The 144,179-nt window shown below is 39.4% G+C and overlaps 2 protein-coding genes and 1 long non-coding RNA gene across 12 annotated transcripts; all 3 read right to left on the minus strand.

Annotated features, from left to right (window-relative positions):
• Positions 1–40,065: 40,065 nt before the first annotated feature.
• On the minus strand, positions 40,066–43,664 carry LOC127933925 (extracellular calcium-sensing receptor-like). Its single transcript, XM_052531061.1, has 6 exons — positions 43,462–43,664; positions 43,017–43,305; positions 41,894–42,700; positions 41,495–41,722; positions 41,196–41,319; positions 40,066–40,967 (listed from the first exon to the last, which is right to left on the minus strand). The coding sequence occupies exons 1-6, from the start codon at positions 43,662–43,664 to the stop codon at positions 40,066–40,068; spliced, it is 2,553 nt and encodes an 850-aa protein (XP_052387021.1).
• A 25,558-nt stretch (positions 43,665–69,222) lies between these two features.
• Positions 69,223–77,546, minus strand: LOC127933952 (uncharacterized). Of its 10 annotated transcripts, none has more exons than XR_008147615.1 (5): positions 77,196–77,546; positions 76,864–77,029; positions 69,596–69,647; positions 69,430–69,533; positions 69,235–69,367 (listed from the first exon to the last, which is right to left on the minus strand). It is a non-coding gene; the product is annotated as an uncharacterized LOC127933952 (long non-coding RNA). The 10 variants fall into 10 exon arrangements; XR_008147618.1 differs by lacking the exon at positions 69,596–69,647 and adding an exon at positions 69,928–69,979; XR_008147609.1 differs by having other exon boundaries at positions 69,223–69,367; positions 69,482–69,647.
• A 24,202-nt stretch (positions 77,547–101,748) lies between these two features.
• On the minus strand, positions 101,749–105,098 carry LOC127933921 (extracellular calcium-sensing receptor-like). Its single transcript, XM_052531058.1, has 6 exons — positions 104,878–105,098; positions 104,470–104,761; positions 103,368–104,156; positions 103,048–103,275; positions 102,752–102,875; positions 101,749–102,662 (listed from the first exon to the last, which is right to left on the minus strand). The coding sequence occupies exons 1-6, from the start codon at positions 105,096–105,098 to the stop codon at positions 101,749–101,751; spliced, it is 2,568 nt and encodes an 855-aa protein (XP_052387018.1).
• Between the last annotated feature and the right edge of the window lie 39,081 nt (positions 105,099–144,179).

The following is a 144,179-nucleotide window of genomic DNA, read 5'->3' on the forward strand; positions in this document are numbered from 1 at the left end:
AAAAGGGGGGGGGGGGGGGGTGAAATGCTCGTTTTCACTCAATATCCTGTTAATCTTGAGTACCTATAGAGTAGTACTGCATCCTTTATACTCCAAAAAGTTTTTAGTTTTATTATATTCATAAGAGAAAGTTAGTCTGTACCGATTTTTCCCGGAAAAACACGAGCGTCTGTAGGCGTGACGTGTGGGCGGAGCTAAAGAATCACGAGAGCCAGTAGGCTTTTGCTTTGATAGCGTTTGGAAGCTGTGACATTACGTGAGGACAAAACCAACCAAAACAAACCATTACTAACAGTCAGATTCAGCGTATATTTATGATCCAGAATCAGATCCAGAGGCTGAAATTTAACAAGAGCAGCAGCAACAACAGCGTCTCTATGTGGTATGTACTGAAACTGTATATATTTGCTTAGCAGTTTTGGAAAATGACTAAGTTCCACTTTGTCGTCTTTTTTTTTTTTTTTTTTTTTTTTTTTAAGCTGTACATGTGGAAAGTGCAGTTTGATGACAACATCGCATGTTGTTTACTTGATGTGCTTACGCGCCGATAGCTAAGTTAACAACACAGAGATATTTGAAGCAGTTTTACTCGTGCAGTTTGATGACAACATCACATGTTGTTTACTTGATGTGCTTACACGCCGACAGCTAAGTTAACAACACAGAGATATTTGAAGCCGTTTTACTCACCGCCTGCGGTTCCAACACACGATCCAACACGGTCTGTTGTGCTCTGAGTGCTCTGCTATACGGGAGCGCGCGCTCTTCCGGGAGAAGTGCCCTCAGGACCCATATAAGGAAATTTCGCTCCATCTAACGTCACACAGAGCCATACTCGAAAAAAACTTTCCGAAACTTGTGACAAACCGGAAGGAGTATTTTTGGAACAGAAATACTCCTTCAAACGTACAACTTAATTTTTGAAACTTTGTCCATGTTTAGCATGGGAATCCAACTCTTTAACAGTGTAAAAAACTCAGTATGCATGAAAAAGCATTTCAACCCCCCCCCCCCCCCCCCCCCCTTTAAGAACATTATTATTCGGCCACAAGAGAAATATTAAAGAAATAAATTAAAACAGTTATATATACACAACATATTAGGAGATTCGTCTCTTGTTGTCTCTGAGAGTATACGTGCTGTTAATGTGTGCGTCAGATGCCGAAAGCGCTGTCAGTTTTTACGTTCACTATCATTGTGAAAGACGTTCACCGGCATAAGTTTGACTTTTAACAAAGTTTGCACGTTACTTGTATGATATCCACTGGCTCGTCTTCACGTTTTAAAACAGAAGTAGCCTATTTCCAGTGTTGCAATGCCCCCACGCTACCACCCTGAATAGTCAGATGTGTCGTGGACATGCTCTGAACTTGCTGAAAAACAGCAAACAATCCAAAATAATTCATAACATTTTTATTTAATATTCTCTTTATAATATTATGTTTCTGACTTTCCCAATTATAGTTATTATAAGCTGCGTGTGCTGAAGCTGAAGAGCTGGATGAACACCGGTAAACTGAAGTGCTGCCAGCTTATTCAACACAGGGAAATGCATCATATATTCAGATATTTATACAACATAAATATAATATTACAACTTATATACGTACCAAATGCACACATGAACTCAAACTAAGTTACATGCTAATCAGAATGTTTAACTTCTGTTGTGGATGCGCTTGGCTCTTCCTGCAACAATGAGCTGAGCATAATAGTGTTCTCATTATAATGTTATATACTGTATGACAATCTCAGTCATAGTTATTAATGTTGTAAGCTGCTGTTTAAGCTGCGTGCGCTGAGCTAAAGATGATCACCAGTAAAATTAAGCGCTCTATTGGCTATAGCTTAAGCAAAAACATTCTATATCAGAAAGATCTGATTTATATGCATAAAATAAACACAATATTACAACATACAGCTGCACAAAAGACTTCAAATGCACACGCAAATTTAACTGTGCTAGTCGTGTGGAGCCATTGTGGATACGCTCTTCCCATGACAATGCGCTAAAACATAGGCGAACAAAGATTCTGTTACATCATTTTACAGTAGCTAATAATCTCATTATAATATGACAAACTGCACATGTTGCATTTCACTGTATTTTCCTTTTCGAAGTGTTTCCACTTATATTACAAGCAATTAAAAACCATCATGGTGTCTCTGCAGGAAATTATGCATTATATATCAGCTCTAAGATATCGGCCAAATTCTCTTATCAGTTCGATAGTGATAACAGAAATATTTACATTCGATTTGGTGGCCGGTATATCATGCATCCCTAGTTTTGTCACATGTGGACTGAAAGATGGGACAGACATGAGTCAAGAGATAATCAGACAACCTAATGGAAAATGGTTCTATATCTTACCACATTCATCCGTCTATTTACAATATTTTATTGTTTGGATAAATTGTCTGTCAACTGCATTTGCAACAACCTTAAATGCAAAAGCAAAAAAAAGTTTGGTTCACTTCAAATGGGTCTGAGTTTGCTTGAGGAGTTCATATATGAGTCTTTGTTCTTAGTTCACTTTGAGGGCTGAAAGAGACCAAGTGTCCAATTCAAGGGCGCTACATGCAAAAACACCTTTGCACCCAACACATGGCTGCAGATATACACATTAAGTGCAAAGAATAGAAACAAATATACACATGGGGTGCAAAAAATGTCAACTTGGTTTTTGTTTCCTTATTTTTGGCCAGGATAGAAGGTGGTGCTTGTGTGGCTCCTGTACCTGTTCAATTCGGTTCAGTTCAAGTTTATTTGTATAGCGCTTTTTACAGTAAAAATCGTTACAAAGCAACTTTACAGAAAATTATGTTTCTACAATATTTAGTAGTAGCTTATAACAGGGGCGTAGCCACGGGTGTGCCAGGGTGTGCCGGTGCCACCCACAGTGGCAGCTGGCACACCTAAAAATAGATGCAGAATTATTTTTTATAGTCTCAATAAAAAAAATGTTTACTAAACTTGGGCTATTATAAATCAGTTTGTGCACGTATGACAGGATTTTTAGAAAAATTAATACAAGATGTAGTCAGCCAGACGATGAACATTTTTAATATTTTTAATAATTAATAATTATTATATGATGCTGTGGGATTACAAATTTAGAAAATGTTAAATCTAGGTTCCAATATAATAGTAGACTTTTTGGGGTAATAAAGTTGAGATCCAAGAAGCTCAAATCAGGAGAATCAAGTGTCTGAGACATTAACCTTTTGTCTTTGTGTTCTTCCTTGAAGCTCAAGGCACAGCTGTGCCTTTTGTCTCTATGATAATGTGAAGGTATCAGTGTACTGTCAGGCACCTCTGTATTTAAATAACACTGTTATGCTGATAAGATCAAGGCTGGGAAGATGCCAGTGTCTGGTATCTTCCTGATTGCATTTGCATGCTTTGTTAAAATGGTCTCCACCTCTACTGTATGGATCCCTCCCACTTGAATGTATATAATCTACAATGTCTTAAGGACAATTTAGACCTCTTGATGACTGCAGCGCCACGCAGAGCGTTCTCAATAAAGAATCCTGCTGAAGATTACCCAAGAGTCTCCTGGTCTTCGTTTCTGAGTTCCCAACAGTTTTTGGTGCCGTGACCCGGATAGAGCTTCTCACCTGAATCCAGATTGAAACTGCAACCTCAACAAAGATCAGACTTCATTCCAGACTGAATCTTTCTTTACAACCAATGGTTGGTGAGTGTACCTCTATCCAAAAGAACCTTTAAGACCAGAACAAATTTGTTAGCCTCTGCGCCGTCAGAGAAGAGTTAACAGACAGCTGTAGGGTTTGGTTAACTAAGTGACCCTCTAAAAAGGATACTTTAGAGATTAAAATAATCCTCTGTTTAGCCAGGGAAGATTAGCATCACATGCTAATATTTTGCTACCCTCTGTGTCTGGCAGGGAAGTTTAGCATAAAGTGCTAAAAGTTTGTGTTAAGTTACCCTATAAAAATTATATTTTATAGATGAAAATAATCCTCTGTTAGGCAGGGAAGTTTAGCATAAAGTGCTAAAAGTTTGTGTTAAATTACCCTATAAAAATTATATTTTATAGATGAAAATAATCCTCTGTTAGGCAGGGAAGATTAGCATCACATAAGTGCTAAAAGTTTGTTTTTATCCTCTGCTTGTCAGGGAAGTGTTAGAAGTGTCCTTTTGTGTCAGAAAGACATCACAAGATGTTTAGAAAGAATGCTCGATTGATCCCCACAACTGAAAAAGGTGGTCTCGCGACTCCTTTGTGGTCGGATAGCAAATTCAAATCACTGTTAGGTGTGCAAATGAACCTAATAGTCACTGAGAAAGTTAGACAAGAACTAACTCAGAAATATGATATCCATCCAGACAAAACTTGGTCTGTAGATGAGTGTAAAAAGGTACTAGGAGCATGTATTCGCAAGAACAATTTGAAAGGCATTATCTGCTGCCACAGAGAATTTGGTTTAGCGCTAGCTACGCAACAGTCTCAGCGTACCTCAGAACTAGAGGAACAGAACAAAGAGCTCAGAGCCAGAGTATCCTCTTTGACTAAGAAACTGAATCGCAACAAAGCTGCAGCAAAAACTGATGTGGAAGAAGTTAGTCAGACTGATAGCATTTATCCTGATTTACAAACTTTCTTTGAAACAGATGTAGCCATCCAGTCAGTAACTGATGTGCCTGTAGATTCTGTAAAGGTATGTGGTGCTAGGAGGAGATCTCAGGGAATTGAGGGAACTGAAAGTGTTACTCCGAACCCCTCTGTTGTCCAGGTACAAACTGTTACCAAAGTTCTAGGACCTAAAGATATAGAGAGACTCTCCCAGAGCTTACCCTCAGCACGCACAAATGTTTCTGAATTTAGAAGAGCATTAATCAGCAAAATGCGTCTCTACGACATGTCGTTAGCAGAAGTCACACAGCTGATGTCACAAATTCTAACTGAATCTGAATTCAACACTTTTGAGTCTGCTGTTACTTCTGAATTAAAACATGTCAGTAAAGGTGATTTGAGGGAAGGTGTTTTGAAAATTCTAAACAATATTATAGGACCCAAAATAGACTGGTCTAGAATCACTAACTGTGTGCAGAGGAAAGAAGAAACTGTGAGTGAATACACTGAAAGATTTTGTCAGTCAGCAGTAACTTACAGTGGAATTGCTGATGATCCTGAAAGTGTTCTAGATGACCATTAGTACGCATCTGGTCAGATGGCCTTGTAGTGGAGTACCGAAAAGCCTTGCCATTCCTAGATATCACTTGGTCTAACAAAACTCTCAGAAATAATCTAGACAGTTTAGCTACATGGGAAAGAGATGCGGATGTTAAGACAAAAGTGAGAGTAGCAGCAGCAGCTACATTTAGCACAAGGAAACATGACCATAGATGGCCCAAAAGAGAAGGCAAATGCAATTACTGTGAAAGATCAGGTCACTGGGAGAAAGAGTGTAGAAAGAAGTTGAAAGATAGTAGAAGAAATGTTATGCACAATTCTGCTCCTTCTCAGCCCGCCTACAATCCTGAAGTTAGTCCTACAATGACCACAGAAACTTTAGGACAGCTCGCTCAGGTTCTTCTAAAAGCACAAAAAGAACAGGAAAAAAAACTAATTGTTGGGGCTGTGAGTAGCTACCTTTACCCTGTAATCCATCACAATGACAAACAAATTTTTGTGAAAGGTAGCATACAAGAGAAAGAGATTGACTTTTTGCTTGATACAGGTGCAGAAATTACAGTAATTCCTATAAAATTGGCTGAAGGCTTAAACATCCCATACAAGAAAACTAAACTTTGTTTAACCGGTGTAATAGGTGAAGATTCTGTTTTGTATGAAACCCCGTCCATAGATGTACAATTAGGCCCAAAGACTCTGACTACAAAATTGCTATGTGCTCCATTAAATACAGGTGCAATTCTAGGCATGGATCTACTCAGACAAGTACACCTGACTTTAGACATGTCCTCAGAATCAGCTAGCATTAAAATTTCCTCAGCACAAGTTTCTACCAATAATGTAATAACTCCTGAGTACGCTTTCTTACAGAATCATCCAATTTGGGCTAAAGACAAAGATGATTGTGGGTTTTTGACAGGTGTAGAACCAGTCAAATTGACAGGAACTCCACCTCCTGTTACCAAACAATATCCTATCAGTAAGGAAGCTATACAGGGGATAAAACCTATTGTGGAAAAATTGCTGAAGCAAGGAGTGCTAGTTAAAACAAACAGTCCCTGTAACTCACCCATATGGCCCATCAAGAAATCTAATGGGACATGGAGACTCACCATAGACTACAGAGTAGCCAATAAACATATTGATAAAATCACCCCCCTAGTGGCAGATCCATCTACAATTTGTAATGGCTTACCATTAGATTGTAAGGTTTTTTCTGTAATTGATATGTCTAATGGATTCTTTTCTGTACCCTTGCACTCTGACAGCCAGACATGGTTAGCTTTTACAGTTGACTATGAACAATATCAGTGGACACGTTTGCTCCAGGGATTTCAGAATTCCCCAACTTTATACCATCAGGCTGTCAGACGTGATTTGTGTGACCCAGAATGTCCAGTAAAACAGTCCACTATGATTCAATATGTCGATGATATTTTGGTAGCCTCTACAGATCACGAGGTACATCAAACTGAATTGGCAGCATTGTTGGACTATTTGCAGAAAGGAGGACACAAATGCAGCTTTCACAAAGCTCAAATTGCTAAAAATCAAGTCACATTTCTGGGTCAAACAATTGGTGCAGGAAATAGATCTATTACACAGGATCGAGCCGCTTCAGTCAAAGCCATACCTCCACCTACAACCATTAAAACACTCAGATCATTTTTAGGAACAGCAGGTTACTGTAGACCTTGGATTGAAGAATATGCCTCAATTGCTCAGCCTCTCTATGACTTGTTGAAAGGCCAGGTTAAAGATTCTGATACTGTTTGTATGGAAGAAATTCACCTCAAAGCTTTCAATGATTTAAAGAAAGCACTATGTCAAGCACCAGCATTAGGAATTGCACAATCTAATAAACCCTTAGGCTTTATGACTGCATGTTTAATGCAAGATCATGGGGGCAGTTTACGCCCAATTCATTACTATTCATGTAAACTTGACATAGTTGCTCAAGGCATGGGCCCATGTCTTAGAGCAGTGCAGGCAGTTCATCTAGCTCTTCAGGCTTCAACAGGAATGGTGCTAGGACAGACTATAAATGTAAGATGTCCTCATGCAGTGTCCGCACTAATGAATCAAGCAAAAGTCACTTCTGTCACCTCCTCTCGTTGGGGAAATTGGTTAACGACCCTCACAGCCCCGAACATTGTTTTACAACGTGCACCAGTAACAAACCCATCCTCATGTATGATGTCTGCAATGACTGAAGTTTTGTTAGAGGATGAGGGTGAAATAACTCACGATTGTGTTACGCTTACATACGAAGCTATAAGTGACATAAAAGAAACTCCCATAGAGAATGCAGAATTGGAGTTGTTTGTTGATGGTTCAGCTCAAGTCATTGAGGGAAACAGACGAGCAGGTTATGCAGTAACTTCCACCACTGAAGTTGTAGCTTCAGGCCGTCTTCCAGATCATTTTTCAGCTCAAGCTGCAGAACTAGTAGCCTTAACTAGAGCATGCACGCTAGCTTCAGGATCGATTGCAAATATTTACACTGATTCCAGATATGCTTTTGGGGTGGTTCATGATTTTGGTGTCATTTGGCAAGCTAGACAGTTTCTAACTTCTGCTGGATCCCCCATTAAGCATGCTGGATTAGTAAAAGATTTATTGTTTTCCATGAAACTTCCAAAGAAATTAGCGGTGATCAAAGTGAAAGCACATCTCACAACTAACACTGCAGAAGCTAAAGGTAATGCTCTTGCTGATGTAGCTGCTAAACAGGCTTGTTCCTATGTAACTGTACAAGTGTGTTCAGATAGTATAGCACAGAAGACAATTCTGCCTCCTAAATCAATTATTGATCTGTACAAAGACGCTCCTCTATATGAAGCATGGACATGGTTAGACAAAGGGGCCACAGTAGATTCATCTGGATGCTGGACCAAAGAGGGGAAGTATGTTGCTCCTGAATCACTGCTGCCATATTTGGCTCAACAAATACACAATTTGGGTCACAGTGGTCCAGCAACAATGAATCACAGGTTCACAAATCAATGGTGGAATCCAAAATTCAGAAATGTAGCAACCGAAACAGTCAAGAGATGTGTTACATGTCAAAAAAAATAATGATGTGCCAGCAGCAGCTACAGCAGCAACACATACTCCAGCTCCACCAGGACCATTTTGTCACCTGCAAGTTGATTACATATCATTGCCTCCTTGTAAGGGAAAAACTGATGTTTTAGTAGTATTGGATAAGTTCTCTAGATGGCTAGAAGCTTATCCAACAGGGCGTGCTACAGCTGCACATACTGCTAAATGTCTAGTCACTGATTTCATTCCCAGATGGGGATTACCAGATTGCATTGACTCAGATCAAGGTACACACTTCACAGGACAGGTAGTCAAGGAAGTGTCTAAAATGTTGAAAATTAAGTGGAATCTTCACTGCCCCTATGGGCCACAAGCATCAGGACAAGTTGAACGAGCAAACAGAACTATAAAAACCAGGCTAAGCAAAATGCACCAGGAAGGAGTACCATGGGTCGAGGCACTGCCAGCGGTATTGTGTAGTATAAGAGCGTCACCTAACAGATCAGTAGGACTGAGCCCTCATGAGATTATTACAGGACGCCCAATGCAGATGCCAGGTGTGATTGATCTTAGAAATGCTGATGTACACATAGCCTCAGATGCCCTGATCACTTACTGTGAAAACCTCACAAAGGCAGTACAGAGTGCCAGAGAGAGAGTTGAGTTATGTTGGCAGACTCCACCAGAAGGGGGGCACACAATCATCCCAGGTCAGTGGGTCATGATAAAGTCATTCAGAAACAAGCCGTTAGAGCCTAAGTGGCACGGACCACATCAAGTGATGTTGATTACAGCAGCTGCAGTGTTTTGTCAGGGAAGGAAAACATGGACTCATGTTTCACACTGTAAAGTTGTTCCTCCACCTACAGGGATAGGATAGGACACATGGACCAGTGAGGAGCCCAGGAAAGAACCGAATGCAACAGGCTTCGGGGGCCAATCCTGCGGTGAAGATTCCCTTTTAGGCATTCCCCCACCTACTAGTCCATCCTTACCTCACTGTTCTTTAGGTGTCGCAGTAATAAAGATATAGGGAAAGAAAGGAACAACAATAACAGACTCAAATCGACCAGAGGATACAACCCTAGTGTTTACAGTTTTTTTTTTTCAACAAATGCTGCTCTGTCGTTGTTTGTTTTCTTTCTTACTCTGTGCAGATACCACTTGATGGCTGTCCCGAGGCCCATACACACCGACCTCCTCACCTGTGTATGACGACACCACTTTTAAAAGACAACCAGACCCACAACCGAGCCAACTGTCACGGAAGAAAAAAAAAAAAAAAAAAAAATATATATATATATATATATATATATATATAAATTAAATACACAACGCAGAGAATCATACAGGGGAACTTCAGTCATCCATCAACATGATCAAGATTGCCGTACTAGTAATCATCATGGACATCGCACAAAGTATAGACTCGAGAAACAACATATTCTTAGAGCTGATGAATATGTCAAGAAACTCCTTGTTTGCTGGAAAGAACGTTTGCATGCCACATCCACCTTCTGTAGGAGCAGGAATCCCATGGGTAGCACACCCCATTTCTGACTGTGATACCTGCACCCTATTTGGTGTTGTCACTAATGGAATTTTTAACCAAAGCACATGTCATAACGTGACTGTTCCTCAAGCCTCACCATGTTGCATTCCAGGTTTACGTTCCTGCAATTTGACCTCAACCACACCTGTTATGACAGACTTACTCTTACCAATGAAATTTAGTTGGTGTGTTGAACAGCTATCCTTAGACTCTAAAGATTTGGGAAAAATTCCCAGTGCTGCATGTGGTTTCATAATTAAAATGGGAATGTCACTGAAGACAGAAATTTCATCATCCACACGACAAAAGAATGAGGATGTGGAAGTATGTATTAGGCAAACTCGATCATTCCCTAAGCTATTTAATGTGAACCAATGGTGCAGGATTTCCCCCCCAACAGGCATGTTTTGGTTATGCGGAACCTCAATCTATAGTGTGCTACCAGTAAAGTTGAATGGAAGGTGCACCTTAGTCTATGCCCTACCTGCAGTCAGAGAAAATGTGAAATCCACTACAGTCCTAATAACAGGCAACACCACCTTACAAAATATTCCACGTTTAAGTGATTCAGCTCCTACCACGAACACAGAAGATCACTGCATTCCAGGACTCACTTGTGCACAAACATGGTGGTCCAGAACTCTGGGAACATTAATCCCATTTTATGGTGTCATGCAAGCCCTGGATCAAGTTAGAAGCTTATCGAATTCTGTACAGAAACTGGCCAATGATACAGCTTTGGCCTTGGGTAACATCACAAACACTCTCGCTTCACACAAGATAATGATCTTACAGAACAGAGTTGCCTTGGATTACATTCTTGCAATGCAAGGGGGAGCATGTACCATTATCGGACCTGAGTGCTGCACCGGTTTACTGGATCCAACAGAGAACTTGAACAAAATTCAACAAGACATTCTTGAACTTTCATCAAAATTACACCAGATGACTGAAGACAATTCATCATGGTTCGGAAACCTGTTAGGTAAACCCTGGCTGTGGATCAAGGAAATAGCAATTCTGCTGTTGTTCTTACTACTGGTGTACTATCTATGCACCCACAGTATCAAGTGTTTTATTCAACAACTTACTCATGCCCATCACGAGGAAATGACAATTCCGACCAGAAAAGATTATTACCCATAAGAACTAGACAGACCCTAGCTGCATGTTTGTTTCTGTGTCAACATGCCATTCGTCACTACAGACAATCAACACAGAGCAAGTGCTATGTGCCTGTAACGATCACAGGTTACAAGAATGAACTTTTAAATGTTAACATTTTTATTGTGAGAGTTATTAGAACTCTCAACGGGAGGACTGTGGGATTACAAATTTAGAAAATGTTAAATCTAGGTTCCAATATAATAGTAGACTTTTTGGGGTAATAAAGTTGAGATCCAAGAAGCTCAAATCAGGAGAATCAAGTGTCTGAGACATTAACCTTTTGTCTTTGTGTTCTTCCTTGAAGCTCAAGGCACAGCTGTGCCTTTTGTCTCTATGATAATGTGAAGGTATCAGTGTACTGTCAGGCACCTCTGTATTTAAATAACACTGTTATGCTGATAAGATCAAGGCTGGGAAGATGCCAGTGTCTGGTATCTTCCTGATTGCATTTGCATGCTTTGTTAAAATGGTCTCCACCTCTACTGTATGGATCCCTCCCACTTGAATGTATATAATCTACAATGTCTTAAGGACAATTTAGACCTCTTGATGACTGCAGCACCACGCAGAGCGTTCTCAATAAAGAATCCTGCTGAAGATTACCCAAGAGTCTCCTGGTCTTCGTTTCTGAGTTCCCAACAATGCAGTCACAGTTGTAGCAATATTTGTTAGTTATGTTTGTTTATTCAGGGCTATCATCATCTGAGGTCCTCTGAGGGTCAGCATCATCTCTTCATAGGTGTTCTGGATCCAGAATGGAGCTTGTGTAAATCCTAGTTACCCTGTGGCAAAACATAGAAACAAATAGAGAAATCATTAGCATAGCTGCTGATCCAACAAAGTAAAATGAATTAGTTTTACCCAAGCTAAAGAATAAGAATGCGCATTTGATCAGATGCAACTACACTCACAATTTAAGAGATACATTACATTAGATACATTATTCGAATGCTTGGCGAATGAGATGCGTTTTTAATCTAGATTTACACAGAGAGAGTGTGTCTGAACCCCGGACATTATCAGGAAGGCTATTCCAGAGTTTGGGAGCCAAATGTGTCAATGTCAATATCAATGTCACTTTTATTTACAGTCATGCCCACAAATTTTGGCACCCTTGGCAAATATGATCAAATAAGGCTGTGAAAATTAAGCTGCATTGTTAATCCTGTTGATGTTTTATTTGAAAAATTCACAAAAAGGTATCCTTTCATTGGATAATAAGAATTTAAAATGGGGGGAAATATCATTATGAAATAAATGTTTTTCTCTAATACACATTGGCCACAATTAATGGCACCCTTTTATTGAATTATTTTTTAAACCTCCATTTGCCAGTTTAACAGCTCAAAACTGTCTCCTATAATGCCTGATGAGGTTAGAGAACACCTGACAAGAGATCAGAGACCATTCCTTCATCCAGAATCACTCCAGACCCTTCAGATTCCCAGCTTCTCCTCTTCAGTTCACTCCTCTCATTTTCTGTAGGGTTCAGGTCAGAGGACTGGAATGGCTATAGCAGAAGCTTGGTTTTGAGCTCAGTGACCCATTTCGGTGTTGTTTTTGAGGTTTGTGTTTGGATTATTGTACGGTTGAATGATCATGGCCCATTATAAGATTTCTAACAGAGTCAGTCACTTTTAGATTTTTTATCTGTTGGTATTTAATAGAATCCATGATGCCATGTCTCCAAACAAGATATCCAGGACCTCCAGCAGAAATATAGGCTCACAACATCAAAAATACAGCTTTCATTGTACACATGTTTCTAGCATTTGTAAAACTGCATTTTTCCATCTCAAAAATATATCTAAATTACGGCCTATGCTCTCAATGTCAAATGCAGAAATGTTAATCCATACATTTATGACTTCAAGGTTAGACTATTGTAATGCTTTATTGGGTGGTTGTTCTGCACGCTTGGTAAACAAACTACAGCTAGTCCAAAATGCAGCAGCAAGAGTTCTTACTAGAACCAGGAAGTATGACCATATTAGCCCGGTCCTGTCCACACTGCACTGGCTCCCTATCAAACATCGTATAGATTTTAAAATATTGCTTATTACTTATAAAGCCCTGAATGGTTTAGCACCTCAGTATTTGAATGAGCTCCTTTTACATTATACTCCTCTACGTCCGCTACGTTCTCAAAACTCAGGCAATTTGATAATACCTAGAATATCAAAATCAACTGCGGGCGGCAGATCCTTTTCCTATTTGGCGCCTAAACTCTGGAATAACCTACCTAACATTGTTCGGGAGGCAGACACACTCTTGCAGTTTAAATCTAGATTAAAGACCCATCTCTTTAACCTGGCATACACATAACATACTAATATGCTTTTAATATCCAAATCTGTTAAAGGATTTTTAGGCTGCATTAATTAGGTGAACCGGAAACACTTCACATAACACCGTACTTTCTACATCATTAGAAGAATGGCATCTACGCTAATATTTGTCTGTTTCTCTCTTGTTCCGAGGTCACCGTGGCCACCAGATCCAGTCTGTATCCAGATCAGAGGGTCACTGCAGTCACCCGGATCCAGTACGTATCCAGACCAGATGGTGGATCAGCACCTAGAAAGGACCTCTACTGCCCTGAAAGACAGCAGAGACCAGGACAACTAGAGCCCCAGATACAGATCCCCTGTAAAGACCTTGTCTCAGAGGACCACCAGGACAAGACCACAGGAAACAGATGAATCTTCTGCACAATCTGACTTTGCTGCAGTCTGGAATTGAACTACTGGTTTTGTCTGGTCAGAGGAGAACTGGCCCCCCAACTGAGCCTGGTTTCTCCCGAGGTTTTTTTCTTCATTCTGTCACCGATGGAGTTTCGGTTCCTTGCCGCTGTCGCCTCTGGCTTGCTTAGTTGGGGTCACTTCATCTACAGCGATATCATTGACTTGATTGCAAATAAAAACAGACACTATTTCAACTGAACAGAGATGACATAACTGAATTCAATGATGAACTGCCTTTAACTATCATTTTGCATTATTGAGACACTGTTTTCCAAATGAATGTTGTTCAGTGCTTTGATGCAATGTATTTTGTTTAAAGCACTATATAAATCAAGGTGATTGATTGATTGACGTGGTACTTTTTATCCCTGTTTTCACCAAATCCATCTTGAGTGTTTACTGCTAAAAAGCTAATTTTTTTGTTTCATCTGATCATAGAAGCCAGTCCCATTTGAAGTTCCAGTCATGTCTGATAACTGAATATGCTTTAGTTTGTTTTTGGATGAGCTAGGAGAATTTTTCTTGAAACCCTCCCAAACAACATGTGTTGATGTAGGTTCTGTTTAACAATTTTTTAAAAGGTTTCCTGAACCAGAAACTCAACTAGTTTCTGCAATTCTCCAGCTGTGATCCTTGGAGAGTCTTTAGCCACTCAAACTGACCTCCTCACCATGCATGAGGACGATATAGACACACGACCTCTTCCAGGCAGTTTTCTAACATTTTCTGTTGATTGGAAATTCTTAATTATTGTCCTGATGGTGGAAATGGGAATTGTCACTGCTCTAGCTCTTTGCTTAAAGCCACTTCACCAATTTGTGAAGCTCAATCATCTTTTGCTGCACATCAGAAAAATATTCTTTGGTTTTTCTCTTTGTGATGGATGATTAAGGGCATTTGGGCTTTGTTTTCCCTCCACTTTATATTTATGTGAAACAGGAAGCAATGTCTGGATAATTTCATGTTTATAATCATGCTGGAGTGCTCAAAATTGTGAATATGAATGGGAATATACTTCAGAGATATTTTACTCATAAGAATTTCTAGGGGGGACAATAATTGTGTCCAACGAGTATTTGAGAAAAAACAATTTCATAATGATATTTCCCCTCTGTTTTAAATTCTTAATATCCAATGAAAGGATACATTCTTGTGAATTTTTTAAAATACAAAATCAAAAGGATTAACAATGCAGATGAATTTTCACAGCCTTTTTTGATCATATTTGCCAAGGGTGCCAATATTTGTGGGCATGACTGTATATAGCACCATTCAAACAACACATGTTGACCAATGTGCTTTACACCATCTCAATAAAACAATACAACAATATTAGGACAAACTTATTAAAATATATAAATAGTAATAATCATTATCATCAAATAGGCCATTTCAAACAAGTGTGTCTTAAGTTGTACTTTAAAAACATGTACAGAAGCAGCGTCCCTGTGGTGGTAAGTTTTGGAGCAACTACCCCAAAGGCACGATCCCCTTTCTGGCTTAGCTTGGTACTCTGAACTTTTAACAGGTTTTGAGTTGATGATCTCAAGTTTCTACCTGTCTTGTACCCTATTAACAAATCTCATAAATAAGAGATTTATACACTAATAAAAGGAGTTTAAAGTCAATTCTATATTGTACTGGGAGCCAATATAAATGGACCAAGGATGGAGTGAAGTGTTCATGTTTTTTATTGTTAGTTAATAATCTCGCTGCAGCATTTTGTACCTTTTGTAGCCGTTGAATAGATGCTTGACTAATACCCTTATATAAAGAATTGCAATAGTCAAGTCTTAAGGATATAAGAGCATGGATTGCAATTTCAAGGCTCTTATGTGTCAAAATTGATTTCATTTTAGCCAAATTTCTCAAGTGAAAAAAAAAACTTGACTTGACCACATGATTTACCTGTGCATTCAATTTCAGTGCGCTATCAATATAAATACCCAAGTTTTTAACACAGTCTTTCACATATAATGACAGTGATCCGAAATTGAACTCTGCTGCGCCTTTGGTTCCTCTAGGGCCAAACACTACAACCTCTGTCTTTTTTTCATTGAGGTATAAAAAATTTGAAAAAGCTCTACCTCCTTTAGTGGACTTAGCTATCCTAGGAATTTCCAAAAGTCCAGCATTTTGTGACCTTAGGGAGTGTGATGGATTGTAACGTGGTAGAAAGCTAGTTAGGTACGCAGGAGCTAAACCATTTAGGGCCTTATAGGTAAGTAATGATCATTTGTAACTGCTACGGAAGTGCAGTGCAGAGACTGTAAAATTGGGGTAATATGATCATATTTTCTTGACCTGGTAAGGACTCTAGCTGCTGCATTTTGGATTACCTGTAGCTTGTTTATTGAAGATGCTGGACAACCTCCTAGAAGTGCATTACAATAGTCCAGTCTAGAGGTCATGAATGCATGAACTAGCTTTTCAGCATCAGAAACAGATAACATGTTTCATAGTTTGGTAATGTTTCTAAAATGGAGGAATGCAGTTTTTGTAACATGGGAAATATGATATTCAAAAGACAAGTTGCTGTCTAATATAACACCCAGATTTTTGACTAGAGGAAGTAACAGTATATCTGTATAGTTGCAAATTGTAATATACAAGATTCTGTGTACTGTTTTTTGGTCCAATAATTAATATCTCTTTCTTATCCAAATTTAATTGGATAAAATTATTGGTCATACAAACTTTTACATTTTAACACATTCTGTTAGCTTAGATAATTTAAGAGTTGAATCTGGTCTCGTTGAGATAAATAGGTGATTATCATCAGCATAACAGCGGAAGTTACTTCCGTATTTTCTAATAATATTACCAAGGGGCAACATGTATATTGAAAGTAGAAGGAGACCTAGGACGGATCCTTATGGCACTCCATATATTACTGGTGATAAATGAGATGACTCCCCATTTAAATAAACAAAATGGAAGCGATCGGACAGGTAGGATCTAAACCATCTTAGAACTTGGCCTTGAATACCTGTATAATTTTGTAATCGATCTAAGAGTATGTCATGATCTGGTGTCGAAAGCAGCACTAAGATCAAGTAAAACTAGAAATGAGATGCAGCCTTGATCTGACGCAAGAATCATCAACAATCAATTCTTCATACAGACCATTTTTGTTCAGGAAGGTGCTCAAATGAGCAGACACAACTTTTTGACATGAATGAAAGATTTGAAATAGGCCTATAATTTGCCAGTTCACTTGGATCTAGTTTCGGTTTCTTAATAAGATGCTTAATAATCGCCAGCTTGAATGGTTTTGGAACGTGACCTAAAGTTAACAACGAGTTAATGATATTGTGAAGCGGTTCTTTGGCTACAAGTAACAACTCTTTCAGTAATTTAGTGGGTACAGGATCTAATAAACATGTTGTTGGTTTAGATACAGTGATAAGTTTATTTGGCTCTTCCTGTCCTGTATTTGTAAAGCACTGCAGTTTATCTTTGGGTGCGATGGATGAAACTGAAGTTTTAGATGCTGTAGAATCTACATTCGCTATTGTATTTGTAATGTTATCTATTTTATCAGTGAATAAATTCATAAAGTCATTACGATTAAACATTGGTGTAATATTTGAATCAGGTGGCGACTGGTAATTTGTTAATTTAGCCACTGTGCTTAATAAAAACTTTGAATTGGTTTGGTTATTTTCTATGAGTTTGTCCCTAAAACTGCCCTAGCAGTTTTTAATAATAATAATAATAATAATAATAATAATAATAATAAAGCATTTTATTTCATGGCGCCTTTCAGAACACCCAAGGTCACCTTACAAGCAATATACAGGTCACTGCCTAAGACAAAACAAACAACAAACAAACAGCATATACATATAAAGTGGATTTAAGTCTCAATAAAAAAAAATGTTATAAAAAAGCCTGTATAAAAAGATATGTCTTAAGATGATTTGTAAAAGTCAACAAGTAATCGCTATTGCTAACATCAAGGGGAAGAGAGTTCCATAGGCAGGGGACAACATAACTAAAATATCTGGCACCCATAGTAGTAAGTCGAATCCGAGGTACCGGAAGAGAAATTAAAGATGAAGATCTAAGTGCACGTGAAGGAGTATAAACCTGGAGAAGTTGAGTAAGGTATTGTGGTGCAAGATTATGAAGTGCCTTATAAGTGAGTAGCAATATTTTGAATTCAACTCTATGTTTTACTGGAAGCTAGTGCAATTGCTGGAGAACCGGAGAAATGTGATCAGTATAAGGTGTTCTAGAGAGAACATGAGCTGCAGAATTCTGAACCAATTGAAGCTATGCAGCAATTTGGAGGGAATACCTGTGAGAATAGCATTGCAGTAGTCGATCCGTGAGGTGACTAGTGCGTGAATGTGAACTGCAGTATTATTATTTGAAAGAAATGGACGTAGACAATTAATATTGCGCAAATGGAAGTATGCAATCCGTGTGATAATATTAATCTGAGCTTTAAAAGATAGTGTGCTATCCATGATGACACCCAAACTTTTAACCTGAGAGGAAGGACAGATTGCAGTATTATCAATGTGTAAAGAGAAACAATTAGATTTAGACACAACAGATAGTGCCAACAAGCAGAGCCTCAGTTTTATTGCCATTTCATTTCCAGAAGTTTGCTGAAAGCCAGTCTTTAATTTCAGCTAAACAGCTTGACAAAGATGGCGGAGGAAAAGAACCGGTAGGTTTGGCAGACATGTAAAGGTTGGTGTCATCCGCATAACAGTGAAAATTAATACCATATTTCCTTAAAATATCACCAAGAGGGAGTATATATATAATGAAGAGAAGCGGGCCCAAAACAGAACCTTGGGGGAACACCAGTGGTGACTGGAGATAGTTTTGAACTAAAACCTTTTAATTGAATACGCTGACTGCGTCCAGATAGATATGAACTAAACCAAGACAGAGCAGTGCCAGTAATACCAATGGAAACTAATCTGTCAAGAAGTATGTTATGTGAGACAGTATCAAAGGCAGCGCTCAAGTCAAGAAGGACAAGTATAGTTAAAAGCCCAGAGTCAGAGACAAAAACCAGATTGGAATTGTTCATACAAGTTATTATTGGACAGATGTTCATGAATTTGAATTGCAATACACTTTTCAACTACCTTAGAGATGAATGGTAAATTTGAAATTGGACGAAAATTTTCAAAATCAAGTGGATCACCCCCTGGTTTTTTAAGTATGGGTGTAATAATAGCAGATTTAAGAGATGGAGATACAAAACCAGAACCAAGTGAAGCATGAACAATTTTAGTAATAAACGGCAAAAGGGCTGGTAAACAAGCTTTTACTAAAGGAGTTGGTAGAGGGTCTAATTGACAAGTCGAAGATTTAGATTTAGAAGTCAAAAAGTGATCACGTAAGTCAGTGGAATACATATCAGATGGCAAAGAATCAGGTGGTTTCAGAATATTGTTTACCACCAAGAAAAGAGACCTAGAGTTCCCATTGCTAACTCCAATTACTTTGTAGTAGTAATCGGCTTTAGCTTTAGTCAGTGCATTTTTTTAATTTTGAATATGTTCAGCATACATGTCTGAAGTTGGCTGGACACAGAGGGTTGTCAGAATAGATGGAGCGACTAAGCCACCCTGGCACGGTGCCAGAGATAATACCGTGCCCGTGGACAACACAGGTTCATGTGCAATAAATTGGCAAAAGACTTGGGGAAAACAATTATGAAATCTTATTAAAAACTAAATTTAATGCAACAAATCAAATCACAAAAAAAGAAGAAAAGAATAAATAGCTCAATGAATGGGATATGGGTGGCCAATACCCTCAACAAAACTGTATGAAGGGGATGCAGGAGCCGAGACGTAACAGCTGGGAATAAGGTCACTAATAGGCCTCCACAGCACCGCACACTTTCGTTACACCTGTGTGGAAACACTCACAGACACACACACACACACACACACACACACACACACACACACACACACACAGACACACACACACACACACAGCACTCGTGAAGTAGCACCACCACCAAAATCCACCCCGCCTCCGGCACTCAGCTCCTGTAACAACAAGATGGTATGTTACACTTGAGGGTAGACAAATCACTGATATAATCGCAAATGATGCGTACAGCAAATAAATATTGGGGCACCTTTAGCTCTTAGCTATCACATAAAACATTAAAAGCAAAAAAAAAAAAAAAAAGTAAACACTCTTGTATACACAAAATAACTCGAAATACAATAAAGAGTGTTAAAGAAAATACCAAAACAATAAATCAAAAGATAACATTAAACTGAACAAAGAAAATAAACTACCATTTTACAAACATTACTCAAATAACAAAAGAACAAAACACAAGGGAACGCAACAATAATATTAAAGGACCGGCAAAGCAACAGCGCCCTCTGGACGATACTTCCCACGAAGCCCCCACAGTAAGAAGTTAAAATCGCCTGCCGACGCAACAAGTCTACCTGTAATTAAATTAAATTATAAACAAATCAAATAGCAAATGAATCAATGTATTATACGTAGCTTTAAAAACATACCGCCTGAGTCAAATGCCCAGAATGTAATACTTATTAAATGCACAGGCAAGCCGAAAGCTGTGAGCTCATTCTGTCGATCTGGATTAAATACGTGCACAAGGCACTGCCGATTCGTGATAATTATAATGCAATTAAAAATACAATATAACCTGCTCTTTGGAAAGAAAAACGAGATTAACACGTATCCATGTGATCTCTCAAAGCCCGACCGATCAGGTATGCAACATTCTGTGCACCCGTAGGCTCACTCGGTTGGCAATACAGCACACAATGGGGCAAAACTACTATATAGCATCAGGCAGAACGTCTGGGCTATTAAAGTCTCCCTCCCGCTTGCTTTAGACTACAACCAAATTGGATCATCACAAACTCAAGCTTGCACTAATGAAATTCATTCAGTAGTTCCACTTACCGGTTGCGAGAGACCACGTCAACCAAGCACCAGCCGCAAGGTTTATCCAAATCTATGCTTTAAACAAGAATACTAACATGAAACACATCACACTAGTAACACCCAACATCACTAAACATACCTGACCGGCAACTAGAAATGACGCAGCAAACAAGGGGCGTGTCTCATGATGTCATACCACCTCACCGCTAAATTTGTATGTGATCACTGCGCAGTGATAGGATAATCAATGCGTATAGCAACCAATCCAATCCAACAGTACGGGCTTCGCTAATCCTGTCACATTATGAACAGTAAGGCCAGACCTGACGTACAGCCGCTCTAACCTACGGCCTTTAGTTTTAAGTTCACGCAGTTCAGGTGTAAACCAAGGAGCTGAATGAATAAATGAAACCCTTCGAGTTTTCACGGGTGCAAATTCATCTAAAAGCATGTTCAGTCCATCATTGTAATATTTTACCAGTTCATCAACAGTAGTGAAATCAGATTTACTGGAAAAGATGGGAAGTTCTTCAGCAATAGTAGGCAAATCAATGTTCTTAATATTCCGAAATTTAATTGGGCAACACAGGTTTACCTTAAAAATGGCCAGTTTGGGACAAAATGAGACCAGAAAGTGATCTGATATGGATAGATCAGAAACAGTACAATTAAAATGTGTTATACAAAAGCAGCAAACAAGATCAAGAGTATGCCCCTTAGTGTGAGTGGGCAGTGTGTTAAATTGTTGAATACCAAAGCAATCCAAACATTCCAAAATTCGCTTGTAAATGCATTACTGACATTATCGGTATGAATGTTAAAATCACCCAGAAGGATAACATTTGAAGATATGGAACATAGATAAGTCAAGAGTTCAGATAATTCAGTTAAAAAGGCATTATTGCTCTTGGGAGGGCGGAAGATAGTTATGAGGATGCTTGGAAACGCACCATTGATTTTTATGGCAATTGACTCAGAAGAATATGTAGACAAAGTTAACTGAGATACTTTCCATTTCTTTTTATAAAGTATTGCTAGCCCCCCTCCCCTTCCCATATCACGAGATTTACAAACATTACTATATCCTGGGGGAACACACTCGCAGCAGCAGCTAACAGCGCCAGCGTTCACGTGGAAGTTTTAGAGCCTGTCTATAGCTGGACATACTGTTTTTCAATGCAATTCTAAAAACTTCCAAGTTAGTTTTTCTCCATTTGCATTCAAGACTACGAGTTAGAGCTGAAGATCTTTGCCCGAAACCGACAGGACCCGATGGGACCCGACGGGTTCGGTCAGTTTCGGGCTTAATCTATGTCATCTTACGGGTGCTCGGGCCGGGCTCGGGCTCGTGCTCCGGTTTGCGAGGTAACCCGAGTGGTCATGTGATGTGTTTCGATTAGCGCAAGAAAGATGCGAAAACGGATGCTGAGTAGGTGTAACGGCCTAGCCTAATCTCTGTGAGTAAAAGTTTTTCAAATGATAACTAAATATTCATTGAGTCTTAAATGCATAATGTGGACAGAGTATTTACGCTAATGTTGGCATTATTCTTTTATTAAATATCATCTGCTAGTGCGAAGCAAATCTGGCAGAGCCTTTATCTTAATTTCGTTATTGCCAAATACCCATCTTAGTTTAACATTTATCTTAATTTAATGTCAAAAATGACTCATTTTTATTGGTGCGCTGGTCTATTTATAGGTTAAATGAGCCTATGTCTAGAATGCTGAGACGTTACGATGTCACAGAGGACTTATTTTATTTCTTTATTACAACTTCCAAGTGGTCTAGTTCATGTTAGTTATGAATAAATTATGTTAAAACATGTATAAATAACTCATTATTGACAAAAGGCAAAAGAGTTGTATGAGTGTGCACATTTAAATAATTTCAGGCTGTAAATGGGTTCGGGCTTTTAAAAAGCTGTCAATCAAAATGTACTTGTCAGGCTCGGGTCCTGTCGGGCCTAACTTTTAAGGCCCGATTACAGCTCTATTACGAGTTAGTTTCTTGAGTGAGTGAGTATTACTGTTATACCATGGCACAGTAAGTTTTTCTCTAACCTTTTTCAATTTGATGGGGGCAACAGCTTCTAATGTATTAGAGAAAATAGTGCCCATGTTGTCAGTCATTTCGTCTAGTTCATGTGTATTTTTGGGTACAAATAGCAGTTGTGATAGATCAGGCAGGTTATTTGCAAATCTTTTCTTTGGTGGCTGGAACAATAGTTCTGCCCAGACGGTAACGATGAGACATATAGTTAATATCAGTGATATGCAGCATGCACGATATAAGGAAATGGTCTGTAACATCATCGCTTTGAGGTACAATATCTATATCAGTAAGATCTATTCCATGCGATACAATTAAATCTAGTGTATGATTAAAACAATGAGTGGGCCCGGTGACATTTTGCTTTACTCCAAAAGAGTTTATTAGGTCAGTAAACGCAAGTCCTAATGCATCATTAGTATTATCAACGTGAATATTAAAATCTCCCATGATTAGCGCCTTATCAACTGTGACCAGAAGGTCTGAGAGGAAATCTGCTAACTCTTTTAGGAATTCTGTATACGGCCTTGGTGGTCTATACACAGTAGCCAGAGCAAGAGATACATAAGATTAATTTTACATGTCTGACAGTGTAACATTAGGCAGAATTATTTCAAATGAGTTAAACCTGTATCCTGTTTTCTGGGTAACATTGAGAATATCACTATATATTGTTGCAACACCTCCGCCACGACCAGTCTGATGAGGCTTATGCTTACAACAGTAATTCGGTGGAGTAGACTCATTTAGAGCAAAGTAATCATTTGGTTTTAGCCAGGTTTCAGACAAGCAGAGTACATCAAAACTATTATCTGTGATCATTTCATTTACAATAACTGCTTTGGGTGTGAGTGATCTAATATTTATGAGCCCAAATAAAAAATGTTTTTGTTCATTTACTTTTCATGTTTCTGGTTTAATCACAATAAGATTTTTTTCTAGATCCTACATAAAATTAATATTTTAACCTCACTATTCGGGGAACATTCACAGTCTTAATAGATTGTACAGCGCAAGTAGTTTTATCATTTAAGCGTGTGGAACAAAAGTCATCATAATAGTTATTTGACAATTGTCTTACTAGTGACATGGAACGAAGTATCCTGGAGATTTTGTCAGAGAGCAGCTCCGCTCCGACTCTGCTGGGGTGCAGACTATCAGTGCGAAAATGCCTAGGATGCTCCCAGAAAAGATTTCAGTTATTAACAAATAAAACTTTGGCTAACGTAGCACGGACGTGTCGGATGATTGAGTATACGATGATCACAGCATCGTATTCCTGTCTCGCGGAGGGGAGCGAAGCGGTTCCGGGTGGAGATCTCGAAGATCGTAGGGGGAGAAGTTGTTACCCAGGGTCTGTCTCGCGTCCTCCGCTGTGGATGCACCCAGGGTCCGTGGTATCCCGGCTACGGAGTGAAGGACATCTGGGAAGATCGCGTCCTGGGTGCACCGGTCCTGTGCAGAGAAACACACGGGAGTAGACATGGTGCACAGCTCTCCACTCTCTCAGATGGGCCTGCCTCACTACCAGGTCGCAAATCTGCCTCTCCAAGGCCTCCAGTTTGAGCTGCACAGAATGCAGCACGAACGTGTCCTCACCTGCAATCAAAGGTAGACATTAATCCACCATTAAAGGGTTACTTCACCCAGATAGCAAAATTATGTAATTAATAACTTACCCTCATGTTGTTTCAAACCCGTAAGACCTCCGTTTATCTTTGGAACACAGTTTGGTATCCAAGAAATTGTTTTAAAAGAAAAATCTTAATAAAGTTAACATAGTGTCACAAGTGTCTTTATTTCTAGGTGTATTGTATCTACTGGCGATTTGTGGGTTGTTTTTAGGTGGAAATATTACGAATGTGGATCCACTTTGTAATTGAGTGCAAAGATACCAACGTGCTTAAATGGGCAGTCCATCAAATGCATTTAAAGTTCTACCTTGGCATCATAGTGTTTCTTTGAGTGCCCTCTAAGGTCTCAAGTGGTTTGAATTCTAAATCTGTTGCAACTTCTGGCATTTTTTTATGTTTTTAGGGGGAAATATTACATATGTGGATCTACTTTGTAACAGACAGTAAAGACACAAACTAGCAGTAGTTTTTATGGTCTGCGAAACAATAAAAAATAAGATTTTGAGAAGTTTTGGTCTCCAAGAAATTGTTTTAAAAGAAAAATCTTAATCAAGTTAACATAGTGTCACAAGTGTCTTTATTTCTAGGTGTATTGTATCTACTGGCGATTTGTGGGTTGTTTTTAGGCGGAAATATTACAGATGTGGATCCACTTTGTAATTGTGTATAAAGACACAAACATGCTTAAATAGACAAAGTCCATCAAAGGCATTTAAAATTCTACCTTGGCATCATAGTGTTTCTTTGAGTTCCCTCTAAGGTCTCAAGTGGTTTGAATTCTAAATCTGTTTTAGCTGCTGGCATTTTTAGTTTTTTAGGGGGAAATATTACAATGTAGATCCGGATCCACTTTGTAATTTAGATCAAAGACACTAACGTGCTTAAATGGACAGTCCATTAAAGGCATTTACAGTTCTACCTTGGCATCATAGTGTTTGTTTGAGTTCCCTTTAAGGTCTCAAGTGGTTTGAAATCTAAATCTATTGCAACTTCTGGCATTTTTTTACGTTTTTAGGGGGAAATATTATATACGTGGATCTACTTTGTAACAGACAGTAAAGACACAAACTAGCAGTAGTTTTTATGGTCTGCGAAACAATAAAAAATAGATTCTGAGTAATTTTGATCTCCAAGAAATTGTTTTAAAAGAAAAATCTTAATCAAATTAACATAGTGTCACAAGTGTCTTTATTTCTAGGTGTATTGTATCTACTGGCGATTTGTGGGTTGTTTTTAGGCGGAAATATTACAGATGTGGATCCACTTTGTAATTGTGTACGAAGACGCAAACGTGCTTAAATAGACAAAGTCCATCAAAGGCATTTTAAGTTCTACCTTGACATCATAGTGTTTCTTTGAGTGCCCTCTAGGGTCTCAATTGGCTTGAATTCTATACCTGTTTTAGGTACTGGCGTTTTTATTTTTTTAGCGGGAAATATTACGGATGTGGATCCACTTTGTAATTGAGTGCAAAGACGAAAACTTGTTAAATGGACAGGCCATCAAAGGCATTTAAAAGTCTACCTTGGCATCATAGTGTTTTTTTGAGTGCCCTCTAGGGTCTCAATTGTCTTGAATTTTAAATCTGTTTTAGCTGCTGGCATTTTTATTTTTTTAGGGGGATATATTACAGATGTAGATCCGGATCCACTTTGTAATTTAGATCAAAGACACTAACATGCTTAAATGGACAGTCGATCAAAGGCATTTACAGTTCTACCTTGGCATCATAGTGTTTCTTTGAGTTCCCTCTAAGGTCTCAAGTGGATTGAATTCTAAATCTATTGCAACTTCTGGCATTTTTTAAATGTTTTTAGGGGGAAATATTGCATATGTGGATCAGCTTTGTAACAGACAGTAAAGACACAAACTAGCAGTGTTTATTGTGATGGGTGAAGTGATATGAGTAAACATTTTGAGTAGATTTCCTCTCCAAGATATTGTATTAATATACAAATTTTGATCAAGTTAACATAGCTAGGGTCACAAGTGTTTTTATTTCTAGGTGTATTGTATCTACTGGCGATTTGTGGGTTGTTTTTAGGTGGATATATTACAGATGTGGATCCACTTTGTAATTGTGTATAAAGACGCAAACATGCCTAAATGGACAAAGTCCAACAAAGGCATTTAAAGTTCTACCTTGGCATCATAGTGTTTCTTTGAGTGCCCTCTAGGGTCTCAATTGGCTTGAATTCTACATATGTTTTAATTAGGTACTGGCGTTTTTATTTTTTTAGCAGGAAATATTACGGATGTGGATCCACTTTGTAATTGAGTGCAAATATGCAAACGTGCTTAAATGGACAGTCCATAAAAGGCATTTAATGTTTTACTTTGGCATCATAGTGTCTCTTTGAGTTCCCTCTAAGGTCTCAAGTGGTTTGAATTCTAAATCTATTGCAAATTCTGGCATTTTTTAAATGTTTTAGGGGGAATTATTACATATGTGGATCCACTTTGTAACAGACAGTAAAGACACAAACTAGCAGTAGTTTTTATGGTCTGCGAAACAATCAAAAATACGATTTTGAGTTATTTTCGTCTCCAAGAAATTGTTTTAAAAGAAAAATCTTAATCAAGTTAACATAGTGTGACAAGTGGCTTGATTTCTAGGTCTGTAGTATCTACTAGCTATTTGTGGGTTGTTTTTAGGCAGAAATATTAAAGATGTGGATCCACTTTGTAATTGTTTATGAAGACGCAAACATACTTAAATGGATAAAGTCCGTCAAAGGCATTTAAAGTTCTAATTTGGCATCATAGTGTTTGTTTGAGTGCCCTCTAGGGTCTCAAGTGGTTTGAATTGTAAATCTGTTGCAACTTCTGGCATTTTATGATGCTTTTAGGCTAAGTTATTATGGATGTGGATCCACTTTGGATACAGATCTACATTTGTTACCAAGAGCAAAAAAACAAAATTGAAGTGTTTATTCCGATGTGTGAAGTGATATGAGTCAAAATTTTGACTAGTTTTCCTCTCCAAGAAATTGTATTAATAGAAAAATCGAGATCAAGTTAACATAGAAGTGGCTTGATTTCTAGGTCTGTTGTATCTACTAGCGATTTGTGGGTTGTTTTTAGGCAAAATTGTTATGGATGTGGATCCACTTTGGATATGTATACACATTTGGAACCAAGAGCAAAGACCCAAACTTGCAGTAGTTTTTATGGTCTTGTGAAACAATAAAATGTAAGATTTTGAGTAATTTTGGTTTACAAGAAATCGTATTATAAAAGAAAAGCGGTTAATGTTTTCATGGAGGAAAAACTGAAAGGTGCTTAAATGGATTAATTCCATCAAAGGTATTTAAAGTCTACCTTGGCATCATAGTGTTTTTAAGAGCCCTCTAGGGTCTCAAGTGGCTTGAAATCTAAATCTGTTTTAGCTACTGGCGTTTTTTTAGGGGGAAATATAATGGATGTGGATCCACTTTGTTATTGAGTGCAAAGACTCAAACGTGCTTAAATGGACAAAGTTCATCAAAGCCATTTCAAGTATGTGTGAAGTGATATGAGTCAAAACTTCAAGTAGTTTTCCCCTCCAAGAAATTATATAAAAAGAAAAATCAATATCAAGTTAACATAGATAGTTACAGACAGACAGACAGATAGATAGACAGATAGACAGATAGATAGATAGATAGATAGATAGATAGATAGATAGATAGATAGATAGATAGAGTTATTTGAGGTTACACATGAATGGATAAAAGTTGTGAATCCTTTTTTACATATTACGGTTTGGATCCACGTTTATATATATTATGGAAAGCCTTTTCCGCGATATGAGAGAAAATTGTCAATAAAAAAATTGGTTATATTGCAGAAGGTGTGGCAAATCTTGTCCAAGTTATTTTTTATACATTTCACAATGAATTGCATTCTATCTTTATTTTATTAGAAGCTCATAACGCTTCAAATTATAGATTCACTCTGTTTCTCAGCCCTAACAATTAAGTTGGTTATGTAGCTTAGACCTTTTGGACATAAGGGGTACTGTCACAGACAGCTGTCTAAACGTCCCAGGGGCAACTCCCATGGAAATGGTAGAGTTGGTACTTAGTGCTCGCCATGATTCTGGTCTGTATTCCCCTCAGCATGGCGGCGTGGGTATACTGTTCCCCAAAGCGCCCCCTGGAGGACGCAGTTCGAAGTTCCCTCGAAAGGGAACTGTCTCAGGTTACATATGTAATTGTTCCCTGAGTAGGGAACGAGACACTGCGTCCTCTAGCTCCCTGCCATGCTTCAGACGAAGAAGATAATGACATGCTCTCCCGGTGCTTATTTATAGTCGCGCCGGTAGTGACGTCGGAGGCTGTCGCCGGCCAACAAGTTGGTGTTTTTTCAATGTATGCTTCAGACACGGGTCACGACGAGGTGTTCCCCATAGCACCCCCTAGAGGACGCAGTGTCTCGTTCCCTACTCAGCGATCTATGGTTACATATGTAACCTGAGACAGTTTTAAGTTATTTAAATATATTAATTCAGTTAAATCAAACATTAGTATGACTTAACAATGTATTGCTTGACAAAAGAAGTGACTTGACTTGATCCTCACAAAATAAATTAAAAAATAAAATAAAAATAAAATGACTTGAACATGCTTGATACTTGAAATTTAAGACTTGAGACTTACTTGTGACTTTCACATGTATGACTTACTCCCACCTCTGTTATATACTATAAAAGTAAAATACATTTATTTTAAATGTCTAGCACATTAACCCCTTACTAGTAACCCCCCTTTTTTGGCATGGAGACCGAAATTACATACCCAAAATAAAAAGGTTTCTGCTCATGATTCTTTCTCACTAGATACATAACCAACCTTTGTTCACAAAGCTGACACTTTAAAGTTTACTGTTCAGGAATCAGAATCACTCAGACTGTTATGATAATAGAGATATATAAGCTCAAACATAAAAACAAAAATAAAAATATTAAAAACATATGTTTTAAATGTATTTAAAAAAATGTTGATGTAGGAAATGAGTTTGAAAACACAGTGTAGCTAAGGCCACAAGTCTTCCAAGACTTCATAAAAAATTTCATAATCGAATCTGTAAAACTGTGAATTTTATGAAATATTTTCTAAGGCCATGTCATGTGTGTTTTTAGAGAAGGCTCATCAGATTGATTTATGGCCCTTGTCATCTCTGTAAGATCTCACATGTAAACACTGCTGTGCTCTTTGTGTATGTTTCACTGTTGAAAACTGCCCGAATCATGATTGTATTGTTCTCACCAAACGGTTCTTTCACACCTCCGCCAAGTATGACACATTATCCGCATTATTCTTTTATCATTATTCTTTTGTTTTTATTCCACCTTTATTAGCCTTGATTGTGGTTTTTCAGGCTTTACAAAGCAACAAAGCAGCGATCTCACTTCAGTCTCTCTTTGCATTTAGCCCTTATTTATCAAAAGTCTTACTATAAAAATACAACAAAACATTTTCTTACGACCTTACGTGAATTATTGAGACAAAAATGCATTATGAAGAAGAAAAGCACCTGCTATTAGAAGCATTGGTGCTAACGTTAGCATCAAGCTACATCTGACAATTTATGAAATTATTAATACACTTTTACTCAAAACTCACTTTAAACCCCGATCGAGTGTTTATAATAACTTCCTTTAGCGATCAGGGGTGGAATTTGGTCGTTTACTGTTGTAAAAATATGTTATTTGTAGCCTTTTTCATCGCTGCACAAGTTAGCATTTCCGATGTACATTTTCGATTTTTTTTATAAAAACGCCCCAGATCTCAAGAAATTCTCATACCAAGCTTTACTATCGTAATCGCGGGTTTATTATTCGGATATTTTGTGTGTACAGAGGTGTTTCAGTGTTGTTTTGGCCAGATAACTACCAGGAAGTGTGCAGGAAGCATGTGACACGATGGGGCGGTGTCCAGATATGAAACTCTAAGATTGACGTTTGAAAGACCCAATCAGAGTCTGAGTCACACACCGCACGAGCTGTGACTACTGCACGCACACAGAGATCGCTGGGAGAGGCTGTTTATCATCTGATCGCGTAAATCCGTGGAAAATGAATAGAAATGACGATTCTGTCTGAAGAAATATGAAGTAAACATCAGTAAATATATACATATATCTCCGCAGATATGCATCTTTGGTCTGTAAATCCTTATTGACGCTGTTCAGTGAGTCTATGTGAACACAAATAAACCGCTCTTGACGTGACTGAATATGAGTAAGATGTGAATTTCTATTCAAAATGTGGCATAATACGGATTTATTATTTTGCACTCCTGACATAAATCACTAAATATCTGTCACTGCAACAATGTTTTATCAAAATATTGGTCAAATATCGAAGCTTGAGTCTTTAAACTATCCATTGATGCACAGTTTGTCCAGATGAAGTAAGACAGTGATGTTTAATGTGCTGTGAAAGTGAAACAATAATAAACTGGGGCCGTCAGCGATGTTTGCACGCAAATTAACAAAGGCAGCAACACGTGATAGATGGGACAGAACAAGAAAGACTTAATAATCTTTCATTGTGCTAAAATATTATAACACGAAAGGGTAGAGCTCCTATACAGAGCGCAGCGCTTATGTGCAACCAATGGGCATAATGATGCGGTTGAAGCAACACAGAGTCACAGCATGCAGCATTACGGATAGAAATGTTCAAAACACCAAGGGAAAAAATATTAATGTTGTGTATTATATGTGTGCAATATTTTGAGCCTTTTAACAGTTTTAAATCTCAGTTATAGCACTCTTGAAGAGAGTTTGTTTTGACTGTAGTAACTAGTGGGACGATACGCTAATCTGCCAATTCAATACTATCCCCTTTCTTGTGTGCTGATTCAATACATATTGACATACACTCACCTAAAGGATTATTAGGAACACCTGTTCAATTTCTCATTAAAGCAATTATCTAATCAACCAATTACATGGCAGTTGCTTCAATGGGTGTGGTCCTGGTCAAGACAATCTTCTCAACTCCAAACTGAATGTCAGAATGGGAAATAAAGGATGATTTAAGCAACAACTTTGAATGAAATAACCACTCGTTACAACCGCAGTATGCAGCAAAGCATTTGTGAAGCCACAACATGCACAACCTTGAGGCAGATGGGCTACAACAGCAGAAGACCCCACCGGGTACCACTCATGTTGCCTGGTCTGATGAGTCTCGATTTCTGTTGAGACTTTCAGATGGTAGAGTCAGAATTTGCCGTAATCAGAATTAGAACGTGGAACCATCATGCCTTGTTACCACTGTGCAGGCTGGTGGTGGTGGTGTAATGGTGTGGGGATGTTTTCTTGGCACACTTTAGGCCCCTCACTGCCAACTGGGCATTGTTTAAATGCCACGGCCTACCTGAGCATTGTTTCTGACTATGTCCATCCCTTTATGACCACCATGGTCCCATCCTCTGATTCTACTTCCCGCAGGATAATGCACCATGTCACAAAGCTCAAATAATTTCAAATTGGTTTTTTGAACATGACAATGAGTTCACTGTACTAAAATGGTCCCCACAGTCACCAGATCTCAACCCAATAGAGCATCTTTGGGATGTCGTGGAACGGGAGCTTCGTGCCCTTGATGTGCATCCCACAAATGTCCATCAACTGCAAGATATCCTATCAGTATGGGCCAACATTTCTAAAGAATGCTTTCACTACCTTGTTGAATCATTGCCACGTAGAATTAGGGCAGTTCTGAAGGCGAAATGGGGTCAAACACAGTGTATTAGTATGGTGTTCCTAATAATCATTAAGGTGAGTGTAATTTAGTATTGTGGTTTATATAATTATTGCAGTTTGTTACTTATCCAAATTGTCTATAACATTATTTGTTTAATTATTTTTATTTGTTATGTTTATGTAGATTTAAGGGAAAGATGAAAATAAGGAAGTCTGGGAATGACTGAAGAAGACAGCAGTGAGGGAAGGAAGTAATCACCAGAATGTAAGTTCTTTGAGTATGTCTGCATTGTTTATTACAGGTGCTGGCCATATAATTAAAATATTTATGACCAGCTTTGACAACTTTTTTCTACAACATTTTTTCCTTCCCTTCACCCCTCTATTAATGTGCTTGGACACAGAGCTCTGTGAACAACCAGCTTCTTTTGCAATGACCTTTTGTGTCTTGTCCTCCTTGTGCAAGGTGTCAATGGTTGTCTTTTGGACAACTGTCAAGTCAGCAGTCTTCCCCATGATTGTGTAGCTTACAGAACTATACTGAGAGACCATTTAAAGGCTTTTGTAGGTGTTTTGAGTTAATCAGCTGATTAGAGTGTGGCACCAGGTGTCTTCAATATTGAACCTTTTCACAATACTGGTCTCACAGCTGTCTCCTTGCTGAACTCTGCCCTCTGAAACCCCCCCACGCCATACACACAGACTACTCAACACTCTTCATCACTACATCTGACTGATTTATTTATTTATTTACAACAAGCAAAACATAGTAAACTTGTTATTACTTGCACTACTGTCTCTTCATCCAGAAACACTGAATAATCCATTTGCAAAATTAAATATTTTCTATGCCCTTTACTGTCCATTGCAATAGTGTAAATTATGTTCATACTGTATGTTCATAGTTCTGCCTATAGTGTGCATACACTTTTACATAATCCATCTGTATAGTATGTTCAGAGTACACCTCTCTGTATATAATGCTGATAGTATTTAAAATCTGTAAATTATGTCCATAATACTTATCTGTATAGTTATTTTACATATTGTAGACCTTGTATATTCTGTACTTAATGCTTATTGCACTTCTGATGCTAACTGCATTTATTTGTCTTGTTCCTTCCATGTGCAGTGACAATAAAGTTGAATAATATAACAATAAGTTAAATAAATAAACATTTGAAATATGTGGTTCTGTGTGAAATGAATGAATATAATATACAAGTTTCACTTTTTGAATGGAATTAGTGAAATAAATCATTTTTTGATGATATTCTAATTATATGACCAGCACTTGTACAAGTTGTGTTTTGATTTTAATGTAGCAATGTACACAGCTGGTCAAAAGTTTAAAATATATTTTAAAGTATAATTTATTTCTGTAATGTGTAGCTGTTTTTTCAACGTAATTACTCCAGTCTTCAGTGTAACATGATCTGTAGAAATCATTCCAATATGCTTATTTGCTGCTCGAGAATCTTTTTCTGATAATCATCAATGTTGAAAACAGTTGTGATGCCCAATATTTTTGTCTACACTACAGTTCAAAGCAAGGATGGATGAAATTGAATTACAGTGGTAGAAAAGACACTTGTAATTTTACAAAATATTAGTTTTGTTTTGAACTTGTTATTTATAAAATAATCGTGAAGAAAAATTCACGATTTACATAGAAATTATTTTTTTTTGTATTGCATTTATGTTTTTTATATTCCGAGAAGCTCAAGAATTATGGTTCTTTTGTAATTGCAATATTGTTTAGGTTTATCTTCTGATGAGTGAATCAATATTAAATATGGAGCCCCGCACATGAAATGCAAGGAAAAAATTAAATGTGTGCATTTACGAATTACGTGTGTAATTTACTAATTCGTTCCATCGATTTGCTAATCATGTGCATGATTTAGCCTACAGTTTTTTCCTGCATGCCATGTAATCAAAGCACATCACCACCAGACATTTACACCAGGTGCCTCACATATGATGCTCAGGAAACAATGTAACTTTTTTTCTGAAAAAAAAAAAAAAAAAAAAAAAATCTGCTGAACTGTTTCATATCTTTTTATCATGTCTTTATTTTTTGCACCAAATTATGAAGAGCTGTATCTATAAGTATACTGATAATTATTTATAATTTTCACAACGTTATAAGTTTACAACACTTTCTAATGATTATGTTATGTAATCTATGAATTGATGTGTTCAGTTTTCTGTGCTTCTTAGCAGTTTTCTTGTCATAGGACGTAGCTAGGTAATGCTACGATCTCTGCCTGTACTTTCAATTCATGGATGATGCCGGACTTTTGTGCTGCGTATGGATGTTCAAATGAAAGAAATCTAAAAACCAGACAGCAAGGGAAATTACATTTCACAAGTGAGAATGTGTGATATTGAATCGTTGTTCAAAATTGAACATTTTTATATTTATATACACATACACTTATTTATCTAACACACAGGACCGAAGAGGGGAGCGCATGCAGCCGCCGGACTCCGCCACTTACTTGGACCCTTCCTCCTGCCCGACCCACACGAATCCCGCAGCATGACGAGGACCCCAGATCCCCTGTTTATTTTGGACACTCTCCCCCTTTGGCCACTTTTATTCCCTCTTTAGTTTTATTTTCTGTTAATAAAAGCCTCTCCGAGGCCTGATGCCACGCCCACTGTGTCTGTCGTTGGCTCCTCCCGTTACAAACAAAAACTGCCTATTGTAGTATACCTGCACATAAAATTGTCAATTTTTATATTGTCATTCCTTACCTACTTATTTGTATTTTTTTATTCTTTTATGTGTCATTCCTTACCTAAGCCTACTTATTTGTATTTTGTTATTCTTTTATTATGTGTTTTTTGTTCTGCCACCATCATTCTGTTGCACTGCAGAGCTTCTGTCACAAAAAAAAATCCTTGTATGTGTAAACATACCTGGCAATAAAGCTCATTCTGAATCTGATTATATTTCTGGTTAAGCTGGTTTGTTTCAGTCCTTGGTTAACGACCGCAGCTCATCCATGCTAGTTACCCATTCGTTTTTGACAGTTAGGAAAACCGACAATGAACAGAATGTATTTATATCAATGTAATATGATCGTAAGATGTTGGAAATGTGGACAGTTGTTTTTGTCTCTATTCAATAGTTTCTCCGACTGGCGCTGTGTGACACTACACTGATTTAAGGGAGTGGGGGTTGTGTATGAATGTGACTTTAGTACATACTTATTGCGGGACAAGAATAAAGAAAATATTGAACGGTCTTTGGCACCTCAACTATCTAACGTTCACATTATGTTCCTCTCAAATGTGTGATTTGTTTCCACCTGCAAATTGCTTTGTGTATCATATTTAATAAACTACTGGGGGCATTAAAAAAAAAAAAAAAATGTTTAATGCTGCATAACCTATTGTATTAGCACCCTACATATATAGATGCTTTTGGATTCTCATTGTTTTTAAGACATAATTTCATCATTTTTGTAGGTTTTGCATCTAGTAATTCGAAAAGAATGTTAAGGTTTAGATATTTTTCGTTAGATAAGTATCAGGTTTTAAAGTCAAACATTAAAATCTTGTTTACATAGAAAGCATTTTTGTTACTCAGTATTTGATAATTTAAAAATCTTGACAAAATAAGCAATGTATAGTTATAATTCAAAACACTTTATACAAACATCTTGTAATTAATTGATATTTTATTTAGTGTAATTCAATAAAAGTTAATAAAACTTCAGAAGGGAACAGCAAGTATGATGAAACAAACAAAATATGTAAAAAGGCATAAAAATTGAATAATTATAAACAATTTGAACAATATGTATACAAACTGTAATTATATGCATGTCTGCACATGCAACAGATATCAGGAACATCTGTTAGGCTAAAATGAGATCAAACGCAATAATTACCACGCAGTAAATAAACAATAAATAAAAAAAGAGAAATAAATAACCAAAAATAAATAGAATTGTATCTATTTACATAAAAAAAAACATCAATTATTTTAAACATTACTGCAAATGCAACAGACAGTACTGCAGTGTCTCTTGCACACTGGAACTTCTGCTGGGTTTCAAATCCTTTGGCCATCACATTTGGAACCTTTCTTTTTTTTTTTGTGAGAGACTGGTCACAGATGGATGTTAAAAAATGTTTGTATAGCTAATTAATGGGTCAGACACTAATTAATTATATTTGTATTCAATGCTAATTAAATATTCTGCGCTTTGCTTCTTATTTCTGTACTTTTCTCAGATTTTCCTAAGATTTTTACTTCATCAGATCAGCACAGTGCTCAAACAACAGATTGTTGGCACAAATGCTAAAACTAAAAACATAGGGACTGGAATAATACTACAAAACGAAGCCTCCCATAGCCAGCATCTTACATTCCGAAGACAAGATAGCAACTGCCTACATTCAAACAGAAGAGAGATAAAATGCCTCTTGTTGGACCTACTTCTTGCATGAACTTTTGTAAACTTCTACAAAGGATTGTGATTCTTGAAACAAAGTTACTTTCTGGACTTCCAAAACAGACGGAACACTCAGCAGACTGTAGTCATGGACCCTCTCAGCATACAGCCGGTGAGTCCCATGAATCTTCTGAATCTCAACAGTTTATACCAAATGTAGAGGAACAAGCCGAAACTGATCGCCACACTAATCGATGGCACAAGCAGGGAGCAAGACCCAAAGGAACACGAGATATCAGATTGTCACGAGTTTCTCGATAAGTTATGTTTTAGGTGGGATATTATGAAAGGAAAAAGCAATAAACAAGACCAATAACCTTGATTTATTAACCTGTTAACACGGTATACCCCATTCCTCCATGTTATGTACTTACAAGTTATTTGCCCACCGGAAACTATAGTTCTATAAAAAAAAAAAAAACATAGATCTCCTGGAAGATTTGTTTTGTTTTGTAGATTTAAATGGCTCATTTGAATTCTGCCAAAGGCATTCAGAATACGTGAGCTACCCAAATAAAATAATGACTAAAAGTAAGTCTTTTAGAACGGGTTTCTAAAGCCAGGTGGTGCATTAGACCAGGGGCTGTTTCCTGTTTCCAAAGTTTCTATTCGGAAGCTTCTTAAAAAAATTCCCTGAAGCAAACCCGGCGGCTTCAGCTGCATCAATGTTAGCACGTCATGTTTGATTTGTTAATTTTTAGGGCTTGGGCATCGTGACGTCATTACTTGGCATGGCCGCCATGTTGATGGCCTCCTTTACTGCTACTCAGACTACTGCGCAGTGTTTAGACGTACTCCCTCTCATCCGTGTGACTTAATTTTATTAATTAAAAATCTATTTCAACCATGGTAAACCGTTGCTGTATTGTGGGGTGTAACAGCACAACATATAATCGCCATGGGTAAAATCAAATAAGAATGGATAAACTTTCCACCACTTTCCTGCTTGGAGGCGCGACCACGGAGACCATAACATCTGAATATTCATTTATATAGCTTAAGTCAACATTGAAAATGAGGGGAATTTCCTGGGTTACTCATCCAAAATACAGGAAATTTCACAATTTTTCTGTTGCTATCCCTCTGCTGACAGCAGAAATTCGTACTACAAAACTGCTGCATTAACTAACGTTGAGCGATTTGTGAAGTTAGGTCTAACATGACTTTGCTTACAGATTGTGTTTGATTACAAATTGTGCTCTCACAACAACTATGCTGTTATCTTAAAAAGCCCAACATCATGCTAAGGTTGCTTTCAAGTAAGCAAAACAATGCTTTGAAAACATCTGTTCGCTGGAAGGGCAAGGAGTAGCAACAGGACAACAGCACAGAGACTTGACAGGTCTGATTGAAGGGCTAATGGGATATTTTACAGGAAAACACTAAAACGGGAAGACAGCGGGAAAAGAGATCAAATACGTGAGAACCTCTGAAAAAAACGGGAGGGTTGACAGCTACTAACTATACTTTTAAAACAAATAGTTAAAAGTCCATGTGGGAATGGTTGTTAGCACTAACAGTTACTAAACTAGCAGCTAGGTAGAGCGCAGCTTACCTTTGTCCAGATTACTGTATACTGTTTGCGGGTTCTATGATCTGCAGCGCCTAAACCTATCCATCTGTGAACCGCAAGAGACTCCAATGACTTGTATCTTCAGAACTATTCTGAAGTGTAGGTGCTCACAAAACAAGGTAGCGTAGGATATCTGTAATGCAAAAGTGCGGCAGCAAGTAGTCGTCGGTACTCCACTCTTTGTTGGGAATTTCATATGGATCCAAACCGTTAATCGTGCCAATTTTGTCCACATCAAATGGCATCAATGGCTATTTGACCAAGAAGGAGAGTGATGGGGTGCTGCGCCAGATTAATTGGCCTCCACAGTCACCGCACCTAAACCCAATCGAGATGGTTTAAGGGTGAGCTGGACCGCAGACTGAAGGCAAAAGGGCCAACAAGTGCTAAGCATCTCTCGGGGAACTCCTTCAAGACTGTTGGAAGACCATTTCAGGTGACTACCTCTTGAAGCTCATGAAGAGACTGCCAAGAGTGTGCAAAGCAGTAATCAAAGCAAAAGGTGGCTACTTTGAAGAACCTAAAATATGACATATTTTCAGTTGTTTCACACTTTTTTTGTTATGTATATAATTCCATATATAATTCAACATGTGTTAATTCATAGTTTTGATGCCTTCAGTGTGAATCATAGCTCGCCTAATATAGAGTCAGCTCTCAACCCAACTTTGAGAATAGATTAACGGCGATATTATTTTTATCGCGTGATAACAGTCTCCCGTTAACGCAGCATGTTAACGCTGATAAAAGCCCACCCCTAATATATATATATATATATATATATATATATATATATATATATATATATATATATATATATATATATATATATATATATATATATATATATATATATATATTCAGGTGAATCAAAGATTCAATGGCTTGTTTTTAAAGAAAGCCATTTATTCGATTCCTGAATGAATTAACCATTTAAATGAATCAATAAATGAATTAATGACTTAGTGACTTGCTCATTAATCAAAACATTTAATGCCACATACTGGCATATTCAGTTTCTTATTTAGAGTGTTATTACATTAATATAATAATAATAAAAACAATACATTTAAAATAATAAAAATTAAATTTCCATATTAATAAAAGCATTAAAGGGATAGTTCAAATTTAAGTATAAAATTATATCTAAATGAATCTGAATGAATTTGTCTTATAAATAATTTACTCTGAAAATAATATATTTAAAATCTGTTAAGGTCTGTTCCAAACAAAAATATTTTGGTTGAAGAGTTCCTGTGTTTGAAGTGTGATCTGGCAGGTAGTGCACTGGCTGTGACATTGCACAGTGGTGTTTACTCTATATACAAGTAAGCAAAGCTGACATGTGGTCTTGCTTACTTTCTGACCAACTGTAATGAGAGAAAAAAAAAAATAAAAAAAATATATATATATATATATATATATATATATATATAATTTATTTATTTATTCATTTATTATGCATACTTTTTGTTTTGTTTCCTCACCAAGGTCTTCCAGGGGAATGGAAGTATTCTGGAGGTTTATTGTTGGTACATATTTTATTTGTAAAGTTCAGTGTAGTAAGCAATGTAGCAAGAGCTTTTCTGAGTTACAGTACATTCATTGATAATCTGGCATTACATTCTTCTGACAGTTAAATTATTTAGCATTGCAAGGCTGCATTTACTGAAATGCAAGTTATCATGACTATCAAAAAATAATAATAATAATAATAATTATTATTATTATTATTATTACATATTCACTTATATTCACCCATAAAGTTCTGATAATAAAAAAAAAGACTTACAGTGTGAGAAACGGAAGAGAGAATATTATGACATATCAAGTACATTAGTAGTCCTACATTTTTTTTATTTTATTATTATTATTTTTTTCACTAGAGGCAGCCCAACTGTCACATTCACTGGGATGACTGAAAAAAAAAATGCAGGTGTTCACTGAGTCCTTTGATGTCGGATCTGATCTTTTGCATTTTGCAGTTATTTTATTTTAGTAAATATCATTATGTTTGTGCCACATTCTTTTTATAACATCTGATCAGGTTAGCGTGGGACCTTTAGTAAATGCTTTTTTGTATTTTCACCTGGTCTTAGCAGGATAACATAACATTTTGTAATGAAAATACAGATTAGTAAACTATAACTGGAAGCTAAAATTGCAAATATCTCGACTGCTACTGTAAATTTTCCAGGTGTGCTTAGGTAAGCTGGGATAAAGGCAATCCAGACAGCACAGAAAATGAGCATGCTGAATGTGATGAGTTTGGCTTCATTAAAGTTATCAGGCAGCTTCCGAGCTAGAAAAGCCAAAATGAAGCACAAGCTGGCCAGAAAACCAATATAACCAAGCACAGCCCAGAAACTTACAGCTGAGCCTAATCTGCATTCTAGGATGATTTTTTCTCTGTTGTAGCTCATATTCATGTATGGGGAAGGTGGGGATATTGTTAACCAAAGGACACAGATGAGGACCTGTACTAGAGTGAAACCAACAACACTGATTCTCTGCTGAAGAGGCCCAAACCATTTCATGACATTTCTTCCTGGAGGTGTAGCTTTAAAAGCCATTAACACCACTATTGTTTTCCCTAAAACACAAGAAATACAGAGGACAAAAGTGATCCCAAATGCTGTGTGACGCAACATACAGGACCACTCTGTGGGTCGACCAATGAAAGTAAGGGAACAGAGGAAACACAGAGTCAATGAGAAGAGCAGCAGGAAGCTCAACTCTGAGTTGTTGGCTTTCACTATTGGTGTGTCTTTGTAGTGAAAAAAAACTGCAAATATGAACATAGTTAAAAATGCCCCAAGTAACCCAAGCATCATCAAAATGATACCCATGATTTCGGTGAATGACAGGAATTCCACTGTCTTTATGATACACTCATCACCTCTGCTATTGGACCAGTATCCAAAAGGGCACTTCACACAGTCAGATGCATCTGGTGTGGGTGAAAATGGAATCGCAATAGTAATGAGCCTCTTCTAATCAATCATATACGACTAACTGATCATGTAACTTATCATTCACTTATCCTTTATGTAAGTGTATTAAATTATGTTTTGAGGACAGTTGCATGATCATTTAGACTAAAATTTAGTAAAATCTTTCCATTTGATCCTTTTTCTATGAACTGCAAGTGTTAAAAGACCAATTAAACAAGCATTACCTGAAGTGTTACTTATCTCTCCTGGAGGGCATGGGATACAGTCAAAACAGCAGATGGGCCTTCCTTTCTGCACCGCTTTCCTAGTGCCTAGGGGACAACTCTCACTGCACACAGACACAGGCACCTGCCACACACCAGGGAAAATCTACTTCAACAATAGGAAAATAATATGCTGTGTAATATGTTTTGCACATGTTAACACATGTTTGATGTGCCATTACGATGCATTGCTGCATCACATGTGCACTTGGGGATTTTGTTTTGATTGGACAGTTAATTTGAAAAAAAGAGACTCTTACAGTCCTTAGTCCTCCTCCCCAGGTGATGTTGACATTGTTCATAGTAAACTGTTGCCCACGAGGCTGAATTGCATCATAGTAGCCAATAGTCACTACTTCCATTGTGCCTTTTGTGATATTTTGTAAGTTTACCAATTCATATCTTGCAGGGGAGTCACCTTTGCTATCAAAAAAGACACTTTCTCCCCCATTCATGGTGAAATTCACAGTCTGCATATAATGTAAAATCTGAAATGGCAAAACAGTTTTTATTTTTATTTAACTGATAACATAATATGGTGATTCAATCGGTTAAGTAATAATAATAAATAATATTTTGTTTTCATCATACAGTTTGCTTTAATTTCTACATATATTTAAATATAGATATTTATATTTTCTATTTAAAAGATATTTTACCTGCCAGGGTTGTATTATAGTAGGTTGGGCACAGGTGACATTAGCAAATGGGCCTTTTTGATGATTACAAGACAATAGATTATGCAGTGCATGAGCTATTGCATAGACAGCATTGTAGACATTATTGACATATCTCAGATCAGACACATCAGTGAAAGGATGTTTGATATATTTCAAGTGCTCTGAGCCATTGCATGCCCTTTGCAATGCATTTGGGCTCAATGAGCATTGAAAAATGCTTTCCCAGAATTCTTTGAGAAACATGCTTTTTGGAAATTGTGAGGGGTTGAGTTTTTGTAGAAAAGGGCCTAGTCCAGGTATTTGAGCATTGCGGACAGTGAATCCTATAGATCCAATTAGCAAAGTGTGGCCTTGGCTATCAGCTAGAGAGTCATCCGTGATCCAAGCATCACTTCCAATCCACTGCAGTCCTGTAATGTTTTGCCTGTATAGCTCATCCACCAGTATTTTAATCTCTCTGTGTGACATGAAAGCCATTATTACCTTAGATGTGGATGTTCTGATAGTGTCTACAATATTTTTTAATGACGTTTTTGATCCTGTGCTTTCAAAAGCCTGTGAGTATTCAATGCAGACTCCTTCCTCTTGTGCAGCCTTAATGAATGTGGCAATGCCATTTTTACCATAATCATTGTCATTGCTTAAGGCTCCCACCCATGTCCAGCCAAAATGTTTCACCAGCTGAGCCAGTGCTCTGCTCTGGTAATAATCACTTGGAATAGTTCTGAAGAAAGAAGGAAACTCTTTTCTGTTGCTCAGGCAAGCACAAGTAGCAAAATGACTGATCTGTGTGAACACAAATACAAATGTGACAACAGCAATGCATGAGACATTCAAAATCATTCATTGTTTTGTTTTCCCCCCTTCATGTCAACAGATCATTGGTTATGTAAATGAAACTTTAAGTCATATATATATATATATATATATATATATATATATATATATATATATATATATATATACATATACATATATATATATATATATATATATATATATATATATATATATATATATATATATATATATATATATATACCAGAATAATAATGATAAACTTAATGAGAAGCCAGATAATGTCATGGGATCACAGTCTTACCACAGGCATGTGGAATAGGCCAGTTATTCTAGCAAACCCAATGGTTGGAGTGGATCCTGAATGACCTATTATAGCCTGAACAGTATCAGCCTTGGTGCAGTTTAATTCATCAATGATGTCATCTTGTCCACTGGACAGTGAAAGTGCAGACTGTAGAATATTGGAGAATCCACAGGCATTAAAAATTTCATAACCCAGCGTGTGGTTTGGGAGTATATTTGGATTTTCATTTATTTCCTCTATTGCGAAGATCATAGTGCATGCAAATTTGAATTCCCTATAATTGACACTAAATAGACACATTTTTAGTTAGAGAAAGAGTGGAAAAAAGTAGTTCATTTTTTTAAGCAAAACAAAAACATCAGTGCATTATGCAATATTACAAATTACAATACACTATGATAAAATAATAAATAAATAAATAAAAATAAGAAAACATACATACTCCTTGCATCTTGGTTGAGGAGGTAATCGGGTAAAACTAGGAATCACCCCAGTATAGCCTGTGTAAAATGTGAAGATGCCTCCAATCTTTAGAGCTCCATCTTTGATGAACTCAGGCAGCTGTGCTTTGCCCTGTCGTCTGCAGTCTGACTGTTCTGCTTTGATCAACACAGACATGTGCAGTAGTATCTCTAGAATCAGCATTGTGGGTTTGATCCCTTTATACACTTAGTGGCCAACACACTCTCCCTTTTTATAAACCAAAACTTGTTTACACCCTCAACAGAGTTTGTACTATAATTGCCATACATAATTTTATTCATAATTTTATATAATTTTCTTTGACAAAATTTTTCTCATCAGGAATAAATTTGGGAATAAACATTTTTAGATGACTGCTTTTTTGAGTGTGTTTCTTTATGTTTTGTTGTGGGATGAGTAAAATGATGTAACATTTTGGATCAAATAAGCAAAATAGTAAATCAAAACTTGAAGCTAAAATAGCAAATATCTGCAGCTACAGTACATTTTCCAAGATAACTAAACGTGATAAATGTGATCCATAGAGGACGGTATACTGTATACAGTAAGCATTCTGAATGTGATGAATTTTGCTTCATTTAAGTTAACAGGCAAATTTTGAGCTAGAAAAGCCTAAATAAAGCACAAGAGTATACAGGTGCATCTCAATAAATTAGAATGTTGTGGAAAAGTTCATTTATTTCAGTAATTTAACTCAAATTGTGAAACTCGTGTATTAAATAAATTCAGTGGACACAGACTGAAGTAGATTACTGTTAAGTCTTTGGTTCTTTTAATTGTGATGATTTTGGCAAACCCACAAATTCATCTCAACAAATTAGAATGTGATTTGATTCCACATTTTCATTTTCTTGAACTCATTCTTCCCTAACTTTCTCTCTTCCTGCAATGTGTGAATGTATGAGTGCGTGTGCTTATGTGTTAGATTAGTTAGTATGTCTTAGATATATCCAATAAAGCGTTATTCAGTTGGAAAAAGTGAAGTATCTTGCATTTTGTGCTTATAAGTTAACGTCTTTAACTGCTGATCTTGTTACTGTGCTAATTAATAGTGTTTTCACTATACTTTGGATATTAATATCCATTGCAGATTTGATGTTATACGGCTTCGTTCAGTGAATCGCTTGCCGTCTTAGTGATTCTGTTCAAATTCCCTTAAAAATCTTTCCCTTTGAGCTAAATTGACCTGTTTCCCTTACATTGATGTCCGCAATGATGCAAATCCGGTAATTCTGCAAACATCAATGTACTTGATAACATCAGTCAGCTCGCCTTGGCTACTGCAATTTTCCTCTCTGTATAATTACAATAAAACGAAATAGGATATCAAATACCACTGCCTCCTTTCGTTTATGTTTAAACATAATAATAGCCGCATAAATGTACTTAGTTTAGGGAAATGTGGGTAGCACTTTATTTTACAGTCCTGTTCCTCATGTACATACTATGTACTCATTATAGTAATTACAATAACTATGTAATAACTAGGTACTAACCCTGAACCTACCCCTAAACATAACCCTACACCATGTAGTTACCCTGTATTACCAGAACCTTCTTAGATAAATACACTGTAAGTACACTATAAGTACATGTTAGTACACGTACTGTAAAATAAAGTGCAACCGATATGTGTGTCTATATATATATATATATATATATATATATATATATATATATATATATATATATATATATATATATATATATACATACACAGCCATTACAATTAAGCAAAATATTATATAATTTGCCTCTTTAAATTTTCATTGTAACATACAGATAAATTGAAAACAAGTCAAGTCACCTTTATTTATATAGCGCTTTAAACAAAATACATTGCGTCAAAGCAACTGAATAACATTAATTAGGAAAACAGTGTGTCAATAATGCAAAATTACATTTAAAGGCAGTTCATCATTGAACTCAGTGATGTCTTCTCAGTTTAGTTTAAATAGTGTCTGTGCAATCATTTGCAATCAAGTCAATGATATCGTTGTAAATAAAGTTTCCCCAACTAAGCAAGCCGAAGGCGACAGCGGCAAGGAACCTCTGACCAGACCAAACCAGTAGTTCAATTCCAGGCTGCAACAAAGTCAGATTGTGCTGAAGAATCATCTGTTTCCTGTGGTCTTGTCCTGGTGGTCATCTTAGACAAGGTCTTTAAAGGGGATCTGTATCTGGGTCTCTAGTTGTCCTGGTCTCCGCTGTCTTTCAGGGCTGAAGAGGTCCATTGTAGGTGCTGATCCACCATCTGGTCTGGATACATACTGGATCCAGGTGACTGCAGTGAGCCTCTGATCTGGATATAGACTGGATCTGGTGGCTATGGTGACCTCAGAATAAGAGAGAAACAGACTAATATTAGTGTAGATGCCATTCTTCTAATGATGTAGTAAGTACATCGGGTGTTATGGGAAGTGATCCCGGTTCCGGTTTACCTAATTAATGCAGCCTAAAAATAGTTTAATGGATTTGGATATTAGAAGCACATTAGTGTTATGTGTGAGCCAGGTTAAAGAGATGGGTCTTTAATCTAGATTTGAACTGCAAGAGTGTGTCTGCCTCCCGGACAATGTTAGGAAGGTTATTCCAGAGTAGGCACCAAATAGGAAAAGGATTTGCCGCCCGCAGTTGATTTTGATATTTTAGGTATTACTAAACTGAGTTTTGAGAACGCAGCAGACGTGGAGGATTATAATGTAACAAGAGATCATTCAAATACTGAGGTGCTAAACCATTCATAAGTTCATTCATTTATAAGTAATAAGCAATATTTTAAAATCTATACAATGTTTGATAGGGAGCCAGTGCAGTGTTGACAGGACAGGGCTAATATGGTCATACTTCCTGGATCTAGTAAGAACTCTTGCTGCAGCATTTTGGACTAACTGTAGTTTGTTTACTAAGCGTGCAGAACAACCACACAATAAAGCATTGCAATAATCTAACCAGAGATCCAATATCCAATAGCACTAATAGAGAAATACAACCACGATCAGATGATAAGGGCAGGTCATTTGTAACTCTAAGGCGCAGTCTCAGTACTATGATAACGGTCTAAATCCTGACTGGAAATCCTCACAGATACCATTTTTCTTTAAGAAGGAATATAATTGTGAGGAAACTACCCTTTCTAGTATCTTGGACAGAGAAGGGAGATTTGAGATCGGTCTATAATTAACTAGTTCTTTGGGGTCAAGTTGTGTTTTTTTTTTTTTTTTGTGTGATGAGAGGCTTAATAACAACCAGTTTGAAGGTTTTGGGGACATATCCTAATGACATTGATGAATTAATAATAGTCAGAAGAGGATCTATGACTTCTGGAAGCACCACTTTTAGGAGCTTAGAGGAATATGGTCTAACATACATGTTGTTGGTTTAGATGTTGGTTTAACAAGTTTATTCAATTCTTTCTCTCCTGTAGTAGAGAAAGAGTGGAACTGTTCCTCAGGGAATATATAGTGCACTGTCTGATGCAATACTGTAGCTGATGCCTGAATGTTTAAAATTGTATCCCTAATAGTGTCAAAGTTTAGAAGTAAAGTAGGTCATAAAGTCATTACTGCTGTGATGTTGGGAAATGTCAACACTTGTTGATGCTTTATTTTTCGGTAATTTAGTCATTTTATTGAATAAATACTTGGAGTTATGTTTGTTTTCTTCTAAAAGAGAATACAAGTTATCAGATCTAGCAGTTTTTAATGCTTACAGACCACAGATTACTTGTTAGATTTACCCAAAACAAATTATATTTTACCCTGAACTTTATTTAGATCCTTGTAACAGCTGTGAAAACACACCAAGTACCAGCCCAAAGTCCCTAGCTGGGCTTGAAAATGAAAAGAAAATTCAATCGGTTCACTCCGAGCAAAATCTATATTTTAACGTTTCTGTTCCTGCGTTCCTCTGAATTATTACCATTCAGAAACCGGTTCTGGTGGAAAAAATACTGGTTAATAATGTTATTTTTTTTAAACAATATTATGTGTCTATAATTTGCCTAATAATAATGTAACGCACTTCGTTTCTATATGCAGGCTTTACAGTTCTTACCATGCGCTAGCTCGTTGGCTTTGTTGGAAGAAGGACACCGACAGGGAGCTCGGCAGATCATAACACTTGATTTATTAAACATGAAGAGGTGAACATTAGAAATTAGCCACATCTGATTACACAGTGTGCGTCATATCTCTCTCTCTCTCTCTCTCTCTCTCTCTCTCTCTCTCTCTCTCTCTCTCTCTCTCTCTCTCTACCTCTCATAACTGCGCGCAGACTATTCTCTCCGGAGCCTAATCGCGGGTGTCTGTTCTCATGATATTTATCTCGCGAACTTTATATTTTATTTAAAGTTATAGAACATTAATTTTAACCTTAAATTTCACTCCCTACAATAATAGTTATGTAATAATAATAAAGTACAGTGTTTTATTTACTCAAAAAAATGAGATCTACTTCTTAAATTGTGAGTGAAGTTTACTTCTTAAATTGTGAGTGTAGTTGCATCTGATCAAATGTGCATTCTTATTCATTAGCTTGGGTTAAACTAATAAATTTTACTTTGTTGGATCAGCAGATATGCTAATGATATCTCTATTTTGTTTCTATGTTGTGCCACGGGATTTACAACAACAAACAAATCTAACAAATATTGCTACAAGTGTGACTGCATCATATAATAATTATTAATAATATTAATAATGTTCATCGTCTGGCTGACTACATCTTGTATAAATGTTTCTACAAATCCTGTCATACGTGCTCAAACTGATATTCACCACTTATAAGCTACTACTAAATATTGTAGAAACATAATTTTCTGTAAAGTTGCTTTGCAACGATTTGTATTGTAAAAAGCGCTATACAAATAATCTTGAATTGAATTTAATTGAACGGAACTGCACAGAGTACGCATGCGAATTGCAGAGCTATGCAAGACAAGCATTTGAGGACAAACCCAAATAAATTTCATTCCTTTTTTTTTTTTTTGAAAATGACTGATCGTTTTGCTAGATAAGACCACTCTTACTTGTCTGGAAATCATGTTTTGAAGCTGCAATTTGGACCCCACTGAAGTCCACTATATAGAGAGAAACCCTGGAATGTTTTTGTGGCGGGGGGGCGTGGTTTAGCAAAGTCTGCAGCAGGAGAGAGAATCAGGAGACGAGCGGTGAGTGAGTGGGTTGGACAGAAACGATCAACACCTGTTTCTTGTTGCAGTAATTGGCGTGGAGAGAGTATAAACCGCCAGGAGAAACGGGAGCAGTTGAGAGAGAGACGGACTGCTGACGTGACCTGAGAACCGGAAGAAGTAACCCAGAAGTGCTATGCGTTAGAGTATATTGTTGTCAAAGTAAAAGTCACCATTGGTGTTTGCAAAGAATATTTATTTTTAAATCAGAATAAACTCATCAGCAGTCCAGCCGACCCTTGTCCTCTTCCTTTTCTCACATGAACTTACTACACTGGTGCCGAAACCCGGGAAAGGAAGAAGGTCCTGCGGCCATGCAGAGCCCGTCCTCCACGCCACTTGCGGACATCATCTCATCACTCGCGGCCCTACATCAGGAACAACATCAGGCCCTGCTGGCCTTTAGAACGGATCAGGAGCGGCGGTTCCACGCCATCCTTCAAGCCCAGCAGGAAGACCGCGAGAGGTTCCGGAGCTGGATCGACCGGGAGGTTCACAGCGAGGGGACCACAGGATGACCCTAAAGCTTTCCTGGAACTCTTCGAAAAATCAGCTGAATCGTGAGGATGTCCCCACGACCAATGGCCAGTTAGGCTTATTCCCTTGCTCTGGGGCGAGTCCCTGGTGGCCGCACCACATCTACCGGTAGCAAATCTCCTGGTCTTCGACGACCTGAAGAGGGCCATCCTTCAGCGGGTCGGACGGTCCCCAGAGCAACATCGTCAGCGGTTCCGCTCCCTGGACCTGGGGATATCTGGTTCGGCCCTTCACGATGGCCTAGCAGCTCTGGGACTCCTGCCGCAAGTGGCTACTGGCCGAGGGAAGTGACATGGAACACATCATCGACCTCGTGGTACTGGAGCAGTTCATCCAGTGCCACCGTCCCACGTCGCTGGACTCGGCTAACCATCTCGCGGAGGACCACATGGTGGCGTGCCCAGGGGTTGGCAAACCCCTTCCATCAATCTCTCTCTCTCGCTCTCCCCCCATCCCAAGCCATAAGAGTCGACCGAACAAGGTCCACCCTCCTTTTTCTTCTCCTCGTCGTTCTCTGACACGCTGCTCTCCTGTGCGACCAACGTCGCTCCCGCTCGTGCTCATATCGCCGTCCCCCTCAGCACAGGGACTGAAAGGGGGAAGCCATTTTCATGGCTCCTTCGGAAGCTTTCGTTTTCGTTGTTTTGTTTTCTTTTCTTTACTAAGTTTATTCAACTATTCGCCTCTCCACACAAGGAAGACGAATTCTGGAACATTGTTTGTTGAACCTTTCAGATACCGCGCCAGTCTCCAGCACGCGTGCCAGTCTCCAGCTCACGCACATTGGACACTTTGCAAGTATCACTTTTCTATGGAGATTTAAATGCTGCTTTAACCTGTTAAATGTCACCGTCCCGTATACGGGACGCCTAAATTTACTTCAATATATTACAATTATATCCTAATCTAATCATGACAAACTATATATCGTTGGAAAGGTCTAAGACTCCTAAATAGATATTTGACCATGTTTTGTTGTTAAAAATTATGAAGGAACAGTAAAAGATTAATTTATAAAAAGAGTGCACCTCAAAACATATACATCATAACAGGAGTTCTGACCTTTGTCACAAAAAATCTACTCCGCTTCCTTTTTCCCTTTCACATGTTTTAGTAATCATCATAAATTATATATCATTTGAAAGCTTATATACTCCAAATTCATCTTATGAAAACCATTTTGAAATCGGACACTGCGTTACCATGGAAATCATACTTTAAAATCTTTTAGCGTGGTCCTCCCCCTTAGTGGGAGGGGTCATATTCCAAATATATTACGGTCTTTTAGAATCAAAACTTTTCATAATCTAGACAAAATACATATCGTTGGAAAGGTCTGAGTCTCAAGATTCCATATTTGGATTCCATTATTTTGTCATAGACATAATATTGAGAGAGAAATTGATACATTTGTGACAAACAAATGCATCCCAAAAATTCAATGGAGTTTCAATGGCCCCCGGTGGCTTTTTGTGGTATAACACCTAAACAAAATTGCATATGAACCTACATTTTTTTTATATCAACTTCAAATTTGGAACACAACTTATTTAGACATATGGCTTTAATTTTATAGCAATTTTGGATTAAAACATATTTTATAAAATATTTATTTTATATAAAATATAATAAAAATAAAATAATAAATGTATTTACAGTCAATTTAAACTTCTATAACTTTTTTATGCTTTCATTTTTTTAAATGATTTCACTTCTGCAATAATCTGCAGATTGTCTTCTTTAAAAAGAGACCAACCTTTGGTCTGTATTCAAAAGCGTTTATGAATTATAACAATTTAAGTGTGAATAGTGTACTTTCACGTGTATGTAAAAAAATGGGTGTGACAGTTAAAAGGTTAAAGTGATGCTATGATTTGAGTCGTTGTTGGCTTCCAAAAGTTTACTGACTGTGATTTTCATACATGAGCTCATTCTGTGATCTCTTTCTCTCTCTCTCTCTCTCTCTCACCCTCATTTAGATTCCGTTATGTCTTATACAAAGTTTACTGTCTGTATTGTCGTATGCATGTTTACTCTGTGTGATTTGTAGTTTCGATGTACTATTAGTCAATTATTAAAAACCCATATATTCATGATTCTTGTCTCCACCACCCGCTAACATTACGAGTCACTGAGATGTCTGATCTAGCTGCAAGCTTTAAATTTAGAAACTAAATTTATCATAATGATAGGATAATGTTTTCATGGCCAGAGAATATTTTTCCTTGAATTATAAGAAGTGATAACTTTATTGAAAATTGATAGGTCAATCTTACGGCCGTTTGCTGGACAAACCATTGTTTGATTTGCAGTAATTTACAGTAAGAGATATCACAATAATTGATATGAAGCATGGAATATTGACATATTAATGAGTAAGTTACAGTGCCCTGTAATGATTTATTGGTATAGACAATTGAGCTATTTTTCATAATCAATAACATTTATTGTAACTGTCATATGAGATATATATTAATCACATTCCTGATTAATTATTCAAATTCCCTATATATATCATTTGAGTTAATTATTCTGTACAATTCATTGTTGTTACAATAGTTCTCACTCTCTCAAGTCTCTATTTGTACACAGTAGCATTGTCTGTACCTCTCTGTTTTCTACATTTCAGGATGAGGTTCACAGAAACTGAGATAGCAAGTGTATTTTTTTTTTTTTTGGTTTCTTTATTTAACAAAAGATTTACTGCTTGTAACTAATGGCACTAGAATTAGTTTATTTTATACGTAGGCCTAAATATTTTTATTTTTGTTCTGTTTTGAATAGCATTACATTTAATTGATTTGAAGTGAGCGAAAACAAAATATTTACAGTGTTTATAGTTTTAAAGTTTCTTTACATTTGTTTTATTTATCAGTATTTAAGTTATTTCTGAAATTAATAGTAAAATATTTATTATACACCGATTTAACTTATGTGTTTTTTCCTGACCTGGTGCAACTTAGCCCTATATTGTGCTGTATTATTAAGCAAATGTATTATTTAAAATATGGGGATCATTTAAAAAAAACTAAAGGAATAAATAAAACAATCATATTATGTTCATTATAACCCACAATAATAGGGTGTAGTGTTGTCATGGTACCAAAACTTCAGTATTCGGTTCCGATACCAGTGAATATCCACGGTTCTCTGTACCAATTTCGGTACCAAAGCAAAACACAATAATATGCTAATTATAAAAAGAAAAAAAAAAACTTTTTATCACATTAAAATAAAACCAATGCCATTCTTTATTGAGAATGAGAAGTTGTCGTCATAGTACAAAGCCCCTCCCTCGATATCACGGTCTCCGCCATGTTTGCAGGATACCGGCGGCGAAACAGGATTGTTTACATGTGTTGTTAACTCGGTAGTAGAGGAGGTTCTCGCAATTCTGCACTGTTTTATCATGCCTGGAAGTTACTGCTGCATTAAAAACTGCTCCAGTACCTCTCACGATACATATGGAAAACATAGGAACAGTGGAATACAGTTTTTTTTATGTTACACCAAGCGCAAAACAGTGGTATTTGGAGAAGCTCTCAAGCATACAAAATATCGACCCATACGAGCTCCCTGCAGCAGCACAGAGACCTGGACCATTTACATCCACGCACACATATGGACATTGGGAATTATATTGTTTTTGGTTTAAGTTACTACACAATGCAGGAGTTTAAAAGCCACAAGTCTTTGGAAAGTTACGAGGCTTTCTGCTGTTGCTGGGTCCATCTACAGCAGGTGATGAAAACAGCGTTGTAATGGCCAAAGTAAGTTTACTCACATGCGTTTTAGTGTATTGTAATTACATTGCATTTAGAATGCAATTCTTGACCAAAATGACAAAGTAATTAACTGCGACTGTTTCGTAAACACTAGATTGTAACGAGATGTTCAATGTGCCTAACCTGATTTTACCAAGTGAGACATGTTCCTGGGACAACATCGTTGTTGACCCTGGAACAACATTGTGATTAACCAATCAGATTTGAAGAACCAGTTTATAGATTTTGTGAAGTTTATGCTTAAAATCAGTGTTTGGTGCTTGTACATCAGTGTCATTCATCTATCATTTCCTCTGATTTTAGGGATTACTCATGGTTAAGGTTAGGTTTAGGTGTAGGGATATGGTTAAGAATATATTTTTGGAGTAAAATGTTGTTCCAGGGTCAACAAAATATGTTGACCTAGGAACACATCGGACTTGGCAAAATCAGGACGTGCGTTCAATGTATACGAAGGTTTCCAACATGTTTTGATGTAGGCTAAAGCTGTGTATGTTTAGTTATGATTTGATTTTAGCCCAACGACACATGTTCGTAGATCCGTCTCGATCTGTTCCCCCGACAAAATAAATGCGCAAAAATGAAAGCGCTCTGAAATGTTTAGTCGCGCCTCTGTGAAGTTCTGAAGGCATTGCCCCTGGCAACTGATAGCGTATCCTGCCATCATGGGCGATCGTTCAGACCCCTCCCAAATCAACCCAAATCGGCACGTAACTCCTCACTCTCAATACTTATTTGCAATTATGTGTAAAGTTTTTCTACAAGTAATATAATTATGAATAACAGTAAACACATTTTACCCAAATATAATTTGTCTTTTAATTAATGAAATGTAAAAATTAATTTTATTTTTTATTTTTATATATAAATAAAGGGGATTTGCTATTAAAATTTAAACATGGAAGAAATACTGTGTGATTTATTTCTTAATAGTAATATTTCTAGCACAATGCCTTTATGTAAAAATGAACTTATATTTTGACGGGCTACTTTTATTTTGACACTGGTTTTACTCATATGAAACGGTAAACTGCTTGTGAAGAGTTTTGGTGATGTTGTTTATGTATCTTTGTCCTCACTGAGACAGCAGATGCTGAAATTACTGCAAGCGTCATGCGCTTCAGTCTATGTAGTAAACAAACCGGCAAGTCTCTGCCATTCATTCATTCACACATAGATACGCAGAACATGCAGGATTCAGATTTCAGGATTCAGGTTGACCAGGTCCTTGCTATCACCTGTAATTACAGAAACCTGGTACCGTCACATTTTTATTTTTTTTAGTACTGACTTGGTACCGAAGTACCGGGTCTTTTGACAAAACTAATAGGGTGTCCTTGAAAAATCTTCTCTGCCAGGGGTCCCGGCACCAAAATTTTGTAAATGTCCTGTGCTAGTGGACAGGCATCCATATACAGCAGAGTCTGGTGAGGAGGAACTGTCCTGTCGTCACAAGATCTCTGTCTTCACCAACTGCCCTGAAACACAAATTAAATACAAATGATTATCATAAATATAAATATACCTTCACAATGCTCATTTTTACATCTGTGGTGAACATATGAACATATGACTTATTTTTCGTCTTTGGTGAATCAAAATGTGATTTTAAAAAATATTTTAAAGTTTAAAATGCCCAATTTCACAGGATCGCGTGAGCATCCAGGATACACCACAAAGGCTGTTTAAATACAAGAACAAACACTTCACACAAGAAAACTTTTTGATAACTTATTGTTAATGTAGTGACAGAATGTATTTGTATTTGCCAGTAACGTTACTAAAACTTACCAATAGGTGTCAGTAGTGTTAACGTTATCAGTAGAGTGTGTAGATTATGAATCAGAAGTTAAACTTTTTTTGTTGCTTTTCCCTTCCTGAAAAGTAGAAAAAAATATATATACAAAATAACAAAACCATTACTTTTATTTAAAAAAGGATCATCATAATTTTACCTCAGACTGTAAATTGAACCACCTAAAATAAACCAACAGGGATATGTACAATTACAAAAAGAGGAATTTGAAAATATAATCTTTCTAACCCAAATAACTAATTTGAAATATTAATCTGAAGTGAAATTTAACATTAGATTGATAAAACGACGAATAAGAGCACATTTATGCTTAGCTTTGGCTCAACACCAGTAGTCAGATGACCGTTACTGTTTGAATTTCCAAGTAACGTTAATGTTAATTAGCTCCGTCCCATTATGAAGGTTGTTCATTAGTCAGGTATCTCTGTAGGTTTATAAAGTGTCCTCAACGTAGAAATAAATAAATAAATAAAAGGGTGGCAGTATAGTTATATCTCAGTCTTTTGTAATAGAGCATCACAGTCCCGCCCACAGCCCGAGAGAGCTTTGGTGCCGGAAGTAAATTTCCCATTCATTTCTCACATTGACTTTCTGAAAAATCCGTATCTAATGAATTTTAGAGCATCTCTGAGGATAACCAGCTACGGCTGAACTCATAAGCATACAACATATCATTTCAAGTGAAAAAGAGAGAAAATGCAATAAAAAGTAAAAGGTATAAGGCCCAGTACATATTTTCATTTCGAGTGAAGGAACTACTCATCCCATAAACCACCGCGCCTCACTGAATTCGACTGAAGCCCACAGCCGCGAACGAGCCTTTTGAGTGACTTCCAAATCTGACGACGGTCGCGCAAACTTTTTCCTCCAGTGAATTTTATTTTATATAGTGAATGTGCAGTAATAGAAGTTCTTTCAGTATTAATCATCTAAATAAATAGTGTTTTATATAGGTATTGTGTATTGATTTTTATATTTATCATCGTGTATTTTATATATTGTGTGTGTGTTTGAAGCGGTTAACGATAACGTCACCAATGGTGCAGTGCTTTGTACCTGACTGCAATCACCGCTCAGTCATCAACACATGTCGTTGCCATTACACAAATGTTCAGTAAATGCACAAAAAGGTATGCCTTGGCTAAACATTGTTTTGACAGTCAGTGGCATCATAAAATGCTTGATATGACTCATACCGTACGAAGGCTACAGTATCCTAGCTAAAGTGGATGAAAACGCAAACTTACGTTACCAACCTCCCTGCAAAACTCAATAAAACTTTGTAGGTCTTGTCCCTCATGCTGGCCCTTACAAAACCCACAAGCTGACCCTCGGACACGCTACACTCAACTAACATTACATGACCCTATCTAAAGTGGTTTTCACACCTTTGAACACTTTTGTTTTCCTCCTTGAAAAAAAGCCATCATGGCAGCCAAGGAGATCATGATTGCACTGATAAGTCTACCAAGTTTTTATTTTATTTTATTTTTTTATTAATGATCTTCAGTCTTCACAGACCTTCGCGGGGTTTAACCAGATAGTTACATGAGTTCCACCAATCAGATGCATCACTTTGGGATTGTTCAGGATTGTGGGTAATAAAGTACTTATCCAAGACATCGCGAATAAAAGGCATTTATCTCAAAACAAGGTTAATGCCCCATGAACCTTTGGCGTTTATATGAGGATATACTATCCCACATGGAAACAACCTATATGATGCATATATGCGCATATATACTGCATATATGCGTATATATACTGCATATATGCGTATATATGCCACATATAGGCAAAACTGAGGTGCATATATGTTTATATACAGGAAATATAGGTCTCCTGTATTGCTTCTTCATATCCACATATAAGCCTGAGTGGGCTGAGTACATATTTTCTTTTGGAACATACAAGATATGTCTTCTATATAGCTAATGGCAGGATCTGATCATTTTGTTGCTCATATCCCATTTTTGACTGTCATACATGATGCCTAGCTCATATTTTCTATTATCAAGGCAAAAACTAAGAATTAACGAAAAAAAAAAATATGCAAGAACTTATGTATGTGCGAACATGTGAAAACGTCCAATTTTATATATGTCACATATATTAAAAACTTATATCAAAACCTATATTGAAACATATATTTTTTAATATGATATAATACTATTTAAAATTTATTATCTATTTAAATATATTAAATGTTAATATATTTTAATCTATTTAACTTTAATTAACTATATTTAATTTATAGATCTAATACAGATGTAAACTGCGATTTCTGTCAATGCTTCAGTGAAAAATACCACTCAAATAAATAAATAAATACATGTAAGATTTTATATGGTCATATTATGGTACTTTAATTAGGCCTATGTTTTTAAACATTTGTAGATTACATTAATTTATCACCTAAATATTTTAGAGGAGTATAGGCTACATGTGATATTTATATCATAAATCATAGGATTGCTTTGTGTTTATATGTATAAAACTTATGTCGATTCCTGAACCTTTTCTGCACGTTCTACAGACGTCCAAAAAAAAAATTCTTAGCCCAACGGTCAAATTTTGAACCTCATATCGATGTCCAAGGGACGTTGTAGTTCGACGTTCAGATAACTGGATTTGCACGTCGAGTCTGGCTGCAAATGGAATGTTTCCACTCACAGTGAGAGGACTGATGAATGATACAATGGGTGACAAGGCAGATACAATGGAGAAGGAATGAGGACAAAGCTGAGAGATTGCTGGATGAGGTAAGGTAGTGAGACCGGACAGTGAGTTGGGGTAAGGTGTGTGTATTTATGATGGAGGTGATGAGTGTGATGATGAGGTGCAGGTGTGAGTAATCAGTATTCGGGAGGGGGAGTGTGCTCTGATTGGCTGGTGTGAGAAGCTGGCAGATCTATAAACAATAGAAATTGAATTTGAATCTAAAATTGTTCTGTATTGTTAATATATTTTCTCATCCACACAGAATTGTCTCCCATGCACGGATCTTATATGGTTAGTTCACCCAAAAATTCTGTCAGTAATTATTCACCCTCATGTTGTTCCAACCCCGTAAGACTTTCATTCATCTTTGGAACACAAATTAAGATATTTTTCATGAAATTTAAAATGCATGCGTGAGAACTGAGAAGATGATGCTCGTGATCATTTGATGGGAAAGTGAAAGGTTAGCCATTAATTCTGCAGCATTGGTAAGGCGCTTTTACGTTTTCTTGTTGGTTTCTCATGATTCTGACATCCAGGAAATGCACACTTTAGAACCATTTTAAACACCACATCCAGACCCATGTCCATGCGTCATCTTCTCAGTCCTCACGTATGCTTCGTGACGCTCTCGTGAACTCACATCAGAGGCCCACACTGAAGAAAATTAATAGTTGAATAAAGTTGTTATTTATATATATATATATATATATATATATATATATATTTTTTTTTTTTTTTTTTTTTTTTTTTTTTTTACACACAAAAAGTATTCTCATTGCTTGATAAACTTCTAGTTGATCCACTGTAGTCATTTGGACTATTTTTTTAAAGATGTCGTTACTAACTTTTCTGGGCCAGCAAAATTAAATTCCCTAGAAGCATATGAAGGAGTGAGGCAGCTCTCAAATTTCATCAAAAAATATCTTAGTTTTTCTTCAGAAGATGAATGAAAGTCTGACTGGGTTGGAACAACCTGAGCATGAGTAATTACTGACAGAATTTTCATTTTTGGGTAAACTAACAGTTTAACCATTACATGTAATTACTTTGGACAACTTGTGACTGGCAAAAATGTAATTTCTAATTATCTTCTTTAATACAGACAAGAGAGAGTGTGAAACCATTAGCTGTTTGCTAGGTAAGTGTTAAAGTTGTAGTGGATGGCACAGATAAACATATAATGATTATATGGTATGTACTGTATATCTCAATTTTATTTTTTATTTTTTGGTCCCCGGTCTGCCAGAAAGACCTGTCCAGTCTATATATATATATATGTGTGTAAAATGAGTTCTTTTGGCAAGTACATTTACAAACCAATGATGTTTATGTAACAAATGTCAGTATAACTCCCCAAATTAAATATGATAAACATTAAACTGATAATTAACTTACCAATTTTTTTTTTTTTATATCTGTCACCATCTACTTGGATTTTTTTTCAGACCTTTATGACTCTGTGGAACACAAAACGTGAACTTCAGAAGAATGTTCTGATTTGTTCTTTCCATGTAGTGAAATTTAACAGAGCCAATCATTTTTTTAAACTGTAAAAAATAACCATAATATAGGTCCACATGACTCATGTACTGTTTTCGAGGTAAAAACAATACAATAGCTTTTGGTGAATAAAAACCCTTTCTTGATTATCTATCTGCGTATTTATCAATTCTTTATCATTTATGTATTTAAGATTGAACTGAGTGTCTAGAGCTCTATCTCTTTGTTGGTTAGATGTCTCTACTCAAACCAATACTTTCTCCATTTCTTTTGTCCTTTATTCCAACCAATTTTCTCTTTTGTGAAATTATGTGTATGAGACTAGTACTTTTTGTTTTGTCTAACATTTCATGAGTATAAAAAAAGGAGAATACACTCAGCTGATCATATAATGTACATTCTTTCTGCTTGGCTTTTGGAGCCCTAATAATGTATGGGTTATTTAGGAAAACACTGGCTGAATGGACATTATTGCACTTGGACATTGTTACATGGCTACTCGATAGTACAGCTGTGTATTCCAGCAAGATGTGTGTTAATGTGGTCTGTTTTCTTCTCATTTTAGCTCCTGCTTCCATTTGGGCTGAAGGTCAAGAAAGAACCAAACCGAAGCTGGACTGTAACCCACTTGCCTATATGACAGACTTCATACTGACAACAACTGGCATGGATGCTTGAACACATTTTTTTAAACAAACTTTTTCACTTTAAATTTAAAGTGTAGAGTATTCATCCCCCATGAGGTGACTCCATGTCTTCATCTCTTGTGAGTGGATTTCATTTTAAACATTATTTTACAGAACTGCTCATTTCTTCTGAAATTATTTTGTAGTATGTAAGAATTTTCTATTTAAAGGAAAATAAACTTTTAGTTGTGTTTTTAAGTAATGAAGTAATTCATTGTTAAGTAATGTTTTTGTAATCCTGTTAATGTATGTACAGTATAACTTGCAAATGTATGCTTGGGCAAATGTTTACAGGTTATAGACATTTTAGAGATATAGGTGCTCTAAGTCATGTTTATTTATAGAATGTTATTTTTGTATATAAATTAGGGCTGTGCGATATGGACAGAAATTTTTTTTTTATCAATTTTGCGATTTCGATTTTAAGCACGATTTTAACACACACACCGACATGCTTTACAGTCATAAATGCATTCAGTATAAATTTGAAAAATATTTCCAAAAGAAAACCAATGAGAGCTTTATCAAAAAGTTGTATCATGTCTCTAGAACAGACATAAGTCAAAATAATCACTAGTCAAGTCAAGTAACCTTTATTTATATAGTGCTTTAAACAAAATACATTGCGTCAAAGCAACTGAACAACATTCATTAGGAAAACAGTGTGACAAAAATGCAAAATGACAGTTAAAGGCAGTTTATCATTGAAATCAGTGACGTCATCTGTTCAGTTTAAATAGTGTCTGTGCATTTATTTGCACAGTATTTGTTGTATTTGAAACCGCAAGGAGGATTACGCTCTTGTTCCGCTATTCAGGCTTGTGCGGAAGATCCTTCTATGGTCTCAGAACAGATTTCTGTCGATCCGAGCGGTTCACGTCCCTGGACATTTGAAATTTGGAGCAGATTTGCTCTCAAGACTGGAGGGAGGGGAATGGAGGTTGCACCCACAAACTGTGAGCTCTATATGGCAAGCTTTTGGAGAGGTGGAAGTGGACTTATTAACATCGAGCAGGACTAAACATTGCCCGCTATGGTTCTCCATATCTCTTCCATCTACCCTGGAACTGGATGCTCTACCCCACGAATGGCCCAGAACCAGTTTGAATGCTTTTCCTCCAATTTGGCCAATTCCAGTGGTGCTATCCATAATATGGTTGAACTGAGTGGAACAACTATAATAACTATTAACTACTATTACAATTAATTCTAGGGAAGTTTCTACAAGATGTTTATATGTCTTCAAATGGAAACGGTTTACTACCTGGTGTAGACTTCGTAATATGGATCCAGCTTTCCGCCCCGTCGCTTCAGTACTGGAGTTTCTTCTTTTTACTGGACTGTATTTCAGAGGGATTAACATCACTTTAAAAATATACAAGGCTTCCATATCAGATAACCATGCATATGTAGATGGCGTTTCAGTGGGCTATCATCCCCTGGTCTCTCAATTTATGCAGGGTTCGCGATGGCTGCGGCCTTTCCACCCTGTGCAAGTTCCATCATGGGATCTGTCCATTGTATTATGAGGGTTATCTGTTTGAGCCCTTGGAACCTGTGAATGAAAAAATCCTGACTCTAAAGACAGTTCTACTATTAACTTTATCCTACCTCAATAGAGTTGGGGATTTACAAGCTCTTTCCTTTTCATCTTCGTGCATGGACTTTTCGCCAGTATTTGTGAAAGTTTTGGTGTGACCAAGTCCTAACTATCCGAGTTAGGAATTAGAGTTCATTCCACGAGGGTGGTGGCTTTATCGCAAGCCTTCCTTAGTGGATGATATATATGCTGCGACAGGATGATCCACACAGAGCACTTTTGTCAAATTTTGCAGCCTGGATTTGAGGATGGCCCCTGGCTCCCAGTTCTTACCGCTTGAGCAGATGCTTTCCTCAGATCCCAACAATCTCACATAATGTCAGGCGTGATGGTATAGTGTTGCCAAACAGTTACGTAACCACAACATTGAAGTGACGTTTGAAAGGGAGCATCTCGGTTATTCTGAATCGGGAACTAGATGCTGCGGTTCGGGCCGACTGTACTTTTATAGCGTTTCCTTAGTATCATGAAATCTGAGCAAAATAGCGTGTGGCACGCAGGTCTACTATGCTTACGCATGCGTAAGGCGTTGCCAAGTGTTATTTGGCCAATAGGATTGGCAGGATGGTACAGGGCTTCAGACATTCATCACATCAAGAGGTGTTCTTATACGGTGATGTTGCCACAGCATCTCATTCTCTATTCGGGGAACCATGGTTATACATACTGTGACAAGCGTCTCGAAGATTCATCAGCGTCACCCTGGAAAGAAGCGAGGAACACCTGCCCATCCTCATCATCAGCTGATCAGTCTGATACACTGATACACTGACTGCACAAGGATGAAGAAAGAGAGCACACACGGCACCAGAGCACCCATCTGCACATTTCTCTATACCGCCACCCTCCGAGGCATTTACCGAGCATTCCTTGTCATGTGATTTTTCACCCCGTGACACTGGATGAGAATGCAGGCATATGAGTGAAGAATTACCAAATTACCCAGTGACCAGTAAGCAGGCCAGCGTCTCCCTGTCCACAGGATGAACCCATGCCAATATTACAGTCTCACATCCTCGCCCCACGAATGGAGTATAAAATCTTCCTCCCCATAACCTATGTCCACGGAGATACCTGACAAGTCCCAGCTTGCAAAGTGACCATTTCTGTCCTGTCCACCCTCAGAAAAATGGGTATCTCTGGAACCGCACTCCTGTGGGTTAAGTCCTACCTGTCTGACAGATCCTCCAGTGTGTCTTGGAGGGGTGATGTTTCTAAGTCACAACACCTTGCTACTGGGGTTCCTCAAGGCTCAGTACTTGGACCACTTCTCTTATCCATCTACATGACGTCATTAGGATCTGTCATTCAGAAGCATGGCTTTTGTTATCATTGCTACGCTGATGACACCCAACTCTACTTCTCATTCCAACCAGATGACCCGACGGTAGCTGCTCTCATTTCAGCCTGTCTGAGTGACATTTCTAGCTGGATGAGTGACAATCACTTTCAGCTTAACCTTACAAAGACGGAACTCCTGGTGATTCCAGCTAACCCATTACTTCATCACAACTTCTCTACACAGCTGGGTTCTTCAACCATTGCTCCTTAGAGGACAGCCAGAAACCTAGGAGTTGTGATGGATCATCAGTTAAGCTTCACAGACCAGATTGCTACAACGACCCGGTCCTGCAGATTTGACTTATACAACATTAGGAAGATTAGACCCTTCCTGTCAGAGCAAGCCACCCAACTTCTTGTCCAAGCTCTTGTTCTCTCCAGACTGGACTACTGTAATGCTCTCCTGGAGGGCCTTCCTGCATGTACTGTCAAGCCTCTGCAGTTGATCCAAAATGCAGCAGCAAGGGTTGTCTTCAATGAGCCAAAAAAATCTCACGTTACTCCTCTCTTCATCAGGTTACACTGGCTACCAGTAGCCGTTCGCATCAAATTCAAGGTACTGATGCTTGCCTACAAGACGACCACTGGTACGGCACCAACATACTTAAACTCACTGGTTAAATCTTATGCGCCCTCCAGAAGTTTGCGCTCTGCAAGTGAACGATGCCTTGTGGTGCCATCCCAAAGAAATTCAAAATCACTCTCACGGACCTTTTCCAAGACTGTGCCTAGCTGGTGGAATGACCAATCTCAATTCATACAGCTGAGTCTTTACTCATTTTCAAGAAACATCTAAAGACTCATCTTTTTTGCCAGCACTTAACCAACTAATACTAGCACTTTTTTCTTTTCTTTTCATTTATTAAAAAAAGAAAAAAAAAAACCTAGCTATGCGTTCTGTACTAGACTAACTGAGACTTGTCATGGACCTTGTATACTGTTGTTGTTCTCTTGTTGACCTGACTGCTTTTATTTTTCTCATTTGTAAGTCACTTTGGATAAAAGAGTCTGCTAAATGATTAAATGTAAATGTAAATTTTTGAGAGACTGGCCCAAGTTTGACCACCTGCTGGCAACAGCTATGCAGCCTGCCAGCCCAAGAGGGGATCTCTTCAGCTCCCCGTTGTTCTGGCTTCAGACAGCGGGAGATAAGGTGTCCCCCTTCCAAAATCCTAACCTCTTCTATGATGTATTCCAACAGGTGACAGGAGGGGGCTCATTTGGAATGGATGACAGGCTGAATCAATAGTGGACACAGGTCAGGGTCATCGAAGGCAAGGAAGCTCAGTCTGGCACCCACCCTCTCCCACATTTTGTCGTCCATAATGGTCTGCTCTACTGTGTCGCTCAGCGAAGGGGGGAGGAAAAATTATTGTTGGTGGTACCAAGTACAAAGACGGAGACTAAATTAGAACTGGGGCACTCCCATCCTTTGGCAGGACATCTAGATGCCACAAACACCACCCAATGAATCCGCGACCGTTTCCACTGGCCAGGCCTGGAGGCCGAAGTAAAGCGGTTCTGCCAAGCCTGTCCGACCTGCCAAGTGGCGTCACACAGAATGCCTCCCCTCAGTCAGCTGATACTGCTGCCTATCAACGAGGTGCCTTTTGAGTGCATCGGGATGGAACCAAAGGGGCCATTGCCCAAGTCTGCCCGAGGGCATGAACACATCCTGGTGATTGTCGACTATGCCACCCAGTACCCAAAAGGCAGTTCCCCGCTGAAAAGCCACCGCCAAAGCCATTGCCCAGGACTTTTTCCTGCTCTCCAGCTGATTCGGCATCCCAGCAGAGATCCTGACCGATCAGGGCACCCCCTTTATGTCTTGGCTAATGGCTGATCTCTGCAGACTGTTTTGGGTGAAGCAGTTGAGGACCAAAGTGTACCATCCCCAAACTGACGGACTGGTCAAATGCTTTAATTGAACTCTGAAGCAGATGTTGAGACGCGTGGTCACGGAGAACAAACGCGACTGGGACCTTATGATCCCTTACATCCTCTTCTGCTGACAACCCTGCTGCCTCCTGGATATGGCAAAGGCCTGGGATCAACAGCCGGCAGCCCATCGCTCGATGATCAAGCTTGTAAAACAGATAACGGAAAGGATCAACTTAGTCATGCCATTGGTTTGAGAACACTTAAGTAAAGTGCAGCAGGCTCAACAGTGCCATTACAACGAAGCAGCCCAACCACAGGAGACTTCCAGTATGGAGACAGAGTCATGGTCCTAGTCACCAATGCTGCGTGCAAGTTCCTGGCCATCTGGCAGAGTCCCTACATGGTGCTAGAAAGGATTGGGCCGGTAACTTACCATGTATTCCAGCCAGGAAGGAGGAGAGCGGAGCAGCTCTACCACATCAACCTTCTTAAAAAATGCTCGCAGCCCTCTCCGTCTCTGATATAGTGATTGTAGATGTCAACCACTACCTTTCGGTTGCCCAGATGAGGGAGTTGCAGCATTTAGTTCTCTGATTTTCTGATGTTCTCTGATGAGTTCTCCTCTCTTACCTGACAGTCCAGCATCCTGCAGAATGACCATTGTCATCAGACAATAGCCCTACTTCATCCCTGAGGCTCGTCGGTGAGCTATTATGGAGGAAATAAAACTAAAACCTTAAAACGGTTTAAGTTGGGGGTGATATAACCATCACGCAGCCCTTGGTCCAGCCCAATTGTAAGGGTCCCGAAACCAGATGGCACCCTCCGTTTCTGCAATGACTTCCGCTGCCTCAACAAGTTTTCTGAGTTTGACGGATACCCCATGCCTTGGGTCGATGAGCTGTTGGAATGACTGGGAAGGGCCCGGTATATCTATCTCGACGTTGGACCTTACCAAATGCTACTGGCAGGTACCCCCCTCTGAGAATGCTAAACATAAAACAGCTTTTTCTACCCCTAGTGGCCACTGGCAGTACCGGACCCTTTCCCTTGGCCTCCATGGGGCATCCGCCACATTCCTGAGGATGATGGACCTCTTGTGGCCCCATTAGTCCTAAGCCGCCGCATATCTGGACGACGTCATAATCCACTCCGAGGCATGGGAAGACCACCTGGACCAATTATGGAGGGTGCTATCGGAACTCCAGAGGACTCACTGCACCCTCGCAAATGCCACTTTGCACTCTCCGAAGCGAAGTACCTTGGTTTCCAAGTTGGACGGGGTCTTATTCGGATGCAGGAGAAGAAGGTGGAGGCAGTGTGGTGCACTCCACTCAGTGACTAAGACCCAGGTATGAGCCTTTTTAGGATTGGCAGGATACTATCGCTGCTTCATCTCTAACTTCTCCTCTTTAGCTGCCACCCTGACCTTGACCAGGAAGGGGCAGCTGGAGAAGGTACAGTGGACACTAGCAGCAGACTCAGATAATACAGTGAACAAAGAAAGGATTATTTACTAAGGCAGACAGTGTTACTGATTACCACAGAGAAAGCTAACTGAGCCAATGGAAAAAAAATGGAGAGAAAAAAAATCCATTAATTAAAGGTACAATACAATTAGCTTTAATTAAAATATCCAAAATCCATTAGAACAGTGTTATATATTTTTGCTGGCTTTGTGTGTACTATCCCAAATGTTTTGAAGAATTTTAGAATCCAGAGAAATAATAAATTTTAACTAGTGACACGGACCGTGTCCATCGTGTCATTGTGTCGCCTGCCAGTGAAGTCATAACCCCGTCGATTTCTGGTACTGTTAGGTAGAAACATGGAAACACTAAAGACGCTTTAATATGTTGTGCATTTTATAGACCTGTGACACCTGCACAGAGTAATATTATAACAGAACTTTCAAACATATCTGGTATGATAAAACAGCATTTACTTTTTTTCCACATATGCACAACCGGAAGGAGCAGAAGCGTTTGACTATGGCATAATAAAAGCTCTACTGCTTTCAAACTGTGTGTCACACTTGTTCAGCGGCCTCTTTTCACTTCTACAGCTTTCAGCTTCAACATGATTCGTTCTACTATGTTAATAAATAATGAGATAATCCATGAACATGATTTCTGAGTGAAGTCGGCTGTGGGGATGAAGACGACAACTCCCATGGTTCCACAGCGTCATTAAACTATGCAATCTGGTATTTCTTTGTTTTGAATATGCACCCTCCAGCTGTGAAAATACATTATTCTGTTTTAAAACGTTAACAAAAATGAATAATTCAAATTATTATGGTCACGTAAATAATCATGCAGGTAAGGAATCTAGGTAAACAGATCACACAATTTAAGGAGCAGTTCTAGTCATAAAGGTCCTTCTCAAAAAATTAGCATATTGTGATAAAAGTTCATTATTTTCCATAATGTAATGATAAAAATTAAACTTTCATATATTTTAGATTCATTGCACACCAACTAAAATATTTCAGGTCTTTTATTGTTTTAATACTGATAATTTTGGCATACAGCTCATGAAAACCCCAAATTCCTATCTCAAAGAATTATCATATCATGAAAAAGTTTCTCTAAACGAGCTATTAACCTAATCATCTGAATCAACTAATTAACTCTAAACACCTGCAAAAGATTCCTGAGGCTTTTAAAAACTCCCAGCCTGGTTCCTTACTCAAAACCAAGCAGTGGACTGAGTCTGGAGTAGAAACATCCAGAGCCACCGTGCACAGGCGTGTGCAGGAAATGGGCTACAGAGAAGCAGAACTGGACTGTTGCTCAGTGTTCCAAAGTACTTTTTTAGGACGAAAGCAAATTTCGCATGTCATTCGGAAATTAAGGTGCCAGAGTCTGGAGGAAGACTGGGGAGAAGGAAATGCCAAAATGCCTTAAGTCCAGTGTCAAGTACCCAAAGTCAGTGATGGTCTGGGGTGCCATGTCAGCTGCTGGTGTTAGTCCACTATGTTTTATCAAGGGCAGGGTCAATGCAGCTACCTATCAGGAGATTTTGGAGCACTTCATGCTTCCATCTGCTGAAAAGCTTTATGGAGATTAAGATTCCGTTTTTTCAGCATGACCTGGCACCTGCTCACAGTGCCAAAACCACTGGTAAATGGTTTACTGACCATGGTATTACTGTGCTCAATTGGCCTGCCAACTCTCCTGACCTGAACCCCATAGAGAATCTGTGGGATATTGTGAAGAGAAAGTTGAGAGATGCAAGACCCAACACTCTGGATGAGCTTAAGGCTGCTATCGAAGCATCCTGGGCCTCCATAACACCTCAGCAGTGCCACAGGCTGATTGCCTCCATGCCATGCTGCACTGAAGCAGTCATTTCTGCAAAAGGATTCTCAACCAAGTATTGAGTTTATAACTGAACATAATTATTTGAAGGTTGACTTTTTTTTGTATTAAAAACACTTTTCTTTTATTGGTTGGATTAAATATGCTAATTTTTTTTTAGATAGGAATTTTGGGTTTTCATGAGCTGTATGCCAAAATCATAAGTATTAAAACAATAAAAGACCCGAAATATTTCAGTTGTTGTGCACTGAATCTAAAATATATGAAAGTTAAATTTTTACAATTATGGAAAATAATGAACTTTTATCACAATATGCTAATTTTTGGAGAAGGGCCTGTACACCAGATGCTGACTGTGTGCTTAGTGCAAACTGGTGATGATTGTGGTGATTGATGACAAGTAGAGCTGCCCCCTAACAGTCAACTAAGCGTTAGTCAACCAAAAGAGGCTTGATCGACCAAAATGTTATTAGTCGATTAGTCGCGAAAAAAAAAAAAAACATAACCTCCACATGCGAACGGATTCTTAACAGTTAGTCTATAGTAATACAGTATATTGGGTACGACATCCAAATGCTCAACTATCATTCATTGACCTCAAATATAGCTTATCATCTGAAATATGTAAGTATTAGCAATTTTACATGTCCTCTCAATGTAATCTTAACCTAGAGATACTTTATGTGCACTGTTCAAGATGTCTGTGCTGAGTGTGGTAGCTGAAAAGTAGCTCACTGCAGGACAGATTGAGATGCCAATGTGCTCATTTGCTCTGAAAATACTCGTCATTTTTGGTCATTCAGATAAGAGTAATACATCTTTTAAATCTGAAAAGACCTTACATTTATTTGTGTGATCTCACAATAAAAACAAATTGCGCTTTTGTGAAATAATGAAAGCAAACAGGATGCTCTTTCTGCTGTTTCATTCTGTGAACTTGAGGGTGAAACACCATGTATATTTTTAAATTACAGATATAAAAAAATATATCCATAAATAGTAAAATGTCTACTTTCCAGATGATTCAATTCAAATGGAAAACAAATATTCTCAGAATATGCAATCCGTATGAAACATGTGTCACAGGTCGGGGGGGCCAAGCTGGACTGCACCCACCCCTGAAACCCAGGATCACCTCGGGGAGCGTACCAGAAGAACCAGACGGACGAGAGTATAAAAAAAATGAACAAGGTTTTATTTGGTTAAAAGCAATTTAAAAGTTCAGTGTTCCTTCCGTGTCTCCCGACCAGAACGGAGCCAGACCTCGGATGCCGGGAAGGCGTGGAGTCGTCAGCAATTCGTGCCTGTACGGGGCCAGCAAGAGCCAGGATAGTCTGTCACCCGTCCCGGAGTGAGGGGGGTATCCGGGTAAATAGAGCTCGTGGATGTTTCGGTCGAGACCGGGAAAAGGAATAATTCTCGTGTCCACCTCCTTTTACAGGGACATCACATGCAGCATTCGGCCCAGAGAATCCTGTGATCTGCACAGCGGGGTAAGTAACCAACAGTAAGTATGTGTCCTTGAGTAAGTAATGGGGCTTACGGCTGGGAGATGCTTCGGTTAAGACCGGGAAAGGAATAATTCGTGTGTCCACCTCTTTCTACAGGGACATCACATGCAGCATTCGGCCCAGAGGATCCTGCGATCTGCACAGCAGAGTAGGGAATCAACAGCAAGTATGCGTTCTTGAATAAGTAGTGGGGCTTACGGCTGGGAGATGCTTCGGTTAAGACCGGGAAAGGAATAATTCGTGTGTCCACCTCTTTCTACAGGGACATCACATGCAGCATTCGGCCCAGAGGATCCTGCAATCTGCACAGCAGAGTAGGTAATCAACAGCAAGTATGCGTTCTTGAATAAGTAGTGGGGCTTACGGCTGGGAGAGGCTTCGGTTGTGACCGGGAAAGGAATAATTCTTGTGTCCACCTCTTTTCATAGGGGCATCACATGCGGCATTCGGCCCAGAGGATCCTGCGATCTGCACAGCAGAGTAAGTAATCAACAGCAAGTATGTATTCTTGAATAAGTAGTGGGGCTTACGGCTGGGAGATGCTTCGGTTAAGACCGGGAAAGGAATAATTCGTGTGTCCACCTCTTTTCATAGGGACATCACATGCGGCGTTCGGCCCAAAGGATCCTGCGATCTGCACAGCAGAGTAAGTAATCAACAGTAAGTATGTGTTCTTGAATAAGTAGTGGGGCTTACGGCTGGGAGATGCTTCGGTTAAGACCGGGAAAGGAATAATTTGTGTGTCCACCTCTTTTCATAGGGACATTACATGCGGCGTTCGGCTCAAAGGATCCTGCGATCTGCACAGCAGAGTAAGTAATCAACAGTAAGTATGTGTTCTTGAATAAGTAGTGGGGCTTACGGCTGGGAGATGCTTCGGTTAAGACCGGGAAAGGAATAATTCTTGTGTCCACCTCCTTTCATAGGGACATCACATGCGGCGTTCGGCCCAGAGGATCCTGCGATCTACACAGCGGGGTAAGTAATCAACAGCATATATGTGTTCTTGAATAAGCAATGGGGCTTACGGCTGGGAGATGCTTCAGTTGAGTGCCTGGGTGTGGATTACGGTGACGGTGGTGGGCTCTCGGGGTGGTGAGCGTCCGGCATTAACTCTATATATCTTCCCCACACTCTGTAACTTCACTTCAAACGATGTATTGTGCAAACACACCACTTCAGACACGGCACACCCACTCTTAGTGCAAATAGAGCCAGCACTCACCCAACGATGACTCCGTCCACTTCACAACGTTATCAGTCCCAGTCCAGATGTATACAATTGATCGAAATCCCAGATCAGGTCTCTTAACTTCCCTCCGATAGCGATGGCGCGGTCTGGTCTTCACTTGCTTTCCAGAACTCACACTCTTTCTGTCCTGAATATCTCCACTCGATCGCGGATATATCTGTTGCACAGCCAGATAGCCGAAACCCCACAATAGTCCTCAAACACCTCCACACGCCAGCCCAAACGTCCCAGGAATTCACCTCTCCTAGGGGAACATATCCAAAGAGAAGAACCACACACGGGGGCAAGCCAACCAGGAAGAATAGCCGGGAGAACGAACGACCAAAAAAGAATCACACAACCCATGGTCTCTGCACTTCTCCTTTTATGTGGTTACTCCGCCTCCATAATCCTCTCACAGATCGCCACGTCAAACTCCCCACACCAGATGTCAATCTGTCATTAGCGTTGTTATTATGACATCGGGCGCAACCCGGAAGTGGACCGGTGTTACCGCGACACCGTCCCGAGGGGAACACAAAATTCCGGCGGGACTTAGTTCCGCTTCTCTTTTGTCACCCCGTGACATACCCCCCTGCCAAACCGTTCTATTCCCTAGAATGCCTTTCAGTCGCCCATTCTCCATAGCGTGCCGGGGGCCGACCTCGGTTCTCCCTCTGGGACCGTCGTGGTGGCGAGACAGGGTCGATGTCCGCAGGCATATCCATCGGGTCTCTGGGGGCCATTTCTGCGGGGACATTTCCCCGTTCTCCTGGGATCACGGCCCATCCTGCTATCCACGGGGCTACAGCTTCAGGCTCCTTTGGCGCCTCCTCTACGGGGCTGGGATAGTTCGGACAGGGGCCGATGGACCACTCTAGCGGGCCCGGCTTTTCCTTTGGGCCGAATTGTATATACTGGCTGTCCAGGCCGCTGCTGGCCCTCGACCACGTATGGTGCATTCTCCCATCGGTCACTGAGCTTCCCCTTCCCTTGTCGCCGGTTGTCCCTTACCAGGACCCTTTCTCCTGGGAGAAGGGGGGCTTCCCGAGCCGTCCGGTCGTACAGCCTCTTGTTTTTCTTCCCAGCCGCTCGGATCCGTCCCGAGACTTGCTCGTATGCAAAATGGAGGCGTTGGTGGTGGCGCCTTACCCATTCAGTTACGTTCCCCTCCTCCTCGGTTGCTGCCGTCCCCAGCAATAAGTCGGTAGGCATCCGCACATGCCTGCCAAACATCAAATAAGTGGGGGCGTAGCCCGTGGTACTGTGCGTACTATTATTGTAGGCCTGAACCAGATTTGGTAGCGCACTCACCCAGTCGCTCTGATGTTCTTGGTCTAGCGTGCCGAGCAAGTTCAATAGGGTCTGATTGAACCGCTCGCATCCGCCATTTCCCTGGGGGTGGTAAGTAGTGGTATGGGTCTTGGTGCAGCCGTACACTTTACACAGCTCTCTGATTACCCGAGACTCGAAGTTTGGCCCTTGGTCCGAGTGTAGGAACTCGGGGCAACCGAACGGCTGGAAGACAGCTCTCCACAGAGCAGTGGCGGTGGTGTTCGCCGTCTGGTCCAAAGTAGGAATGGCCCAGGAGTACTTGGTGAACAAGTCGGTAATGACAAGGATGTTCTGATAGCGGTCTGCCGGCCGACCCAAAGTCAAGAAGTCTATTGCGACTATGTGGAGAGGAGCCTTTGCCTGGATGGGGACCATCGGTGCTCGTGCCTCCTTCCTGGCTTTGAACAAGGTGCAACGAGGACAGGCCTGAACGAAGGTACGTACCGTTGCTTCTAGGTTGGGCCAGTAGAAGTGTCGCCTCAAGAGAGAGACCGTTTTCTCGTGCCCTTGGTGGCCCAGCTGATCATGGTACGCTATCAAGAGCTCTTGTACCTGGCCTTCGGGGACAACGATCTGTCGGAGTTCCTCGTCCAGCCCCGGATCTCGGACAGACCTACAGAGTACTCCCTCCTTCACCTGTAGTCTGGCCCATTGTCCCAACAGCTTCCTTCCTGTTCCCCCTTGGGCCCGTTGTTCGGCCAACGTCGGTTTTCGGCCCCGTTCCAGCCACCGCATCAAGCCACTGATCTCTCTGTTGGCCTGCTGTCGCTCTTTCCAGCGGCAGGGGTCCTATCCCGAACTCACAGGCATCCCCTCATGTTGAGTCCCCGGCGCCTCCACAATGCCCACCATATACTCTTCTCCTTCGGGGTCTGGTGTGGGTTCCGGTGGGTCCCTCGGACCTTCTCCCGTCCTGGCCGGTATCGGAGCTGGTAGTTGTAATTGGCCAACTGGGCCACCCAGCGCTGTTCCACTGCCCCCAACTTCGCCGTCTGTAGATGTACTAGGGGGTTGTTGTCAGTTCCTACCGTCACCTGGGCACCCCACAAGTAATCTTTAAACTTTTCGCTGAGTGCCCATTTCAGCGCCAGCAGTTCCAACTTGAAGGAGCTGTAATTGGCGTCGTTCCTCTCTGCTGGATGAAGGCTCCGGCTTGCGTAGGCTACGACCCGCTCTACACCGTCCTGTTGCTGGGCCAACACAGCCCCCAAACCCAGGTTGCTAGCGTCCGTGTATAGGACAAAGGGCTTGGAGAAGTCAGCATACGCCAGAATCGGCGCCTGCAGCAACTCGTCTTTCAGTCGCCGGAACGCAGCCTCACACTCGGGGCTCCATAGGATAGCCGGCGATCCGCGACCTCGGGGGCGTCCTGTCCCAGCCAGCAACTGATTTAGGGGCTTTGCGATCTTGGAGAAGTCCTTGATAAAGCGGCGGTAGTACCCCACGAAGCCCAGGAATGACCGAACCTGCTTCACCGTCTGCGGGGCAGCCCACTCTCGCACCGCCGACACCTTCTCCGGGTCGACCGAAACTCCCGCCGCGCCCACACAGTGTCCCAAGAATTTGACCTCCCGCCGTAACAGATGGCATTTGTCCGGCTGGAGCTTCAGCCCGTATTTCTCCATGGCCCCGAAGACCTGCTCAAGGTGTTGTAAGTGGGAGTCGAAATCTGGGGAATAGACAATCACATCGTCCAGGTATACCAAGGCGGACTCCATCAACTGACCTCCCAGGCACCGCTGCATCAGCCTCTGGAAGGTGGCAGGAGCGTTGCAGAGGCCGAAGGGCATCCGGTCCCACTCAAAGAGACCGAACGGGGTGGTAAAGGCGGTCTTCTCCCGGTCGGCCTCGGCCACTTGTACCTGCCAGTAGCCACTTGCCAAGTCCAGCGTGGAGTACCATGGCGAGCGTGTTAAGCCAGCCAGGGAGTCCTCGATCCGGGGTAGGGGGAACGCGTCCTTCCTAGTGACCAGGTTCAGCTTGCGGTAGTCGACGCAAAACCTCCATGCGCCAGTCTTCTTCTGTACCAACACGATGGGAGCTGCCCACGGGCTGCTGCTCTCTCTAACAACCCCTCGATTGAGCATACCTTGCAGCAGTGTACGGACCTCCGTGTACAGGGTAGGTGGGACGGGTCGGTACCTTTCTCTACTGGGCTCTGCATCTCCGGTGGGGATCCGATGTTGCACGACGTTGGTGCAGCCGTAGTCCTCTTCGTGTGCCGAGAAGACATGTTGCCACTTGCTCAGCAGGTCTCGCAGCTTCCTGGCCTGTGTCGGTCCCAGCTCCTCCCCTTGCAGGGAACTTCCCTTCAAGTGGCCGGGCACCTCCTCCCCTAGACTCTGGGGCGACAAGCTCGCTTGGGTAAGGGCCACTTCCACCACCGCGGGGTGTACTTGGCGAAAGCTCACGTCCTGGTCCTCCCGCACCTGATGGGATTCTACCGGCGTTACCTTGACCAGCCGCTGATGTTTATGTAGGTGCACAACATGGGGCGTCCCGTTCCGAACTCTCACCGGGATCCGTCCTCTTCGTGCCACGGCCAAACCTCTGGCGACTTCTACCTGCTGGCCATCCCAGTGGGGCTCCACCAACACCCATTCCTCCACTCCCATGTCCCGCTGGAGGACTCGCACCCATACTAGGGCCTCGCTGTTCGCTGGCACGGACAGGGCATAACGGCACGCTACACGACCTGTCCCTTCGCGGCCTTGCCGGGCCCGGGACATCTGGATCCGTCTGCAGTGAGCGGCGACACGTTCCCATTCCTGTTGCTCGGCCAGCGAGCTCCCTCGAGCGGGCGTTGCCCGAAACAATTCTTCCCAACATGCAGATAATACATTCATACCTAGCAAGGCCCGATGACTCCCCAGACAGTGGTCCTTTACGATGATCACTCCCTTCTGGGGCACGATCACTCCGTGGATCTCCAAGTCCGTCAGCCTGTAGCCAATGTAGGGGATGTCCAGACCATTTGCTCCTTTCAGGGAGAGCCAGGGAGCCTCCGTCCCATGCATCCTCTGATCTCCAAACAGCTCTTGCGACAGGCTCTCCGCGAATAGGGTCACCTGGGATCCGGTGTCGACGAGACAGGGCACCTTCACACCACACACCTGGACCTCCACCACTGGGCTATGCCCGACCAGCCTGTCCTTGGAGCCTGCTCCGATGGGTGGGTCATCTAAGGGGGTCCCGACCACACGACCCACTGTGGCCGGTCGACCTAAAAACCCCCCTCCGAACCTCTTCGAGGACCACACTGCCGGCTGTAATGGCCTGGTTGGCCACAGCGGTTGCAGATAGGTCGTCCTTGCTCGTCCCATTCAAACTGGGGCCGGTTGGGCCGGTTAGGTCGCCTCCCTGCGTCCCTGTTCCCGTCCGAGTACACCCGGTCCCGCGAGATGGGCCTCACCTCTGGCCTGGTAGCCTCAGAACGCAGTTCGTCCACGAGCGTCTCCGTTAGCTCCGCCATCTGCTCCCGGACATCCTTTAGGAGTTCGAGCTTCAGAGTCTGTTTCCACTCTGCCATGTCGGGGACAGCCACTGCGGAGCTACTTACGGCCGCACACACAGGGGGTTCTTGCACCTCAACCTGATCGTTCTCCAATGCCACCGCTTCCTTCTTTAGGTCTTCGAAGGTGAGTTCCGGCTCCCTTCTGAATTGGACTCTAAGTCCCTGGCGTACCGGGCCTTCCCTTAGCCCCAGCAGGAATTGGTCCCTCAACAGAGTCTCCCTATCCCCGAGACCATGGTCTGGGCGTCCCTGCAGCCTGGTAACTCGCTCCCGTAGTTGGAGGGCGAAAGCTCTGACGGATTGGCGGGGGCCCTGCTTGCTGCTGAAGAACTGGGCCCGGAGAACCGCAGTTGGAGTGGCGTCACCATACCTTTCCGTCAGGAATCTGAACACAGACTGGGCGGTGGTTCGGACAGCTTCGGGGGCGTCTTGGACTTCCCGCCGTGCTTCCCCGTCAAGGGAGTTGAGGGCAAACTGTAGCTGTTGGGTCGCGCTCAGTCCCTGTAGCCCGGCCAGATATTCGATCTGCGCCCGCCATTCGGAGAGGCGCACCTCTGACTCATTTCCTCCATATTTCTGGACCCAGGGGTTTCCCATGAACACTGGCATGACTCGGGGTGGGGCCCCCAGTGCCTCGTCGTCGGCCATCTGAGAATCCCTGGTCGCTCAACCCGAGGTGAAACCCTGCCGACTACGCCAAATCTGTCACAGGTCGGGGGGGCCAAGCTGGACTGCACCCACCCCTGAAACCCAGGATCACCTCGGGGAGCGTACCAGAAGAACCAGACGGACGAGAGTATAAAAAAAATGAACAAGGTTTTATTTGGTTAAAAGCAATTTAAAAGTTCAGTGTTCCTTCCGTGTCTCCCGACCAGAACGGAGCCAGACCTCGGACGCCGGGAAGGCGTGGAGTCGTCAGCAATTCGTGCCTGTACGGGGCCAGCAAGAGCCAGGATAGTCTGTCACCCGTCCCGGAGTGAGGGGGGTATCCGGGTAAATAGAGCTCGTGGATGTTTCGGTCGAGACCGGGAAAAGGAATAATTCTCGTGTCCACCTCCTTTTACAGGGACATCACATGCAGCATTCGGCCCAGAGAATCCTGTGATCTGCACAGCGGGGTAAGTAACCAACAGTAAGTATGTGTCCTTGAGTAAGTAATGGGGCTTACGGCTGGGAGATGCTTCGGTTAAGACCGGGAAAGGAATAATTCGTGTGTCCACCTCTTTCTACAGGGACATCACATGCAGCATTCGGCCCAGAGGATCCTGCGATCTGCACAGCAGAGTAGGGAATCAACAGCAAGTATGCGTTCTTGAATAAGTAGTGGGGCTTACGGCTGGGAGATGCTTCGGTTAAGACCGGGAAAGGAATAATTTGTGTGTCCACCTCTTTCTACAGGGACATCACATGCAGCATTCGGCCCAGAGGATCCTGCGATCTGCACAGCAGAGTAGGTAATCAACAGCAAGTATGCGTTCTTGAATAAGTAGTGGGGCTTACGGCTGGGAGAGGCTTCGGTTGTGACCGGGAAAGGAATAATTCTTGTGTCCACCTCTTTTCATAGGGGCATCACATGCGGCATTCGGCCCAGAGGATCCTGCGATCTGCACAGCAGAGTAAGTAATCAACAGCAAGTATGTATTCTTGAATAAGTAGTGGGGCTTACGGCTGGGAGATGCTTCGGTTAAGACCGGGAAAGGAATAATTCGTGTGTCCACCTCTTTTCATAGGGACATCACATGCGGCGTTCGGCCCAAAGGATCCTGCGATCTGCACAGCAGAGTAAGTAATCAACAGTAAGTATGTGTTCTTGAATAAGTAGTGGGGCTTACGGCTGGGAGATGCTTCGGTTAAGACCGGGAAAGGAATAATTCGTGTGTCCACCTCTTTTCATAGGGACATCACATGCGGCGTTCGGCTCAAAGGATCCTGCGATCTGCACAGCAGAGTAAGTAATCAACAGTAAGTATGTGTTCTTGAATAAGTAGTGGGGCTTACGGCTGGGAGATGCTTCGGTTAAGACCGGGAAAGGAATAATTCTTGTGTCCACCTCCTTTCATAGGGACATCACATGCGGCGTTCGGCCCAGAGGATCCTGCGATCTACACAGCGGGGTAAGTAATCAACAGCATGTATGTGTTCTTGAATAAGCAATGGGGCTTACGGCTGGGAGATGCTTCAGTTGAGTGCCTGGGTGTGGATTACGGTGACGGTGGTGGGCTCTCGGGGTGGTGAGCGTCCGGCATTAACTCTATATATCTTCCCCACACTCTGTAACTTCACTTCAAACGATGTATTGTGCAAACACACCACTTCAGACACGGCACACCCACTCTTAGTGCAAATAGAGCCAGCACTCACCCAACGATGACTCCGTCCACTTCACAACGTTATCAGTCCCAGTCCAGATGTATACAATTGATCGAAATCCCAGATCAAGTCTCTTAACTTCCCTCCGATAGCGATGGCGCGGTCTGGTCTTCACTTGCTTTCCAGAACTCACACTCTTTCTGTCCTGAATATCTCCACTCGATCGCGGATATATCTGTTGCACAGCCAGATAGCCGAAACCCCACAATAGTCCTCAAACACCTCCACACGCCAGCCCAAACGTCCCAGGAATTCACCTCTCCTAGGGGAACATATCCAAAGAGAAGAACCACACACGGGGGCAAGCCAACCAGGAAGAATAGCCGGGAGAACGAACGACCAAAAAAGAATCACACAACCCATGGTCTCTGCACTTCTCCTTTTATGTGGTTACTCCGCCTCCATAATCCTCTCACAGATCGCCACGTCAAACTCCCCACACCAGATGTCAATCTGTCATTAGCGTTGTTATTATGACATCGGGCGCAACCCGGAAGTGGACCGGTGGGGAACACAAAATTCCGGCGGGACTTAGTTCCGCTTCTCTTTTGTCACCCCGTGACACATGCATACAGGCACAGCATTCCTGTGGAGAGGATGGATCAGTGTCACCGACTTCATCTCTTAAACGGCAAACAAAGTACAAAATATAAGGTCCAAAAAAAAAAAAAAAACCCAGACAAAGAGGACACCAATGGAAAAAAGCGAGCGGATGTGTTTGACAGGCACGTTTTTGACTCCTGAGATGAAGTTCTGTGCTTCAGCCAATAACAGACAGGTCTGACATGCTTGCATCCACTTTCTGCTGATTTCTGATCGAAATTAACATGCTAAATGGCCGACTGACCCTGTACACTCATTCATTTAATTCACAAACAAGGTATGTATAATAAAACGAGGAAAATCAGTGAATCGATAATGTGAATTATTTCTTTACCTAAAATATTCATTCAGAAAGAACGATTCATTCACAAACATAAGATTACAAACAGCATCATTAGTGTTTCAGTATTTTAGTGAATGTGAGCTATGCTATGATTTTAAATTGCAATTTTGTTAGTTCCTGAAATGGGTCTTACCGTTGATTTTACATTCGGCTTATACAAGGATGCAGTTATTGAATGGATGGAGCAAGAACAATAAAGTGTAACCCCATGCCAGCAGAGGGAGCCCTCTCCCGAGTACTGACTGTGTTCCGCTCCCTCTGCTTCACTTGTACTTCCTATTTGTGTTAGATATAAGCATGGCCGAGCGTTTTTCCCATTGCCATAGTTTGCCTTCTTGTGTAGGATCTTTGCCTGGTTTACCTGTCTCTGTCTTTGGATTTGCCCACTGTCTTGTTGTTTGGATTGGACTGCCTATCTGTGTATGATTCTCTGCCTCCTACGATTACGATTCTCTGCCTACTGTTTGGATTTGTCTGCTGTGGAAGTTATTAAACTGCACATGGATTCTAATGCCGCCTCCGCGTCATTACAAAATACTTCGCCACTCGCGTTGACTTATCAGAACAATGTTCTCATGGAGTACCGCGACCAACTGGCTAAGGCTCAAGTGGCTAACGACTGTCTCACGCAGTACCTGCGATCGCTACCACCACCCAAGCCCGCAAAGGTACATTTTGCTCTGCCTGATAAATTAAACGGTTCTGCAGAACAATGTAATGGTTTCATTCGGCAAGTTGAGATCTTTTTTATGTATCAGGAAGAAAGCTTTGACTCTGATGAGAAGAAGTGTGCATTCCTCATGTCCTTGCTATCAGGCAAAGCGATCGAGTGGGCGGCAGCAGTTTGGGAAACCGACCGTATGTTACAAACATCTTTCCCGTATTTCATTAAACAACTCTGTGGGATGTGTTTGAATACCCAGCAGGGGGCAAGGATGTTTCCACTCAGCTAATACAACTCACTCAAGGCCGCAAATCGGCCGCCGACCATGCTATTGAGTTCAGAACTATCGCTGCTCAGAGTGGATGGAATGATGTTGCACTTAAGGCCATGTTTCGTCGCAGCTTAAGTCTAGAGCTACAGGCAGAGCTCGCTTGCAAAGGTGAGGACTATTCCTTTTCTGAGTACGTTACGTTGGCTATCAGGATTGATAACCTCATCCGCACTCACCGCCCTTAGTCCAAGTCTACGAATGTCATGCCTATCTCTCTAACTACACAGATGTTTGAATCATGTCCTGTTAATGATCATGTCAATTCTGAGCCCATGCAACTAGGAGTTACCAGGCTGTCATCTGAAGAGAGATCCAGAAGATTCACCCAGAAATTATGTTTTAACGGTCGGGTGTGTTTCCAAGCACAATATTAAAAATCATACTACCATGGTTAAGATAACTACTGGAAACAACTCGTTTGAGTTCTCAGCACTGATTGACTCTGGCTCGGCACTAAACCTCATTCATCGGGACCTTATTAATACATACCACATCCCCGTCCTACCATGTGACCCACCTATTGAAGTAAAAGCAGTGAACAAATAAACCCATTGGAAGCGGTATCACCCAACAAACACACCCTTTGAGGATGCAGATAGGCCTATTTCACCAGGAGACTATTACATTCTACGTCATCGACTCCCCATGCCACGAAATCATACTTGGATACCCCTGGTTATCTGTTCATGACCCAGCCATCTCTTGGCAGAGTGGCAAGATCAAACGTTGGTCACAATTCTGTTATTCTACATGTCTAAATAATGTCCTCTCTAAACCTTGTCTCACTACCAGTGTCGAAAGTCCAGAGAGTAAGCATGTCACCATACCACCCCATTATCAGGACCTTCAAGAGGTCTTCAGCAAGACCAGGGCCACTCAACTACCACCTCATCGTCATTGGGACTGCGCCATAGAATTGTTACCCAACGCCATGCCACCCAAAAGTAAGGTCTATCCACTGTCACTTCCGGAAAATCAAGCCATAGACGCATATATTGAGGAAGCTCTCAACTCTGGGTTCATCCATCCATCCACTTCCCCAGCTGCGGCTGGATTCTTCTTCGTGGAGAAAAAGGATGGAGGATTACGCCCCTGCATCGATTATAGAGGTTTGAACAATGTTACCGTCAAGTTTCGTTATCCACTGCCATTAGTTCCTGCAGCACTAGAGCAACTCAGAGAAGCCAAGATCTACACTAAATTAGATTTAAGAAGTGCCTATAACCTTATCAGGATCCGGGAGGGTGATGAATGGAAGACTGCATTTCTGACCACTAGGGGGCACTATGACTACCAGGTTATGCCATATGGGCTAGCAAATGCACCTGCGGTATTCCAGTCATTCATGAATGAAATTTTCAGGGACCTCTTGAACAAATTTGTGATTGTCTACATTGACGATATCCTAATCTACTCCAAGTCTGAAGAGGAACACAAGGGTCACGTTAGAACAGTGCTTACCAGATTATTAGAGAATCAGCTCTATGTCAAGGCAGAGAAATGCGAATTCCATGTGTCCATGACCTCCTTCCTAGGCTATAACGTCAACCATCAGGGTGTGGAAGTGGATCAGTCTAAGATCAAGGCAGTCACTGAATGGCCACAGCCCACCACCGTGAAGGAACTTCAACACTTTCTAGGATTCGCAAACTTCTACCGACGTTTCATAAGGAACTACAGTATCACAGCCGCACCTATGACATCATTATTGAAGGGGAAGCCATCCAAGTTAAGATGGACTGATCAAGCTACACAGGCATTCGCTAAACTCAAGAACAGCTTTTCCACTGCGCCTATCCTGAAACACCCTGACCCCGACTTACCATTTATACTGGAAGTTGATGCCTCCGATTGTGGGATCGGTGCAGTGCTCTCTCAACGCCACGGACAACCAGGCAAGCTCTTCCCTTGTGCTTACTTCTCCAGAAAACTCACGGATGCTGAACGAAACTATGATGTCGGGAACAAGGAGCTACTGGCTATGAAAGGCAGCCATTGAAGAATGGAGGCATTGGTTGGAGGGTTCCGCTCACCCCTTCCAGGTAATCACTGATCATAAGAACCTCGAATACATCAAGTGTGCCAAAAGATTAAATCCTCGCCAGGCTCGCTGGTCCTTGTTTTTTACCAGGTTCCAATTCGCAGTGACTTACCGCCCTGGCAGTAAGAACAGTAAGGCTGATGCCCTGTCTAGAAGGCATGACCCCCCATTGAACAATCATCAACCCGAATCTATCCTGCCACCGTCCATCATCATAGCACCAATCAGGTGGGACATAATGGAGGAGATTCAAAGGGAACAACACAACGAACCTACGCCTCAAGGCTGTCCTGCTACTCGACACTATGTTCCATCCAGGATTCGACCAAGAGTCTTACAGTTGGTCCATTCTTCATTATGTTCCGGACACCCAGGTATCTCTCGCACACTACACCTCACGCAGAACTCTTTCTGGTGGCCTGATATGGTCAAGGATGTAGCAAATTTTGTCAAGTCATGTCCTGTGTGTGCACAGTCAAAAACCCCCAAGGAACTCCCATCAGGTTTGCTGCAACCCTTACCCATACCACAGAGACCTTAGTCACATTTATCCATTGACTTTGTCACTGATCTCCCCCCATCTGAAGGTTTTACTACTATTCTTGTAATTATTGACCGCTTCTCTAAGGCATGCAGACTCGTACCACTGAAAGGCCTTCGCACAGCCATGGATACCGTTTAAGCGATGTTCCACCATGTCTTCAGGATTTACGGTATCCCCGAGAATATTGTCTCAGACCGTGGAATACAGTTCACGTCCCAGGTATGGAGAGCTTTCTGTAAACAATTGGATATCAATGTCAGTTTAACTTCAGGTTACCACCCTCAATCGAATGGACAAGTGGAGAGATTGAATCAGGAGATCGGCAGATACCTAAGATCCTACTGTGGACGTGAGCAGCATCGATGGTCGGAGTTTCTTCCATGGGCAGAGTACGCTCAAAATTCGCTAAGACATTCATCCACAGGCCTTACTCCATTCCAGTGTGTGATAGGATACCAACCCCCCATGTTCCCGTGGTCTGGAGAACCGTCACTAGTACCTGCTGTTGACGACTGGATTCGTCGGAGCGAGAGGGTATGGGATAGTGCCCACATATGTCTGCAAAGGGCCATCAGGAGTCAGGAAATTCAGGCCAATCGAAGACGTCGTCCACATCCCCCCTATCAACCAGGACAAAGGGTCTGGCTCTCCACTCGGGACCTCAAGTTGCGGGTGCCCAGCAAGAAACTCAGCCCAATTGTGAGACAAATTAATGCGGTCACTTATGAACTGGAGCTGCCTGTTAATTACCGTATCTCTCCCTCCTTCCATGTTTCCCTCCTGAAACCGTTCCACCCGAATACTGACCCCAACGTCGAGAACCGGGAGCCACCTCCACCGCTGGACATTGATTGAACTCCGGCTTACGCGGTAAAGGAGTTGTTGGACTCCAGACGAAGAGGGGGTTAGCTTCAATACTTGGTGGACTGGGAGGGATACGGCCCAGAGGAAAGATCTTGGGTGGCCGCCCACGACATACTGGACCCCTCGTTAATTCAGGAATTTCATCGAGCCAGACCCGATTGTCCAGCGCCACGACCAAGGGGACGTCCTCGTAGAGAGCCAGGGGGTTCTGTAACGCCACGCCAGCAGAGGGAGCCCTCTCCCGAGTACTGACTGTGTTCCGATCCCTCTGCTTCACTTGTACTTCCTGTTTGTGTTAGATATAAGCATGGCCGCAACCACTATCACGTTGCGAAGTATTGCCAGCCTGTCTGCCTTACCGAGCGTTTTTCACATTGCCATTGTTTGCCTTCTTGTGTATGATCCTTGCCTGGTTTACCTGTCTCTGTCTTTGGATTTGCCCACTGTCTTGTTGTTTGGATTGGACTGCCTATCTGTGTATGATTCTCTGCCTCCTACGATTACGATTCTCTGCCTACTGTTTGGATTTGTCTGCTGTGGAAGTTATTAAACTGCACATTGATTCTAACGCCGACAACTTTAACAGTGCAGTTAATCTAAATGTAAGAAGCTAAAATAACCTCAACATTAACAACAACACTGAAATAAGAGTGCATGCTATTTATGTGCATCTGGCTGATAGATCAACTATGATTTATCTGTCAATCAGATGCTTTTCAAATCACTTTTTCTGTGCGCATGCTTTGGATGTGTGAGCACATGGGTGTATAAACAAGATGGTTTATGTATGAACTGAAAATTTATGTTTCATTCATACTCGAAAATGGAGAGCGCTCTCACGCAGAAAGTCCATAATAACCCAGTAGAAGTAATAACATGACGTGTAGGAAATCCCTAATATGGACAAAGGCATCCCACTATTGCTGTAAATAAAACAGGCAATTTCAGGTCATTTGGAGGAAAAAATATATTAAATGAATAATCCAGTGCGAACTGACATAACATTTGATACAGCATATAAACTATTCTGCCTTATTATGTGTTTGTATAAACCAATTCTAAAATTGTCATTAGGAAAATACAGAAATAAAATAAATATGACAGATATTCATGATAGATAGATAAATAAATATGATAGAATAAAAATTATTGGTTATCATCCAACAGTGTATATAATTTCTTATCCATTTAAAATACATAAGAAAAACCATCCACAGCTACAGATACAATCACTCATCCACACCCCCAATCACTGGAGTACTGAACACCTGCACCTCATTATCAGAGAACTATAAGAGCACACTCACCACTCTGGCTCATCGGCTGGTCTCAAGGTTACTCCTTCAGTGTCCTTCTCTTTGGGTGCTATCACACTGGCAGTTTAGTGGGGAACGGGGCACAGTTTGCATGAAAAATCGCTAATGTGAACACTGTCATCAGACCCTGGTGCGCACTGGGGTACCGAACCCGAGACTACTTGGAGAAAGTAGTCTGAGTTTGGTTGCTCCCAAACTAGTAAAAAAAAGTAAAGTATCCCACACATTCATAACACTGTCGATATCATTGTTTCCTCTACACACGAGAGAGCCGAGGTTGATTCCACACACTGTGCGGTCTTCGGTCATTTCTGACCAGAATATTTTACGTTTTGAAATGTTAAAAATCGCAGCTTCATCGGAATGATATGAAATGCGGTGACCTTCATGGCATTTGGGGTGTGAACACACAAAAAAATTGAGGGCATGATTCGAACAGTCTAAGTGGGCGTAAAAAAATAGTAACACTCAGGGTCTTCGGTCAAAAATGACCGTCCATAGGAAATGAATGGGAAATAGACAAAAATACAACAATTCAGAGAATATTTGTGTACACAATCTACAAATCGATCACAAAACGAAAAAAAAGTGCACAGCAGTGAAGGGATGACACTATAAAACATCAAGAGTGTGATATTGACACATCCAATCACACACAGATGCACACACACATACTTACACATAGACACCTATGAACTACTGTGTCTGTAACACAGAGCAAAGTTTTGAGAATGTGAAATCCATTCAATAATTCAGTCATAATGCAGAGAAAATCGAACAGCAGTGAAGGTATGACACTAAATAATCACATACACACACACACACACACTTATGACCTGCTGTCTGTAAAACAGGGATGAGAAGCAAGCGCTGCCTCTTGGGTTTGTCAGTGCACTTAGAAACTCAGACTTGGTCCTTTGCACCATTCTGAGGATTCTTATTTTTTATTTTTTTGCAGGAGCTCTGTGCCACTGAACAATATGTTCAGGTTTGATTGCAATCATAATGCAAAAACTTTAATGCAAATAATGCATGAAATCATTATTTATAACAGAAGAAATATAAAAAAAATTACAAAAAGTACTCTTTAGAATGTATTAATATATATTCAAGTCCACTACTTAATATGAGTAAGGGAATTCACAAGCCTCTCTATAGATTCCTATACTGGTAATAAGTGGTTGCACCATGCACTTAAATGTTTTTCTTTCTTTTTCTCTGACCAGGGGGCGCTAAAAAATCTTCCAAAAAATTTATTTGAAAGGCCTAGTCTCTGGTTTAATCTGAAATACAACATTAATTTGAAAATAATTTTGAAAAATTAGAAGAAAAAAAATTACGTAGTATTTTCTATGAGAAAAATTGTTCATAATTATTGCATAAATATGAATTAATACCTTAAAATTTTCTCAAAATACAAAAGGAAAAAAGAAAAAATATTATTGAATAAAAATATATTCCACTGATTTTACTGGGGGGCAAAAAAGTTACATTTCAGGTGTCCGGTCACTTTTGACCGTGAAGACCCTGAGTGTGACTCCCAAATGAGGGCCGCACAAGGGTTAATTAAATAAATTAAAATAAATTATTATGCTGTGCATAATAGCCCCAAAATAACAAAGAAATTACTACTATGCTCAGTTGCGTTGTGTTCTCCAGGCATTTTCCGTGTGCGTTTGTGATGATGTAAGGTGACTGCAAATGAACCTGGGTTTGATACAACTATTGAGTGTGAAAGCACTGAATTTCTAAGCCACTGTTGAATAAATGAATGTATATTTATAAATAAATAAAATAAAAATATATAAACCATAGTGCATGCAAGCATAAAATAAATAAATTTATAAAAAAAAAAAAAAAAAAAAAAAAAAAAAAACACGTGAAAGCGATTAGAAACCATAAGGACCCGTCTGCTCTGCTTTTTATAGCTCTCATGAATGTTACACAACGATCAAACTGCACAGTGCAAATAGCCAAAACCTGGATATTTTAGGCAATATTAAAATCCTGGCTGGGACGTGTCCGCATATGGTCACCCTAGCTTGCTCACTCACTCATTCCAGTAACATTAAACACTTTAAACAGGTATTGCACTCATCTTGTTTTCTTTATGACTGTAGTGATGTTTTTATGCACTAGTCAATAACACATTTGTTGTAGATGATGTTACAAAATTTTGTGTATGACTTTCTATACATATGACAGCAACCCATTGGCCCAAATCTCTTTGCCTGCATCAGCACACTCAGGTAACTGTTTTGTTATTGACTGGTGGGATCTCTTGCACCAATTGTTATGAAGTCTCATTTAGATTATCTCTCACATTTATGTCTTGTGTTTAACGCAGCTGACCCAAACCTGTTAGTCGAGCCCTCTGGATCTGATAAAGGCTCTGCACTACAATAGGTTTACTTAAAATTCTTGCATTTGACTGACCTAACTGAACTTTGGCTAAACCTCATTTACACTGTTACAGTCACTTCACCTGGGATAGCCATTTCCCCCCTAAGTTTTCAATTCATATTTGATGACTCATTGTAAACACTATGCACTCTAAAGCCAAGAAATTGCAGGCCAAAACAAGTCCCTAGTTCTAATACCTGTATATGGTCTGTTTGTTGTTATTTTCTCTAGTGGTCAACCGATATATCGTCAAGACCAATATATCGGTCGATATTCGTCATTTTTCATATCAGAAATCATGTCAGAAAAGGAGTTTCTGAGTTTAGTTTGTTTATGTGTTAGACACAAGTAGTGTTTGTTTAGAACCAAGTGTTGTTAGCTAGTAATCACATACTGTCCCACTTTTGTAAACATGTAATGTTGACATGGGTTCTGACATATTTTTTAACAGAAGAGAAATATATCAGAGACAATTTATAAGAGACATGTCACTTCCTCAATCCTCAATACCACTATATAATGAAAACCCCTAACGGCAAAGATGGCGGTTGTTTACACATGTCCCACCCCTCCCACTGGAAAGCCAATCATCTGCTTTTAACAGTCCACCCGGGAAACATTTAAGCCTATCTTCTGGTTCCGCTGACGTATGCGCACAGTTGAGGAACCCTTGCACATGCATAGGCATGTGGCATAAGCACAATGGAGAAAAACACAGAGGGAGTGCAGGAAAAAGAAAAGAAAGTGTATAAAGTTTTAGGAAGGCTAACAGCACAAGGAAAGACCTACCAGGTAGATGAAGATGAGCTGAAGTGAAGGGTCAAAGGAGAAAACATGTCCACAATCATGTTCAGAGCGTTAATAAGGATTTGTATTGCATACATTTACGTATAAAAGCACAAAAGTAGTTATAAGATGTACTGGCCAAATAAAATAGTTTAAGGGCTGCAAGTTAATAAGAAGCATAAATATCACAGTTTTTTTTAAATGCAAGGTGCATCATCTTGGATTATTAGTGGTCACAAATCATACACAGTTTGCCACATTGCCTCTAATGGCCATTTATAGAATACATGAGTGATATTTAGATAGCTCTGTTCACATGCTTTGCATCTGTGACACTCTACTTGTGTATACATAGGTTGGCAAAAAATATGTTCCTCTCAATGTGCTGCAACAGCCTAGAAAGGCAAAGACAAAGGTGACGATATTCTGCACTTTAACGGAGGGAGAGGCGGAAGATGTCATGATCCCAGTTCTTTCTCTTTTGTATCTCTGTCTCCACTTGCTGGTTCTTTCCTTTTTTTCCTTTGCGCTCACTTCTCTCTACTCTCATCATCTTCAGCTGTTCCTTGTTCTCTTCCGCTCACCTGCTCTCTATCTCCTATCATTAGGCTCCCTATTTCTAGCTCTGTCTCTTTCCATTCCCTGTTGGATTATTACTAACCACTTTGGATGTTTCTGACGTTTTTGTGCTTGCTCTACAGACCCTTAGTCCTGTCCTGTCCTGTCCTGTCCTGTCCTGTCTTGTCAAGTCATTTGGAGATTCTTTTGTGGGCTGTTTGTTAGCTGTTTTGTTCACCGCCCAGCTTCCTGCCGTGAGGTGTTACGGAGGGCCCCGCCGCTCGCTGGTCTCGCTGAGCACAGGCTCCCCGGACCAGCCACTTAGGCTTCATTGTCTCGACCAGGAATTTTCCCTGAACTCTGCCTTTGTTTGTCGGCTGTTGCGGCTTTGCCTTATTTCTATTAAAAGAAGATTAACCTGCCATTCGCCTCCTGGGTTCTCTCTCTCTGTGTTTCGTGATAGAAGACATTGCCAAGGGGTTTGGAATGGTACTGACCAAACAGGTGCCAAAAGACAAACTACTTTCTGGGATACCTGAAAAGGACATCCCAGCAAGTATGTCTGTGTAAGCTCTCTTTCTTCCACTGTTTGGTATCATGTCTTATAATATACTGGTGGCTGCACCTTTATTTATTAACTATGAGGAAAACATCCAGGAGTAAGTTAAGATGTGACACTGTATATCAGTATTTATTTTCCCCAAAAAATATAATTATTGTGTTCAGCCTGAGATCCTTTTTGAAAAATAATGATTTTTAAACCCTTGTCTGCTTTGCTGAACATTTAAATACATTTTAAGGATTGGGCATCTTGAATGTTTTAGTGTAATACCACTGGCAAAAGTTATTGCTTTTAAGGGACAGATTTACTAAGGGTTTAGCACAAACCCTCTTTTGGCATTAAAATCGTACAGAATTTACGTTTTTGTTTGCACACGGTGAAACAATTGCACTTTTTGGAGATGTTTGAGTTCTTTGTTAAACTTAATTGGCCTAATGTGCATTTTATTCTTGCATTACCATCCTACAAACCTTTTTAGCCTGTCAGCTAGTCCCTGTATCAAGAAGTCAATTAATCAACAAGAGCAAAAAATTTAATGTCTTTTGTGATTTATTGCAGAAAACTGATGATAGCAGCTCAAGTAACTTGAACATTTAAAAAAAAAAAAAATTGCAGGAGGACCATTGAACAAATGAAGATTAATGTGCAAAACCTTGGCCCTGAATCAGAGCTGGATTTGGCCACTCACTGCTTTGGGCCTACAGCAGCTGATTTTTTTTTTTTTTTTTTCCTTTTTGGAGGACTGTATGAAAAAAAAAAAACAGCACCCATAAGGGACACACATATACTAACGTGGAAGCTATCAGCTCAGATCTGTAAATAAAAACAAGAAAGTTCAGATTACTTGATCACAATTTGATTTATTTCATTTTAGACAAATACAAAATTAAAGTTTTATTTTTGTGGTCAGTTGTTTTACAGTAAATATTTGTTGGATTACTAAGGTAACAGAGATGTATTAGATAACAAATACAAAGTTTGATAAAATTGCAAAAATATGCACTAGAATAAAAAAATTATTTTAAAACCTTGTCCTTGTTCTTTTGACCACTCATGTGATTTTAGCAGAATTATGTCTGGTTTAACACCAAGAGATATTAAGTCCTGAATATGCTTGACTAGCTCTTGACTAATGTTTTCTAAGTGGCCCTCAGAAGAACTTGATGGGTCATGTCCTGAATGAATGGTGTAAAAAAGGGTTCCTCAAATCTTGCCCTGGAGGGACAATCTGCTGCAGTTTAGAGTTTAGCTACAACCCTTATCAAACTCACCTACCTGTGATTTTGTAATGATCCCAAAGACATTGATAAGCATGCTCAGGTGTGTTTGATTAGGGTTAGAGCCAGGGCCGTTTGAAGGAATTTGGGGGCCCCAAGCAAAATGGACATAGAGGCCCCCCGACCCCTTCACGCACGCAAAGCCTACAGGAACCACAGTATAGCCATACAGTTTAAGTTCACCCACACTTTATATAAATAAAAAAGGTTTACAGTGCAAATACTGCTTGAAAAAATAGTTTGGTGGGAATTCAATAGTGATTTGCAATAATATGACAGCACACACTTATCAGTTTAAACTCTGGGCTGTGCAGGATATCATCTATGATTATATATTGTACTGTGAACAATGACAATAAAGTTGACAGATGAATTAAGTGCATTTAAGTGCCATTCAGTTGGGGTTTTAAATAAAGCATTTTCTGAGATGCACATTAAACATTAAACACAAAACATTAATTTAATCTATATTTAAATTATTGAAAATTAAGCAAACTTAACTTTTTGGTAAACAAAGGGGATTTACTATTAAAAATAAAACATGGAAGAAATTTTGTGTGATTAAACCTTAAAAAAAAGTAAGATTTTTTTTAGCAGTAGGCTATGTTCTGCTGAACAATAGTAATACATCTCTAGCAAATACTTGTCTAAAACAGGACTTTTATTTTGACGGGTTGACGTACTATTTCTTCAAATCAAACGGTCAAATGCTCATGAAGTGACTGTCAGAGCAGTTCTGGAGATGTTGTTCATGTGTTGACGTCTTTAGTGAGACAGCAGATGCTGAAATTACCGCGAGCGTCACGTGGGCTTCAGTGTAAAGGAAGTCGCGATTCTGCTCCATTCATTAACAGAGACGAGCAGAACATGCAGGATTCATAATTTAAATAGACTGTTCCCGGATTTCCGGGATCGTGATTTGATGAAAGTGCAATGACCTATTTTTAATTAATTCATTCAAAATCGACACGCCACAACGTTCTCTTTACATTTGCCCTCGCCCTCAAATCAAAACACTGCTGACTCAGTAACGCGATTTCTGTTCTGCGTCTTCCTTATCCCGTTAAAAAAACATGTTACAGTAACCATATTCCTTCCTTTCGAAAAAAAAATGCACTAACTGTTCGTTACAAGCAGCATTTGCAGTCAGGTAGGTAGCTAACATAAACATATTTTTGCTAGCCTACCTGCTGCAAAATTACACTATTTGTATAAGACTGACAAGGTAGAGCTATTATATCCAGTGTAATTTATCAATTACCACTATCTTTTTTTTTTATATCCTCCTCTTCCTTTCTCTTCTGGCTTCCTGAAGCATAATTCCGCTTCATGACTGCCGAGGAGGTTTTGTATTTTGCCGGTAGCAAAGATCAAGTGTTGGCTGGCTGCTTTCCGCAACTACTGAGAGGGGCCCCCTTGAGGGGGATCGCGATAACAGTGTCATTGCACGTTACTGCATTGACAATCAAAGAGGCGCTCAAACAGTGTCGTTGCATTTTATTCTTAACCAGTCGTTGTCTTGGGGCCCCAGGCCAGCTCTGGGCCCCAAGCAATTGCTTGGTTTGCCTGCCTTGTCGCGACGGGCCTGGTTAGAGCTAAACTATGCAGGAAAGTGGATCTCTTGGGTCAGATTTGAATATACCTGGTGTAAAGCCTTTTGACTATAACAGTTTGTTGAGCCAGTCTGTCCCCTTTTTAAAGGAAACATAGGCCTTGCATCCTTCGTTGCGTGCATGCTCCAGACTGTTTGCATGAAAACAAGAAATATCTTTTTTTTTTGATTTTGCAGACTTGCAGAATTCATAGTCCTGAAGTTGGCATCTTTGGAGGTGTTTATGGTAGTGAGTATTTGCTGTATAAATTCACAGGCATCTAAATCCTTTTCTAAAACATGGGCTGTTATATCAGTCTCTTTTTTGTTTCATTTAAAGCGCTCCCCTTTGTAAACCGTTGTTTTTATGAATTCCTCCATCTCTGATGTCGAAATCTAAAAAGCAAAGGGACCCAAACAATCAGACTAAACATCAATAATGTAAAGTTAAAATCCATGATAATCTTAAAAAAACAATGAAATGCTTACTCTGACTTCTTCGAAACAGATTTAAAACAGTAATAATACATTAACATTCATATGATGACTTTAGGTCATATTCATATGTAACAGAATTAATCAGTGATCACTTGAGGTCATCATATTCATATGTAACAGAATAAATCGGTGATGACTTGAGGTCATCATATTCATATCTTTTCTGGAATCTTTTCTGGGAGCGTCCTAGACTGTTTCGCGCTGATGGATTACACCCCAGTCGAGTCGGAGCGGAGCTTCTCTCTGACAACATCTCCAGGACACTTCGCTCCATGTGACTAGTAAGTCAATTCTCAAATAACCATTATGATGAGTTTTGTTCCACCCGCTTAAATGATAAAAGTACTTGTGCTGTAAAACCTATTAAGACTGTGTCTGTTCCCCGAATAGTGAGGTCAAAATATAAATATAATGTAGGATCTAGAAAAAATCTTATCGTAATTAAACCAGAAAAATGTAAAGTAAATGAACAAAAACAATTTTTAAAGTTTGGGCTCATAAATATTAGATCACTCACACCAAAAGCAGTTATTGTAAATGAATTGATCACAGATAATAGTTTTGATTTACTCTGCTTGACTGAAACCTGGCTAAAACCAAATGATTATTTTGGTCTAAATGAGTCTACTCCACCAAACTACTGTTATAAGCATGAGCCCCGTCAGACTGGTCGTGGCGGGGGTGTTGCAACAATATATAGTGATATTCTCAATGTTACCCAGAAAACAGGATACAGGTTTAACTCTTTTGAAATACTAATGCTAAATGTTACTCTGTCAGACACGCAAAAGAAATCTAATGTATCTCTTGCTCTGGCTACTGTGTATAGACCACCAGGGCCGTATACAGAATTCCTAAAAGAATTTGCAGATTTCCTCTCAGACCTTCTAGTTACAGTTGATAAGGCGCTAATCATGGGAGATTTTAATATTCACGTTGATAATACAAATGATACATTAGGACTTGCGTTTACTGACCTAATAAACTCCTTTGGAGTCAAGCAAAATGTCACCGGGCCCACTCATCGTTTTAATCATACACTAGATTTAATTATATCGCATGGCATCGATCTTACTGCTATAGATATTGTACCTCAAAGTTATGATATTACAGACCATTTCCTCGTATCGTGCATGCTGCGTATAACTGATATTAACTATATGTTGCAGCGATACCGTCTGGGCAGAACTATTGTTCCAGCCACCAAAGACAGATTCGCAAATAACCTGCCTGATCTATCTCAACTGCTATTTGTACCCAAAAATACACATGAATTAGACAAAATTACTGACAACATGGGCACTATTTTCTCTAATACATTAGAAGCTGTTGCCCCAATCAAATTGAAAAAAGTTAGAGAAAAACGTACTGTACCATGGTATAACAGTAATACTCACTCTCTCAAGAAAGTAACTCGTAGTCTTGAACGCAAATGGAGAAAAACTAACTTAGAAGTTTTTAGAATTGCATGGAAAAACAGTATGTCCAGCTATAGACAGGCTCTAAAAACTGCTAGGGCAGAGCATATACACAAACTCATTGAAAATAACCAAAACAATCCAAGGTTTTTATTTAGCACAGTGGCTAAGTTAACAAATTACCAGACGCCACCTGATTCAAATATTCCACCAACGTTAAATAGTAATGACTTTATGAATTTCTTCACTGATAAAATAGATAACATTAGAAATACAATAGCGAATGTAGATTCTACAACATCTAACACTTCAGTTTCATCCATCGCACCCAAACATAAACTGCAGTGCTTTACAACCATAGGACAGGAGGAGCTAAATAAACTTATCACTGTATCTAAACCAACAACATGTTTATTAGATCCTGTACCCACTAAATTACTGAAAGAGCTGTTACCTGTAGCCGAAGAACCGCTTCTCAATATCATTAACTCGTCGTTATCTTTAGGACACGTCCCAAAACCATTCAAGCTGGCGGTTATCAAGCCTCTTATTAAGAAACCAAAACTAGATCCTAGTGTATTGGCAAATTATAGGCCTATTTCAAATCTTCCATTTATGTCTAAAATTTTAGAAAAAGTTGTGTCAGCTCAATTGAGCACCTTCCTGCATAAAAATGATCTGTATGAAGAATTTCAGTCAGGTTTTAGGCCCCACCATAGCACAGAAACTGCACTTGTTAAAATTACAAATGACCTGCTCCTTGCGTCAGACCAAGGCTGCATCTCATTTCTAGTCTTACTTGATCTTAGTGCTGCGTTCGACACCATAGATCATGACATACTCATAGATCGATTACAAAACTATACAGGTATTCAAGGGCAGGCTCTAAGATGGTTTAGATCCTACCTGTCCGATCGCTACCATTTTGTTTACTTAAATGGGGAGTCATCTCATTTATCATCAGTAAAATATGGAGTGCCACAAGGATCTGTCCTAGGTCCCCTTCTATTTTCAATATACATGTTGCCCCTTGGTAATATTATTAGAAAATACGGAATTAGCTTCCACTGTTATGCTGATGATACTCAGCTATATATATCAACGAGACCAGATGAAACTTCCCAATTATCTAAGCTAACAGAGTGTGTTAAAAATGTAAAAGATTGGATGACAAATAATTTTCTCCAATTAAATTCGGATAAGACGGAGAAATTAATTATTGGACCAAAAAACACTACACAGAATCTTGTAGATTACAATCTGCAACTAGACGGATGTACTGTTACTTCCTCTACAGTCAGAAATCTGGGTGTTATATTAGACAGCAATTTGTCTTTTGAAAATCATATTTCCAATGTTACAAAAACTGCATTCTTCCATCTTAGAAACATTGCCAAGCTACGAAACATGTTATCTGTTTCTGATGCAGAAAAGCTAGTTCATGCATTCATGACCTCTAGACTGGACTATTGTAATGCACTTCTAGGTGGTTGTCCTGCTTCTTCAATAAACAAGCTACAGGTCGTCCAAAATGCAGCAGCTAGAGTCCTTACGAGGTCAAGAAAATATGATCATATTACCCCAATTTTACAGTCTCTGCACTGGCTACCTATTAAGTTCCGCATCAGTTACAAATTATCATTACTTACCTATAAGGCCCTAAATGGTTTAGCTCCAGCGTACCTAACTAGCCTTCTACCACGCTACAACCCATCACGCTCCCTAAGGTCACAAAACGCTGGACTTTTGGTAGTTCCTAGGATAGCAAAGTCCACTAAAGGAGGTAGAGCCTTCTCACATTTGGCTCCCAAACTCTGGAATAGCCTTCCTGATAATGTTCGGGGTTCAGACACACTCTCTTTGTTTAAATCTAGATTAAAAACACATCTCTTTCGCCAAGCATTCGAATAATGTATCTTTTTAATTGTGAGTGTAGTTGCTTCTGATCAAAGGTGCATTTTTATTCATTAGCTTGGGTTAAACTAATTTTACTTTGTTGGATCAGCAGCTATGCTAATGATGTCTGTATTTTGTTTCTATGTTTTGCCACGGGATTCACATCCCGTGGTAACTAGGATTTACACAAGCTCCAGTCTGGATCCAGAAGAGATGATGCTGACCCTCAGAGGACCTCAGATGATGCTAACCCTGAATGAACAAACAGAACTAACAATTATTCCTAAATGTGTGACTTAATCATCTAATAACTTAATTAATAATATTGATAGTTCATCGTCTAGCTGACTACGTCTTGTATTATTATTATTATTTTTTAGTTTTTCTAAAATCCTGTCAAATGTGCACAAACTACTAGCTACTACTAAATATTGTAGAAACATAATTTTCTGTAAAGTTGCTTTGTAACGATTTGTTTTGTAAAAAGCGCTATACAAATAAACTTGAATATAATTGAATTGAATGAATATGTAACAGAATAAATCAGCGATGACTTGAGACACTCATATTCATATGAAACAGAATAAATCAGTGATGACTTGAGGTCATCATATTCATATGTAACAATAAATCAGTGGTGACTTGAGCTATTCACATTCATTAACAACAGAATAAATCAGTGATTACTTGAGGTCATCATATTCATATGTAACAGAATAAATCAATGATCACTTAAAATATTCATATATAACAATAAATCAGTGATGACTTGAGGTCATCATTTTCATGTTTAACAGAATAAATCAGTGATGACTTGAGACATTCATATTCATATGTAACATAATAAATCAGTGATGACCTGAGGTCATCATATTCATATGTAACATAATAAATCAGTGATGACCTGAGGTCATCATATTCATATGTAACAATAAATCAGTGATGACTTGAGGTCTCATATTCATATGTAACAGAATAAATCAGTGATGACTTGAGGTCATCATATTAAAATGTAACAATAAATCAGTGATGACCTGAAGACATCATATTCATATATAAAATTATAAATCACTGATGACTTGAGGTCATCATATTCATATGTAACAGAATAAATCAGCGATGACTTGAGACACTCATATTCATATGAAACATAATAAATCAGTGATGACCTGAGGTCATCATATTCATATGTAACAATAAATCAGTGATGACTCGAGGTCTCATATTCATATGTAACAGAATAAATCAGTGATGACCTGAGGTCATTATATTCATATGTGACAGAATAAATCAGTGATGACTTGAGGTCATTATATTCATATGTGACAGAATAAATCAGTGATGACTTGAGGTCATCATATTCATATGTGACGGAATAAATCATTGATGACTTGAGGTCATCATATTCATATGTGACAGAATAAATCAGTGATGACTTGAGGTCATCATATTCATATGTGACAGAATAAATCAGTGATGACTTGAGGTCATCATATTCATATGTGACAGAATAAATCAGTGATGACTTGAGGTCATCATATTCATATGTAACAGAATAAATCAGTGATGACCTGAGGTCATCATATTCCCATGTAACAATAAATCAGTGATGACTTGAGGTCATCATATTCATATGTAACAGAATAAATCAGTGATGACTTGAGGTCATCATATTCATATGTGACAGTGTAAATCAGTGATGACTTGAGGTCATCATATTCATATATAACAGAATAAATCATTGATGACTTGAGGTCATCATATTCATATGTAACAGAATAAATCAGTGATGACTTGAGGTCTCATATTCATATGTAACAGAATAAATCAGTAATGACTTAGATATTCATATTCATATATAACAGAATAAATAAGTGATGACTTGAGGACATCATATTCATATGTAACAGAATAAATAAGTGATGACTTGAGGACATCATATTCATATGTAACAGAATAAATCAGTGATGACCTGAGGTCTCATATTCATATGTAACAGAATAAATCAGTAATGACTTAAATATTCATATTCATATATAACAGAATAAATAAGTGATGACTTGAGGGCATCATATTCATATGTAACAGAATAAATAAGTGATCACTTGAGGACATCATATTCATATGTAACAGAATAAATCAGAATGTAACAGAATGTTATTTTGGCGGACTCTGCAGGACACACATAGTGATGACGTCATAAAGTTTGATTGGCTGAGGCAGTTGTTGTCCCAGGGTCATCATAAAAAAATATTGGTCTCAGGACAATGAGGACTTGGCAAAATCAGGATGTGTGCTGTGCTGTGTGGATGTCGCAGGTCGTGACGAGAAATGATACAGGCATACAGAAGATGCTCAGGTCAGATGCTCTCAATCAATATAGCAATACAGGATCCACATAAATGAAATGATATAAAGCTGGAGATTCTGGATTCTATTTTAGATTATGATAGACCAGATATATTTTATAATTTAATGCAGTTTGATAGTTTGCAGTTTGTGTTATTCACTTTCAAAGACAGTGTTTAGAACACACTCACACACACACACACACACACACAAAGCACCTTTATTGAGGTGGTTCATCATACGAAAAACAACATAATACTATTTGTCATAAACAGCAGCTTTTTCTGTAACTTCAAAGTGTTTTCTGTAAAATGATATAAAGATATCGCATTTACTCCACTGTCTCTGGGTATGGGGACACAACAAATTTGGGTAGTCAGAAACAAAAAGGGTATTATTCCTTCCTTCAGTTGGAATAAACTACATGTGCTGGAAAACACATAAACTAGGTTTGAAGTTGCTTAGGCCCTTGCCTGAGCTATACAATCTCAAACTTCAGTTTTGTAAGGGAAACAGGCCAATTTAGCTCAAAGGGAATCATTTAAGATTTTAAAGGGAATTTGAACAGAATCACTGTTTCACGGCTGATCACTAAAGCGCCCTGCGATTCACTGAACGAGCCATTTAACATCAAATCTGCACTGGATATTAATATCCAAAGTATAGTGATAGTGTAGGGTACCAGCCATCTATCTTTCCCAGTATGGAATCCGAGGTTGCGGTCCCCTCCGTTCACGCCTTCGTCCAGAGGTGCCACCGCACTTGGACCAGAGCCTGCGAGACTCTACTCCAAGTGGGGGCGCGCACCAAGGCCAAAGCCGACCGCCACCGGTCTAGGCCTCCCGTATGACGAAGGCATAAACGGAGGGGACCGCAACCTCGGATTCCATACTGGGAAAGATAGGTGGGTCAAAAGGTGTGGCTTTCTACTAAAAACATTCCTCTCCGTTCCGTATCTAATAAATTGGCTCCCAAATTTATCGGCCCGTTTACTGTCACCAAGATCATTAGTCCGGTGACAGTCCACCTCAAACTCCCTCCTACGTACAGGAGAATTCACCCCGCCTTTCATGTATCCAAAATCAAGCCCGTATTTCATTCTCCCATTAATCCGCCTACCCCGGTTCCTCCCCCACCGCGTCTCGTAGATGGGGAAACCACTTATTTGGTTAATCGTATTCTGGACTCTAGAAGGAGGGGACGCGAATTTCAGTACTTGGTGGACTGGGAGGGTTACGGTCCGGAGGAGAGAAGTTGGGTACCTGCTAGGGACATCCTGGATCATTCCCTTATCGATGATTACAATCGACAGGTAAGAGACTCTGGGGACGCCAGGAGGCGTCCTTAGGAGGAGGGGTACTGTCATGGTTCGTGAATGCACCGTCTCCAGCTGTAGTCATGTTGATTGTTTCATGTTAATTCTAACAGACTATATAATGCCTTGTCTTTCGTCTCCTGTTTGTCTGATCGTTGTTTGTAGATTACGGTGTTGATGTCGTGTTCGTGTTGTTCCTGTCTTGATTTGTCTCCGTACTGGTTTCTGTCGGATCCTGTCTTCACTCACGGAATATACTCACCACCATTGGAGTTATCACCACTGTCATCGTCATCAGCGCACTCTACTTCTCAACTCACCCGTCTGTGCTGCCATCGTGGTTCCTGCGTCACTCTCTGGCCTTCCATCATCTCATCCAATCAATAAACTTCCTTTTACTTGCATTTGTCTCCTGTCCTCCATAGCCACCGTTACAGGGATAAATTAAGTGATTGATGGCTGTTCATGTCTATGCAATTTCATGTATTGCTGTAAACTTGGGATTTCACATTTTCATTCTCTTAAACTCATTCTACCCTAACTTTCTATCTTCCTGCAACTTGTGTGAATGTGTGAGTGCGTGTGCTTATGTGTTATATTAGTTTATATGTCTTAGATTTATCTAATAAAGCCTTATTCATATTGAAAAGAGAAGTATCTTGTGTTTTTTGCTTACAAGTTATTGTCTTAAACTGCCGATCTTGTTACTGTGCTAATTTATAGTGTAAACTGCCAGCATTCTTATCATCCAGAACTCAAAATACTCCATTGAAACATCATGACGGCCAAGAATATTTGAAGTCTTGCAAACAACGAAAACTCTCTGAAGCTTCTACGTAACCAGGCAACCCACCAATCACCAGGAGAGTTTTCCCAAAAGATGTCATCCAAACGACAGACCTGCAACCAACGGAGGCGCTGGGATTCACTGAGACGAGGCAACAAGAGAATCTTCAACTTTTCTGAACCCCGATTTTCAGCGCAAATGCAAGTAAAACAAACAAACTTTATTTCTTGCTGAAATACGTGCAAATTGATCTTAAGCAGTAAAGATAAGACACATCTCTGCTTTGGTGATTTTCTTGGTCCGATCTACAGTAATTAATAACTTACTCCTGGGACTTCATGCAAATCCGTTATCATCCTCTTCAGTAACTGTGTGTGTGTGTGTGTGTGTGTGTGTGTGTGCATGCGTGCGTGCGTGCATGTTCATTAGGTTTTAGATCCATGTAATAGAGTAGTTCAATAAATTATTGTTTAATTTATAAAGAATTATTGACTTGTGTGGTGTATTTTAAGATTAAACTTTGCCCAGATCCTGTGCTACCTAGCTCGTAGCTTATAAATTATCATTCTATTTGTATTCTCATTGTCTTTATTAGCCATTAGCCCGGTCCTGGTTTGGCACTTCAGTATTTGAACGAGCTCTTTACATTATAATCCTCCACGTCCGCTGCGTTCTCAAAACTCAAGCAATTTGATAATACCTAGAATATCAAAATCAACTGCGGGCGGCAGATTCTTTTCCTATTTATCGTATTAGCAAACCTAAATGATATTCAGCTAAATTACTGTAATGCCAACTCTGCATGCTATTGTTTTACTGACAGTTGTCAGTTTAATTCAAATACAGTCGCTTTGCAATAGTGTGGTTTGAGTGACTTTTTCTATTTTTTATTACCGGAATTATAAAAGAAAAGAATAGAAACAGAATAAAATAGAATTGTTTTACACTTGAAATTCTGCCCCCCTCACATCTGAAATGCTACACCCCATTTATTTATTCTTTTTTTTTTTTTCCTTTACGAAAGAGTCTGTACCACATGATGATAGATTTTGGTCAGGTGTAAGTCACAATGAATTTTAAGCTTTCAAGAAAAATCCCAAATAAAAGTAGGGATCCGTTGTTTTGTACACAATTTCCCTTGTTCTGGGATCAGTTATTACTTTTGATCAGCTGTTAGCAGCTATTATTATTATTATTATTATTATTATTATTGTTATATAACATCCATCCTGAACTTGTGTCAAAAGGTGTACCACATCGTGCACATACATTTCAATCATAAAACAAACAAAGGGCTATATGATTTATATAGCTGTTAGAAATACAAGCAATTAATGTAAATTCCCATTTTTTGTTAACTGCAAAAAGTCAATGTCATTTTTTATTAAGAAGTACATAATGCAGGTCCAGAGCATGGCTGTGATGGAGATGGTCACTGAGAGTCCACTGTGCCTAGTGCTGACCCAGCCTACACTCCAGAGCCTGCCACAGCCTGTGGAGAGCAGAACTAATGGATCAGACAACAGTGAAAGCAGTGATGCTATTGTGTAACTATTATTTCACGATATGACATTGAAATCCACCAGTTCAACAGGGAAGTGTATGTTTGCTGTCAGTCCAGGCAGTTATAATGAACCTTCTCCAGTTACTATGAAAGCTATCCTTAGTACCCCCCCCCCCCCCCCACCCCCAAATTAATTGCTTTAATGTTGCTTTATACAGCTATGTTGTACAATTGCATGTTTATTTGTGTGTTTAATGTGTTTTAGGTGAAGATTTCCCCATCATTTGTTTCTTTGTGTTCTTCTCAGGTTTTAGTAAAATTATGTAACATTTTGGAGCAAATATGCAAAATAGTAAACTAAAACTCGAAGCTAAAATAGCAAATATCTCCACAGCTACAGTAAATTTTCCAGGAGAACTGACATAAGCTGGTATAAATGTAAGCCAGACAGCACAGAATATGAGCATACTGAATGTGATGAACTTGGCTTCATTGAAGTTATCAGGGAACTTACGAGCAAGAAAAGCTAAAACAAAGCACAAAATTGATAGCAAGCCAGTATAACCCAGAACAGCCCAGAAAGCAAGATCTGAACCTACGTCACATTCTAGGATGATCTTTTCTCTGTAATAGCTCAAATTCATATAAGGAAAAGGAGGGGATATTGTTAACCAAAGCACACATATTATCATCTGTATTAATGTTAAGGAAACAACACTGAGTTGCTGTTGAAGAGGCCCAAACCATTTCATAACATTACTTCCTGGAAGTGTAGCCTTGAAGGCCATTAAAACTACTATAGTTTTCCCTAGAATGCAGGAGATACAGAGGACAAAAGTAATTCCAAATGCTGTGTGACGCAACATACAGGACCACTCAGTGGGCCGACCAATGAAAGTAAGTGAACAGAGAAAACACAAAGTCAATGAAAAGAGCAACAGGAAGCTCAGCTCTGAGTTGTTGGCTCTGACAATAGGTGTTTCTTTGTGAAGATAAAACAGAAAAGATACAATTGTTGTTAACAACACTCCAATGAAGGAGAAAATACAAAGCACCATCCCCATGATTTCTGTATAGGAAAGGAATTCAATCACTTTTAATACACATCTGTCATTACTTTCATTTGACCAGTACTCCAAATCACAAGGAAAGCAGTCATTAGAATCTGTGAAAGAATTTCAAGAAAAGTTTACTGAATGGAAAGTGTATGATGAAGTCACTTGATCAATGAGAATTATACAGCATGTATTTTACCCGTGCCATTACTGATTTCTCCTTCTCCACATGGAATACAGTCATAGCAGCAGACAGGTCGTCCTTTTTGCACAGCCTTCCTAGTTCCAGGGGGGCAGGTCTCACTGCACACGGACACAGGCAACTATAAGAAAATAAGTTGGCTAATAAATATCATGTTGTCACCATGACATAATTTCCCCCTGCAATTTCAATAATATTCCCACTTGTTCTTTAGTGCTGTCCTTTTCATGATTTTAACATATATTTGATTTTAATAAATATTTTTTATTTTTCATGTGCCCTCAACAATGTACCTGTCCACTGTCCCCTGTCCATAGAATGTGTTCCTGATTGACTTGAAGATGTTGCTCTGAAGGCAGTGAGCTGTCATAGAAGCCCACATTCTTAAACTGCAGACTTCCATCCTGAACAGGCTGCCAGTTAACAAGGTCATATCTTGCCACTGGATTACCACTTGCATCAAAGAAAATTTCTTCACCTGTTTTGACTGTGAACTTCACACCTCCGATATACTCTAACACCTGAGAACATAGATCCTTTATTTCTATTGTAAGTAGTTTCATTATTATTATTATTATTTTTTTTCTATTGTTATTTTATGAGCTCTAAATACCTTTTGTGGTGTTGGTCGTTCTCCTTTGCTGCTTTTGGTGGAGGATTTAATGTCTTTTAATATATTATGTAGTGTTTGTGCAATAGCATACACTGCAGTGTACACTTTATTTGCTATTCGTAGCTCTGACACATCAGTATATTCATTTTGCAGCTCTGCAATTCTCTCTGAACCAGTACAGCCACCACTACCACTGTTACTTAAAGAGCACTGAAAAGTTGTTTCCCAGAATTCTTTTAACAGTTCATTGTTTGGTTCTTGATCAGGGTGCACATTCACTAGGAACTCCCGCAGGCCCATAAGTTTGGCATTTGCTATAGCAAAACCCACAGCTCCAGAAAGAAAACTGTATTCCTTTGTTTCTGCAAGAGTTCGGGAAGTGATCCAGGACTCACTACCAACCCATTGTATTCCTGTGATGTTGTGCTGTGAAATTACTTTCAGGAGGGGAACAAAATCTCCTAATGCAATAAAAGCCAGTACCACCCTGGCGGTGCCCTTTTTTATCACTTCCACCGTCTTCAGGAACTGGTCTTGTGGATCAGTTTTAAATATGGCCTCTGAGTATTCAATACAAATCCCTTCTTCTTTTGCAGACTCCTCAAATGCTGCAATGCCATTACTACCATAGTCACTGCGACTCCTTACTGTCCCAACCCAGGTCCAGCCAAAGTGCTTGACAAGTTTGGCTAGTGCTCTGCTTTGATAATAATCACTGGGTATTGTTCTGAAGAAGGATGGATACATTTTTCTGTTACTCAGGCATGCACATGTGGCAAAATGACTAATCTGCAAGAAGAAAAATGCAGAGTATATTAACAGTTATTTAATCTTTTTTTTTTTTTACTCATTAATCCACTATACATTATATGCTCTTTTTTTTTCTTTCGCAAAAATGTATAAGAGGGGAACAAAAACAATACATAATTACTACACAAATAGCATAACTATTATAAACATACTACTACAATCTAAACATATTTAAGACATTGGTTTCTAAATTTACAACAATTGCTTTAAATTAGTTTAAATATGCCTTGCAGTTGTTTATCATACACTTATTAAAAATGATAACAAGCAGCAGATAAGTAAGATTTCTCACAACAGGTAAGCTGAATGGACCAACTAAAGATGCCAAACCAATGGTGGGAGAGGAGTTTGATTCTCCAACAATGGCATGAACAGCTGGTGGTCTAGAGCAGGATGTATCACTTAAAGTCTCTTCATAACCATTCATCAAAGCCATGCCTGAGAGTACAGTCAGAGCTACAGAGCTACAGGAATCATATATCTTATAGCCCAAAGAAACACCAGGCAACAGTTGTGTGCTATTATTAATCTCCTCAATTGCAAAAATCAGTGTCTGAGCAAATTTGAACTCACGCAAGTTGAAGCTGTGAAAATAAAAAAAATTAGTTGTGTATTTACATTCTGCAAAGGATTCTCAGAATCATGTTCAACTGTTTATTTATCCTCATGTTTTCTCTAAAATAGTTACTTTAATACAGACCTGATGCATGTTGTTGACTCTGGTTTGGAAGTGAATGGATGCATCTTTAGCAGAGCACTTCTATGGAATGAGAAAATTGCCCCGATATTAATGTCTTTATGCGCAGAAAGTAGTGGAAGGGCAGGCAGACCAAGCAGTCTGCAGACTTGTGCTGAAGCTGGCACACAGACCCCATACACCACCAGTAACAGTAGCACCAGTGGTATAGTCCTTTTTGCCATGTTAATAAATACACAGGACAGGAACCTCTGAGGCAGAACAAGGACAGTCCTGCCTTTTATTGTTTAATTATTATTATTATTATTATTTTTTTTTTGTCCTTTGGGGTTGGCGTACCCAATCCTTAACGATCATGAGCGTTAATGTTCAGTCAAACAAAATTTAATCAGACACCTTCAACATTTCACACATTATCACAGTTAATTCGCTTTAGTTTAGAACATCTATACATCTTAATAATGTCATGTAACACTTAAGCAAAACTTGGCCAGGTTTAAGTGAAAAAAAATTTGCCACAAATTTTTATATATATATATATATATATATATATATATATATATATATATATATATATATATATATGCTGTAAATTCACTGCAATTACAGCTAGTAGAGTACAAGGAATATACAGGTTTTTTATTTATTTATTTATTATTACAATATAGTACTGTATTAATACAACAGTGTTACTGTGATTATAGTAGCATTATTACAGTAAAATGATGTAATTTATTGTAAGTAATTACAGTTTCACTGAAGAATCTAGCTCACTTCCAGATGTCCAGACAGTCTATCATCAGGGAGAACATGGTGATAAACAACAAAGGTGTCCAGCCAGTCTTGAACTGGGGAAGCTGTGGGGTGTGGGGGAGCATCAATACTAGCCCATCAAGTGTGTAGAGCCCTTGTCTCTTCTCTGCTTTCCTGCCCATCTGGAAGTTGATTCCACAAAAAGTTCTGAAAATAGAGAGAGTGAAAAAAGTTTACATATCTGTTAATGATGATAAAAAAATAAAAATAATAATTATAAAATTCAACAAAATATTCCTACTTGCTCATTGAAAAAAAAAAAGGACATTGATGTATTTATTTAACACTAACACATTTAACAACTTAACACTTAGATTTACATTGGCTTTTACATTGTTTTCCTGAAATATGTAATGTCACTGTATGTACTGTAAATTGTATGTCGCTTTGGATAAAAGTGTCTGCAAAATACTACTGTCCCACCGGTGGGCCACTTGCCATTACATGTTTTAAACAGTAATATCTTAGTCTGAACCTAAATTAATCTTGACAAACTATATATCATTGGAAAGCTTAAAGACTGTAGTTTTGATATGTGGTGACTTATTTTTTTTTTTTTATATATTTTACAGAGCAACTGTAATTTATTAATATGCAAGAAGACTACTCAGAGTCAGTGCGTTCTGACCTTTACTTTGAAATAGTGATGCATAGATAAAATCATGAAAAATCTGTAAAACTCTCTATTCATTATCATGGAGAGTGTTCAAAAGATAACATCCATTGTATTTTTTGAGAAAAAAAAAGGTCCAGGGTTCTCATAGCATGTCTTTTGTTTTGTTTTTAAAATTTAAAACCGTTTAAGTTGGAAATGTCATTTTTACGTCTATGCTCAAAAAGTGGATCCGACAGTTAACAGGCAGGGGTCATATGATGCAGCTAAAAATATTTTTTGTGTGTTTTTGGTGTAATGTTTTCATGGTTAAAAAAAAAAAAAAAAACACTATTACCAATATTGTTTCTCCTCTATGCCCTGTCTTCTGAAACCTGACTGTTTTTACATAGCTTATCATTCTGAAAAGCGAGGTGTGCTCTGATTGGCCAGCTATCCAGTGCATTGTGATTGGCCGAATACCTAAAGTGTGTGATGAAAATATTTAAGCCCCTTAACATACTGTGCCTTAACATACTGCATAACAGAGCAGATGGAAACTGCTATCCAATTATAGGGTTTATTTGCCAAATTTGAATGATGGATCTATTTTCTTTATTAGTGTGTAAACAGTTTAAAAATACATTTGAACAAACTCAAGTGTGCTTGAGGCCTCTTTAGGATACTGTAAGTTAAACACATAGTAAGCAGCGAAGGTCACATCCACTCCATTCAGAAAGTTGTTGTAGGGGCCCCATTACAATAGTTCCTTCCATGGACATCATCCACTTGCCTGCCCTTAACACAATGATCACTAAAAGAGCACTAGAAAGCAGTGTTGACATGATGGGAGAAAGTACCAAATTTATCTGGTGGGAAACAAAGTTATGGTATGTTTTTTTTATTTTTTTTATTTAGAATAGGAATTTTATGGATGCAATAGGCTTATGTTGAATTACGGTCTTTCCTTTCTTCTTTGACATATCCATTTAACAACTATTAACTGGGCTTGAAGCAAGGAAACTTTCTGTGCCTGAAATATGGTCAGGGTGCAATAAATCAGTGTGCCTATAAAATAAATAAAAAGTTACCTAGTTTAAATTTGGCTGCTATCCCCTTCAAAGTAGTCTCCTTGTGTAATGAGTGAAACATAGCTCTCAGTCCACCTGTCTTGGTTGGAACACTTCCTGGAAGTCTTGCTATGCTATCCAGCACCATCTGAGACATGTTTTGGATCTCATCTACTGTGTCAAAATGGTAACCCAGTTTTAATTTTTGAAAACTTGCACATTTTCCATGGGCTATGAGCATGTGCGTTGTCACATTGGAGCACACTGAATCTCTTAGATCCACTTAAATAACATGTTCCAGAGAGTGTTTCAACTGACGCAGAAGCACTGAGAGCTGTGTATTACTGGACAAGAAGTCTAGAGAGCTGGTGTCACTCGGCAACTGTCTTGCAGAGGTTTTTGAAATTGTGCAACTTTCTAGCACATCTCTTGAAGAAAGAGTGCTTACTCTTGAACCTGAGAGTCCAAAGGTGAATTAAGGGGCCAAACTCTGTCATGAGCTGTGGATAATGAAGCAGGTAGTGGTGTTTGGGCTTCAGGGGCTGATTAGGAAAGAGCTGTCTTTAAAGTATAGGTAGTCCTCAATAAGTATTTTAAGATAAGCAACCTGATCTGTAGTCATTGCTGGTACAAACGAGTTATATGATTTCTCTAAACTGCAACACATTTTCACATGGATTCTTAATCCTATCTTCCCACCAGGAGGGATGAAGGAAACACCAGTTCTGGGTTGCATGTCCATTAAGTTTATTGCTACCTGGTGAAACATCAGCTGGTTTATCATGGGCATCATTCCCCTGATACTTTAACTGATCTATGCACCTGTTGAAATGTAGATAATTAAAATGTTTTTCCTTAACTAAATAACCAATAAACAAAGCAAGGTCACTCAAAACAATGCCTTCAAACAGGTCATGTCCAAGACATGGGGGCAACCCAGGATGGCAAACAAGAAAAGATAGTTGGTTAAATGAAGAGTATTATTTGATGCCACACTCAGAATTCCTGCCAGTGGTGCCTAATTCCTGCAGATCATTCTGATAGGACTGTTCTGTTAGTGTGTTGCCACATAATAGTGGAGAGTTCTGAATAGCAGCTCTTTCTACATCACAGCATCTGCAGAAGTAATGGCTCTTATTGAAGTTCTCAAAACAGACGACACTACGAGACCCTAAATTGTCACCTGATCTGTGGTGAATCTATTATGAGGCAAAATATCTGTCTGAGTTAGGTAAACTGCTACACTGTAAAAAAAAGTCCGTAAATATACAGTACAATATACCGTAATAATTTAAAGGAATTGTCCGTATTTTCTTTTTACAGGTGTTTCTCCATATTTTTTAAATTACGCTTTGCATTGTGGGTACAAGAAGCTCAGTCGACAATCGGCGCGAAACCAGTGCTTGCGCAGGCACCATTATTCACGGAGATAGTATCGGTCAAAATCTCATTTTAAAGTCGGATTTAGGATTTTGAGAATGGTTCTTACTCTTCCTTTGTAAATTATGTTTTGTTAAATGTAACAAACTGTAACGTTAACTTAGTTGCTGCCTGGCTTGTTTGGCAAATGGATATCGGAGCCGTCGCATTCATTTTCAGCATAACGTTAAGTTACCGTCTCATCTTACACTTCTAACGTTATACAGTGTGGAGGTAGGTGTAACAGTACTCACTCTCAGTTTTATAAATAAAGGTTTATTAACTTTTTATTGTTAATGCAGTGTAACGTTTTTGTTAATGAGCATCTCCTAAGGCATCCGGCATATTAATGTTACTGAGGTGATATTGAGCAGCTGTGATAACGTTAAATCTGAAGTGCGTTAACTTCTGTGTTTAGAGCACTTTATGCCTTCAACAGGAGCTGGCAGAGTAATGGGCAAGAAAAGAAGACACCATGAACGTTACGACTTTATGTTTTAAAAGCGATTATACGACCAGGAGAAGATCTGACATCATTGAGTTCTTCAAGGATAACACACCTTTTCTGCCGAACGAGGTAGGTTTATACATTTTATAGGCTTGTTTATGTTAAACACACACACACACACACACACACACACACTCGGTAAGTTAATTCTGTAACTTTACTGGCACACTGTCCGTGAACGCATAACGTACGTCGTGCACGCGCAGAGAATGCCCCTTCAGAGAGCGCCCCAGGAGCGCATTGAGTTCTTCTTCTTCTTCTTCTTCTTTAGTTTTTTTATGGCGGTTGGCAAACCAACTTAACGGTGCATTACCGCCACCGACTGGGCTGGAGTGTGAATCAGGAGATATTGGATCTTAAAAAAATAAATAAAAAATAAAAAAAAAATAATTAACAAAAATAATAATAATAATAATTAAATCCTACTGGCTAAGTCGGTGTCTCTTAAGAAACTTAAAAACAAATTGATGAATGTTACTGGATGCTTTCCCTAATAAACCTTGTATTGTAAAATTATTCTGATTGACACTTCTGAGAGACTGAAAAAGCTGGTTTCTTTCTTGGCTATACTTTGTGCACTGAAATAAAATATGTTCTACAGTTTCTAAATGACTGCAGTATTGGCAGTTCCCTGTTGGATGTTTCCCTATTATTTTCAATGAAGAATTGAGCCCAGTGTGTCCTATTCTTAACCGTGTAATTATACTTTCTTCTCTTCTACTCCTACACTCTGTCCTTCCTATATCCACTTCTGATTGTATATTATATAAATGCCTTCCTTTATCTTCATCCACCCAATACTCCTGCCATTTTGATCTTGCATATGCTTTAATGAATGTTTTAGCTTCAGATTTACTATATGGAACTTGTAATATTCTATTGTGTTTCAGTGTTTGTTTTGCAAGTTTATCAACCTCCTCATTCCCTTTCACTCCGACATGTGCAGGTACCCAGAGAAACCTGATTTTTAAATCCTTTGCATTTAACTTATGCAAAACCATAAACATTTTATGAATTATATCATCTCTTATAGATTTCCCATTTTTTATGCTTTCTAAAGCTGAATAACTATCAGATATAATCACTGAGTTATTTAACTCATTTCCCTCTACCCATTCCAAGGCCAACAAAATTGCAACCAGCTCTGTTGTGTATACTGATAAATGATCTGTTATTCTTTCCTGACATATTACCCCATTCTTTGGAATATATACTGCTGACCCAGCGTGTCCTGTCTTTGGATCCTTAGAACCATCTGTAAATATGAATGTGTCTTCAGGGAAATGCATATCCAGATAATATTTAACAATATCCCTCACTGCTACTTCCTTTGACTTACTTTTTATTTTCTTATGAATGCCTAAATCTACATCTGGTATAGGGAAAAACCATGGTGGAATAGGAGGGACTGAAACCGTTGAACAGTACTGTAATTTATGTAACCCAATATTCTCAGCTTTCGCATCGCCAATCCACCCAAAACTTTTGTAATTGGACTTTCCATGTTCCCAGCAATCTTTTAAGATAGCTTTAGCTGGGTGGCTATCAACTTGTCCCTTCACATTAATCCAGTATGCTAACATCAGTTGTATCCTTCTGATCCTCAAAGGCATCTCACCCATTTCCACTTGCATAGAAGATACCGGGGATGTTTTAAAAGATCCACTACATATCCTTAGAGCCTGAGCTTGCATGACATCCAAAGCTTTGATGTTAGACTCCGCATTGAGTTCTCTCTCACTTACACATACAAATCACGCAAAATTGTCAAAATGAGAATATTTGGCGAGTGACAGTCTTAAATAAGTCTTGACTGATGTAAAGAGTTGGGAGGTGTCAGATGTCTGTCGTTATGAGACATGTTTTAAAGTTACATGACAGTAGTTCATGAGATTCATGGTGTTTCTTTTCATTTTCTTTTCTAATGGCAGGTCATAATTGCTGCTGTACTTTGCGTCCCAAGCACCCCCTGCATTCTTATCATGGGTTTGTATTCTGTTTTATTTATTAAGTTTTTATTTATTTATAGCAAAATTCAATTTGAAATGTAATATGCAAAATGGCAATGCAATATGCAAAAAGGCAATGGGTTTCTGTATTTGATTGTACATTTTTTTTTCATACAAATGTTTAATATTTAGTGCAAAATGAATAATCTATTATATAGTTTACATTTGCCATTTCCTAAACTAGTTTTAATATGCAAAATAAAAACATTTTAATGCTTTATAAGTTGCACAATTCAAATTAACATATATTACACAAATTTATTAGATATGGTTAATATGTCCAAGCAAAAACTATAGTAAAATTATCATTTAAATGCAGTTTTTCCTAAATAAATTTTGACTTGGGGGTAGGACACTTGGGATTGCATTTTCATCATAATACAGCATGATAATTGTAGCAAAATACAGGGAGAATTTCAGAATGCATTCTGAGCCAAAGGTGCTGCAAAGTGGTGTTTTAAATTTCTATTATTCTTAGTGCATTGAAGAAGTGGATTACATACAAGATGTTACATACAAGATGTTTCAATTGTATTTTCACTTGATATCTCACGATGAATAAAAAGTCAATGTGGATTTGAAATGCATTTGAAAATGCAACACCCCCCTGGCCTGTCAATCGTTAGGCTACATCAAGATGGGGCTGGGCAACAGGACACACAATAAGTCAATATTCAGTCAACCAAATGCTTTCCACACCGACTTAAACTAAATTCGTCGCAAGGTATTTAAATGAAAATGCTATTGAAGCGTCTTATATGTAAGAGTCAATACATTTAAGAAAAATAAAGATTTAAATCACCATTTTGCTGCACATTTGGCTCAGAATGCATTCTGAAATTTTCACAGCATTTTTGCTGCAATTATTATGAGGTATTATAATGAAAATGTGTTCTACCCTCAAGTCTAAATGCATTTAGGAAAAATGTCAAAAGTATGTCAAAAAATGTTCACAAATTTTGCTACAGTTTTTGCTTGGACATCTAATCAATTTGGGTAATACATTTTTCATTTTAATTTTGCAACTTATAAAGTGTTTAAATATTTTTAATTTGCATATTAAAACTAGTGTAGAAAATGGCAAATGTAAATCATATAACAGAATTTTCATTTTGAACAAAATTTTGGACACATGTATGGTGAAATGTAAATTAAAACACATAACTACATTACCATTTTACGTATTGCATTGTCATTTTGCATATTTCAAATTGCTACCCATATGATTCCATATTTATTTACCATTAGGGATGTTCAACACTGACAAAAAATTTGTCATTGAGTTGTTAATTCAGTTAACTTGGTTAGTGAAGTTGTTTGTGTAGGAAAGATTTAATCAATGTTTGGAGTGGCTTTCTGAATTTACAATGTGTTGTTTATAATTTCTTTGTTTGTTGTTATTTGTGATTCCAGATTGCTGTCATACAAGTTACCATGTCCTCCCCCATTGAGACTGAGCTACAAATTCCCTTTGTTTTATTTTAAACATAAAACATCCGGAGGAGAATGGCACCTACGATGGAATTCATACAAATGTAAGGAACATATCTAAAGAAACCGTGTATAAAGCATTTTATGTTGCTTGTTTGTGGAAAATAATTAAAGGGTTAGTTCAGTCAAAAATGAAAAATTCTGTCATTAATCACTCACTCTCATGTTGTTCCAAACCTGTTAGACCTTCGTTCATCTTCAGAACACAAATTAAGATTTTTGATGGAATCTGAAAGCTTTCTGACCCTGCATATACAGCAAGGGCCCTACCACGATCAAGGCACAGAAACATAGTATAAGGACATTGTTAAAATGGTCCATGTGACATCAGTGGTTCAACTGTAATTTTACAAAAATATTACTTTTATTACTTAAGTAAACAAAATGACAACTTTATTCAATGATTTATCCTCTCCTGGGAGAGTGCCGCCATTAACTAGAGTACCACTACGGATGCGTTTGCATTAATTTGCCAATAAACAAGGTGCAGCGCATGCAGGGTCTACGTCAACAGCACCACACACATTCCCCATGGGTCAGAGAGCTCTCGAATTTTATCACAAATATCTTAATTTGTGATCTGAAGATAACTGAATGACTTAACAGATATTTTATAAGCAATGTTTAAAATCCTGAACGAGCGTCAAAGGTTCAGATGAAGGAATCTATGCTTCCAAGACTCATGTATGAACTACTTATAGATTCCGTGTAAATTTTAGTTTTTTTTTTTTTTTTTTTTAAATCTCAATTTAGGACTTGGACTAAAAATGCAGCAAAAGAAAAAGTAGTTTCCTCAAACGGGCACATAGCAAGAGATACTAAATTCACACAAACATGTCAGTTGTAGATGCAGATAATTTAGCATGAATAAGAGGTTAGTTATCTAACTAGGGTTAGTTCACCCATAATATTATATGAATAATCTCATACCAATCCTGTTAGACTTTTGTTCATTTTTGGAACACTAACGAAGACCCTTTTTAATGAAATCTGACAGCTGTACTGTATTGGACGTTGAAATGGTAGTTGCATATGCTGTCAATTGAGGGACAGAAAGCACAGATTTCATTAAAAATACTCTTCATTTGTGTTTCAAAGATGAATGGAAATCGTATGGATTTGAAATAATATGAAGTTAAATAACTGATGACAAAATTCTTTGTGACCACTATTTGGTGCAACACCAATATTGTAAAAGTACCTGTTCATGATTTCTTTTTTCTGCATGTTGCTGTTTAAACTAAAAATTGTTCTATAATGTTTTAATGTTAACATTTTCAATGGTGCTTTTCACATTGTTAAATTGATGTCATAATATTTTTGTCTTCACCTGTTTAAGGCAAATAAAAGCTACTGAACACATTTTTAAGAATGTTCACGAGAGGTAAAAAATAAACCATGTTCAATTTGTACATATTGTGCTGGATTTATTTGCTACAGAAGAGGCCTATGCTATATTTTTTTTACAAATCTCTGCATAACGGATTTTCCGTTTATGGTACGGAAGAAAATGTTAATCTACAGAAATTTCCGTTTTAATGTTGAAGGAAATGTCCGTAATTTAACAGAAAATGTCCCGGTAATTTTCTGCCAGTACATTATCCGTTTTTTTACGGAATTTTTTTTTACAGTGTATGTTTCTTTCTTGAAGAGCCAAGTGAACTGACAACTTCGAACTGATAGAGTATCAGACCAAGCGAGGATAGCTCCATTTTAAGTATAGGGTTGCACTGTGCTCCCTTCCCATCATTAATGTCCTGGAAAAGATCCACTGATGATGCTTGGGAATGTGTTGCTGCATATTGTTCTTGAAAAGATTTGCTTTTAAAAAGTGTACCCAATGTTTTTTGAACAGGTATATACTTGGCAAATGATTCCCTACATTTTATCATCATTACCTAAGAACAGAGGCATAGGCTCAACATAAAAAAAACATTAAAAAAAACAAAGCCGTCTTTTCTGGTCTGTGCTCAAAGGTTCACTGTTACAGCCAGCAAGGAGTTATTTTTGTATGAGTTCCACTATAATGTTATTGATTGTGGTCTCTGGGACTCCAGTTAGTTTGTCACTTAAGTTTTTAAGCAAATTTGTCATAGTTATATTATGGACATCTTGATATATCTCAATAATAGTATGTATTGTAGTAGCAGGTAACCGTAGTTTGAGCTGAAGTTTAAGATAGAAGAGGGTGATATTTTAAATTAAAATATATGCATTTAGCAGACACTTTTATCCAAAGCGACTTACAATGCATTCAGGCTATTATTTTTTTCCAATCATGTGTTCCCGGGGAAATCGCAAACTTCCGCTTAATAGTGCAATGCTCTACCACTTGAGCTACAGGAACAGAATTTTTCAGAATGAGGGATTCATCAACGGCAAGAGTCTCTTCTGCAAAACTTGACACAATAGTGAACTTGCTATCACATCCTCTAAATGAACATCAAACTTGTAATCCTACTTGCAAGTGTGACCTCAAATGACAAACTAAAGATGAAGATTCACACCTTACAACACAAAAATCCCAATGTTGGCTGACTATTCCTCAAAGGTCAATCTATTTTTCGGTCTCTGTTTAAAATATCTTCTCAGACATTCTGGCACACCACACTAATATATTTAGTTATTATTATGCAGCTTAATGTGCTGAATAAACTTTAACACCATATCAAAAACACTTCCACATATGCTAAACTTATGGTGTTTGATATCATTTTTCGTAAATATACAGTGAGGAAAACAGCAGCCGCCAAGGCAAGCCGACTGATGTTATCATTGACTGGCTGGTTTCCAAGAACAGACTAATCGATAATCAAATTTGTTGTTGAATATTTTCATTATTGTTATCTAAAACCATTCCGAGCTTTCATTTATACATGAGTTTAGTACCTTCAACATCAATCAGCCAGTCTCTCCAGCAGCAGATAGTCCGGGTTTCTAGTTCTCTTTTGTGGGTCCCTGGAAAAGGTGAATTGAAAACGTGTGGAGAGGTCATCAACTTTCATCAAGCCTCACATTCTCCACAAACATGTTATGGAACAGATCCGGGTGAACCCTCATTCCCTCGAGGAGTCCAAGGGTGTTGAAGCCCTCAATAAACCTGCACAAAATGTAAAAATATCAGGAATAAATCGGTTATGGCATCTAATTGATATATATATTTTTTTTAAATCCACTGCATTCACTGTATACATCTGTAGGGCAGACTGAATATGGGTAGAACTCATTATTGCCCTAGTACAGGGGTGCCCAAACTCAGTCCTGGAGTGCTGGTGTCCTGCAGAGTTTAGTTCCAACTTGTCTCAACATACCTGCTGGGAAGTTTTTAGTATGTATAGTAAGAGCTTAATTAGATGGTTCAGGTGTGTCTGAGGTTGGAGCAAAACTCTGCAGGACACTGGCCCTCCAGGACATTTACACCTTAAAAGGGATTTCTGAAGTACTAGGGCTGGGGTGGCGACATGTCCTAGTACTTCAGAAATCCCTTTAAAAGGTATCCCAGTATGCCAATGCCCATTTAGTGCAAGAGATTCATCAGTATGTTGGCTGAGGATTGTTGGGACACGCTAGGCACAGGTTGGTATCTTCTAATGTGTTTTTAAAGGGGGGGGGGGGTTAATCTTGAGTACCTATAGAGTAGTACTGCATCCTTCATAACTCCAAAAAGTCTTTAGTTTTATTATATTCATAAGAGAAAGATAGTCTTTACCGATTTTTCCTGGAAAAACACGACCAGCTGGAGGCGTGACATGTGGGCGGAGCTAAAGAATCACGAGCGCGAGTAAGCTTTTGCGCTGAGAGCGTTTTTAAGCTGTGACATTACTGTGAGGAAAAACACATCCAAAACAAACCATGGCTAACAGTCAGATTCAGCGTATATTTATGATCCAGAATCAGATCCAGAGGCTGAAATTTAACAAGAGCAGCATCAGCAACAACGTCTCTATGTGGTATGTACTGAAACTGTATATATTTGCTTAGCGGTTTTGGAAAATGACTAAGTTCCACTTTATGTCGCATCGCATGTTGTTTACTTGATGTGCTTACGCGCCGATAGCTAAGTTAACAACATAGAGATATTTGAAGCAGTTTTACTCACCGCATACGGTTCCAACACACGATCGTGACCCTTTTTCGTTAGGACTGCATTATCCTTAAGAAATAAACGATGTGCAAATCCGGCGTCATACTGGGCCTTGTTTGTAAAACAAGCATCTTCAAAATGCAGGGAACAAACAAAAACACTTGCACAACTCCGTTGATGCTCTGTAAAAATAAACTCCACTGGTCCCTTAATGCTGTTTTTTTTTTTTTTGGTAATCTGTGCAGGGTTGTCTTGCCCTGGCAACCAAAAACACATGTCTTTTGTGACATTTCGCAACGCTCTCGCTCTGATCAGTGAATGTCTGTGCTCCCAGTGCTCTCCTATACGGGAGCGCTCGCTCTTCTGGCAGAAGTGCCCTTAGGACCCATATAAGGAAATTCCGCTCCATCTAACGTCACACAGAGCTATACTCGAAAAAAACTTTCCGAAACTTGTGACCAACCGGAAGGAGTATTTTTGGAACAGAAATACTCCTTCAAACGTACAACTTAATTTTTGAAACTTTGTCCATGTTTAGCATGGGAATCCAACTCTTTAACAGTGTAAAAAACTCAGTATGCATGAAATAGCATTTCACCCCCCCCCTTTAACATATAACTATGTTATGTTTGTATGTAACTGTGTCCCCCATTTGGCATATCTTTTTGATTGCTGTCAGTCAGTTTTGGTATTCTACCAAGTCAAGTCAAGTCAAGTTCATTTATTCGTCTCCCTTGGGAGAAATTTGGTTTAGAGACAGGGTACTGCTGCATAGGCAGACATAAAACATATAGACAACATAAAACATAAAACATCCAACAAAGGAGAGGGTACATAACTGGCAACCAGATGGGGACCGAAGTGCAAGAGGATCAAGCTTCAATACTTAAAGTACATTGCGATTACAATTACACATTTAAAGTGCAATGCACAGTAAAGTGCTGGTGCATGTTAAAGTGCGGTGCACAATACAGTACTGATACACATTCGAACACACACTACAAATGCTATACATATTAAAAATTCTGGTACGAATTTAAAAAGATGCTGGTACATGTTACAGTTCTGATAAAAACCTCCCTACATTTGCTCATTAATGAGCTTAACTGACACTGGTACAAAAGAATGTTTGAACCGGTTGTATTTACATAAGGAGACCATGTATCTTCTCCCTGAGGGCATCTGCGAGTATTCGCTGCACAAAACATGGGAACTGTCATTTAGAATGTTTTTTGCCTGAGTAAGGACAGCCTCGTTGAACAGTTCCTGAGGGTTAAGGGGGGGGGGGGGGGGGGGTGACCCATAATCCTGCCCGCTACTCTGACCAGGTTGAGAATCTGTGATTTAAGTTTGACACTCAGATTACCAAACCAACTGGTGATACCATACCGTAGGATAGACTCTATTGCTGCCCTATAGAAAATTAACATTATGTTTTTACTGACACCAAACAACCGCAGTCTGCGTAAAAAGTGGAGGCGCTGATGGATTCTGGCGCACACAGTGGCTACTTGTGTCTGCCAGCTCAGGTCACTATCAATGTGAATGCCTAGGTACTTGCATGAATTTTGTTGAGTAATGTTATTGCCATGTATCATAACAGGGCTTCGGTCACCAATTGATTTGGGATCAAAGAGCATTTCTACAGTCTTAAAAGGTGTTAATCTGTAATTTATGATTGTCGCACCAGTCTACAAACCTGTCCACAGCATCTCTGTGAATGGATGAGTCAGAGTTCTTAGTGAGCAGACTAAGAACAGCTGTATCATCCGAAACCTTCACCACATACTGATTAGGCTCAGAACTAACACAGTCATTTGTATACAGAATAAACAAAAATGGTGAACTGACACATCCCTGAGGGGCACCAGTACTACATATTTCTGTATTTGATAAGGAGGAATTAAACTTCACCTGCTGTGGCCTCTTAGTAAGGAATGAGTGGTACCACCTGATTAAAAATGGATTTACATTCAGAAGGGCTAATTTTCTTAGGAGAATATGTGGCTGAATTGTGTTAAAAGCAGAGCTAAAATCAATAAGAAGTAGTCTAGCATATGCACCTGGGAATCCAAGGTGCTTCAATGTAAGGTGCATTATAGTTGATATGGCATCACTTGTACTTCGTTTCTTTGTATATGCAAACTGATATTTGTCTAATACTGGCTCCACCTCTGAGCGAAGTACATTTAACATAAGTCGTTCCAGGCCCTTGAAGACATTGGAAGTTAATGCAACAGGCCTATAATCGTTGTCCTCCTGAGGACATGCCTTTTTTGGAACTGGAATTATAGTGGACTTTTTCCAGATCTCAGGTACAACATGTTTATCAATAGAAAGTTGGAACAGCTGGTGCCATACCGGAGACAATTCCTCTGCAAATGTCTTTAAAAGAAAAGTGGACATATTATCTGGCCCGTCGCTTTTTTTAGGTGCATTGATTTAAAAACCTTGGTTACCGCATGTGGATCTATAAAAATCCTGTCCTTCACAGAACAATTTACATTATCTAAAACATTACAGCAGTCCCTATTGTTGTCAGATTCAAAACGCATATAAAATTGTTTCAGTGCATTTGCTTTTAAACTCTCATCCTGAGCAAACATGGGCTTCCTTTTAGCCTCCATGTTTGTCATTCCTCTAATTGAGTCCCACAGTTTCTTGGAGTTGAACATGGACAAGTTCTGTTCTGCCCGCTCCTTGTGCTGCAGCCTAGCTGCTCTCATATGTTTATTTAGCTCTTTTTGAGCTGTTTTTACTCCATCTGTATCACTAAGTTTAAAGGCAGACTTTTTCCACTTAATACACTCCTTAATATCTTTTGTTATGTAAGGTTTATTGTTCGGATATATCTTAACAGTTTTCTGTGGAATGATGGAGTCAACACAAAAGGAGATGTAGGCAGTTGTGGATTCTGTTGCCATGTCAATGTCCGCCTCCTTGAAAAAGACGTCCCAGTCTGTCAAGAGAAAACATCCTTTCAGTTCCTCAATCTTATCGTCCGACCACACCCACGGATTTCTGGTTTGCTGGACTTAAAGACTGACCAATATGTAGGTAGCAGATGAATTGCATTGTGGTCAGAGTTGGCAAGGGGAGGTTTGGCTCTGGCTGTATAAGCATCCCTGACATTACCATAGCACTTGTCAAGAATGTTATTTTTCCTGGTGTTGCACTTCACATATTGATAGAAACCAGGTAGACTCTTGTTCAGGCTGCTGTGGTTAAAATCCCCTAGTATCAGTATTGGGGCGTCAGGTTTGTTTTGTAGGTGACGATGGACACAGTCAGCAATTTGATTTGCTGCTCTGTTGGCATTCCCACTTGGTGGGACATAGACAGTGCACACAAAAATGTTGCTAAATTCTCTTGGCAGGTAGTGTGGACGTAAAGTAACACACAGTGGCTCCAAGTCCGGGTTGCATATAGTGTCTCTTATTGCAAAATTTGAGCACCAACTGTCTTTGATATAAATACATACTCCTCCTCCCCCTACTTTGCCCGAATTTGCGTCTCTGTCCAGGCGTACATGAGAAAACCCGTCTACCTGTACGAAATTGTCTGGTACATCTTTACTAAACCAAGTCTCAGTGAAAATCATTAGGCCTGACTCACGGTATTCATAGCAACCCCTGGCCAGTAAACGCAGTTCATCCAGCTTATTTCTCAGGGAGCGGGAGTTACAAAGCAGCATCTGAGGCAGCGGTAACTTACTAGCCCTCCGAGTGCGCTGCCTCACGCCGCCTCTCTTGCCCCTCTTCCTCGCCTTCCCATCGCGGCGTGGTGCCGATATCGCGGCCGTGATGCCGATATAGCTCCCTGGGCACGTCGTTGAGTAGTCCTGCCGATGGTAGAACTCCGCCGTCTTGCAGTGCCAGCAGCTCGGTTCCGCTGTACGTTAGCTGGTTGATAATCCCATCCGCAAAACACTGGATGAACTGGCCAGACAGGATTAGCCACGCCAATGCTATCCGCTCCATTCCCCTCTGTCTCATGTCGCATATATAAAGTAAACAGTTTAGAGCACGAGTCACTGTCACCGTATGTCTTGCACAGTGTGCCCACTGGACACCGACGTAAAACGGGAACATAAACGGAGACATAACATAATGTAACATAATAAATAACTATAGCACTATTCGGACGGGACTAGTTTTCTAAACTACGTTTGAGTTTCGATTCTTACCACCTGACGTCTGTGATCTCCATGTACCAATTCGGACAGGACTAATATCTCTGTGTTTATTACAGAGGTGGGAGGGTCTGATTTGTGCATCTGGGCGTCACAGAGATCACGCGCTCTGTATGCGTGCATTGCATTCATTCAGAATGATTGCCTTAGTATTATTACACAATAAATACTAAATGGCTAGTATAACAAAACCATGTTAATGTGTTTTTTTTTTATTAAATGTAATTAAAACATTATGTAACTGAGTACATAAATGAACGTGAGTAATCTTACCTGCTTACCATGCTGATATTACAATAGCCGGTATTAACAGTTTACGCGATCTTGCGCTTGATTTTATTATTTGTATTATTTTTTTATTATTATTTATTTGCCGCTAAGCAAATCTATTGCTGAGTCCCAATTCGCCTACTTCTACTACGACCTAAAAGTATGTACTTTTTTTGTGAGGGAAAAGTACATACTTTTGAGTGTGTAGCAAAAGAGTATGCACGCTCTGGGACATACTTCGATGACGTCATGCAACATGAACGACAAAGTGGTTGACTAGTTACGCACACCACAACTGTTAACGTTTCATTCATTCTTTATGTCCAATAAAATTGTATTTACTATTCCCATCATTTTTTTTCACAATACATTTTACTATGTGTGCTTCTACCAAGTTGAGGAAGCAGGGCTGCATCGTCGTAGAACCAAACGCAGGTCGTTTGTGAGGCGGCTGGTTCTGACGTTCATGTGCAATGTGTGTAACGAAATAAAATATAACTTTAATTAGGGTTAAACATTTGAATTCTTACACTTAAAAGCTGAGGACGCATCTCCGCTGCTGCACCCGGCTGCCATGTTTACATCACCACAAAGCCATCGCAAACCTCCTCCCTCCCGTACGCAATGGGTTGTGGGCAATATTAGCACTTAGAGTGTGCATTGATCTGCACTTCGAATTCTAACTGGAAATAGTAGACCATCCGGGTATCTTTGAATTACAATTTTCAACATAATACGATTTGGGACGTACTAATTCTAGTTTCACATACTATTTAGGACGGATAGTATGCGAATTGGGACTCAGCACACCAAACATCCGCGCGGTAAGAGCATCTACGGTAATTCACGTTGGCCAAAACACACAAGGAAACGCGTTGTGAAATAAAATATCACCGGCAATCACAGACATTCGCATTCAGACGGGATTAGTTTTCTCAGAGGATCACTGAGTTTGCTGAAAACGGTAGGTAATTTGCTCTGGAATTATCACTGAGGTTGTGTGAGAAAAACACAGACGTGGCAGATTCGGACGGGATTAAAATCACCAATTACGTCTGTGAAACGCAGATTTCTCTAACGACCCCCTGTAAAACTAGTCCCATCCGAATAGGGCTTTATGCCTGCTTTAAAGGCTTTCAGAATCTTACCTATTACACTGATACCCCTGGTTTCAGAGACAAGATTTAAGCCCAGTTTAAACAAAAATGCATGTCTGGGCCATTTCATCTAATCCTGGCTTTACCTAAGACCTGTCTGTGAAACCGGAGTATAATGTTGAAAGCTAAAGTGATTGTAACTTTAATTACCTAAGCGTTAAAAGTCAGATCCTACATTTTACTACCAGTTCTAAGAAGAAAAAAAAGTTACCTTTAAAGAATAAGAGGTTAAAAAATAACATTAAATGCAGTCATGTTAATTATATTGTAGTCAGATAACTAAATAATGCATGTCATCCTTCAGCTTTTTTTTTTTTTTTTTTTTTGGTTCAAAATAGCGTAGAGTTCTAGCCTTAAACATTGCATAAAATAAGCTATGCTTATGATGTCTCTATTTGTTTCTATGTTTTGGTAACTAGGATTTACACAAGCTCCAGTCTGGATCCAGAACACCTGAGAAGAAATGATGCTGACCCTCAAAGGACCCCAGATGATGCTAACCCTGCATCAACAAACAGAACTAACAAATATTGCTACAAGTGTGACTGCATCATATAATAATTATTAATTATTAATAATATGAATAACGTTCATCATCTGGCTGACTACGTCTTGTATTAATTTTTATAAAAACCCTGTCATACGTGCACAAACTGACAGTCACCACTTATAAGCTACTACTAAATATTGTAGAAACATAATTTTCTGTAAAGTTGCTTTGTAACGATTTGTATTGTAAAAAGTGCTATACAAATAAACTTGAATTGAACTCGTAGTATCTGTGGGAGAAAATAGTGCATACAGCTTGGAGGATACAGCTAAGAAGAGGGAGAGTGAGCAAAGACCAGACAAAGCAAGTTGAAACTCAAAGATAGCAGATAGCAATCAGAGCTGTGAATTTTTTTTGTAAATAATTCAATAGAGATATTTCAGTGAAGATGAAATTGAAAGGTACCTGGAATCTCTTTATTCTGTGTATTATTGTTGTTATTATTTCCTCCTGGTAGAAAGAAAGTGTTAATGACAATAATCGTGCTCCTTCTTATAGGATCGAAACCATATGCCTGTTACGTGCTTTTTTTTTTTTTTTTGGAATGTGTTAAGTGAGCAGTAGTAGTTTATTGTTCCTCCTATCAATTTAATTGGCTTAGGCCGTATAGGATGCCAAAATCTGAGAGGGTAGCTTGCGGTGCAAGGAGGGTGAATTCACACAACTGTTGAAAACTTCAGAATGTTTGCAGACAGTTTCTTTTGAAAACTTCCTGTAATTACTGATTGATTCTCACAGGTTCAGTTCCAGAAATATTATGGATAGAAGAGAGAAGAGCAGAAAAGAAAAGGAAGGAGTTAAATGCAAGTGAGGGAAGGGATACTGACTTAATTAGTATGTGGATCTAGTTGACCAGTAGTTATGCTTAGGTTATATGCTAATCCACTAAGCCTTGCTGCGATTAAAGGCTGCTTTTATTTGGTGCATAAAATACCTAAATAAAAAAAATGTCAAAAAGGAGTTGTTTCCACTTTATCATTAAACTCGCAGAGTGTTTTATCTATACATTTATGTCAATACATTACTGCTCCCTCTGAAGATAGGAGAAGGGAAATGGAGCGGAAGGGAAAACAATACCGGCAATAGGAGATTTTGAAAACAAATTAAATTAAAAAGTACATACAATTAATAGTTAATAGCGTTAATAGTAATTAACATGCAAAGGAACTGCCCATGACGGTATAGAATGAAAGAGAAAACAAATGAAAATGGGAAATAAACCATAAAACAGAGTAAATAAAGTAAAATAAAGGGTTAAAAATAAATTAGAAAAATAAAATACAAAAGTGAAGAAAATTAGAATGGTTAATCTAATTGGAAACTGGTTTACTTAACTTTGAAGGTCAAGATTTCCTATTACACAATTGAAGAGCTATTGCCAATGTAATGCTTAGGGTATTGGTGATTACGATTAGATGTAACTTTAGTTAATTGTAGATTAGTCACAAATTAAATACTTCTGAGTCAATATTCCTTTAATGGGGAAAGGGAGGTGAAAAAGAGTAAAACATAAGATGGGAATGTTCACAGATTGTTAGAATGGAGATGTGAAAAGGTTAACTCATTTCAACACTGCTATATAACACACTGCATTCAGGTTCAGCGAGCCACACCAATGCTCACATTCAAATCAGACTCGGACACATGTAGTGTTTCACGAGTAACAGTATCTTAACTTCACCAAGTGAGTCGATAGAAACAGGTATATTAGTTAGCTACTCTAATGTCAAACTAGACCTTAGTTGATTTAACATTGGAACACAAAAAATTAATCTAGCTATAACGAGGCCTCTTAGTAAGAAAGTGAGGAACACGCTCACTTCTGTCCTGGTGCGCTGTAAGGCGACTTTCTTTCGTCTCAACAGGGACGAAATAAATTTGTTTACTGCAGTTTCAACAATAACAACAAAAACACTTATACAAACTAAACGTGAGTTTACATTTCCAGTCATTCACACAACGCCCTGTTATGCACTCTTAAATCAACAAGGAAAATACTTGTTTTCCTGTGTCTCTAATCTATCTTTCCGGACCAATAGATTAGATACAATCACAAATGACTTGTTTTGTGCTAACCAATTAGTTTAAACTGCCCACAATTCTTCTCCACGATAACTGTAAGATTTATAAGTGAACTAAGATCAATATAACTCAAAGGGGATTGATTTACAGTGAATAAGAACCTGAATTAGTATGCAAATTATTCAGAATTAATATTTAACACTTATCAACTATTCGTCCATAGATAAATTGAGATTAGGGTATTTTATCAATTCTGGACAAAATGTTATCCCGTGGCCTAAGGTAATTATATCATAAAATTATAATAACTGATTATGAGCAAGGTAACAGAATCTACAGTTCAAGGCAGTAACACAGCACAAGACACTGGTATGTAAAATCAAGGCTTTATTGAACTACTCTAATACACAAACTAAACTAACAAAAACATTCATTCAAACAGTGACAGAGAAAAGTTATGTTATTAACGGAGGGTGAATGGAGTCCCAAGTGTCTAGCGTTAGACACTATTTCTTGACCGCAACCTGTGAGAATCAATCTACTAGCACATTAACCTTAGTTAGTTTTCTTAATATGATTTGCACCAGTTCAGCCAGAATTAGGAGATATTGTGTACTTGCGTTTGGATGCTCCTGTGGGTGCATACTTTCCCTTCTGTAACAAAGTTGCTGGAGAGGAAATCTCTGGCACTGATTGGCTGGCAGTCAGTCGATGACCCGTTCTGAGGGACAGCACTCGATGGTGAGTGGTTGGTTGGCTTTGCCAGATGGCACTTATTCGCAAGACTTCCTGTATAGAGTGACTCTGTGAGAATATTCTTTGACAAAGTTCTGTAGTGATATCTGATTAGTGAGATCGCTACTGAGTGAGCCACGCCCCTAAGCAGGGGGTTTTTGACACTGTGCGAGTGTTCAATAAAGTTCAGTTTGGTACCTGCTATGCTGTGTGATCAGTACGCTGTCTCGGCTCATCCCTGAACGCAACATGGTGTCAGAAGCGGCTAGAACAGTCTCCAACGAACGATAAACTGTTGAATAAGATGATAAATGCCGCGGCAAAAGAAACGCTTAAGTAAGAGCGTAGTTTATGCTGTTTCCAACAAGAAAAAAGGAAGGTCAGCAAGCGGATCAGCACGCGCTTACCCACCGCATCGTAAGTTAACAGCGGGGGAGGGGTGCGGTCGCCAGGCAACCGGGGTGCAGGCATTGGCAAAAAGGCCCACAGAAGCGTATTATGATTTAACGTACAAATGCTGAATAAATCGCGGAGGTTCGGAAAGATCTGCAAAAAGAAACAAAAATAAAACCAATAATAATAATCTACAAAGCAAATGGAGGAATTACCAATCGCCCATATCTTCATATCAAATCCGACCTCCTGATCCATTTGATTTTACAAAGCCAAATGACTTTGACAGATGGCTCAGACGATTTGAAAGATTCAGAGTTGCAAGTAATCTTGCACAAGCATCAGATTTGCACCAAGTTAACACACGGATTTATTGTATGGGAGACAAAGCTGATGACATTTTGTGCGGATTGGCCATGACAACAGAAGAGCGTGGAAAGTATGAAACTGTGCAGAATAAATTCAAAGAATATTTCACTGGCAAAATAAATGTGATCTATGAGAGAGCAAAGTTTAACTCCAGGAAACAAGAGCCAGATGAACCAGTTAATGACTTTATCACTGCACTGTATTCATTGTCAGAAAGCTGTGCTTTTAGAACTCTGAGAGACGAACTTATTAGAGATCGAATTGTTGTCGGGTTGAAAGATGTCAAACTGTCAGAGCGCCTTCAACTACATGCAAACCTAACTTTGGAGAATGCTATAACTATGGCCAGGCAGAGTGAAATGGTGAGAAAACAGCAGGCAGAACTTAGGCAGGAAGAGGACGAAGAAGACCTAAAGCTTGAGGTTGTACACAAAGAAAAATACAGACAGGATTCATCGAAAAGGTCAAACAAGCCAGGAAAAGGCAGAAATTGGACAAGTTACCAAAAAAATGGTAAAGAGAAATCAAAGAAATCATGCTGCATGAGATGTGGAAAATCAACATACCATGTAAAGGATCTCTGCCCAGCCAAAGAGGCTGTCTGTCATCAGTGCAATAGGACAGGCCATTACATGAGCCTTATTGGCACCTGTGGCACCCTATTTAAGAGGCTCATGGAGCTGTGATCACTCTCTCTCATTTTTGGTTTGTTTGTTTGAAGAGTGGGTTGATATTTTGTGTTCACATTTGTTTTCCACAACTCCACAAACCCAATTTCTAACAACTATTTGATTTGATTCATTTGTTATTCTTTAATACTTTGACCCTAGACATTATTTGATTAATTTGAAATAAATTTATAATTGTATTGAAACCTATTTTTGTCTAAGTGCCCTCTTTATGTTGTGACTTTGAGCCGGGTCGTAACATAAATTGGGGGCTCGTCCGGGATCAAATTCTTGTTTGAAGTTGGGGTTTTGTGACTTGTTTTTCAAGTTTTTTGAGAGTGGAGCATGGAAAAGGTTCATAGTTATTGGATTAATAGAGGACTCCGGTTAGGTAGAGTGGTCCAGCTGGGTTGCTAGTCAATCCTTCCAACGGAGCACTGTTTGTTTTGTTAGTTTGTTTTGTTAGTTTGTTATTTTTGAAGGTATCCCGGGTGGAGATTTAATCTCTGTTGGGGGTGCGCTATTCAGGGCCTGGTTTTTACCAGGTGACATGAAGTTCAGCGTTTAAAGTGGCCCCGAGCCTGGTAAGCCTTTGAAGATTAGAGAGGTTCGTTTTTTTGTTTGTGTAGTGTTTTACCGGAGTGGTTCTCTAGTATCCATGCCAATTGGTGTGGTACTTTGAATCAATGGCTAGTGTTGGGAACTTGTGAAATTTATTTTGTTTGTTTGCTTTTGAGAGAGCATTTTTTTTTCATCCCCACTTTCTTCAAATTGGTAAGTAATTTTACACCAATAACAAACGTAGGGAGTCAATATACTAATTAACATGCAGTTTCGTGGTAGCTACCTTGTTGAATATTGTCAGCAGTTCAGGAGTGATTGCGTGACTTATGAATTAATCTCTTTTTGTAAGAGTATTATATTGTTGGCATGCTACTTGCGGAGAGGGTTTTGTTAAACCTTTGTATTCGTTCTCCATAGAGAAGATAAGGGGACTGATTCTGATTTGTTAATCTGATTTGTTGGTGTAGATTAAATTACCATTAAGTAACTTTGTGGAAATGGAGTTGTGTATAAGGTAAATTTTTTTTTTTTGGTGGAGTATATTTAAAGGATATTGTTCTGATTCGTGTGAACTCCTAAAGTGGCTACTTGTTTGAAAACTTAGAGGTTTTTAGCAATGGCTTCCAATGTGGAAGAATTTCTAAAAGAACCTTCAGAGGAAGCACTTGAGAAGTGCACTAAAGAGCAGCTTTTGTTGGTTGCTGCTCATTATAATATAGAGCTCACTAAAAGTGATAAAAAACTTAAGGAGTCTATCTTAAAGAACTTGAGGGGCACTTTAGAGGAAGAAGGAGTTCTAGTTGCAAAGTTACATGTTCCAAGTAACGTTGACAGTGAAGTAAAGCTAAAAGAGATGGTGTTACGAGAAAAGGAGTTGCACAGAGAACTTGAGTTGAGGAAATTGGAGGGCCAGGAAAGGGAGCGTGATCGTGCCTTTTGTCCCAATTTCGCTAGTGTAGTGAGTTCTCTTACAGACTTGTTAAGTCCAAAAATTGATTTTGTGTGGACAGACAGTTGCCAGCAGGCATTTGATAATGCCAAGGCCCTGTTGGTTAATGCCCCTATCTTGGCAGCGCCAAATTTTAAAAATGCTTTCAAACTGGCAGTAGATGCAAGTGAAAATGGGGCAGGGGCAGTTCTTTTGCAGGACGATGATCAAGGTATTGAACACCCAGTCTGCTTCTTTTCTAAAAAGTTTAATTCCCACCAAAGAAATTATTCTGTAATTGAGAAGGAAGCCTTGGCAATGATTTTAGCAGTTCAACATTTTGAGGTTTATTTGAGTAGTGGCAACCCAATTGAAGTGTTGACTGATCATAATCCACTAGTTTTTTTGCAGCGAAGTTGCAACTCTAACCAGCGGTTGATGAGATGGAGTCTCTTTTTGCAGTCTTTTCCTTTACAAATTCATCACATCAAAGGAAAGGAGAATGTTTTAGCCGATGCACTGTCTCGTGTATGACATTCTATACTCCTGTTTTTTTTTGTAAATGTTTTGACATATTTGTTTATTTTATTATTTGTTAAATTTATTGTGTTAAATACTTTAGGTTATTTAACATTTTGTTGATTGAGGTGTTACAGCCCTGCCTATTTTTCTCTTATTTTGGTTAAGGTTGCAGGTTCCTCCTGGATGGGCGGGATTCCAGTGTTAATTATTGGCACCTGTGGCACCCTATTTAAGAGGCTCATGGAGCTGTGATCACTCTCTCTCATTTTTGGTTTGTTTGTTTGAAGAGTGGGTTGATATTTTGTGTTCACATTTGTTTTCCACAACTCCACAAACCCAATTTCTAACAACTATTTGATTTGATTCATTTGTTATTCTTTAATACTTTGACCCTAGACATTATTTGATTAATTTGAAATAAATTTATAATTGTATTGAAACCTATTTTTGTCTAAGTGCCCTCTTTATGTTGTGACTTTGAGCCGGGTCGTAACAGTCATTCAAAGACAGTGCATCATGAGGTTAAAGAGGACTGTGTGTCAGATGAAGGGCAAGCATTCCTCGGAGCTGTTGATTCAAATACTCAAGGATGGTGCACAACCGTTCTGATCTTGGAACAGCCAGTGAAAATGAAAATGGATACTGGGGCAGATGTCACGGCGATACCTGAATCAGTCTTCTCACAGCTTACCTCAAATAGCAACACTGGTCTGAAGAAAACACGAAAAACACTGATGGGACCAGGAAAGCATGTCCTAGATGTGAAAGGGGTATTTTCAACCAGCATCTCTAGAAATGAGAAAAAAATAGAAGAAATCTATGTGGTCAAAAATCTCTTCACACCACTCCTGGGCAGACATGCCATTGAAAAACTTAGCCTCATTGCAAAACTGGATAATGTCACGGAATGTCAGTGGCTAGAGAAATTTCCAGAACTTTTTACAGGTTTAGGTGAACTGAAAGAAGAGTACTGTATCAAGTTACAGCCCAATGCAACACCCTACTCTGTTAATGTAGAAAGACGGATCCCAGTACCATTGATGGAAAAAGTTAAAGAGGAGTTATCCAGGATGGAGAAGCTTGATATCATCAAGAAGGTAGAGGGACCTAGTGACTGGTGTTCGGGTATGGTTCCAGTACTTAAGCCTGATAACACGGTGAGAATTTGTGTTGACCTGACCAAACTGAACAGTGCTGTCAGACGAGAGAAGTTTATTTTGCCGTCAGTAGACCACACACTAGGCCAGTTGGGCAGAGCTAAAATTTTCACAAAGATAGATGCCAATTCTGGATTTTGGCAGATCCGTTTAGCTGAAGAGTCTCAACCGTTGACCACCTTCATTACGCCATATGGGCGGTATTCCTTTAAGAGGCTTCGGTTTGGTATCTCCAGTGCTCCAGAGCTGTTCCAGATGAGAATGTGTCAGATTTTGGAAGGGCTAGAGCGAGTAACATGTCACATGGATGACATCCTTATATATGGAAGTTCTCCTGAGGAACATGATATGAGACTGGATGCAGCATTAAAGAAGCTCCAGAGTGCTGGCCTAACGCTTAAAAGAAAGAAGTGTGAATTTGCAAAGAGAGAAGTCAAGTTCTTAGGCCACAAGCTGACCTCAGATGGATTACAGCCCGATCCAGACAAACTGGCCGCAGTTCAAAATATGCGTGAACCTACCAATGTGTCTGAGGTACGCAGCTTCCTTGGAATGATGAACCAATTAGGGAAGTTCATTCTGCTATCTCATTGGGAAACATTTCCTTCTCGAGACGGACCATAAGCCACTTCTGAGCTTACTAAGCACAAAACATCTGGATGATTTACCACCAAGGCTGCAACGGTTCAGAATGAGACTTATGAAATATTCTTACGAGATCAGCCATGTTCCAGGGAAACAATTCACAACTCCAGACACACTTTCAAGGATGCCCTCTATGAGTGATGTAACGGATGCTGACTCAACTCTCATTGAAGACACAAATATTTACCTCTCCCAAATAGGGAAAAGTTTCCCTGCTTCAAAGAGCCGCCTAGATAACATTCGACAGGAGTTAAAGAAAGACCCTGTATGTAGCCAAGTAATGAGGTTCCATGAGTATGGATGGCCGAAAACGATGCAGGCCGACAACAAACTCAGACCTTACTGGTTGGAAAGAGACATGATTTCTATCCTTGATGGACTGCTTCTACATGGAACAAGGTTGATAATCCCTGCCTCACTCCAAAGTTCAGTTCTGCTTCACATTCATCAGGCACACCAAGGAATTGAAAAATGTCGCCAAAGGGCAAGACAGTCTGTGTGGTGGCCCAGCCTGAGTTCCCAATTGCGAACTATGGTGCAACAATGTGATGAATGTAGAAAGGCTTCCACGATGACTGTAGAACCGCTACAACCTACAGACTTTCCATCGTATCCATGGCAGAGAGCAGCTACAGACTTGTTTGAGCTAAAGGGGAAGAAGTACCTTTTAACAGTAGACTACTATTCAAGAGATGTTGATGTGGCCAAATTGTCATCAACTTCCTCTGCAACCATTATTGAACATCTGAAAGCAGTGTTTACACGGAATGGGGTGCCTGAGATACTAATATCTGATAATGGGCCACAATATAGCAGCGCCGACTTCAGGGAGTTTTCGAGGGAGTATGACTTTAAGCACATAACAAGCAGTCCACGGTATCCGCAAGGAAACGGCGAAGCCGAAAGAGCGGTACAAACAGTCAAAAAGCTCTTGGGGAAAACATCAGATCCATTCAAAGCTTTGCTTGCATACCGCTCTACACCACTTGCAAACGGCTACAGTCCAGCTGAACGGTCAATGGGCAGAAGACTGAGAACAGGATTACCAACTCTGCCGTCTCTTCTCACACCAAAGCTTCCAGACACAGACAAACTGAAACGGTTTGAATCCAGTCTACGTGCTCGCACAGGAAATTCATACAATAAGAGACATAGAGCTAGATCTCTATCACCACTGAAACCTGGACAGACTGTTTGGATTAGGGACCAATCTATCTCTGGGAAAGTGATCAGACAGCAGGCCCCAAGGTCGTTTGTCGTGAAAACCTCACAGGGGAAAATTCGACGCAACAGACGTGCATTGGTGCGACTCCACCACCCGGAAACGGACAAGGAGCAAGCAGTCGATTGGCCAGAGTTATTTGAGGATGATCACATACCTAACAGCCAGATGCCAACAGTCCATCAACCATCTCCAGGTTTGCAGTCTGCCATACCTACCCAACATGGAACTTACACAAAGTCAGGACGTTTGTCTGTTCCACCAAGAAGAATGAACCTTTAGTTCTTGGCCGGTGATCACAGGGGCAGAATAATCCTCTCACTGTGCCAGGAGTGCTCAGGTAGTCCACCCTGACCTCCTTTATGAAAAAAAAAACAAAACAAAAAACACAGATATTGTACTGTAATGTGAAAGGAAAAAAAAATGTGATAAAAGATGTTCTTAAAGCAATAATTATATTTTACATTAGAGAAGCATGAAGTACTTAGAATTGGTTAAAATGGTTACAGTATGTTTATTATTCTACAAATGGTAACACTTTGGGGTTTACAAAGTTCATTGTTTTGGGAAGGGGAGATGTAGTGATATCTGATTAGTGAGATCGCTACTGAGTGAGCCACGCCCCTAAGCAGGGGGCTTTTGACACTGTGCGAGTGTTCAATAAAGTTCAGTTTGGTACCTGCTATGCTGTGTGATCAGTACGCTGTCTCGGCTCATCCCTGAACGCAACAAGTTCAACGAAGGATCTTATGGAAGAGTTGATTAGTTTTGAGTGAGCTCTTGGTGGTTTGAAGAGTACACGCTGGACGATGGAAAGGTCAGCACAAAACATAGGGAAGCAAAAGTCACTGCAAAAGCAAGGCAGAAAGCATTGCTGCCTGTCATTGGGTTATAAGTGTGTCCATCTGACCCGTCCTTCTTAGTGCGACAGCCATTTAGATACGGTCTTGGGCGGGAGCTACACCCCATTCTCCGGTTCTTTCATGTAATTAGCGATTGTGCAAGTGATCGTGTGTGTCCAAACTCCTGAGAGTTTAGTTAAATGCTTTAATAAGCAAACTTAGTTTAAATATGGTGCATCCTACACACATCTACTTTATATAAAAATTCTAGAAATAATTTACCCATCAAGTAGGTACCAAAATACATATACTTCCCATAGTTGAGGTGGAAGTAAATAAGGATTTAGCCATGATAAGTGTTTAACACACAAAATTAACTTGAGTAATATAAAGCATGCACAATACAGAGAATACACATGTATGAGGCAACTTCTGGTGATTAGTTCCTAGGACTGAGGTAGAAAACCCTATGAATAGGCTATAATGAAAGTTAAACACACAGAAAGAATTTCACAGATTATATAAAACATACATGATACTTAAGATAAATGCGAGGTAAATACTGGTAATCAATTCAGCTTATTGGAAGCAATTTTGAGACCGTTGTTTGTATTAAACCACAAGTGGGTTAATTCAGTCAATTGGTTTTGGAGACAAAGTCTCTCGACTGTACAACTGCAGAAAGGAGGAAAAAGTGTGGAAGAAAAAGATGCAAAACCAACCGAGAGAACCGCAGTCTCATAATGATTGTCAAGCAAAATCAATTGAAAACTTTGAGTGAACTTCACAAGGAATGGACTGAGGCAGGGGTCAAGGCATCAAGAGCCACCACACACAAACGTGTCAAGGAATTTGCTGAACTACAGACAATGTCAGAGTTGTCTTACCTGGGCTAAGGAGTAAAAGAACTGGACTGTTGCCCAGTGGTCCAAAGTCCTCTTTTCAGATGAGAGCAAGTTTTGTATTTCATTTGGAAACCAAGGTCCTAGAGTCTGGAGGAAGGGTGGAGAAGCTCATAGCCCAAGTTGCTTGAAGTCCAGTGTTAAGTTTCCAGGTCTGTGGTGTCATTCCCCGCCCCCTTGCTCCATTTATTATCTTATTTTTGGCCCACACCATCACCTGCTCCGCATTATGTTAATCACCCCTTCCCTATTTAGTTTCCTCGTATGTGCTGTCTTGTCAGATCGTCTTTTTTTTTTTTGCCAGTTTATTTTCATCTTTTATTTTTTATTTTTTTTACTCTCCCTCCTGCTTCCAGGCAGCGTTAACCTTCTCCTGCTCAACCAAACTCGCAATTTCCAATCATCCTTTACTCCTCACTGCCCTTTACCTGGATTGTTTTTGGTTGTTTATTTTTTCTTTTGTTTGAGACTTCAAGCCTGTTTAATAAACTGACTTTTGGTTTGGTTTGAGTCCACATCTTGCATTGACAGCTCTGACACAGTCTGTGTGCATTGAATTTATTTAATACACAAGTTTCACAATTTGAAATGAATTACTGAAATAAATGAATTTTCCACGACATTCTATTCAGATGCACCTGTTTATACCAATATAACCGAGCACAGCCCAGAAACCAAAATTGCATCCTAACTTACATTATAGAATTTTTCTTTCTTGGTAATAATTCATGTTCATATATGGGAAAGGAGGGATTTTGTTAACCAAAGCACATAAATTAGAAACTGTAATAGAGTGATAGTAGTGACACAGAGTCTTTCGTACAAGGGCCCAGACCATTTCATGACATTAAGCCCTGAAGGCCATTAAGATCACTATTGTTTTTCCAAAACACAGGAGATACAGAGGACAAAAGTGATCTCAAAAGCTGTGTAATGCAACATACAGGTCCACTCAGTGGGCCAACCAATGAAAGTAATGGCTCTTTTACACTGCATGGTATAGCAAGGTAAGGCTCTGTACGGTTCACTTATGGGGGGTAAACTCTGACGTGACGTGTAAACTCTGCTGATCACGTATTGGCCAGAGAGCACCTACCTGTCACTGCCTGCTTCACTGAACTTGTAAAACAAACAGAACAGAACCGCTACTTTTAAATCAGCACAGCCAGCGAAGGATCAAATGCAACCATTTTGAATGGGTGAACCTTTTTTAACAACCAGAAAGTTTTGTTGTCTGTTGCGGAAGTACAGACGTTCCTCTTGTTGATAGCAGAGGAGCGGATTTTTGGCGATGCAGAATGAAAAAAGTTTTTTTTAGGAGTTGTGGCAGTAGAGGTGGCACAACTACAACAAAATGTGAATAATCCCACGCATTCTAAAGCAATACTAAACAGCAGTGGAAATGCAAATTGTGCTGAGTCCAGCCTTACCATACTTAGCCATGCTGAGCAGAGTCATACAACACAGTTGAAAAAAGAGAGTCAATGTAAAGAAAAGCAGAAAGCTCAGCTCTGAGATGTTGTTTTTTTCCATGATGGTGTGCTTATGTACAAAGAAAACTACTGAAATACCTAATGTAAAAGACAAACCCAATAAAGAAAACAGTACTATAATTATTCCCCTTACATCTTCAAATAATAAAAATACTTCTCACACTTGGCCTAATAATAATAATAATAATAATACGTTTTATTTATATAGCGCCTTTCCAGAGCTCAAGGACACGTTACAATAAACAAACAACAATAAAGGCAATTGACAAAGAGAGCAGACAGAACAACAATAGGCAAATGAGAGTGCAAGTACAGTAAGTGAGAATTGTGTAGATGGGGCAGCAACCAGCAGAGAGAGAGGAAAAAAATAAAGTAAAAAATAAAAAACACACTAAGACCTATAACATTCAGAAAATAGGTGTGTTTTGAGCATGGATTTGAATTCAGAGATAGTGTTAACAAAACGGAGTGATGGGGGGAGAGAGTTCCACATTTTGGGCGCAACAACACTGAATGATCTGCCCCCCATTGAAGCAAGGCGATGCCGAGGGACAACGAGAAGGCTGGAATCAGCAGATCGTAAAGACTGAGTTGGGGTGGAAGGGAGAAGCAGGTTACAGAGGTAGGGGGGAGCAAGGCCATGCAGAGACTTAAAAGCGAGAAGGAGAATTTTGAATTTAATACGGTAAGCCACAGGAAGCCAGTGAAGATCATGCAGAATTGGGGAAATATGTGCAGAACGCTTGGTGTGGGTGAGTAGTCTGGCAGCAGAGTTTTGAATGTATTGTAATTTGGAAATGGAGCTAGCTGATAGGCCGATGAAAAGTGCATTGCAGTAATCAAGACGTGAGGTGACAAATGCATGGATGACAGTTTCAGCATCAGAGATACTGATAAAGGGACAGAGCTGAGCGATACGACGTAGATGAAAGAATGCCAATTTAGTGATGGAATTAATGTGAGAGTGGAAAGATAGAGAGGAATCAAAAATTACACCAAGATTTTTAACAGTACTAGATGGTTTGATAAGAGAGCCGGCGATCTCACAGGTGAAGTTAGTAGGAATTTTATTAGTGAGTGATGAAGGTCCAGTGAAAATAATCTCAGTTTTGTCCATGTTAAGTTTTAGAAAATTTGAATGAAGCCAATCTTTTATTTCATGTACACAGGCAGAGATTTTGTCAGTTGTGAAAGATAAAGTTGATGTACAGGTAGTATATAATTGAATGTCATCAGCGTAGAAATGATAATTAAAACCATGACGGCGGAGGATCTGACCAAGAGGGATTATATAGATTATAAATAATAATGGCCCAAGAACGGATCCCTGAGGGACACCTTGCTTCAGGGGGACAGTGGGTGAGCGAAAATTCTGAAGTGAAATGTAAAACAGTCTGTCAGAGAGATAAGAGGAGAACCAGGAAAGAGCAGCACCAGAAATACCCACATCCGAAAGGCGTGAAATGAGTAGTTGATGGGAGACGGTATCGAAGGCAGAGCTGAGGTCGAGCAGCAAAAGCATAGACAGAGAACCAGAATCACCAGAGAGAAGCAGATCATTCAGTACCTTAACTAGAGCAGTTTCAGAACTATGCATAGGGCGAAAACCAGATTGAAAAGGATCAAAAATATTATTTTCAACTAGAAAAGACTGAAGCTGGGAGGCAACAGTACTTTCCAGTAATGTAGCTATGAAGGGGAGATTTGAAATGGGACGATAATTCGATAAAACTGAGGGATCAAGGTTGGGTTTCTTGAGAACAGGGGTAACAGCTGCAGTTTTGAGTGACAGAGGAAATGAAGCAGAGGTAAGAGAAGCATTGATGAAGTGAGAGATAGGTGCAGAAATAACTGAATGGCAAAGTTTCAGTAGAGTAGTAGGAGCAGGGTCAAGATGACAAGATGAAGGGTTGGATTTCAAGATTAACTCAGAGACAGAAGAAAGAGTAGACAGAGAGAAAAAAGGCAGGGATTGACAAGGTTGATTCGGCAGATGACTAATGTTACTGGCATCATTAAAGAGGCACTGGTTTACGGAATCAGTCTTTTCTAGCATGTGAGCCAAGAATGAAGTGCAAAGTTCATCAGAAGCTAGAGCAACATGAGATGGAGGTTTGGTAAGTTTATTTATTGTGTTGAATAATGCTTTTGGCCTGTTGCTTGATTTATTGATTATAGCAGATACAAAACTGGAACGAGCCAAACTCAGGGCCGATTTATAAATCTTGATATGTTCGATGAATGCCAAATGGTGAACAGTCAGGCCAGTTTTCCTATAGTAACGCTCAAGCCGTCTACCAGTGGCCTTTAAGATACGGAGCTCAGGAGTGTACCAAGGAGACGAATGTGTGGAAGGGACACTTCTAGTCTTGACAGGAGCATGCTTTTCTAAGATATCCGAGATTATGGAGTTATAGTTGGATAGTATCAGTGAGGATGAGGAGATATCAAAGACATCAGAAAGATTAGAAGAGGAAACGGAGGTACAAAATAATGCAGTATCAACAGCTTTGAGATTGCGGTAAGATATGACAGTTGTAGAACAATTCTTATGCATAGGCAGGCTGAAGCTAAAATCAAGAAATTTGTGATCAGAAATACCAGTGTCAGTAGAGGTGATGGAAGAGATATTGGTCATTGATGTACAAATCAAATCAAGGGTATGACCACGGGTATGGGTAGGAAAATTAACATGCTGAATTAGATTAAAACAATCAAAAATAGAAAGTAACTGGTTGGAGTTAGAGCAAACAGCATCAACATGAATATTGAAATCACCAAGCAGTAGAATGGGAAATGACAATGAGCAGGCAAGGGTCAACAGTTCACTGAGTTCAGAAAAGAAGTTAGACAGGACCTTAGGAGGTCGATAGAGCAAAATAATTATGAGAGAGTCAGCCTTCAAAACCATGTACTCAAATGTATTGGTGTCGTGAAAGTCAAGTTGCTTGATACGGAGGTTATCACGATGGATGATAGCGAGACCACCCCCTTTACCATGGGGTCGCGGTCTGGACAGATAATTATATCCATCTGGCGTAAGTAGATTTAGCTGTAAAAAATCTTCAGGAACTTGCCAAGTTTCAGTGAGAAGAAAAATGTCAAGGTTATTGTTAGTGATCATTTCATTGAGATAAGTGGCTTTGTCCGAAATTGATCGACAGTTCAAAAGGGCAAAGTGATGATGCGAAGGATTCAAATTAGGTGTATGTTGCTGATCGCTATTAGTGAAATAGATCAGAGAACGCTGGGTAGACAGTTGTTTTGGCATGGAAGATAGTCTATTGTTGGTCCAGATGCAAGGAGGGGAGTCAGGCTTTGAACAATAGGAACTCAAGAGTGTTCGCCGCGAACGATGTGTGTATCTTGGGCGACGGAGAATCCCTAGTCTCCGACAGTATTCATACGTCACCGAATCAAGACGCGGGCGGCAGTTAAAGGCCCTCAGTTGTGATGCAGAATATTCAATATCCATCGCAGATGTAAGACAAAAAAATAATAAGGCAGAGGAAAAAAGAAAAAATGTTTTTGCACAAGGCATGTTGATACTGAGAAAGTGAAAGCCCAACCACAAGCAAAACCACGTTAGCCAAACCTGAACGTCACTTCACCAAAACAGCTAACTAAATAGGAGGCGACGCACCCAGATAGTAAGCAGTAAACAAACGGCGTAACCGATAGAGAGATCAGTTAACTCACCCATCTGAGGAGCCGAGTGTGGTAGAGATGTAACAGGGAAGAAAGCTCGCAGCAGCCCGGAGGCAGACTTATCAACAGTTCAGTTCAGAGTTTAAACAGTGGAAAAAGGATTAATCCAACCAGGGGTGAAACAGCTGCACAGACGCGCACAGTGTTCGCAACGCCTTGCAGACAGCAGAGGTGGTCAGTGCGGTGACAACAGTCCATGTCAGAGAAACGGAGTAAACATCACAGAGTTCCGATGAAAAGAGAAAAAAGGAAAAAATATCCGAACCAGACAAACAGTACAAACAATCCAGGATATGAAGCGGCAGCACAAACGCATACAGCGTACTCGACCCGGAACCGGAAGCTTTCTATGATTCGCGAACTAAGCTGAGGAACGAGGAGACAAGGCATACACTCAAACAATAGTCTTTTAATCCAAAAATACAGAAGGTGACACTGGGCAGACGGGAAAAATGTTGGTAGACATTCAATCTCAGACAAAGACAGACAGGATAATTGGAGTAACACAAGTGTACAAAAAGACTATTTAACTAAACTAGGACAAGAACATGACCAAATAAGGACAAACAGGAACTAAGACCAGGGTAAAACATGACACAGAACAGTTCAGAATCCTGACAATACACCCCCTCCTCAGAAGGAGGTTCCGAAGGAGGACAGATATCCGGGAGGAGGTCGGCAGACAGAGACCAGGGGGCAATGAAGGAGGTAGGAGCCAGGGAGGAGACAGGAGGGACACAGAGCTGGCAGTTCACAGAGTGCTGTATCCAAGCATGTTAAAAGAAAGTTGAGTGGAAGGAAAAATTGTGGAAGAAAAAGATGCAGAACCAACTGAGAGAACCGCAGCCTTATGATGATTGTCAAGTAAAATCGATTCGAGAATTTGAGCTAACTTCACAAGGAATGGACTGAGGCTGGGGTCAAGGCATACAGACATGTCAAGGAATTTGGCTATAGTTGTCGTATTCTTCTTTTTAAGACACTCCTGAACCACAGACAACGTCAGAGGCATCTTACCTTGGCAAAGGAGAAGAACTTGACTGTTGACCAGTGGTCCAAAGTCCTATTTTCAGATGAGAGCAAGTTTTGTATTTTATTTGGAAAGAATAAGAAGAATGTGGAGAAGATCACATGCCAGATCATATCCCAAGATCATGTCCCAAGTTGCTTGAAGTCCAGTGTTCAAGCAAGTTTCCACAGTCTGTGATGATTTGTGGTGCAATGTCATCTGCTGGTGTTGGTCCATTGTGTTTTTGGAAAACCAAAGTCACTGCATGTCAAGTCAAGTCACCTTTATTTATAAAGCGCTTAAAACAAAATACATTGTGTCAAAGCAACTGAACAACATTCATTAGGAAAAGAGTGTGTCAATAATGTAAAATGACAAAGGCAGTTAATCATTGAATTCAGTGATGTCATCTCTGTTCAGTTTAAATATTGTCTGTGCATTTATTTGCAAATCAAGTCAATGACCCCAACTAAGCAAGCCAGAAGTGACAGTGGCAAGTAACCGGAACTCCATCGGTGACATAATGGAGAAAAAAACCTTGGGAGAAACCAGGCTCAGTTTGGGGGGCAGTTCTCCTCTGACCAGACGAAACCAGAAGTTTAATTCCAGGCTGCAGCAAAGTCAGATTGTGCAGAAGAATCATCTGTTTCCTGTGGTCTTGTCCTGGTGTTCATCTGAGACAAGGTCTTTACAGGGGATATGTATCTGGGGCTCTAGTTGTCCTGGTCTCCGCTGTCTTTCAGGGCTGTAGAGGTCCTTTCTAGGTGCTGAACCACTATCTGGTCTCGATACGTACTGGATCTGGGTGACTGCAGTGACCCTCTGATCTGGATACAGACTGGATCTGGAGGCTACGGTGACCTCGGAATAAGAGAGAAACAGACTAATATTAGTGTAGTTGCCATTCTTCTAATGATGTAGCAAGTACTTTGGGTGTTATGGGAAGTGTTCCTGGTAATGCAGCCTGAAAATCCTTTAACAAATTTGGATATTAAAAACATATTAGTATGTTATGTGTAAACCAGGTTAAAGAGATGGGTCTTTAATCTAGATTTAATCTGCAAGAGTGTGCCTGCATCCCGAATAATGTTAGGTAGGTTATTCCAGAGTTTAGGAGCCAAATAAGAAAAGGATCTGCCACCCGCAGTTGATTTTGATATTCTAGGTATTATCAAATTGCCTGAGTTTTGAGAACGTAGTGGATGTAGAGTAGACAATGCAAACCCAAAGCTTGTAGATTTTGAATTCAGGCATATAAACCCAACTCCCTCTAAACTAAATGCCTGGCCTGGCGCTAGCCTTGCTGGATTTAAAATATTTACGACACTCTGGAGTGATAAATTCCACAGTCACATGAGCAGTCTAAAAGGAGAATCGAAACACCCACATTGCTAAACACCCACACAAACTTTTCTTTACGCTCTTTATGTAAGTCCTTAAGAAGATGTATTTTGATAGGTTTGTGCTGGGTTAACAGAGTTAACCAGTTATGTGATGGTTATGATTTTCTGATTTATAACTTGGAAATGTTTCTCCTAATTTAATGTTATCAAATAAGAGTCATGATTCTGTAACCCTAGCCCTGACCAGGTCATACAACTTTATGACCCAACTCACAGAACTGCAAAGCCAGTTAACTGGAATTCTTGTAAAAAAAAAAAAAAAGGTACCTTTTCTCAATGTATTCTAAATGTATTGAGTATTGCCTTTTGGTGCAGTAGATGTTTTCTATAATCAAATTGGAGTATAATTTTATTGTGTATTTAACCCTTGTGGGTTGTTAGGGACGTTTTCGTCCACTTTAGTCTTATTTTGGCCACAACTTTCTCTGTGTTTGAGCTAATGGAATGATTTTTGGTGACAAATCTTATTTTGATATTTTGGGAAAATGCTTTGAATTTTTTCAAAAACTCAACGGTAAACTGTGGGCAAATTCACTACCCTTTCGAGTTGTTCATGGATGAAAACATCCACTAAATTAAACTGCTGTAAAAATGTACCAGATAAATATTTTTTTTCAATTTTTTTTTGCATAACTATTAATCAACCTCAGTCCTGATCAAAACTACCAAATGTTTAAAAAAATTCCAAGATTTTAACTTTTTAATTACCAAGTTCATAAATGATGTCACTGATTTGGGAAAAAAACACACAAAATTACATATTTTCAATATAAAAAGTGATTGTGGACTGGATATTTTTTTACCTTTTATCACAGTCTTGGGCATGTCAAAGATTAGTAACAAAATTGGCTTTGATGCATTGTTAGTTTTTGTGCAGCATTAGATTTACATTTTTTCTCCCTAATTAGTTGTTGGTGGCTGGTTTTGCCCCATTGACTTCCATTATAACGACGTTTTTTGATTGCAAAGCCATGACACCATATAATCATGCATTCTTGATTGTTTGTGGTTTTCCCTTTTGGGAAGAGGTAAAAATATATATATATTTACAGTTGATCACTAGGTGGGACCATTAACCCTTTAGATAGGCCTGTGCAAAAAAAGGCTTAATTTCTGGCTTCTATATGGAGTTATATGGAGTATAACAGCAAATTATAGTGTTTGTGTGTGTGTGAGATTCTTGATTGTTGGTGGTTTTCTCTGTTGGGAAGAGGTAACATTTGTTATTTTTTACAGTTGATCACTAGGTGGGACCATTTACCCTTTAGGTAGGCCTGTGCAAAAAAAGGCTTAGTTTCTGGCTTGTATACGGAGTTATATGGAGTATAATAGCAAATTATAGTGTGTGTGTGTGTGAGAGAGAGAGAGAGAGAGAGAGAGAGGGGGGGGGGGGGGGGGTGAGAGAGACCTTTGTGCACTTACCTTGATGTACAGTATCAGAAAAAATCAAAATATGCACCTCATGCTCTCAGAACTACATGGAGTAAACAATAAAAAAAGAAGTGTGTTTATGCACATGCTGCCTTTTGATGGTGAAAAGTACAGATGGCCTATATGGAAAACGCTCGTCTTTTCTTGATGGTAAAGCCAGTTTAAAACCTTAAAATCCTGTAAAAAAAAAATCTACTTTGCATTAAATTTATGAACATAATGTATTATGAACCAAAATGCAATACCAACTTCAAATAAGCTGCAGCTCGCTGGAGGGGTCAAGCTGCATAATCATTTCTAAAACTTTGGTGCAAGTTGCTTGCTGCTCTTCTCACCATTAAATGACCAGCACGATGCCATGCAAGTGTTTAAATCCATGTACTTTGCTTTTGTTAAGTCTATTGGCTTGTTAGGTCTGACGTCACGTAGCAGCGCTTCCGTGTCCAAACGCTCTATCAGTTACCAAGAGAAAACAACAAAAGGTGCTAATATAAACTCACAATGTGATAGAATACTAGCGAAAAAGTTATAATCTTAACCTTCAACTCCATACCGAAGTCCCTGATAGCCAGACAATGAAAATATAAAAAAAATATATAAAAATTATTTGTGTTTGGGACACTGTGAGCACAGAGACTGTTGTGTTTATTGTAAGTTTGAAAGCGTTTAGCTTAAGTTATCGATATGAATAAACAATGCTCATAAACGGCTGCTGAGGTCATATTCTCAAGTGAAGCGAGTTGAGGCCTGGACCCGGAAACAGCGCTTCTTACGTCATCACTTAACAACCGAATACTTTCACCACCAAGGTGAAAAAGGCAGCAGGTGCATAAATACACTTTTGTTTACTCCATGTAGTTCTGAGAGCTGAGGTGTACATTTTGATTTTCTGAAATACATCAAGGTAAGTGCGCAAAGGTCTCTCTCACACACTCTGTCTCTCTCTTTCTCAAACACACACACATACACACACAATATAATATGCTGTCATACTCCATATAGCTTCATATACAAGTCAGAAACTAAGCCTTTTTTTGCACAGGCCTATCCAAAGGGTTAATGGTCCCACCTAGTGATCAACTGTAAAAATAACAAATGTTACCTCTTCCCAACAGGGAAAACCACCAACAATCAAGA

Source organism: Carassius gibelio, chromosome A18, assembly GCF_023724105.1.
Source record: "Carassius gibelio isolate Cgi1373 ecotype wild population from Czech Republic chromosome A18, carGib1.2-hapl.c, whole genome shotgun sequence".
NCBI classification, from domain to species: Eukaryota; Metazoa; Chordata; class Actinopteri; order Cypriniformes; family Cyprinidae; genus Carassius; species Carassius gibelio.

Excerpts from the sequence above, each read along its gene's own strand:
- LOC127933925 (XM_052531061.1), bottom strand. The coding sequence starts at position 43,664 with ATGCTGATTCTAGAGATACTACTGCACATGTCTGTGTTGATCAAAGCA. Across the intron at positions 42,701-43,016 it reads GCCTATTCCACATGCCTGTG|ATCAGTCATTTTGCTACTTG; the intron begins GTAAGACTGTGA and ends GTGTTCACACAG. Across the intron at positions 40,968-41,195 it reads AGAGATAAGTAACACTTCAG|ATGCATCTGACTGTGTGAAG; the intron begins GTAATGCTTGTT and ends CACCCACACCAG.
- LOC127933921 (XM_052531058.1), bottom strand. The coding sequence starts at position 105,098 with ATGGCAAAAAGGACTATACCACTGGTGCTACTGTTACTGGTGGTGTAT. Across the intron at positions 104,762-104,877 it reads GAGTCAACAACATGCATCAG|CTTCAACTTGCGTGAGTTCA; the intron begins GTCTGTATTAAA and ends TTATTTTCACAG. Across the intron at positions 102,876-103,047 it reads GGACAGGGGACAGTGGACAG|TTGCCTGTGTCCGTGTGCAG; the intron begins GTACATTGTTGA and ends ATTTTCTTATAG.